At 51.7% G+C, this 136,916-nt stretch overlaps 7 protein-coding genes across 27 annotated transcripts in view; 5 read left to right on the forward strand and 2 right to left on the reverse strand.

Annotated features, from left to right (window-relative positions):
* Positions 1-12,960: 12,960 nt before the first annotated feature.
* On the forward strand, positions 12,961-66,210 carry SSBP3 (single stranded DNA binding protein 3). Of its 18 annotated transcripts, none has more exons than XM_075711720.1 (18): positions 12,961-13,018; positions 13,157-13,229; positions 13,412-13,473; positions 14,173-14,257; positions 48,831-48,920; positions 56,898-56,978; positions 57,717-57,776; positions 59,815-59,881; positions 59,989-60,065; positions 62,947-63,035; positions 63,148-63,196; positions 63,524-63,559; positions 63,777-63,831; positions 64,345-64,415; positions 64,956-65,034; positions 65,266-65,294; positions 65,478-65,579; positions 66,110-66,210. In XM_075711720.1, exons 1-18 carry the CDS (start codon positions 12,963-12,965, stop codon positions 66,137-66,139), a joined length of 1,191 nt encoding a protein of 396 aa, XP_075567835.1. In that variant the 5' UTR covers positions 12,961-12,962; the 3' UTR covers positions 66,140-66,210. The 18 variants fall into 18 exon arrangements, with proteins under 18 accessions (XP_075567835.1, XP_075567836.1, XP_075567838.1 ...); XM_075711721.1 differs by having other exon boundaries at positions 62,971-63,035; XM_075711723.1 differs by lacking the exon at positions 57,717-57,776 and having other exon boundaries at positions 62,971-63,035.
* Positions 66,211-68,673: 2,463 nt separating this feature from the next.
* On the forward strand, positions 68,674-87,687 carry CYB5RL (cytochrome b5 reductase like). 3 transcript variants are annotated; one of them, XM_075710991.1, is made up of 7 exons: positions 68,674-68,736; positions 78,117-78,338; positions 79,246-79,394; positions 80,598-80,685; positions 83,835-83,939; positions 85,636-85,839; positions 87,484-87,687. In XM_075710991.1, the coding sequence occupies exons 1-7, from the start codon at positions 68,674-68,676 to the stop codon at positions 87,685-87,687; spliced, it is 1,035 nt and encodes a 344-aa protein (XP_075567106.1). The 3 variants fall into 3 exon arrangements, with proteins under 3 accessions (XP_075567106.1, XP_075567107.1, XP_075567108.1); XM_075710992.1 differs by lacking the exon at positions 68,674-68,736 and adding an exon at positions 76,719-76,739 and having other exon boundaries at positions 78,117-78,296; XM_075710993.1 differs by lacking the exon at positions 68,674-68,736 and adding an exon at positions 76,787-76,813 and having other exon boundaries at positions 78,117-78,296.
* On the reverse strand, positions 72,562-76,592 carry MRPL37 (mitochondrial ribosomal protein L37). Its single transcript, XM_075711321.1, has 7 exons — positions 76,202-76,592; positions 75,774-75,957; positions 75,120-75,235; positions 74,419-74,604; positions 73,963-74,120; positions 73,242-73,445; positions 72,562-72,662 (listed from the first exon to the last, which is right to left on the reverse strand). The coding sequence occupies exons 1-7, from the start codon at positions 76,590-76,592 to the stop codon at positions 72,585-72,587; spliced, it is 1,317 nt and encodes a 438-aa protein (XP_075567436.1). The 3' UTR covers positions 72,562-72,584.
* Positions 87,688-92,978: 5,291 nt separating the features above from the next.
* On the forward strand, positions 92,979-99,933 carry CDCP2 (CUB domain containing protein 2). Its single transcript, XM_075711490.1, has 6 exons — positions 92,979-93,054; positions 94,847-95,194; positions 95,276-95,620; positions 96,114-96,467; positions 99,237-99,415; positions 99,619-99,933. The coding sequence occupies exons 1-6, from the start codon at positions 92,979-92,981 to the stop codon at positions 99,931-99,933; spliced, it is 1,617 nt and encodes a 538-aa protein (XP_075567605.1).
* Positions 99,934-114,001: 14,068 nt separating this feature from the next.
* TCEANC2 (transcription elongation factor A N-terminal and central domain containing 2) lies at positions 114,002-120,182 on the reverse strand. Its single transcript, XM_075711128.1, has 4 exons — positions 120,081-120,182; positions 118,426-118,567; positions 116,885-117,078; positions 114,002-115,028 (listed from the first exon to the last, which is right to left on the reverse strand). The coding sequence occupies exons 1-4, from the start codon at positions 120,180-120,182 to the stop codon at positions 114,840-114,842; spliced, it is 627 nt and encodes a 208-aa protein (XP_075567243.1). The 3' UTR covers positions 114,002-114,839.
* Positions 120,183-120,418: 236 nt separating this feature from the next.
* TMEM59 (transmembrane protein 59) lies at positions 120,419-129,295 on the forward strand. 2 transcript variants are annotated; one of them, XM_075710437.1, is made up of 8 exons: positions 120,419-120,607; positions 123,232-123,337; positions 125,488-125,582; positions 125,779-125,931; positions 126,181-126,265; positions 126,582-126,666; positions 127,444-127,552; positions 128,322-129,295. In XM_075710437.1, exons 1-8 carry the CDS (start codon positions 120,419-120,421, stop codon positions 128,475-128,477), a joined length of 978 nt encoding a protein of 325 aa, XP_075566552.1. In that variant the 3' UTR covers positions 128,478-129,295. The 2 variants fall into 2 exon arrangements, with proteins under 2 accessions (XP_075566552.1, XP_075566553.1); XM_075710438.1 differs by lacking the exons at positions 120,419-120,607; positions 123,232-123,337 and having other exon boundaries at positions 125,549-125,582; positions 126,585-126,666.
* Positions 129,296-131,346: 2,051 nt separating this feature from the next.
* The window catches only part of LDLRAD1 (low density lipoprotein receptor class A domain containing 1), a 6,220-nt gene continuing 650 nt past the window's right edge, over positions 131,347-136,916 (forward strand). The window contains exons 1-5 of the mRNA XM_075710967.1: positions 131,347-133,241; positions 133,647-133,698; positions 135,269-135,400; positions 135,822-135,959; positions 136,512-136,640. Coding sequence (XP_075567082.1) covers positions 133,221-133,241; positions 133,647-133,698; positions 135,269-135,400; positions 135,822-135,959; positions 136,512-136,640 — 472 coding nt within the window. The 5' untranslated portion in view covers positions 131,347-133,220. The remainder of the gene's footprint in view (positions 133,242-133,646; positions 133,699-135,268; positions 135,401-135,821; positions 135,960-136,511; positions 136,641-136,916) is intronic.

The following is a 136,916-nucleotide window of genomic DNA, read 5'->3' on the forward strand; positions in this document are numbered from 1 at the left end:
TCTCCCTCTGCAGGATGATGGTGTGGTACCCAAGGTTGGGCTGCAGGTCTCTTCTCCCTGGGAAATGCCCCCCAAAACCTGGGTGCAATGTGAAGGAGGGAGGGCAGCATAGCAGGCACTGCTATGCTACCGGCTCATGGAAAAGGGGAAAAAAAATTACACTAATGCACCAGCTTAATAAATCAAATCCTCGTGCTGTCTTGCTGCATCAGGAGCTGTTGCAACACCGGGGATGAGAGCCACGCCGCGGCCGCACTGCCCACCCAGGACGGGGATCCTGCGTCCCCCCCGAGCAGGGGAGAATGACCCCTCCCTGGCCGCGTGGGGACAGGCACGGGGGGTCCTCTGCCCCGAACTACCCTCCCACCCCGACGGCCGCTGCTACCCCACGGTGACTGCAGCAGCACCCGCTGCAGGACGGGGCGATGGGATGGGGTGATAGGATGGGGTGACGGCACCCCATGAGCTGGGGTCTCCCTCAGAGAGGGGCTCTCCCCCTGCTCCTGGCATGGGATCAGGGCCACATCGCTCTGCCAGGAGTCCTGTTCTTGGCTCCTCTGAGCTGTCAAAGCTCTAGATTTCCCTGGCAGCACTTGGAGTTTAAAGGCAGGGGAAAAGGGAAAAAAAAAAAAAGCAAGAGCTCAGAAGTAAGGCAGTTGAAAAGGCTGGGCCAAGGAGCTGTCACGCCACCCTTTCAGCTATTACACACAGCTATTACAGAACAGTAAGTTCTCAAACACACAGGCTGCACAAGATAGCAGGAAGGCTAATTTTTCTTTAGCTGCAGGCAAAAAAATTCAATTACAAGGTAACCTATTTTTCAACTCCTCCATTGGTATTTACTTAATTTCCTAAGGCCGGCTCGCCTGCCCCGCAACGGAGAGGAGGGAGGCCATGTGCCGTCAGGCTAAGCCGGGCTCTGGCTCGCTGCGGGGTTTATTTTGGTTTTAATTCAAATGTTAAAGCCCAGAGCAAGCTTGGTTTGTTTGAACGCTGGTCAGCAAACGGGATGGCATGTGACACGGGGCACCAGTGCAGCATCTGGCCGTGACGGGGATGGGGAGCACCAGGGGGAAAGGCCAGCGGGAAGCAGGACCTTCTAGAGAAGGTTTGGGAGGTGCCAAGGAACAGGCCTGCTGCTGGTGGCCTGTGTGGGCAAGGACTGCCCAGGGGGTGCATGAGGACAGGGACAGCCCCGGGGGTCCACGAGGGCAGGAAGAGTCCCAGGGGGGTCCTAAGGACAGGGACTCCCAGGGGGGTTCCTAAGGACAGGGACTCCCAGGGGTACATGGGGACAGGGACGGCCCGAGGGGATCTGCGGGGACAGGGATACCCAGGGGGTACGTGAGGACAGGGATGGGCCTGGGTGTCCCCGAGAACAGGGCCACCCCAGCTGTTCATGGACTCTGGGACATCCTGGGGGGGTACATGGGCACAGGACGCCCCTGGGGGGGCACACGGGCACGGGACCGCGGGGGTGCACGGGGCCAGGGACACCCCCGGGAGGGCACACGGGCACGGGACCCCGGGGGTGCACGGGGCCAGGGACACCCCGGGGGGGGCACACGGGCACGGGACCCCGGGAGTGCATGGGGTCGGGGGCACTCCCGTGGGGGGTACACGGGCACGGGACCCCGGGGGTGCACGGGGCCAGGGACACCCCCGGGGGGGCACACGGGCATGGGACCCCGGGGGTGCACGGGGCCAGGGACACCCCAGGGGGGGCACACGGGCACGGGACCCCGGGAGTGCATGGGGTCGGGGGCACTCCCGTGGGGGGTACACGGGCACGGAACAGCCGTGGGCACACGGGCACAGGACCCCGGGGGCACACGGGCACGGGACCCCGGGGGTGCACGGGGCCAGGGACACCCCGGGGGGGGCACACGGGCACGGGACACCCGTGGGCACAGGGGCACCGCACCCCGGGGGGTCCGTGCGGTACCGGCGCCGCCGCGCGCCGCCAGGGGGCGCCGTTGCTCCGAGCGGCCGCGCTGCGCCCCCCGCTCCCGCTCCCCCCCGCGCTGTGCCCGCCCCGCCCCGCCCCGCCCGGGCGCACAGGCGCGGCCTTCCGGCGGCTGCGGCCCGCCCGCCGACGGGGCCGCGGCCGGGGGCGGGGGCGGGCGCGGGGGGACGGAGCCCTCCGGCACCCCCGGCTCCCCCGGGCCCCTGCGGGGGGGAGGGGGGAGGAGAGGAGGAGGGGGCGGGGCGGGGCGAGGGCTCCGCCAATCAGCGCGCGGCGGTTTCAAGAGGCCCCTTCCGCGCCCCGCCCCGCCCCGCTGCGCTGCTCCGCGGGGGGGGCGGCCCGGGGGGGGGCACAGCCCGGCCCGCCAGCCCCCAAACAGCCCCCAAACAGCCCCCAAACAGCCCCCTGCCCCGCTGCCCGCCCTGCCTGCCCTGCCCGCCCTCCTGCCCGTGCTGCCCACGCCAGCAGGCCCCGGCGCCAGCCCAGCGCGGGGGGGGGGGGGAAGGGAAGTGCAGCATAACCCGAGGGAGTGCGCTCCCACGCGTGACCGTGCCCGGGGCCGTGGGGGCTTCGGGTGCAGGCAGCGCAGGCCTTCGCTTCTGCTTTCTCCTGCACGCCGGGCTGGGGTGGCACTCGCCCCTTGCTTATGACGGGGACATCCCCTAGCCCTTTGCAAATAATGTTATTAATTATGCTATTTAATTAATTATGCACATACAGCATCTACCAGCAGATCGCTGCTACCGTCTTCCTGAGTAAAAAGCCTTTCACTGGCTGGGTTTTTGCAAGCCCGCAGCCGAGGAGCCGGTGTTGGGGAAGGCCTTGAACTCCACGCCGGCCAAGGAGCCGGTTACGGCACCGGTGATGTTTCGGCATCGCCGCTAACGCACGCCGGCCTCCCTCCAACCGCCGGCGCAGCTGCGCGGGTAAACAGGAAACCCGAACACCACCGCTCCCGCGGGACCCAGAAACCCCAACCCAAGGCGTTCAAATGACTCCTTCCGAAAAATATCCGGGGTGAGGGGCCAGGGTGGGAGAGGAGGTGGGTGGCAGCACCCACCACCGCCGCCGCCTGCCTGCCTGCGCCGAGTTCATTTGAATGCGAGCCATGCAGAGCGCTTGCCACTGCCACTGAGGTGTGGAAATCTCGCCCAGCCGAGGAGGGGTTTCTTCTTGCTAGCTGGTCTGGGGAAAAAAAAGCCTTATTAGAAGATAGGGAAATTCTGGTAGGTCTCGGTAGCAAATGGTAGGTCCTCGGTAGCAAACCCAAATCCGGCCCCTCTCAATGGCTGCTTTGCACTCCAGGAAGGCTGTGAAATGGAGGAGTTATTTTTGGGGGGGGTACAGGGAGCGTGTAGTGCCCCGGTCTGCCGGGAGCCCATTGCCCGTCCTCCCCATCAGCATCTCTGGCATCATCAGCAGTCGTCATGCCCCAGGGTTTGGCTTTCCCATGGGAAAAGGGAATACTGGGCTGGCAGCAACCTGGAAATCTATAGTTTGGTTAAAATTAAAATTCAAAATCCAAACAGGCTCCTGCTGCCAGAGCGCTGCCGGCAGTGGTAGCAGTGCTTGGTGGGTGGACGGTCCCAGGGACGGGCTGAGGCACAGCGTGCCGTGCGGGAATGCAGCCTGCACAGGTCCGTGCCCGGCCAGGACGGCAGCGGTGCCCATCCGCAGCAACACGCTGCCCGTACGCCGGCTGCCGGTAAGGGCCACATCGCTTCAGGAGCTCACGGGGCCGTTATAGCTTAACATTAGCTATTGAATAGACCCATGCACCTTTGCAAGTGCAGGGCAAAACTAAGGATGGATTTTTTAAAAATGTATTTATTTTTACAAGTGGTGTTCCAGCCAAATAGTCCCAGTGCATTGACAAGCACAGGCATCCTCCCAGGCGCTGGGCACCCTCAACAGCCCCAGCTAGGAGCCAGCAGGCAGCGATGGACCGACAGTTTGGGGAAGGAGCTGGGAGAAGAGGACCTGGTCTAGGAGCTCAGGAAAGGCCAACTAACCACCCAAGCTTGGGAGCATTTTGGTATCGTCACAAGCCCCGGCAGCAGGGGCTGAGGGCTCCTTTCTGCTCCCGGGCAGCAGGGCCTGGGTGCGGGGATGTCACCAGCCCAGGCCAGAGGCAATAAAGCTCCTGGAGTGATGCAGCAAAACAGGCTGGAGTTGCATGTCGAAATAAATCATCCATGGAGGCAAGGCAGAGAGGAGGAGGTTTTCTGCTCTCGCGCCTCCCTGCATCTAACAAAGCCTCAGAAACCCCAGGCGGGCAGTGAGAGCCGGGGTAGGGTACGGCCACCCCATGGCCCCAGCTGCCCCAGAGCGGAGCTGGTCCTGGCCGGGCACTCTGATGCTCCGGCTCTCCGGGGAGCTGGTTTTCCATCCCTTCCCAGCTCCCTTGGCTTCACCTTGTGGCAGGCAATGCACGGAGCTGCCAGGAGTGATAAAATGGCTGTCCCCCAAATTTATGGAGTTTATCTGTGAATAACTCTTGGAGGTGAAGCGGCCGTTGAGCTGGGGAGGAGGAGGGCTTTATTTCGGGATGAACTCCCCCAGGAGTGCTGCAGGACAGGCAGGAGCCCAGCCCCAGCCCCAGGGACCGGCAGGGACGTGCCCCATGCCCCCCGGCCCCCACAACTTGTGGGGATGGAGCATCGCAGGGGCGAGCTCCCTGCTCATCCATGCCAGAGAAAGCCAAAGGCTCGTTTCCCATCCGCTGTGTGTTTATTAAGAGCTAAGTCATGAAGAGGCTTTGGCACATATCCGTCGCTCCCACGGAGTGTGTTTAGCACAACAGAGATCACTGCTTTTTCCAGCTGCACATGTGCACCCAGGATTTCCACGCCGGCCGGGTGTTGCTCCCCATGCTCCATTCCCATGGCAAGCTTATCCTACCCCCCCCCCCCCGAAAAAAAAGGTTGTATCTATGGGCTATGGAGCAGCATCCCAATTTCTGGGGAAGCACAGCTGAGGCTGAGCAGGCTAGAGCCTCCCCCTCGTCCCCCCTCCCCACTCTGCTGCAGTAACATCCATCCTAAGTTTCTGAGCCTCTTCTAATTTTGGAGGCCCTTAGCAAAGCAGGCACAGTTGCAGCCAAACGAGACTGCCAATGTTTCCTTTAAAAGCTGCTTTCACTCAGAAGGACTCTTCTAGATGGTTTGCTTTTAATAGCAGGCTGCAGGGTGCAACGCCCAGCTCGCGGCCAGGGCTCTCCCTGCCGCGCGAAAGGAACCGGGTGGCGTTGGGTGCAGGATTCGAGCCGTGCGTGGAGCCACACACATCCATCGTGGGCCACGGCCATGCACCACGTGCACCCCCTTCCCAGTTCAGACCAGCAAAGCTCCCCACCCCCTTGCAGAGCCAACCCCCCCAGCAGCACTTCCCTCCCTTCCCTCCCCTCCCCTGCTTTCGGGGAAATCTTTAAGGCAGAGGGGGCCTGGTTGAGCCCCTAATTGTGCTAATAGCTCAGGGGAGAAGAAAAGGCCAGAGGAGCCAGTGGAGAAACAGGAGCCAGTGAGGTCAGTGTGCTGGTAGGTGTGAGCTTGAAAAACCCAATTGCTGCTTCAGTATAACCAGATTCGGGAAAATGAAGCTGAAGTGTGAAAAATGAAAGTGAAAAGATAGGAACCAACCCACGGCTATTTATTCTAAAAATACTGACCTAAATACTTAAGCGCACATATAAAAGTAGTTGTCTTTGCTGATTTCCTTTATGAGAATCTCCTGGTTTGGTTATTATTTCGCTCAGAAACCAGAAGACGAGGCTTTTTGGAGACACCGAGACCGTGTCCTAGCTTGGCGCTCCCAAAGAGTTTGCTGTATGCCCAAAACTCATCCGAAAGCCCAGCTTCGAAATTCAGTCATTAAGCTAACGAGGCCCTGCAGTTAGCAGCCCACGCTTCCGCTGGTCAAAACAGGAGAGGCTTCGGCTGGGTCTTATGTGATGGCTCCCATGTTTCTCACTGGGTGGGACGATGGCGGTGGCTGGGGGCACACTGTGGGCATGGCGAAGACCCAGAGGCTGTGCCCTGAGTGCTGGCAGCGCTTGCAGCAGGATGAGAGATTTTTGGGGTGGAGGGAGGCATTGGGGTAGCGGCCCTGGCACAAAGCATCCCTTGGCTTGTGGCATGGGCAGAGCTGGGCTATAGTTCACATCTGGGCTGTTGTTCCCCCCCGGGCTGTTGTTGCCAGCAGTCACAAGCCCCTGCCTGCTCCCCACTCACCTGGTAGCAGCCAGGGCAAGGATGCAAGGAGGCTGTCGACAGCCTGAGCGCTGAGCCTGGCTTAGTGCAAAGGTCCCTGGGGCCAGTGAGCTGGCCAGCACGGCAGGGAACATCGCAGAGGAGCATCACTGTCCTGCAGGCAGCCCCCTAATTAGATATTTTGGGATTTCCCATATCCCTGGAGGTGTCTGGGCCAAGTACTGGGATGGATGGCAAGGAAAACCTAGGTGCAGGAGGTGAGCATAGGGCCCTAAGCGGAGCACAGGCCGGTGCACGAGGACCCCTGTGCGGTGACAGCCCCCGATGCGGCACCATGACCCTGCTCTGCACGTCCTTCCTAGGAAAGATTATGGAGCCGCATTACGCATGGAGGCAAAACGGATGGAGGAGCGGGCAGGAGTGCTGGGTCAGCAAGTCGCGCAGGCTAGATGCGAACGATGAGCGCTCAGAGAGAGAAGGAAGAGACTGCGCTTAAAATAGTAAAGGTGAAAGCACGCAGGGGGAAGCAGCTCCCCGCCTGAAGGTCAGAAGGGGAGAGCTGGTCACAGCGTTTCCATATGACAAAGTGAAGGTGCAAGCCAGGAAAACATGGGCTCAATGAAAAGGCTTTTTTTTTTTTAAGTTAGGAAAAAGGGTGCTCAGTGCAGCGAGGGAGCAGGGAAGGGCGCGTGGTCCATGGCCTGGGGGCAAGCCCGATGCATGCAGCATCCTGCAGCCAACGGGATGGATAAGCGCTGGCTGGGTCCTGTCTCTGCCTGCGGGGAAGCGTGGTGGTTGTGCACGGACAGGTGTGCGAGCAGAGCCAGGGCAAGGCCTCCGAGCAGCAAGGGCTGGTTTTGAAACCTTGGAGGATGCTGCAGAGGCGAGTGTCCCACAGGATGCTGGCTCCGATGACACGCTGCTGCCTGGGAAGCCTTTCCTCCAGCTCCTGAGGTCCCCCTTTCTCCCAAAAAGCTCCCCGGAGCAGCAGAGGAAACCCTTGCGGGCAGCAGAGCCAGTCGGACCACAGCTCGCCCTGCAGCAGCTTTTTGCCTAAAATCAGGCTGCTAAAATAAGTACATGCGCTGCCACCATGCTCGCACCAGATTTACAGCTCCACATCCGCACCCAGCACCCATCCACCCTGGTGTGGGAGCAGCCGTGGGGCCAGTGGCAGCAGGGGGGACATTTGCTCTGAAACCCAAGGTCACCCTCCAGCCGGCTCCGCGAAGCATCCCGGGAAAGGGGAGCCGAAGACACGCTCCTGCCTGTTGCAGGGCACCGGCGGGGGCGGCTGGCCCAGGGCACTGCCGGCGGCGCGTATCAGGCGTGGACAGATGGAAGAGGTGACAGATAAGGGACTCAGCCCGGAGAAGAAACGGGAGCGATAGGACCCAAAGGCACTGCCCCAGCAGAGCAAGGAGGCTCGAGACCAGACCCGGCAGAGCTCGATTCAGATCTTGTAACACTGGCCGGGCGCCCGCTCCCCACCTAAACCTCTCTTTGCCGAGGGCAAAGGAAGCCACTGACGTTAAACTGCAAATACTTAGTCAGTGCAATGGGGTTTCTGCCTGGCTCCCGAGGCAGTTGACAACCGCTGCTACCCCGGCAAGGCTGCAACCCTTTGCTTGAGAACAGCTGATGCTGGGCGGCAGGTAGGACAGCTTGGAGGCCATCCATGTGGGATGATGGATAGCCCATAGAGGGGGAAACCCCAAGACAGGCACCATCCCATTGTCTGTAGGGGCTGCAGGCACACACCCCTCTGCTGGGACCCCCCAGGAAGGTCTCTGCTATACCATTGCCATAGGAGACCTGCAGGCAGCACTTGTATGTAACCCCTGCAGCACCCTCGCCCCGCACCGGTGCCCTGCTTGGCCCCACGTAGCTGCCACCAGAGCCCAGCCGCAGGGAACGAGCGGGGTCAGACACAGACAGCGCAGCACGGCAATGCCACCGTCACCGGTAGGAGCCAGCCTGGGGGTTATCGCCGTGCCACCGCGTGGGGCAGGACTGCAGCTCCTGCATGCTGGTTTGTTTGGGGAAGGGATATTTAATTGCAAAACATCCCTTGCAGGGAGATGTAGGCTAGCGGCAAGGTGGGTGGAGACCAGGAGGACCTGACCTGCCTGGAGCGGTTGGCACTGGCAGGCAGTGGGTAGAGATGACACTTTGTCAGGGCTATGGGGTGACAAGGGGCTGACATTTTGGGTTTTGCCTTTGTGCAGCCCGCCCCATTCCTCAGGAGTCTAGCCGCACCCCAGAGTGCAAGTTTGGGGCTCGTAAGTTGTCTGTACTCCTCAGACAGGGAAGTCCCGCTCCCCAGCTGTTATCTTTGGTGCTTTCTCTCTTCGAGCCTTCTACCTCTGTTTGTCTCCTCTGCAATGATGGGGACCCGCAGAGTTAAAATCCCAGGAGTGCCAGCTCTGGGAATGCAGCGCTGCATCCCAGCCTTCCCTGCAGCTGGGGAAAGCCCGGGAGCTGCGTCCCACATGGGTGCTCCTGCTCAGCACTTTGCAGTGCCTGCCTGCAGCCGAGGTTAATGCAGGTATTGCGGGTAAGGAATCCGAGCCGCCACACAGGGAGCTGCTGGGGAATAGCTGCTGCGCTTTACATTCACAGCCCATCTATTTTGCAATAACTTCACCGTGATGTTCCCACGTAGACAAGCCTAAGCTAGCATAGATAATGAAATGGGTTAAAGGAGACAGGCGGAGGGAGAGGAGAGGAGCCAGCAACTGGTAGTAAATCAGGGAGAGAACAGGTTTACTTTAAATTCAAGGACTCAGTGGCAGGGCGAGTTTGGTTTATGCCAAGAGGCCTGGGGTTTAGAGGATGAGATGCAGTTTGGGAAGACAGAGGTGTCCCCTTGGTGGGCCCACTGACCTGTCTGTGTCCGCATCACCCCTGTCCTGCTCCTCCCTGTCCCCCCGTGCCTGCCCCGTGGGAGTCACTGGGATTAAGCACAGCCAAGGGCACCCATCCTGGGTGGTAAAGGGCGGTCGGGGGATCCCGAAGGAGCTGCCAGCCTGGCGGGGCAGGCAGCAGGCTCTGCTCCGTGGGGGGAAGGTCCTGCTGGCCCCCATCGGCTCGGGGCCTGGGGGGACCCTGCCGCTGAGATTCCCCCACCTTTGGCACAGGTTTCGAGGCAGTCCAAACAAGCTAATTAAATCCTGCTCTGCTTAATCAGAGCCATTGAACACCAGTCAGAAGAAATTAATCCCGTGTTTTATTAGATGCTGTTTGAAGTCGCGTTTGGCACCTCATCCTCGGTTCTCATCTCCTTCTGGGGAAGGAAGAAGGACGTCTGCGGGGAAGAGCGAGGGTGCAGCAGATGGCAGCGGGGATGATTCAGGGGCTCGAGGAAGGAGCTGCGACTCCAGCGGCGTCCCTGGGCGGGGACGAGACACCTCTCCCTGCATCCCACGGCCCACCGCCTCCCTGTGGCTGAGAGTCTGCGAGCCAGGCAGGCATCCCAAAAATACGTGTTCCTCTGCATTGCATGCTAATGGCTCCGCGCGATAGGTCCCACTGCAATTAAAGCATGCGGAGTGTTAATATGCAACGTGGAGAGGCCACTCTTCCCACAGCTACTCCTTCCCAAACCTGTCCTTCCTGCTGTGCATCCCTGCCCATGGGGAGCCTGCCCACGGGGATCCCACAGCAGCCCCGGCCGAGCCGCCGGCAGCGCCTGGTGCATTTGCGCCTTCCCCCTGCTGTGCCCGGGGGACGCCGTCTTTTCCCCCGCGGCACCCGGCACCTTCTCCTGCCTTCAGGCTCGGCAGAGTGGGGGCTGTTGGGTACCTGCTGGGTGGGTGCCGTGCAACGCGGCCCCGGCAAGGGAGGCACCCCGACGGCTGGGAGAAATCCACAGGCGGGTGGTTAAAACAACCAGCTGGGCTCTTGGTTTGGGATTTTTAATGAATTCTGGTGCCTTAATTGCTGCAACCCAGGAAAAACTCCCGACGAAGAGAAAGCCCGGCCGAGTAAGGTAGCCCACAGGTCGTCCTCCGAGCCTTGGGAGTGCTCGGTAGCCTTGGTATGTCCTCCTGTGACTTGGCTAGACAGAGCTGCTGGCTTCGGGTGTGGGGATTTCTTTTTTTTCCTAAATTTCTTGTCATAACTTGTGTTAAAACTTTGCAGAGCCATTTAATTGCGTTCTGCGGTGGTGATGATATGAAATTAGTCTCCCTTCTGATCTTTAGCTAAGTTGGTCCAAAGCACCGGCTTATAATTTGCTCTAATCATCAGGTCCCGGAAGATGCGAAGGCAGGGCTGGTGCCCGGTGAATTCACACGGGCCGGGAGTTTCCACCCTCCCTGTGCCAGCGTTTGGTGGCTGGCAGGTGGGGCTGTGCTGCCCTAGGACGGCAATATTGATACTTTCTTTTGGTGCTGCTTACAGGAAGCTTTCCATCAACTGCTCTTCTCCATCTCCCCTAGCAACAGCTGAGAACCAGAGCTGGTCCGGAGGAGAGGAGGGAGAGCCGAGGTGGCTTCCCGCCCCCCCCGGGCTGCTCTCTCCTCTGAGCATCTCCGAGATGTCCTCCCCTCCCGGCTGGAGACCTGCAATCACATTGCTGAAGACACCTAAGGAGGCAGAGATCCTGGCTCCCATCGCATTTCCCTGGGCTTGCTTCATGTCCCAAACAACCCAAGGGGTCGGGGAAAGGAGACGGCTGGGTTTTGTCTACTCACCTATCCCAGAAAATCAATGAGCAAAAAGAAAACAAACTCCCGATGAACAGGAGCGGGGCAGGGTGATACTCTGGGCACGGAGACCCTTTTGCTGCCGAGGGCACGGCACCGATCACCCCTGTGGCATTAACACTTTCCACCTCCACGCAGAAGGTACAGAATATGAGGGTATTATTTTTAATTGGGGATATCTAGCAAACGCCTCATGTGCTGCTGGAGGGTCAAATTTATCCCATGGCCTCAGTCCCAGGGGAGGCTCCCGGTTATTTTTGAGCTCTTTGGAGCAGCAGAGGGATGCAAAGGCTCATGAGACACAAAGTCTGGGATTTGCCTGGCCTGGACCCCCGGTCTCTGCCACAGAGGTGTGCGTGGAGCAGAGCCCCTGAAGCCTGTCTCATCACCTCCACCGTCACCCCGGCCCCCACCCTGCAAAGCAAAACTTGTGCAAAGCACCAGGTTTTCTCTTTCCAGGGAGAGGATCTCAGACGCCTTCAAGTTTTGATCCTTTTCGACCTACCGCATTGCAAGATTTTCCCCCCCCCGCCCCCCCCGTTTGTTTTAAACCTTGCTTTAAAGCGAGTTTGGCCCTGCTCAGGCAGGTCCCGATGGCCGTGAACATTCCCACGGGGCGCAGCAGCACTACCCGCTGCCGGAGGAGTTACTCCTACGCCCCGCAGCTCACCACCCCCAGCCTCCCTGCCCTCGCAGGAGCATTGCCGGGTGCACATGGCCCTGCTCAAACTCCTCAAGCTCTTCAGTGTTTTGCAGCGTGAGGCTCGATGCGCGCGTAACCTCCCCATTTTTCACGTAACCCCTACCCGGCACGCAGCCTCCATCTCTGCTGGTTTTTGTTCAGCGAGTCGTTTTGGAGGTAGAGGTGAGGCCAGGGCAGGGGGGGAAGAGCTCTTTGAAGCCCTTATTTTTTGTGCTGTTCCAACATCTGTTCCCGTGGAAACTGCCACCAGAAGCTGGGAGCGCCGGTTAGTTTGACTGCCAGGCTCCCGCATTCCCGGAGCTGTCGGTGGGGCGAGGGGTGCAGATCCCAGCCTCCCAAAAGCAGGGGTGCTCTAGGGTGACTGGGGTGCAGCGTGGGCCTGCCCAAGCCTCCAGCAACACCCCACCCCCCCGTGAGAGATACAAGGGCTCCCCACGGCGCACTCTGAGGGACCCCAGCATTGGTGGGGCTGAGACACCCCCCCCCCCCCCCCCTCCGGGCCAGAGCACCACCCAGCCCTCCCGGACCCCAAGAGGGTGTCCCTCCTCCCTTGTTTTTAAGAGCCGCGAAGCAAAACAGGCAGCCAGGCCCCACCGCAAGCCTCGCCCCGTGACTACAGGCGCTGAAGTTGGCAGCCGGGGGCAGGCGGCCCCAGGCTCCCCTCAGGGCTCCCCTCAGGGCTCCCCTCAGCCAGGCCGCCTGGCCCTGAGGTAAACGCCCGCAGCGCGGAGTTGGGGTGCGCGGGGCCGGGCCGGAGGCGGTGGGGAGGCGGGGGCCGACCGGCCCCCGCCTCCCCACCGCCTCCGGCCCGGCCCCGGCGGGTCCCGCCCGGCGCCGCGGCCAGAGGCAGCGCCCGCCCGGGCGCACCGACGCGCTCCCCCCTCCTCCCCTTCGCCGCCCGGCGGGCGGTTTCAAGGCCCCCCTTCCGAGGTCTCCGCGGCGCCCACCAATCAGCGGGCGCTGCGCGCCGCGGCCCGGCGCCTTAAAGGGCCACGGCGCGGCGCCGCGCTGAGGGAGCCACGCCGCCTGCCAGCTGAGGCGGCGGGACGCTAGGACCGCGCGTCGCCGCTCGCCCTCCCTCCTTCCCCGCCGCGGGAGGCCGCCCGCCGCCTCCGGAGGGAGGCGTGGCGCGGGTCGGCCCCGCCCCTGCTCGCCGGTGATTGGCGGGGACGAGCGCCCGTCGGCGGGGGGGGCGGTGCCCGGCGCGGCCACGTTCGGGTGCGCGGCCAGCGGCGCGGCGGGCGCAGCGAGCGGCGGCGGCGGGGCGATGGGGGCGCGGCGGCGGCCGGCGCTCTGACAGCCCCCGGCGCTCCCTCAGCGGCGGGCAGAGCGGCTCCCAGCGGCGGCGACGGCCGCCCCCCTTCTCGGCGCGGACCATGTTCGCCAAAGGGAAGGGCTCGGCGGTGCCCTCGGACGGACAGGCGCGGGAGAAGTAAGCGCGGCGGCGGGAGGGGGGGGGGGGGGGGGAACGGAGCGGGGCGGCGGCGGGGCGGCTTTGTGCGGGGCGGGGGGGGGGGCTCCTCCTCCTCTCCCGCCCCCCCGCCGCCGACCCGCCGCTCGGCTGTTGCAGGCTGGCGCTGTACGTCTACGAGTACCTGCTGCACGTCGGCGCCCAGAAGTCGGCGCAGACCTTCCTGTCCGAGGTGAGCCCCGCCGCCCCCCGCGCCCTTTGTGCGCCGCCGCACGCACGCCCGCCCTCCATCTTGCGCGGGGCGGCGGCGGCGCCGGGGGGTCGCCGCGCGTGGGGGCCCACGCCCACTCGTGACCACCCCCCACCCACCACCACCACCACCCCCTCCCACCCCCGCCTTCCTCTCGCCCGCAGATCCGGTGGGAGAAGAACATCACGCTGGGCGAGCCCCCCGGCTTCCTGCACTCCTGGTGGTGGTAAGTGCCGGGGGCGGGGGAGGGGGGGGAGCACCCCACGCTGCCCCGTCGCGGGTGGGAGCGCTCAGGCTGCCCGGCGGCCCCGGGGGGGTGGCCCCGGCGGAGCGCGGCCCCACGGGGTAGAGCCCCGGCGGCGGCGTGAGTCAGCAGCGGCCGCGCCGTGGGGCTCTCGCCGAGCCCCGGGCCGCCCCGGCTCCTGGCTCCCGCTGCCCGCAGGGCGTCGAGGCGCGGCGGGGCGGCGGAGCCACCCGCGGGAGCGGGCGGGCGGCGGCGGGCTCGGAGGCGGCGGGCCGGCGGGCAGGCCGCACGGCCCTGGGCGGCAGCGGGGCCGGGAAGCCGCCGGGGACGGCCGGAGAGAGCGAGTTGCGGTGGGGCCATTGGGGAAGGCAGGGCGAGGCGGCAGCGCTGCTGCGAGGGCTGGAGAGGTCCCCGCAGTGCCGTGGCCGTTACCCCTTAAAGGCTGGTTTTGCCTCTTAAAGTGCCCGACGTCTCCCGTCCTGGGGGCAGCAGCACCGGGGCAGGCGCTTCCAAAAGTCCGAGTGGCGTCGAGCTGGGATGCGCGGCCGGATCCGGCCGAGGTCCCCTCGCCGACGGCGGGCCCGGCGGGGTGGGAAGCCGCTCACCTCTGATGACCCCCCGTCTCGGTGCGCGAGCCCCGACGAGTAACTGCCTCCTCTCCCGACTTTCTCCGCCACGCAGCGTGTTTTGGGACCTTTACTGCGCAGCTCCCGAAAGGCGAGACACTTGTGAACATTCGAGTGAAGCGAAAGCTTTTCATGACTACGTGAGTAACAAGTTTCTAATCCTCGCGGTAATTACAGCGTTGGGGAGCTCCGGCTTCTCCGGCGCACGGAGAGCCAACGTAACCGACTGGCAAAAGCGTGTTTTTTTTAACCAACAATGTTCTGATTTGACTGAACAGTATTTCATAATGTTGCAATTATGTAAATTAGCTCAGATACTTATCTTAAGCACTTAAAGGCATTCAGGCTACTGGTAGAATTAAGCAGTTTTGCATAGCAATGGACAGCAAAGCATTTACTAGAGGATCGATGGCGAGATATTTCATGCTGAGGACATCTCGAAGGGTGGGCAGGGGTTGGATTGTGGTGGTGGGGGGGGAGGGGGAATTCCCCAAAATGCCGTCGAATGCCTCAGTGAATATCTCCCTGCCTTTGGCAAGGCTGGGGACTTCCTTGATTGTCCAAGTCCTCCCTCGAAACCAGCAAGGCAGAGGTGTTTGCTCGTTAAGGTGGTGTTGCAGGCCCCCCTTGGTTGACGGTGTGCATCTCGTCTATCGGTATTTTGGGTTGTTCTCCGCAGAGGTGTTTGCGTGACCCAGGGATGACGCTCCTGGGGCAGGATGCCGAGGCAGAGGTGCCTCCCAAAAAGACACCTCCTGGCGAGGGCGCGCGGCATGTCGGCTCTGGTGGGCGATGGGTGGGCTGCCCGCTCCCGTCCCGCGTGCGTCGCCCGTATCTGCAGCGTCGGGAGGAATTTGCATCAAAGGATTAGTCACCTGGCTGCGGGCTTGGACCCCAGTCAAGTGAGTTTAAACCCTGTAGCACGAGCTGGTTTTGTCTGCTCCAGGGAGCCTATGGTATGGAAACCATTTTTCCTCCCTTCCCAAGTTTGTCGTTGCCTCGACATGCCTGGGTTGGGATGCGCGAGGGTTTGCCGGCAGGCAGTGCCGGGCGAGCGTCTCAGGGACCTCCGCGGTGCTCCTGCATGCCGGCGCTGGACGCAGCGGTCGCCCTGGGGCACGGGCAGCGCCGGGCTGCTGAGCAGCTGCCTCTCCTCTCTGCCCCGGGTGGAAAGATGCCTGTCCCGCTGGGGCATGGGGGAAGCAGGTCTGGGTATTTGCTAGGTGGGGGTTTGTCTGTCTGTCCGTCCATCCCTCCCCACGGCCACTCTCTGCATTGCTTGTTTTTACTGGGTCGGATTAAGATGGTGAACTCCTGAACCGAGGGTCAGAGCTGACAACCAGCGGCACATCCGCCAGTGCTTGGCGTGGGCAGCTGCTCACTTCTTGGGCGTTTTGGGCCAAATTCTGGGGTTTTTTTGGAGCCCGGTTGGGGCAGCAGGCTCATCAGGAGCAAGGCAAAGGTAGATCTTCCGGCGGCAAAGCCGCAGGTGAAGATGGCATTAGCAACCAAGACATGGTAATGCTCCATTCACAGCAGTCTCCTCATCGTGTCTGAAGATTTAGTGTAAAGAAATTAATCTTTTTTTTTTTTTTTTGGCTTGGTAATAATTCTAACAATAGGCCTGAGTGCATTAGTTGATTCGCATAAACTTCTGTAATACATGTTGCTTTAAGCTTGCAGTAAATAGACACAATCCTGGTTGTTTTTAATTCTCAGTGTAATGCAGTTTTGTAACAGCCCCAAGTGCTTTACCTTTTGGGTTTTATTGCAAAGACTTATACAAAGATTTTCACTCCCCAATGCCTTGGCTTGGTGGCACTGGTTTGGTTTCCCCGGGCGTGTTTTCGCCTCAAAACGTGGGTTGTGCTTCTCCTCCCCGGTGTGGCTGGTGGCAGATGCTCATGGTGCGCTCCCTGTCTGAGGAGCAGTGTTCTCCTGGCATGACGTGTACTTTACAGGGCGAGGGACATACTTGGTCAAAACTTAAATATTGACCAAAGAGCCAAATGATAACCAGGGGAGTGTGAATAGCACCTTGTTTCTCACCAGTCTCCGTGCCAGGGCATGGTGCCGGTGAGCACGGCGGCAGGCCTCACCGATGGGTGCCAGAGCCAAAATGCAGGTTTCTGTCAAGCACCAAACCCCACAACCCATCAGCCAGTGCGTAGCAGCTAAAAGAGGGTACAAGCCCCGAATGGGGCTGGACCAGGGAGTCACAAATCACTTCATACAGTAGTTGTGGTTAAAAATACTCCGATGTAAGCCTTGGCCCAGATTGGTAGAGCATCATATTTACACTTGGCCAGTGCCAATGGCTGCGCGGCCAGCTTGGTGTTTGCCCAAAATAATGGTATTTATTTACCCAAAGACGGTCCCGTGCTGCTCTGAATACAAAACAGGGGGATGCTCCGGGAGCAGCGCAGTGGTGCTGGGCCAGGTGGGGTTTGGCACATCGCCTTCCCATAGCCAGTGCCGGAGGGGTGCTCGTCCAGGAGACATGTCTTCGGGAGGGGGAGTGGTGCATCTCTTAACAGGGTACTAATGGTGGAATTTGCATGCTGCATCATTTCCACTTTCATTTCCCAGTGTAACTGTATGAAAACTGTTAGGAGCAGTAGGACAAATCACCAATTTCCCACTCCAGTTTTTAATATTGAACTCTTTTTAGTGAGGAGAGAAAAAAAAGGAGAAATCCCACCCCTCGTTTTGAGGGGGGGGGGGGGGGAAGGGACTCTTGAAAGCCGCGGGCTCTTGCCATGGCTGAGGGACACTACTTTTTACCTTCCCCCTGAAGTTTTTCACCTAAGCTGGGATAAAAGGCTGCTGGGACTCGGTAGAAGGGTGCTTGTTGGGACAGGGGTGATGGGAGTGGGGATTCACCAGGCGCAGGCGGGAGGAACGGCTTGGCTGTCAGTCTGACTGTTACCGCAGCTTACGAGCTGTGCTGGTTGGAGGGTTATTAGTCAGCCTCTCCCACCCGTGTCGAAGGAGTTTCTCCAAGTTAAAAGCACCACGTGCATCCATCAACTCCTAAAACTCAACCCGTAGCCGTTGATTTGGGCTCCTCCACCAGGCAAAGCCCCGTGGTGAGTGTGCTGGCGTTACGGTGTGCTCCTGGAGCTAGTGAGCTTGCAACGGGATCGCTCGGCATGACAGGGGATTTCAGCCACCGTGTTATCTGGGAATTGGCCGATGGCTGGTCGCAGTTGAGCATTTCAACGCCATGAAAGCCAATACAATTTGAGTTAGCGGTGATGACTGCCAGTTTAAATACCGCAGTGAATTTCTGTCAAAGAGCTAATACATAGAAAGGCGAATTGCAGAAAACTTGATCACCAGAACCACTTCAGTCGATTTTGGCCTCAAGCTACAGAAAATGAACTTAAATCTAGTTGACTGTTGCTACATACTTTTTGTGGTATTGCTCTGCCTGCACGGCCAGCTCAGAGCATCAATGTGCAGGAGAGAAAAATGGCAGGGTAGCCTTTGGCTGCCGGAGATTTTGACTTCATCCTTTCCCTCCTCTGCTCCCCCCTAAGAAGGACCCACACTTGGGATCATTTGAAATTATGTTTTCTTTGCAGTGCAAGATCTATGGAGCAGTGGCTTCAACTTGCCATTAATGCAAAGCATTGTTTTTTGTTGGTTGTTGTGGGGTTTTGTTTTGTTTTTTTTAAACTTAGAAAGAACTGCAGCAGCTTTCCAAACTTCGGTCTGGAAGGATGCTCTGCTGCAGTGGGGGCGGCTGCTGGAAAGGTGTCAGCTGGTCTGGGAGAAGATGGTGTGCTTGGGGCTCATGCCTTCCTATCCTGGCTGGGGACAACCAGGCCTTCTCCTTTTTCCCCACCGTCTAAGACAGTTCCCCTTGGATTGAGATCTCTGTGAGGGGGTTTCTGAAGCCCCTGGAGATGGACGGATATAGTATCCGGGCTTGCTGGCGTTAGCGTGCAAGACTTTGCTCAGTGGGGAACATGGTGAAACCCAAGGGGCTGGAATGGTTTGGCCCATTGGCAGTACAGGCTGGGGGTGTCACCCAGGCACTGGAGTGTGAACCCCAAACCCAGCCATTTCCCCACTGTAAGTGCCCTCCCAGCCATGCTTTGGAGATGAGGTGTGGGAAATAGCGCTTTTCAGCTGGATCTGCCCGTCGCGCTCCAGCTGGCTGTGGGACAGACACCCTGTCCCAGCATCGCTGCCTGGGCGTCCCCGGGCTGCAGCGGGGCATCTCCTTGTTGTCACAGCACGTTCTGCTCCCCAGGGTCTGTGTGGCCACCTCACGGCGTGGCACCTCGGCAAACGAGATGGCCTCATGGGACCCCTCTCAGGTGGAGATGCTCTGCATGCGTGAGGGGTTTGGTCTGACTGCCGCTTCTCCTGTGCCAAGCTGTCTTCTTCCTCCAGGACCAGTAAAGGCTGTGACTCTTGCTCCAAGCACCTACGGCTGCATGGGGTGGGTGTGGGACTGGCATGCGTGGTGGTGGTGGCTGTCCATGAGTGCCTCTGCAGTGGTGATGGTCCATGAGTGCCTCTGCAGTGTGCTCTTTGCAGCCAGTGTATTAGAAATATTGCATAGGAGAGCAGGTATTTTTGGGGCACACTTGGTGCATCGCAGGGACAGGGGTTGGGAACAGCTTTGCGTGGTCCCTGGGAGTCCCGCGGGCATCACCGGAACCCTGGGCATGGGACTCGGCCGGTGGCGTGTGCCACTCCGTCCTGTCTCTGTGCGGGACTGTGCTCCATCTGGGCTCCATCCAGCTCTGCTCTGCAGGGACAGGGTTCCCCAGTAGGTAACCGGAGAGAGGAGTTTCCTTTGGGAGTGGCAGGCTGCCAGGAGCAGCTGCAAAACTCCACATCACTTTTTAAAAAAAAAAAAAAAACCAACAAAAACCCAAACCCACCAAACCTAAAACAAAACAAAAAAAAACAACCCAGAAATTCCCTCTCCCAGCAGTGCACTGGGCTCAGCCTGCCCTGCCAGTTTAGGGTACTGGTGTGCTCATCCCGCCTGCAAGCCTGAGTGTCCCTTAAGCCCTGCTTTTACTAGGGCGCCGTGCAAAGCTGGATTAGTTTAATTTTATATTTTAAACAATATCAGCTGTCGTGATGGAGCAACCTCTGCTGCTGCACTTCCCGCTGCCCAGCAGTGGGACCAGGGTGTTTCGGAGCGGCACCTTTTCACGGATGATGCCGATGGAGAAGCCGCTGGTGTGAAACCGGAGGTCAGAGCCCAGAGCTTATGTCTTAGTCTTTGACTGGGGAGCCTAAATATTTATCCTGTTCTGTCCCTAATGAAAACAAATTGTCAACAGTTGTTCAGTAACTGACTAAATTAAAATCTGTAATTAGTCAATTAGATTAAAGAGTTGGCACAACCTGATTGTATCATGCTGGTTAGGTTATTAAGAGAAAGGGTGTGATTTTTAATTACTGAATGCTAATTTTGACAGTTTCAAATGGAAACAGACGTTCCCCCCCCTCCACCCCACCCCGAGTGCCTCTGCAAAAGTAAGGCAGGGGATGGATTTATGTCAACAAATGGTGTGAAGATGCAAAGTTTCTCCTGCTCCAATCTGGGAGGGGTTTCTCCTGAAAAGCCGGGGGTGGGAGGGGAGGAGAGGGAGGATTTCTTCAGTCCTGGCTGATGGTGGGAGGGCAGGGACCCCCTGCACCCCTGGGTACTGGGGTGGGTGTCTGGGTGCTGCCTGGGGAGGTCCCGCTCTGCTGTCCCCATTGCGTGTCTCTGTGCGCGTGGGGCAGCGTGCTGTCACCTTGCACGAACCGATCTGCAGCAGTGAGGCAGATTTGAGTCTTTTTTATTTTCTGTGGGTTTTTTGTAATTTTTTTTTTTTTTTTTTTAATCCCCTCCGGTGCTCGAGAGGTGCCAGCTCCTGGTAGCAGGCGAAGCCTGCGGTGGGGGGGAGGAAGAGGAGGAGGAGGAAGGCGGCCTTGCGTGGCAAGCGCGGCAGCCCGCGCCATCCCATTGTTTGCCCCGGCGGAGCCATGGCCACGTGGGCGAGTGCGGTGAGGCCGGCGAGGGGACCCGCCGCCGGCGCAGTGGGCTGCGGGGGGAGCAGCCGCCCCCGGCAGATGCTGGGCTCTGGGCGAGCACAAAGCTCGCAGCCCTGCCCGCCCCTGCTTTCCGGGGTCCCTCCGGAGGAACAAAGAGGGCGAGGGGCCCGAGCTGCCCTGCCGTGCTGGGGAGGCTGGCCGGCGGCGAGGCGTGGGGGGCTCCCCGTGCCCCTGGGGCGGGCAGTGGGGAGGTTCATTAGGTCAGGACGCCGCGTATTGGGTATGAGTGAGGCTTTCCTGTTCTGATCATTTCCTTCCTTACCTTGGAAACTTGGATTTTCTCCTACCTTTTGTTCCCTATTTTTCTCATGTAAAGCCGTCCCTAGGTCTATTGGAAACAGCTGCCGGAGCCGGTCCTGGGCAGCGGGCGGGGGGCTCCGGGTCTTTCTCTCCTTTCACCATGCATGCCCCTGCAGCAGAGCCAGCACCACCAAAATGGCACTGGGCTGTGCAAAACCCTTGCTGGCGGGGGTGCTTTAGAGAGGAGCTGGGGGAGCTGCTGCAGCGTTTGGTCCTGTATTACCTTGAGATCCATGTAAACAGAGGGGATGGCAGAGGGAGAGGTGCAGTGCCTGGAGCACCTCATGCCTGTCCCGGTGCATCCCAGCCCAGCTGGTGTCAGGGCTCTGCCCCGCGCTGCCCGTGGGGACCACGGAGCGGGCTGTATCCCCGTGAGCATCGTGCTGGCTGCCTCACCAACATCCCACTTGCGAGTCAGGTTATGAAACTCCCACTGAGGCTTCTGCTCAGCCCTGACCACAAGCACATCCCCTCTTATTTCCCAGCAGCTTCTCCCTCCACATCCTGACGCTGGCAGAGCCCCAAGGGAAGACCCCCTGCCCAGGGCTGGGGGGCTCGGCAGGGCGGAAGCGGTGCTTTCCTCTGGGCTGGTGGGGAGCAAGAACGGCTCTTTGCAAGTAAACAAATACCTCGCCTCTACCTCGCTTTGGGTTTTTTTTTCTTTTCTTTTCTTTTTTTTTTTCTCTCTCAAAACTCCTGCTTGTGGCCACAAGTGCCAGGAGCTGAGTTCAAAGCTACAGCTGTGCAATTGGGGGGGATTTCCAAAATACAGGGTGGCTGTTTGTGGGCACTGCTTCCCACGCGTGGTGGGACCCAGCTGCCCCCCCTACCCCCTGCCACCTCCTTGTTCCCATCCCTGCATCCTGCAGTGGTGACAGCCATCCCCTGCACCCAGCTTGGGGGAGAAGGTCACCCGGGAGGCTTTGGGTAAGGTTTGGGTATGGGTGGGGCGCAGCTCCCCCTGCGGTAAGGCCAGCTTTTCTTTTGTCTCAGCTTTCTGCATTTAAATCATATGGTTTTTTGGAGAAGAGGAGAAATGCCCACTCTCCTGCCTGAGTTTAATGCTGTGTGCATGGAGGCTGTTAATGTCAGAATTAAGCAAAATATACATATACATGTCTGTGTATATATGCAATTATATCTATGCAATATGCAGAATTAAGATACACATATGGACATGGATAAATATAGGGGCATGTGCCTATGTATTTGGTGCGTGGTTGGGGCAGCGGGGCAGAGCAGTGCTTCATGCCCGGCCATCAAGCACTCTCCCACCTGCCTTACTCTTCCTCCTTCATGGTCATTGCCACCATGACCATTGGCTTTTAGCAAGGTGACTTCCACGTCTGTGTTCCCGTTCCCTGGGCTGGGTGGGAGGCTGCGGGGTCCATCTGTCCATCCATGTGCGAGGCAGCGCCGCTGCAGCCTGCTGCCTCAAGATAAAGTCCAAAGGAAGACCTCTGGCTGTGTCTTAAGCTAACATTTTCTTTTTAATTTTTTTTTTTCTTAATGTTTCTGCATCAACCCTTGAACATTTGATCCAGCGCCTCTCCTCCCGGGGTGCAGTGGCTTTCTGTAGTGAAAATGAGCTCTCGCTGCCCCTCCTGCCTGCCTCAGACAGTGTCTGGGGTGGGGGTTTTTCCCTCCCATTTTCCCTGGATTTGGGCTGGTTTCTTAAAACCTCACAGGGCTGAGCTCGCACCTATAATTGGGATCTTTTTCATTTACAAACCAAAGCAGAGGATGCACTGCAGTGGCTCTGACTCGCTGGTGAGTGTGACCTGCCTGGCATGGCTGGGGTGCCAGCATCCCGTGGTGTTCCCAGCAGGCATTCCAGCCCGGAGCCAGTCCTTCCTACCTGATGTGGCTTTTCTCCTGCGTCCCCTTCCTGCCCCAGCTCCCACCTGTGCAGCTGCCATATCACCCGGGCTGCCTGGCGAGGTGAGTGGCTGCCTGGCGTCCCCTTTCCTCCCAAAACAGGCTTGCTGTGAGGGTGTCCCAAGCCTTGGCTTTGCTTATTTATTCATTTCTGGCAGCTGTAAGGGGAAAAGCCCCTGCATCACCCCCATGGGCAGCTAGCGGTGCCTGGCTCTGCCCCCCCGGGCAGGCAGGGAGCTGTTGCCTGCCCTGAGCTGCGCCTTGCAGCTCAGCTTCTGGGCTGGGGAGGAGCTGGGAGCTTGGTTTGTTTTGGGGTTTTTTAAGTGGAAAAAAAGGCAGCGCACACTGAGGAAGGGGGCAGGGCGCTTCCTCGCAGCGCGCCCTGGTTTGGGGTGGGCAGATAAGGCTGCAGCATCGCACTTGGCTCCGCTCCCCTGCCAGAGCCTGGCAGAGCATCCTCCTTGCCCTTCTGCTCTGCCCGGCCCTCGCTGGGTGCTTGTCCCTGTTTCTTGGGGGGAGACCCGTTGGGTTAAGGGCAGCCGGTGGGGCGCAGGGGCTGCTTGAGCCCCCACATCCCCCTGCCCTGGAGCGATGCTTGCAGTGAGGAGGAAGAGGTGCTTCCCTCCCCCTCGGCTACCTTCTGCAGGAGAACCGTGCAGCTGGTGGGTTGTAAATCACACCCGGCCTCCCCTGCACCACCGCCCATCTGCCTGCGGGGAGGTGAAGGTGGGGGGTGGGTCGCGGCTCGTAGCAGCGTCGGGGTGACTCTCCATTGCAGCTTCAGCCCCTTTTGCCTCCCCTTCTGCATCCCCAGCAGCTCTGGGAGGGGGCACGGTCCTCCTTGAGGAGCAGAGCCCGGGTCTGCTTGTTGGTGATGGAGCCCCGTTGGCTGTTGGGGTCTTTGTCTGGAAGGTGTGAACTGGGAGGTGGGGCCTGGTTTTGTAAGACCCTGTTGGGGTCTGGTTTGAGGCAGGGGCAACCACGCTTCAGAATGCCTGGTCTCATCAGGGGGGCTTTCGGCAGGGTTGTGCTTGGTGGGGTATGGCTGGGGATGGAGGTGGGAGCTTACAAGGGAGCAGATGTTGGTCCGTGTTGCATATGGGCATCCTCAGCGCAGCTTGAGGGCTATTTTCCATGAAAAAAACCAAACCGGCTGGCTTGTTTTATCCTGGGCATCGCAGCACCGATAACGCCCAGGTGCTTCATACCTTTGCCAGTCTCCTCTGGAGAGAAGGTCCAGGCTGCGGCTCCCAGGGCTCATTTCATCGTTAAAAGCACATTTACTTGCTTGTCCCGGAGCCCTTCAGGATGTCGTGGCATGTCCTGACAGCTTGTCCGTCCTTACCTGCAGTCATCAAGGAGTTTTCAGCAGGACTTATATAAAGCCTTTGTACTTGGATTGCTCCACCGTGCTGCACAATGGCTTCTTTGTCATCCTGCCAGCTAATTAATTTTAACTTTTACTGTTGCTCCAGCATGGTGCACCATCCGCCTGGTCCATTTGAAGCTTCCCCCCCCACCTTAAGTGTTTTCCAAGCAGTTTGACTTGTTGCTGCTGGGAGAAGCCAGCTGGCCTCGCTGGTGCTCATCTTCTGCAGAAGGAGCTGCCCTCGTGCTGCTGTCAGGGCCGGGGCTGGTGAAGAAAAAGCCATTAGGAGGCTCAAGTTTTCTCCAGTGGCTTGTTTCTCCTAGCTGGCAGCTGAAGGTCCCCCTGGAGAACATCCTCTGATGAAAATAACAGGCTCTCGCTCCCCGGCCAGTGATTGGCACTGCATGCGTCTCACAGCCAGAGGTGGAAGCCTTGGCTGCATCTTCAGGACAAAAGCCCTTGTGCTCAGGAACATACATGCACTGGGACATGACGATGATTATTTCTGGAGAGTCGGGCTCTGTTTGATTGTGTGCTGGAAACCAGGTGTTTTTCCCTTGCATCCTGTGAGCAAACATCTGCAGTGGGTACCACCGCAGCGTCCCTGGCGTGGAGCGCAGCTTGCCGCTGGTACCCCAGGGTTGCTCGCAGGGGAGCTGAGCATCTCCCTGGTGCTGCCCAGAGAAGGAGCCAGGAGGGATGTGACACCAGCTGGGTGTCCCCAGGCTGGTGGGGTGGGGTATTGTCTTTCCCGGGTAGGAGGGATGGAGATTGCTGCATGCATAAACATCAGCTGAATTTGCAGCGATGGGGTTTGTGTGAGTGGCGCTGCAGCAGAGGGGATCTCCTCTCCGCCCGCGATGGGGACGGTGGCGGTTCAGGGAATATGGAATTGCTGCCTTTGTGTTTAATCTGGTTGTAAGGATGGCTATTAGAGATAATGAATTTTGCCTGTCCCCGCCGTTGTAATACAAGAACCCAACTGTCTTTCAACACCGCGAAGGTCACTCCTCTTTATTTCTGGTTGTAAATTTTGCTGGTTACAGATGTTTGGGGTTGACGGACATGGCTAATTAAGTTTCTCCCGCCAGCCAGTTGGCAAGGTGCAGGGGTGCCGGTGCGGGGGCGAGGTCAGAGGGCAGGACCGGAGCAGGCGGCAGCCCCTTGGCATGGTGGCCTGGCTGTGAGCCCGTGTCGCCGCAGCCCCAGAGCAAAGCGGGGCTGGGTTTGCATGGACCCTTGCACCTCTCTTTGTAATGATTTTGGAGCGGGCTGGTGTGAAGACGGTGGCTTTGGGAGCAAGTTCCCATCTTGCTGCCCTCATTTGAGGGGAATTCAGCAGGAATTGTTGCACTTGCTGTCCCCACCCTGACCCGAGGGTGGGAAGGGGGATGCAAAAAGGGGGTTCCCCTAAATTTTTGCCATCGAGCATCATTTGCACCAGTGCCAGTGGAGGCTTTTTCTTTTCCAAAGAGATTTGGATGGAGGGAACAATGATGGTGTGTTGGGTAGGAGAGCCAATACCCCACGCCAGATTAGCACCTGGTGGGGTGGGAGCCCCTTTCCCTGGGGCACGAGGCTGGTTTGCTTCCCGGTGCTCACCCTGCCGGGCAGGAGCCGGCTGCGAGTGCTGCCCGCGCGCTTGGAACGCAGCACGTGCTGCCGTGCCTCCCTGGCTCCGCTCCCCCTGCACGCCTGATTTATGCCGCTCCACATTTTCTCCTCGTTTCCATGCCTCTTTCTCCCCTCCCTCCTTTTTTTTTTTTTTTTTTTTTCCCCTTGTGCTGCCTGTGCATTGCCTTGCTCCTTTTTTTTTCTTTTTCTTATTGCTCACAGGCCTCCCTGTTATCCCAGCAAGCTGCAATATTTGGGGCTCCCTGCTTGTGTGCATTCAAAATGGGCTTTTATTCTCCTAGAGGAGTGGACCGTGGTCCCCATCATCCCGCTGGGACGTGGTTCCTCGGTGGCGAGTGGGGCATTTTTATTTTTGTTTTATTTTATAGTCACAGAGCACAAGCCATGCATCCCCCTCATGGATACTCCTGCCCCTTGGTTGCAGCAAAACGGGTGGAGTGGCCGCGGGCGCCCATCGCCTCCATCCCGACATTGCTGCCGGGCGCAGCACCGGCCATCTGTCCCCTCCTGTGCGGCGCCGGCCTGCCGGCTGCTTGCCGCGGTGGCAGGGCTTGCCCAGCGTCTGCGAGGCCGCAAGGGCTTGTATTTAAAAAAAAAAAAAAAAAAAAGGGGGGGGGAGTTCCATTTTTTGCTTTGTTTGCCCCCATTTCATATGCATAACCTGACTTTTTCTTGCTCTCCCCCCCCCCCCCCCCGCTGCCATGCCAGGCGCATCGAAAGTTTGCTGGGTCTCGCGTGCGTGCGCGGATGCCGAATAATTTTATTAGCCGCCTGGAAGGGAGCCAGCGCGGCGTGCATCGCGCGGGAGGCGGCTGCTGGGGCGCCTTTTCTTTTATTTCCCTTTCCCAGCCGCCCCCCCTTGCCTCTGCCAGTCTCCCGCAGGTTGCATCATTGATGTTATCCTTTTATTTTTTTTTTTTTATATGTTTCTTTTTTTTCTTTTCTTTTTTTTTTTTTTTTTTTTTTTTTTTGCTCCTTAAAGGGTTAAAAACGATGGGGAAGTTCAGCTAGCACTTGCAAGATATGGTTGCCTTAGCAACAGGCCTCCTAATCTGGTAGGTGACCTGAGAGACTGTGGAAGATGCAGGGGTTGGTTTGGCATTTCATTATTTCATGAGGCTGCGGCTCTCCAGCTGGTTCCCTTCCCAGCGCCGCCGCCGCGGCGGCTCCCCCCACTGCCGCCCCCGGCATTCCTCGGCAAAGCCCTGGGGAGACCAGTGGTGCGGTCCCCTCCCTGGGTGCTGGTGGGTCCTGGGGGCTGGCACCCGTGCTGGGGAGAGGGCTTCCTGCAGCCCAGGTGCTAATTATTCAACTTCGGGGTTGCAAAGATGGTTTCCTGTCTTGCCTTTCCTCCTTCCAAAGGATTTCCGTGGTAGCCTGGTGAAATAACCTGTGCAGTCCCCAGGAGCTAGAGATGCTCTCGTTGGTACTTCCAAAACCCAAATTTTGGGGTCCGTGCTGCTCTGTCAGGGTGAAACCCAGCAGTGGGGCTCTCGCATGAGGAGCTGGGGCTTCAGCAGCAAACTGATGGGGCACAAAGAGGGGAGCGCGGGTCTGCTGCAGTTGTAAAGGTGATAGAGATGAGATGCGGGGGTCCAGCAAGCATTTTTGGGGAAGGAGGATGGGTTTGGGAGGAGCATAGCAGCATTATTCCAGCTGCTTTAGGCTGCTCTGAGCTCATGAGGCCAGGCGAGCACAATCAGCACATGCCCATGTATGGACGGGCCAAGACCTGGGTGTTTCAGTGCCATAGTCACGGCCTTTATCTTCTTTTTCTTTTTTTCTCGGAAATACCCTCAAGTTGGCATTTCCCAGTCCTCTTCCTTTTCCCTTGCTGTTGTGACCACCCCATGTGAAGCATCGGTGAGTGCCCACTGCTCCTTGCCAGCGGTGAGGCCGTCTAAATTAAGAAACTGCATCAGAAAACCTCCCTGCCAAATATTTGACCTCACTGAATCTCTGGGTGCCGTCGGACGGGCACTCAAACTCTTCTGCCTGCGCAGTCCCACGTGGGATTCAGACAGGCGTCTGTCACACCCGACAGCGCCCGCTGGCACAAAACCGCTGCAGCCTGGTCCAAACCATCACTGAGCTCTTTGCCAGGATGGCCAAGCCGCTCTCTGTGCCCAAAACCGGGGTGTTTTCCGCCTCGCCATGCGATGCTGAGTGGTTATGGCGTGTGGCACTGCCCTTGGCATCCAGCCGCGGTGGCTGGGCACGGAGACCCCCAGGGAAGGGAGGTGTCCAAGGGGCCAAGCTCCCTGCGGGTGCCAATGCAGTAAAGGGGCCGGGATAGCACCCGGAGCATCCTGTTCCCGCGAATCATGGTGGTGCAGATCTCTTTTGTTTTTTTCCCCCTCCTGCTATTGCACGGCGGCGGTGGCAGCTGCCTGCGGACACCGGGGAGAGCCGCCTTTGTTTATCCGCCTCTCCAGCAGAGTGAGTGCGGGGATGCTCTTGGATCGAGGTGCCGATCTGTCATCTCCCAGGTTTTATGCATCCCCAGACAAGAAATCAGCGTCGCAAAGTGCAGACTTTTTGTTACTTATCGCTGAGCTCTGTGCAGAGCGTGGCTGCTGAAAGCAATCTGGTGTCTGTGATGCCCAGATTTATGGTTTCCCGGCCTCATTCTAGGTGTTGGCTTCCACTGGGAAGCAAAAAACATGGTTTGAGCCATGGATGTAGGACAAGAGGGACCATGGCATGCTGCAGCATTAGACCTGGGCAGGTGCAGTCCCCCCGGCTGGCAAACGCCCCCAGAGCCCATCATCGCCCTGGGTGGGACAGCATCTCCCTTGCTCCATCTTAGCCAATGGAGATGGGAGGACCAAACACGGGAGCCGAAACATGGCTCAGCTTTCCCTCTGGGTCTTCTTCGCTTGGGGCATGCTTCTCCGACCCCCTGCCTGCCCCATCTCAGGGTGACAGAGGCAGAAGCCGTCCCTTGGTGAGCAGGGGATGCACCATCAAAAGGGAGGAAATCCAGGTGAGCCAGCAGAATCCCTAGAAAGCCCTTTATTTTGATCACTTCATCCCTTTTTCCCCCTCCATCTCTGCTTTGTGGGGCTTTCCAGGATTTGTCCCTCTTGATGGGGATTTCGGATGGTCAGCCAGTTCCCCAGGCATGGATGGACAGACGGACTGCCTGTCAGCCGGCACGCACTGTCCGTCCATAGAGCACTGCGCTCTGCCTGCCAGGGGCTCATGGGTCTCGAGTGCAGGATTATACATTTTTTTTTTTAAAGGAAAATCAAAATTCCCAGGGAAAATTTTTAAAAAAAAAAAAAAAAAAAAAAGCCGTCTCCCCCCCGCCTCCGCCCTCCTGAGAAGCGGCTCTGCGATGGCGGCTGGAAAGCGAAGCCGTAAGTGTTGCGCGTGCCATCTGCTCCGCTTGGATCGCAGGAGCGGCTGGAGCCGGCACAGCCTTGCGGGGAGGGGGGGGCAGCTCTTGCTGGGGTAAGGATGGGGTCCCCCCACCCTGTATCCCCCCAGCTGGGGGCTTGGTGGTCCTCTAGGTAGGTTTGAAGCCCAGGCTGGCACGCTTGAGCCCCAGCTGGTTCTGGTCAGAGGTGTCCCATGGAGGTGGATCCCCAGGAGGGTCTGCAGCCCCTGCTCTATGCCTGGGAGGAAGAGCTCCCCAGGACAAGGGTGGTCATGGGGTGGGGTGAGTCCATGTAGAAGGGAATGGGCAGGTTTTGGGTGCTCAAAACCTGGGTTTTTTAAGTGTTTGCAGCTTCACTGGCTGCCTGAGTTGGTAGCACGTGTTGGCAACTGGGTACTCTGCAGTGTAGGGTGCATCTCATGGGGACTCCGGGCGATTGCTGTCATGGGAGGAGCTCAGCACAACACATCTGGTCCTCCCATAGGAGATACTGAAGGAAAACTCCCTCCCCAATACGGAAAAATTTTAAGCTGTCTCTGAAAAGAAATGCACGCATTTATTTGTGGGTTTGCTTTGGGAATGTCTCTGGGTTCCCATGCAGGTTCCTCCACAGCCGGGCTCCTGCTGGCTCTTTGGCTGAGGCCACCGGAGCAGCTGGGTTTCCCTCTGCTTTACCTGCTTTTTACAAAACTGGTATTTTTTTGAGACCTCCCAACAGGTCGAGCCAGCAGACGCAGAAGCGGGGTGCAGAGGGAGCCTGGGCTTTCTCCCTCCAAAGGCACCAGTAGTCGCTGCTTGTCCTTGACAGCCATGCTGGGGGCCTGCCTGGGGGGCTCACACCGGGTTGTAGTTGGTTGGGTTATTCTTTACGGGGTTGTCAAGAGATGAACATCCCCAAAATGTGTGATACCCAGTCTGGGAGATCAGTTTTGACTGCAAGCATGGCAACTGTACAGCCCTGAATTGCCTTTTGGCTTGGCTCCGCCACCAGCATTTTTGGTGTAATATGTAATTTTTTTTTTTAATATTTGGGAAGGTGCTCAGAGGTAGGGGGACTCAGAGCAGGCGCCTGGTGCTTTCCCCCTCTTCTCATGCAAAACAGTTGCTCCTCTTTGCCTGCCTTTGCTGCCGATAGAAAAGGCAGCGGTGGTGTGGGTGGGTTGAGCTGAGGGAGAAGGAAAACACTCTCCAAACAAAACCAGAGGGCTCTTAAGGAGGGATGGGAAGCTGAGGGAGGGCTGGGGGAGGTGTCTGAACAGGGGGCTACAGAAGGTTTTTGGTCTTGCTGGGCTTCAGGACAGGGTGGAAGGAACCCAGCTCAGTGTTTTCCCATGCGTGTTCCCAGCTGGTGTGCATGGTCAGACCTTTACAGGGGTTTCTGGGGTTCAGCACAGGCTGCAGCGCAACCTTGTTAGAGCCCAGCACTTTATTGGGGAAGCTCTTTGGAGCCCCAGCTCAACCCCATAGAGGTTATGCTTGTAAGACACGTCCTCACCAAAGCCTGTCATCCAGGAAGCGCCGCTGTGCCGACAGCGTGCCGGCTCTCCGGAGATGCCCGCTGCCGTTAACCATCCCACCTCGCCAGGTGCTAATTGCGAGTGGCTCGAGGCATGGCACTTTGGTGGCTACCCCCGAGCCGAGCACTCAGAAATTCGGTAATTGGGCTGGAACAATTATTTTTGGCTTTTGCAGAGGGAAAGGCTATAAATAATCACCCTGCGAGCTTGTGCGGTGACTTTGCAGCCTCCATGGAGGGGGTGTGTTGGTTTTTTTTTTGCTGCCGTCCGGCTGGCTTTTTCTTGGCAGCTGAGAGTGGGAGACTTATCTGCAGAAAATGCAATTTGAGTTGATTAAAGAAACTCCTGCCATTGGCCCGAGCTGCCAAACTTTCTGCAGAAACGGTTACGCTTTCTGAGAAACCGTCCCGGGGGCCTGCTGGGCTGCAGCCTGGCCTGGGGCGGTGGTGGTGGGGATGGGGAGGAGGAGGGCTTTCCAGGCTTGGGGAAGGAAAACAAAGTGGAAAACAAAGGATGCCAGTCTCGGCAGCATCGCACCAAGGAGGACTTGCTGGGAAGAGGTGCGGAGGAGGCAGTGGTGGTGGGCATGCTTCTGTGCTTGCACCTCTCTGACAGCAGTAGCTTGCGCAGCCTTCAGACTAAGGGCTTTTGGTCATTATGGAGCCGGGCTGAGTTGCAGCTGGGGACTGATCTGGAGGTGAAAGCCTCTGCATCCCAGCACCCGTCCCGCAAGCTCCACTATCGCCCACCCCAACACCCATCCAATGCTTAGGAGCCAAATCACAACAATCTTAGCAGAAGCAAACAGCATCTAGCACACCGTCTTTTGTAAGCCCTCTGTCGCATCTAAAATAAATTTGCATCTAAATTGACAGGCTGGTTTTAATGTCTTCTGGCTATACAGTGCTTAAAGGCCCAGGCGTCCCTCGGAGGTAGGCACGGGGCATCATCCTCACTCCTGCAGGGTGGTGGCACAGAGCAGTCCCAGGGCGGAGGTGGGAGAGGCACGGGGTGACTGCTTGCAGGGAAGCAGAAACTTAGTTTTTCCTTCATTTTTTTAACATGTTATTGAAAGGATTGAGACTTATTGACAGGCTGGTGGCTGAGGATGGCCAGCGTTGGAGGATGGCGAGCCAGGCTTCCCTCCAGGGATGCTGCTCTGTGCCGGGCTGCTCGTATCCTGGGTACTGTGCAATGCCCTGGGTTTGCAGGGAGCACATCCCGCATCTTCCTCCTTGCCCACTGGCAATTAAAACACGTCCCCGTTGTACATATAGGCTACCAAAGACAACAGCCGTAAGGCACCAAGGTCCTGGAGTGTGTCACTTTGGCCGGTGCACCTCTTGGTACCTGAGTTTGGGGAGTGTGGCTGGGGCTGGAGCTGGCACCTGCAAGAGGGACCGTAAAAACGAGCGTATCAGGAAAGGCTGCGTAGCACAGAGCATCTCCTGAGCAGTCTTGCCGTGGCAGCTTTCCTTCGTCATCCATTATTTATTTGATCCTCTGCAAAACAAATTCGCTCCTCGGCACTGATTCTGGTGACGGTGCTCGTTTTACTAAAGATGTAAAAGGAACTGGTTTTGTTCCTGGTCTAAAAGACTTTAACGAAAAGGTGCATTTCCGTGCTGCCTTCTCCCACCACCTGTTTCGGTGTCAGTGAGATAAATCTTCAGGGTTTTAACGTGGTGATGGAAATCTTGGAGTCTCAAACACTGAAACGTCGAGCAATGCTCTTCCCTGGCGTTGGCTGCTGCTGACCCCCATCTTCCTGGGACCCGTGGGGGTGTTTGCTGTGGCTGGACCTAGGGGGACTGAGATGCTCAACTTGCCTCGTAGCTCACAGCTGAAGGTTTCTCAAGGGGAGAGCGGCGTGTGCAGGGAAAAGGGGCTTTATTGGGTGTGTTTTCTCTCCATGTGTGCTGTTGGGGAGCAGCTCTGCTTTATGGGCGCACGAATTTGGGGGTTGGGGCCAGCGGGGTGGTTTTTGCAGGGTTATTGGGGACGTCCTCAGTCACACCAGTGGCCGAGCCAGCTCCGCTCCACTTGCACCAAACAAACCAGAGCCGGAGTGGTGGGCTGAACGCCAGGCCGGGAAGTTTGGAGGGAGGAGACGGCGCGTCGGAGCTGCGTTCGTCAGGATGGAAATAACTGTCAGCCCCATTCAATCTGTCGCCTTGTTCCCAGGGGACAATTGCAAAACAGGATTACTGGTACTTAAAAATTCATAGAAAACATTTCTTATCACAACGTCATAATTGTTATGACTCAGAAGAGTAGAATTGCCATTTTCCTGTGCCTTTTTTCCCCCCCTCACTTTTGTTGCATGCCGAGTCCCTCACTGCAGCTGCGGAATCGTCAAAAAAAACCCAAACCCAAACCAGGGCAATGCTTTATTTTATGCTAACTGCTGCATTTGACTTGAAAATGATGTCCCACTGGGTCTCGTGGTCAGCGTATTACGGCGTGATGGATGGCTGTCAGAGCGGCGGTGGCTGGCAGATTGCGATGGGTGGAGGAGAACAGATGCCCGGTGACTTCAGGGGCTTTAGCGGAGCCCGGGACTGAAGACTGGAAAACAAAAGCAGATGGGAGGGCTCTGCTTGGGCTAACTATTCTTCTCCGGCCGTGTGTCGAGGAGGAAAACTCGTCAGGCGGCCGTGTCCCTTCTGTGCTGTTCCTCTATGGTGAGCTGGGCTGCCTGATGGAGCCAAGGGTGAGCCCTGCTTGACCTGAGGCCTGAGCCTATGTGCAAACCATCACTGCAGATCTCTAAAGGGCAACCTTTCCCCCACCCTGAAAGAACAGCTTGCCTTTATAGAGTTCGCACTTCATTTGATGTTTCCTGTTAACCCTTGGCCCTACTGATGGATCCGAGGTGAGACCCGGGCAGGCTCCAGGGTTACCCTTCCGGAGGGCAGCTGCCAGCATGTTTTGTATTCTGCATTGTGTTTGTCTTTGGAGTTGTGCAGGACCACGTGAATTTGAGCTGTGCTGGTGGAAGGAGGAGAGCAAGCCTTTCCCGCAAGAGCTTGTTTTGAATAAAGCCCTTTTCAGGTGCTGTTCTGTGACCCCTCGTCGGCTCCCTGTCCCGTCTCTCCTGCAAACTTTCCTATGCTTTCTGCCCCTGCAAAGGGCTTAGAAAGGATCCTGCCTTGCCCCGTTTCTCCGCTCACATCTGTATTTCTTCATCTTTCATCCCTTTGCTTTCCTCCCATCCGTCCAGTCCATCCAAACTTGGGCAGGTGGCTGCCATCTTCCCCACTGGCACTTGCCGGGGATTGCAGGGTTAATGGTGAAATTAAATTTCACTGCTGTTATTAAATTAATTGAATCATCAGCATGGGTAACGGGAAACAGTGGTATCATAATGTATTTGATATGGGTCTTTAAGTCAGCGTTTGCTGCAAAATCTAGAGTGCTAGATCTTGGTGGAAGCGATGGCTAACTGATATACTGCAGTTACGTCCACAGTACAAAGGCTCCTGTACGTCAGGTCATAAAGTTGAGTTGGTTTATGATATGGCCATTTTCCCTGTGTGCTTCCCATGGTGCTCCCAGATCATACTCGGAAAAACCCTGCAGTTGGCAGGAGCCAGCGGTGCTCCCAGCTTGTCCCTCTGGGGAGGCACCAAATGTGTATGAAGATGCCCTTTTGGGTGGCAGAGCAGCTTTGGGGTTTTGCTCCCAGGACTTTCTGAGTTTTTTTTTCTGCTGGAAGAAGCAGCCACAGGGGAAAACATCCCTTTTCCTTGAAGAAAACAGCAGAAAGACTTGTATTGATTTGCAGCAACGTCTGGGTTTTCCATACTTGGTGGCCCTGAGGTAGCTTCAGGACCTGCCTTGGAGAGGAGAAGCTACCCAGGCTGAGGGCCAGCATCCCCACACAACATCCCCACCGTGCTGGGGACACAGCTCCCATGCAGGCCATCGTATGGGCTCCTCTTATCTTGTCCTTTACCTGGTCCAGCGTGGTGGGACTGCATCGCAGCATGGTGCCTCGTGGTGGATGGTGGCATGCTGATGGGTTCCTTCTTCACCAGTGCTAACAGAGGGCTGGTGTTAATTAAAAAGTGGAAAAAAGTGAACTTTCAGTGTATGCTTTGTGGAGCTGCTTGCAGGTTTCCACCCATATATGGTTCTTGCATCGTGACCCAGCAGCCTGAGACTCCCTCTCATCAGCTCCTTGCTCTGGAGATCGCAGCTGTATAGATGACCCCTGAGTGCACCTGGGCAGCATACGGCCACGTCGGCAGCACCAACTTTCGCAGCCAGAATGTCAAGGCTACTTAACCAACTGAAACATCTTAGAACCTGCCTTGATACGAATATTAATCTTCACATTTAACTCTGCCTTGCCCGGTTGATGTTGCCCAGGCTGGTGTTGTGGAACACGAGCACACTGCAGGACCGCGGCTGGCTTTGGGAGCAGGGTTTGGGGAGGACACCAAAAAACCTCAGTGCTGAAGAGCTTGTTCTGGTGTATTGGTTTAGATTTTGTGTTAAGACTTGCTTATTATTTCTGCTATTTATGTCTCTAATGAGGTGAGACGCGCCATATGTTGTCTGTAGGGAGGGAGCGCCGCAGGTGGGGCAGAGGCCGGCGTGGTGGGTAGATGCTACGTGGAAGAGCCTCAAACTGCACCTCTGACTCAGTGAGCCAAAATGCCAGCCGATCCGGCCGTGCCGTGGGCGTTGGTGCCCACATCGCGCCACAGAGCCATCTGCCCGCCGGTGGCACCTTCTTGCTCTTCATCCGCTCTTGTCTTCTCCGGCTCCCGGCAGTCTTATCCTACCATTCTCCTCCTTCCCTTCTCTTGCCCCCAACAGGTTTTTGCTCCAAAAGAGCATGATTTTAGGGCCAGGTCCAGCCATGTGGCTCCTGTGCCTCCTCGCAGGAGATTCATCTCTGGCCCTGATCTGAGCAGCCCAGACTGGCTGCTTGGAGCAGGAGTTTGAAACTAAACTGTGTCACAGTAAAGAAATATTTATTGGTGAGTCCTGAACTTAATTTGAACAGGGCTCTGCTGTTTAAACAATTGTTGGAGCCATAAACCAGAAGCCCTTAATTATGGCTAATTATTTTCTGCGGTGAATCTATATGCAAGCTCATCAGCATGAGGTCTCCTCTGAAATGCACCAGTTGCGTGTTCAGGCATCATCCAGCCTGAATGTCCCTAATAAAATAAGAGGCAGAAGTGTTGCTGCTGGCCTGGCTGCCTGACCAGGCAGGAGCCTGCCTGCCTGCCTGCAGTTTCTTAAAAATCAGGGGGTCGGGGCAGGGTGCAGGAGCCTGGAGGCTCCGTGGGCAGGCGGCTGGGGACCCAAGGGCAGGCGAGAGCAAGACGGGAGCTGTTTGGGACATGGACTTTAAACGCTCGGCATTTCGGGTTTGTTTAAAAATCAGTTAGGTAAATATTTGTGAAGCAGTTGGATCCAGCTGTGGGGTCGGGGTCGGGCGGCGCTGCTGCAGCCGTGTGGGTTGGTCCCTGGCCTCCCATGGACCTCATCCTTCCCACAGCGGGAGGCTTGTCCATCCTCAGCCCCGTTGAGAAGGTGGCAGGGGCAATGCGGGGCACTTGGCATCATTGCATGGGCCTCGTTTCCCTGGGGTTTGGAGTAAAAATGGGTGCCTAGAGGTCTGTCCCTTGGGACGTACTGGTGCGATGCTTTGGTGGTACGTATTTAGGACAGGTCTCCTGGTGAGGCTGCTGCATGCATCCCAGGGATGTCCCTTCTCTGCCACCCGGGGCACTTTTGGTGTTGGTCGGCATGGTTTGGTTTGCCGAACGTGCAGCTCCTGCCCCGTGCACCCTTGCGGGAGGGTGGCTGCCAGGGGGGTCCCGCCGGGGACCCACGGCACGTGCTGGGGAGGGTAGGACCTCGCAGCACTGTGGCTTGCTAACGCCACTGGCTCGGGAGGATGGCACGGCAAGGATGGCACGACAGGGATGGCAGGGCAAGGATGGCAGGGCGGGAGGATGGCACAGCTCGGCACAGCGCGGGGGGAGCGGTCCAGGCTGCCTGTACACAGCAGCTGTCAGCACTGCTGCCTGTGCCCGCCCGGCCCCAGCCTCTTCCTTGTGGCACAGATGGTTTTAACGCTTTCCTGGGCCTTTTTTTTCTATAATTAACTCTTGTTTGCAAGTGGGAAGACACTTCTTTCCTTTTGGCAGAGCCATCAAACTCTCCTCGGCGGTGTGCTTTTTTAAAGCCATCGTGTATCTATCCCCCAACCACAGTCTGTTGTTTTTACCAGGCTCTTTTATGGCTCTGGGCTGCCCCCCCCTTTTTTTTTCCCCTTGCTCTTGCCCGGAGGTAAAATCCGCAGGGATTGCAGGCGGAGGAGGCCCCAGCTCCGGGAGGGGAGTTCACGAATCCGGCCAAGGCAATACAAAAGCTGGTGCCCAGGGAAGAGGGAAGATGGGGGGGGCCTTTCCCTGCACCAGGAGCCTTTGAAACCGCCCCCCCCCCCCCCCGCGGCTGTGCGGCTTAGCAGGGTGCTGCCTGCACAAAGGGCCCTCGTCCCTGGTGTTGCTTCCATGCTGCAGCCGGGAAGAGTTTTCCCAGGAGGGGCCGTTGCCCGCCAAAATGCTGGTGGGTGTGGGGGGCTGCTGCGGTGGGAGCCCCGTCCCACCGGGACAGGGGGAGGGAGAAACCCCACAGACCACCGGAGCTTCGCCGGCACGGCATGGGGCTGCCGGCAGCTTGGGGGTCTGCAGGGTGCCCCGGGACGGGTGGGCAAGGGAAAGGTGTCCTCTCCAGCTTAGAAAAGCTAAGTAGAGTGCCATGGGGCATGTTCTGCCTTTTGGGGAGCACAGGGTCTGCCTGTGGCTCCCCGTGGAGTTTGGGGTGTTTTGGTCCCAGGGAGGTGAGGGGCAGTGTCTGTCAGAGCCGGGAGGTTGTGGGATGCTCAGTTTTGGGGACTGAGGAGGGCTCACCATGGGGATGGGGCCACAACCTGGCGCCCGTGGGCATGTCACCGTGGAGAGGAGGGGGCTGCCGGGGCCGACGTGTGCCTGAGCTTGCATCGGGATGTTGCAAGAGCAGCTCTGATTGCAGGGAGCAGAGTTGCTGCTCTTACCTATGGACATCAAATGGTGAACGTAAAAAAAGAAAGAGAAAAAGCCCATCAGGAAGTTTCCATCAGCAGTTCCTGGCCCTGACCGCCGTGCCTGTCCCCTCCCTCCGCTCATCGTCCCCATCCCTCGGACTCTGCCCACCCACTCTGTAACCAGGTTTTCCCCGGCGCTGCCAGTCTAAACAAGACCTTGCAGTGATGCTCAGTGCTCTCACATCGCTCCCTCCCCCCTCTGCTGTCTGAAAGCCTGGGGCTAATTTTTTTTTTTTTCCCCTTGCGCTCAAGACTTTAAGTTTTCCTGCCTCACGTACTAGTTTATTGCTGGGTCAGGGGGCAGGGGTTTGCATGCTGGTTTTATAGGGTCCCTCCAGAGCTGGCTTCAAAAAGCTCCCAGTTCATAAATGGGAGGTTTGTATTAACTGCCTTATTTTGACGGGAAGAGGTGCTCTTAGAAGTGAAATAATTAATGTTTTGTAAGCTTTAAGGGTAACATAGCTTCGAGTTTCATCTAAACAAACTGCTCTGTGAGCATGTAAAAACGTGACTAATTTAAAAACCACATTTTTATCAGAAATCCTCCCCTAGCCCGATGTGCACCTTGTCAGGTTGCTCCTTGAGTTACACAACCCCACAGCGACTTCTCCGCAGGGAAGCCCCGTGGCTCAGCTGTGCCCAGACTGCCGCTGCCAGCGGTGCCAAAGCAATGCGGAGAGCTGACGTTAAGGTAAATAAGACTTGGGGCCGCTTTGGAGCAGTGCTTCCTATCCCAGGTAGGGGTAGACGAGAGAAGGCAGGGCTGGAGGCAAGGTGGTACAGTAAATCCCCTCCCATCCCATGGATACGCACCTCTTCTCCTTCTCCAGAACATGCCATAATATTTAAAATGCTCTGGAAATTAAACTTTTCCCATTCACCCTCCTCCTCCTGAAAAATCCCAGCCTACCAGGGAAGATCTTTGCCCCTCTGAACTAGCTTAGCCCCTGGCTTTTGCCAGGTGCGGAGAAAACCACCAGTTCTTGGGAAGAGCACTGAATTACATGCTGGTTTACATCAGATTTACTCCTCCTGTCCTTTGCTCTAGCTGCTCTATTAATTTTCAAATGCCTCGAGCAATTGCCAGACCTGGGAAACAGTATTTTTGGGGGCGGCACCCACAGTAAGTGCAATAAATAAACCCTGCTGTTAAAAAGGGGGGGGAAATGGACACAGGGACTGCGCTCACCTGGGATTAAAGAGTGTTTTTAGTGTGACTTTTCATCAGAAACCATGCATGTAGAATCTGTTGGGGGGCTGCTGCAGGGGAGCGTCTCCCGGACGACTGCAGGGGGGGCTTGCACCCTTTCCCCACCCATACACCACTTTTGAGGTCCAAAGTGCTGCTCCCAGGGGGATACGGGGTGCGGAGGGGTGGCAGTGGGTGCTTCCTGGGGGCAGGTTTGGCATGTGAAGGCTCCATATGGCTGGAGGGGATTAGCCCAGAGGATTAGATGAGCAGAGAGGAGGGGAAAGTTGCTGCAGTCCCCCCCTCCCCAAAACCCCTCATCTCTGACCCCCAGCAGATGTGCAGGGATGATTGCTGGGGACATTTAGCACCGCTTTGGTTTTGGCTGTGCCCCCGGAGCCATGGCCCAGGGTGGGATCCTGCACCGGCGGGTGATGAGGAAAGCTGGGATTTTCCTCCTGCCGCTGCCTCGCACCCACGTGTTGCATCTTCCCTTGCACTCAACGTGTTTCAAACCTGAGCTGTTTGCTCAAGCTTTAAGCCCGCCCGGCGAGAGCGTCAGCGGCGCTCAGTGCTGCACCGTGCTGCTCACGCAAGCTCGCTCCCCAGGGCGAGCCTGGAATATGGCACTTGGGAGGTCATACGTGGTGTGACCTGATCATCCGGGGCAGCCATCCGGGGCTCCGGGAGGGTCAGCACCGCTGCTGCGGGATACAGGGGTGCAGGATGCTCTGCAGCTCCGTACCTAGGCAGTAAAACGCTGCATGCATGCAGGGGTGCAGGATGCTCTGCAGCTCCGTACCTGGGCAGCACTTTGGTGTAAAGCGCTGCATGGAAGGCAGAATATTTTTACCATTTTTAAAACATCACCCTGAAAATGGTAGGAATCGTGCTGAGGCGCAATGGCTTTTCTCTGTGCACACCAGCAAGGGCGTCACTCAATCGCATAACCCATCTTGCTTGGAATTGGGGTTTGCTAACAGCTTTCCTAATGACACCCCGGTGTTGCTGTCCCAGCAAAGGCTCATCGAGGGCTGGGTTGGCTCTCGGAGCACGACTGCAGCCTCACAAAGGACTTCCAAGCCCATACTTGTGTCTTGGGGCGCATCAAGGGTGCAGAAACCTGGTGGGCTCGTTATGGCAATGCTCCCAGAAGGGTGGGTGCTATAGCATGGGTGCTATTTGGGTGATGGGGAGGACAAAACCCCATAGCCATCATTGCTACCGAATACAGGAGTCGTCAAAATTGGCAGTAAGTCCGTCCATCCTGGTTAATTTAGGGCTCTGACAGGCCACCCTGGGTCTGGTCGCAGCAGTGCCGGCTGCTCCCGTGCAAAGTCCACCGCCTTCCTCCCCATCCGCCGCGCCAGGGTTTATACGAGGTGCCGGACTTTGTACCCGCGGAGCAAGTCACAGCCCTTTTTTGTGTCAGCTGCCATCTCTGCCTCAATTTAAGGCATTTCCACCTCTCCACCAGCATATTTAATAGAAGATGCTATGTGGAGAAGGTGCGACGAAGTATCTTCAAGCATCAACAAAGCCACTTCTGTTAAAAATGATTTTTTTTTTTTTTTTTTTTTTTTGTTAACCTGCCACTTTGTTAGAGGAGGGGATTTGATTCTTTTTTTATTATTAATATTGTGTTGGGTTTGTTTTTTTTTTTTTTTTAAAGGCTGGTTGTGGAAAAAACTTTATTCTTCACAGATCAGCAGGCACATCCGTCGGGGGTTGCTGCGAGCAGGGACGGGTGCTCAGCCACCTCCATAGGTACACAAAACCCGTTTGAACGCCTGCAAAAGGTTACGGCGGCGCTTGAAAAGCGCCGCCGTAACCTTTTGCAGGCGTTCAAACGGGCTTTGTGTTATTACACGAAGATGGTGGCCATCAGCATCTTGTCGGGGACGGGCAGATGGCGTTCACCTGCTCTGGACCAACTTCTTTCACCCTTTGCCTTTGGTGTCAGGGAATAATACCGGGGCAGCTGCTAGCAGTAAAATAGGCTTAAGCAAATGGGATATTTTGGCATTCAAGTGCATGACAAGAATGGGAGTATTTGCATTAATTCCCTCCTCTCTTTCCCTGCGGCGGGAGATGATGGTGAAAATGGGGATGTTTTCCCGCGGGGCAGAGCTGGGTCCCAGTCTTCCCCGGCTGGACCGGGATGGGAAGCGCCGGACGCTGTGCTGGGGTGTCGGTGCTCCATCCCGCAGCATCCCGCAGCATCCCACTGCCCAAACAATGGAAATGGATGTTTTTCAGGGGAGGTCACAGTGTTTCCCGCTGCACTGCAAACTCACCCCCTTCCCTGGATCCAGATGAAGGTTAGGTACCGGGCATCATTCTTTCCCCGTTCAAACTTGCAGCTTATTTTGTATTATTTTTGATTGCAAACAGCAACCGATGAGATCGGCTAGCTGAAACAGAAGGTGGCAAAAAAAAAAAAAAAAAAAAATCGTATTTCTAATCTGCACCCATCTTTAATGGGGAAATTGCTGCCGGGCGCTGGATGCCTTCGGGATGTTTCGCGGTGCGCCAGCTAGCCAACGGGATTGGTAATATCCTCGTTAGTTGTTGGTAAATCCTTTGGACAAGTTAAAACTATGTTTTTTCAAATGCATGTGGTGCAATGGCACAGCGTTTTTCTAAAGCCGCAGATTATATTTTTTTTTTCTCTTTTAAATTAGATTACCAATTTAAATCTAGCTTTTCCCTTCCAAAATTTGCTTGGCAATTTTAATCTGGAAGAAGGCAGAAGGCAGAGGAGCGGTGATTCGTACAGGCGCTGGGAAGCAGGTCAGGTTGCCAACGCCAGCAGCCTCCCTTGCACCTCATCGCCAAATTATTACTATTTTTTTGAGAGGAAGGCAGTATTTTCCCTTAACCTGGGCTTTTCAAAGGCTGGTAAAGGAGAGGACTTGATTTTGGCCGCAGTGCTCAAGGCAGGGGTGGAAGGCGAGCCAGTGCATGTACCGACAAGCATCCAGCCACGCAACCCCACATAATTACACCCCGACGGCAGCGGTGTGAAGCGAGGGGCATCACGGGGAGTAAACACCCATCTGCTTTAACCGTCGCAACTTTGCAGAAAACTCCGTCAAATTACCTCTCCCGGCAGCTTTGCTTGCTGAGGCTATTTCCCTTTTGGTTTTAAAAATAATAATTTTTAAAAATCTGAAATTAATCTGCAAGCTTTGCATAAAGCTCGTGTAGGTACATCAGGAGCAAATCCAGGGGGAACTGCAAAGTGTCCGGTACAGGAGAAAATAGAGGTCGTTGGTGTGAGGAGCTGCACGGCGGCGGTGGCCGGGCGGCCCTCGGTAGAGCCGAGCATCCCGCCACTGATAGATGAGCAGTAGATTAATAGTCCTAAGCAATTGCATTATCTAATGAAAATTTTATACAATTATTTTATATAACTTTTTTGGCAGGTGGACCCTGAAATGGATGGTATTGATTGCTGGAAAAGAGCCTGGCCTGTCTGTTGCTAGAATTATTAGAGGAGAATTCATAGTAATTAATACCTGTGTATTTACAGCATTTTCCAGGCTGCTAATTGCACGCGATCCATTTGAGCTGTTTGGCGGTGGGGAGGGTTCGTACACTGGTTTTAAGGTGTGGGCTGGAGTTGGGTCTTGTGCCAGGGAGGATGCCAGCAGCTCTCCTGCTGCTGGCGCCGAGCTGGGACCTCCCGGCTGCACCTTTGCTCCAAGCTGGGGATGGGGGGGGGCTCAGGGGTGTCCATGGCAAAGCATCCCTAAATACCAGGGATGGGGTGCATTCGTGCACCCAACCATGCGGCGTGAAGCACTGGAGCACTCTCCTCGGCAAAGCCCTTCCAAAGTTGGGGGAAGCGCTACCAGCAAGCCTGGCTTAACTTCCTAGAAGTTTCCCTTTGTAAACCTTTCTGTACACACGCGCGTGCAAAACCGAGCCTAGTTGCACTTAGTCTATTTTACGCCTCCCATGCTTATCCCTTCCTCTCCCCCCCCCAATTCGGTTGCTGTGAAATTTTTGCAGCCCTGCCAAGTTATTTCCTTGGGATATATTTAGAGAAAGCCAGCTCAGCAGAGAGCGCTGGGTGTTTGCGTAAGGATGTTTGTAAATGTTAGCAGGAACGCTGTCGGGCTGGTGGAGCAGATGTCCGCGAGATGCTACCAAGAGCCTTATTTACAAACTTGTAAATGACTGAAGGGGTTTCCTTCCCAGGGATAAGGGGGACGCCGACTTTAGAGATTAAAATCCTATTGTTTCGTGGCCGGAGCTGCTGTCTCAGATTATCCTTTACAAGGAGGGGAAAGAAAAGCCCCGTATTAGCTTGAAACACTATTCAACTGTTGTGCCTTTTTTTTTTTTTTTTTTTTTAAAAAGCTCAGGGGGAATACAGGGCTGAGGGTTGTTTCTTTCTTTTTAAAGGAGGGAAAAAAAGTGGCCGAGTGCGGCTGTTCCCGGCCAGGGTGTACGCTGGTGCTTTGTGTGCCGGAGCTTCCCGTGCCGGGCGGCTCGCAGGTGATGTATTTAAAATAAGCACAAAAAGCTTGTGCTATCATAGAAGTATAATTAAGCTGAACTTGTATGCACAGCTTGGTGTCCCATGGGAGCGCGGTGATGGCGTTTGGGTGGTATGCATGGTGATACTGCTACAAGCCCATTCAATCTTTTTTTTTTTTTTTTATACCTTCCTCTTGCCAATATGCAAAGCTTCATCCCAGCCTCCTTTTACCTTCTCTTACCCTAAAATAAACCAAAACCAGTTTGTTTTGTCTCCTGGAGCATCCAGCCAAGTGGCCTGCACCGGAGGAAGCAGGACAGTCTACAGTGTACCCCGGCTGGGGAGCACGGCGTGCCCCAAAAACGCCCTGAGCCCACCCGAGAAGCTCTGCAAGCACCGTGTTTTTGAAGTGGGTGCCACAGTGGGCGCCCACCACCGGCACGTGGGCTGGCGATCACACTTGCATCAGCTGCAGCGGGCTGGTGTTTTTATTTATTTTCATGCACTCTGATGCAACACAGATGCGGGCACCAACCCACGGAGGGGACTGATGCAGGAGAGCATCTGAGGGCTTGGTCCAGAGGAAGCGGTCAGCGTGCCATCCTCCCCGGCGTTAATCGGGTTACTGCGAGGTGTGGGAGGGTTCTATTATTAAATTTAAAACCTGGCTATATGAGATGAAGGCAGCTTTAACGAGATGAAAAGGCTTAACTGGAGTCCAATTAAATTCCGTATTACCTGTTTACGCAGCCTGCTTAAGTTCTTACCTGCACACTGATTTCTTCCTTAGGCTCCAAAGCCTGTGCTCTAGGCAAAAAAAAATAAAATTGAAGCAGACAGATAGATACCAGATCACCAACGTGTCCTGAGCATCCCTGCACTCTCGTACCAGAGGCAGCTGCCCTCGAGTGCCTTGTGCTGCTCCCACTGTGGCTGCGAGGTATGCGATGCAGCCAAAATCCTCCAGTCCGCTCTTCTGGAGAGAAGAGCGAGGGCAAAAACATCTTGAGCCAAAAAAGCAAATGTCTGGCCATCCTTAGTTTGGTTTTAGGTCTGTGCTATGAAGGTATTTTTGCTCTCCCCATCTCTCTGCCGGGTTGATGGAAGCTGAGGCTGGCAGAGCAGCCGCTGCTCATGGTGCTTCCCACGAAGGAAGCATCCTCTCTGCTGCCTGCCAGCGCCTTGCACCACTGTTTGGAGGTTATTTTTATACAAAAAAAGCGTTTGGTGAAAGCCAGCTGCGGGATGCTGGGGCGAGCTGCGCAGCTGCCTGTGCGACCCGAAGCTGCTCACCCGGAGCGTGCGGTGGGGACACCAGCGTGCATTTAACGGCAGAGTAAATACCGCTGATGGGAACCTGTTTTTGATAGTTAATAGAAACCATCACTTGCTTTGGTGAGGCGTGGCAGGTTTGGATGGGTGGCAAGCTGGGACTCGGCTGATGCCCTGCCGCCCCGCAGGGAATCGTCTCGCTGTGATGTTGGGAGCCTTGCAGGATGGGATGCGTCGGCGTGCGGTGCCATCTTCGAGATGCTTTTGGAGGCGGCTCAGGGTTGTCCTGCAATGGGGGTGAGGAGGAAGAATCCTGTTGCAGCAACCCAAGGGCTGTCGTGCGGACAGCGCATCTGGAAAGCTCCCCAGCTTCCCAAACCTTCCCTTGCTGGGTGCTGCCTTTTATTACCAGGGGTACCCTGGGGCTGGAGGCTGGGGGCAGTGGGCAGCGGCGTGCTGCTGCTGGTGGTGATTTCAGCCCACCAGCTCTGCGCTGGCTGCTCTGGTTTTTGAATTCAGCCCCCGAAACCTTCTTGGCCTCGGTGGTGCCTCACAGCTTCTCTCGGGTCGAGTCTGCCGCAGGGCGGGGGGCAGGAAGCGGCTCGCCGCACCCTGCTCTCAGCAAACCTTCATGCCTAGCAAAGACCTAAACTCTGTATTAAACAAAGTAAATAAATAAAAGCACCGGTCTGCAGCTCCTCCCAGGGCTGTGGGATGAGTGGAGGTGAGTTGTGTTCCCAGCTCAGCCAGCCTGGGAAAGCAAATTCGGGTGACACCAAAATGCTGGCAGGGCAGCTCGGGATGTTCGGGCTGCTCCAGGGGCCGGGGAGGTGCTCGGTGCAGCCGCGCTGGTGCCTCTTCCCTGCCGCTCTTAAACACAGTTAATACAGCGGAATAACCTGGTTTCTTCCTAAGGATTAGGTTAAGAAAACAAGACGGTTTTAATAGCCCTTTTACATCCTACATAGATTTTAGCTGAAAAACCTAACTGGTTTGGCAGCACAGCCAAACGGCGCATCTTTTCTCTTTTTTTTCCCCCCGTTTTTCCCCCATAACCTGATGCCAGTGGTCCTGTGCGAGCAGGCTCCTACCAATAATTCAAGTGCCCAGCTCCTGGCTGTGCTGTTTTGTCCGATTTCCATTGCCTCCTGACCTCCATCCTTCTTTATTTGCAAAGCTATACTCGCAGGCAGCGGTAATAAATCAATTAATGACTCTGATGAATCGTTTAATGGCTGACAAAATAACACTACAGTCAACAGCTTGGATCTCTACAGCAGTACCAGAAGACGCTGGTTGACTCAGGGTAGGGAGACGAAACAGAGACTGTTAGCTCAATTAGTGCAATTAGTGTGCGATTTAAAGGCTTAGACGGCATCTGCTGGCGTACCAAGCCGGTGTGTTAACTGAGAGCTTCGATTTGGAAGCGAAATGCAGTGATCCAGATTGTCATCGCTCCGCTTGCTTCCGCCAAGACAGGGGAAAAATCCAACGTGCGTGGGGGAAAAAAAAAAAAAAAAATGTATGTATATGTGTGTATATATCTATATATGTGTGCCCCAGGAACTGCATTTTGTTTCCAGCATGGAGCAAATTTACCATCTAATAAAAGGCAAACGAGCCAGCATGCTGGCTGTGCCGGAACTGTCCTTGCTCATCTCCGGCAGCGGTCCCCGGTGTGCTTTGGTGGAAGGAAGTTTGGGGCGTTGCGTGCCAACGGGGACCTTCGTGTGGCTGGACGTGCTTTTGGTTTAGCACCAGCTTGGACACAGTGGCACAGCAGGCTTCGTGCTTCCGCACCGCGCTGGCGCTGCCCGTCTCCTGCCTGCCCCTTCGGCATCTCTGCCTTGCCTGTACCTGCGCTGGGGGGGGCTTGGGGACACTTAGAGCCAGGTGAAAGGGGCTTGGCAGCCAAACTCCAGCCCAAATCTCTGGAGTCCCTAAAAAGAGTTTCTTAACCAAAATGGTGAAATTAAGCTGGAGACGGGGAGCTGGGAGCGCAAAAATTCTTGGTTTTCTGGAAGACGGTGCTGGAAAGCCCTTGGGGTTTGGGTGCTTACCCTTAGGGTTTAGTACATTTGTTCCCACTGTCTTTTTTTCCCCTTTTTCTTCCTTTTCTGGCACATCCCCAGGGTTTTGCAGAGCTGCTCCAGCTGCGGCTGCGCTCCCATCGCTTCGGCAGGGCTAAAGGTGCCTCTGTGTTTACCTTAGCAGCAGTGATGGGGAGGGGAATAAAAAAGAAATAAAATGTCACTTCGCAGCCTTGTAAATCATTCATCAAGGGCTGACCAATTTGGCTCCCATCCTACAATATGCTCAGGGCACTTGTGGGTTTTTAATTACTGAGTTCTGCCAAGCGCCACATGTGCAAGGAACTTTAAATCCCCGTTTATGCCGCAGAGGCATAGGTGAGGTTTTGGGGTGTTTAGCGCAGAAAAATACTTTGTGGTTTTGTGGAAAAATGGGCATTTTGCTTCAAGATTTTCTTTAGCTGCTTTGCCCTCCCCCCTCCACTCCCTGTTGCAGAGGAAAGGAGGAGGGCAGCGTACTTCAACCCTGGATTCCCAAATACATGTCCATCCTCACTCCCCACTGCTTCGGGATCCATTTCGCTTTGGGAGATTCCCCCAGCAAAGGATTATGGTGTGCTGGAAATCTCTTGAAACCATAAAATATCACCTTGGCAGCTTTATTGCAGCGCTCGCCGCCTTGGGAGAGAAGCGTTTTGCGTGATAGAGGGTTTAATAAAGGAAATTCCAAATGGGCTCACTGCAGTTTGGGGCTCGGTCTTATATATTTTTGCATTAAGAACCGTCATCTGCTTTGCAGAGAAACTGCAATATGTTCATGGCCTTGGATTAAGATTTGGTTTTACTTTTATAGCTGACCCATTTGGGGGGATGGAGGGAGGGGGAGAACTGGGTTCACTCCCTCTCCCGTCTATTTTTGCTGCCGTCTGATGTATAAAAAGAGCCTGGAATGGGCAGGCTTATTTTTCCTGCCAGGACTTTTTTTTATTAACTGTAAAAACACTCAGATCTGGCCTTTGCTGTTGATGTGGGGAAGGCTGCTCGGGATGCCTTGTTCAGGGGAACAGCAGGAGCATGGCATGGGCTGCGCCTGGGGGTGCAGTACCCCGTAGCCACAGGGGTACCCCGGTTATTTTGCCAAGGGGGTCTCTTTCTGGGGAATCGGCTTGCACTGTCATCTCTGGCGCTTGCAGCTCTGAGATGCTGGGGTGGGAAAAGCAACCACTGGACTGGTGTGGTCCTGGCCTTCATCCTGCATCCTGCAGGCTGGCTCCTGCCGGAGAGCGTGATGGAGGGGGCACAAGAGATGGCCCCCGGGAAGGCGCAAGGCAGCGGTTAGCCGCGTGCGGTCGTTGCTGCATCGGATGCAGTCAGGGGCCGGGGCTGGCTCGGCTGCTGTTGGGACACAGGGTTTGGTGGGGTCGGGGTGCTCCAAGCCTGAGCAGGCTCACATGTACCCCGTCTGCCTGTAGGGTTTCCTTGGTGGAAAATTTTTCCACTGATTTTTTTCATGGTGGACAATTCTCCTTGGCCTTGCCATATGGTTTTAGGTGGGTAAGTCCATCGTAAAAATTTGTGGAGGGAGTAGTTCAGTGATCCAAAACCAGTTAATATCACTGAGCCTCCCTTGTAACTGCCCTGGGAATGGGGGTTGGTTTGGTGATGGGTAAACAAGAGTGCACTTCAACAACACAGGTACCGCTCCTAACCCGGCAGGGACATGTTGCCAGCACTGGTCTTTAGGGAAAGATCTTTTTCTTAGCATTTTCCTTCTGGGTAGGAGCCTCCCATCACGCTGGTGCTTTCCCAGCACTGCCAGCTCCGCAGCACAGTGAGAAAGTAAATATGAATAGAGATGCTGAGCAGGAGCAAGCAGGGTGTCCGGGTACGCCGTGTCTGCCCCCGTCCCTCCTGTCGGGGCTGGAGCCGCTCAGGTGGCTCATCCTGGGGAGGTGCAAGCAAGAGCGTGACCCCACAGATTGGGTGTGGTGAATTTGGAAATTCATAATAAAACCTTAGGATGCTGGTTAGGCCAGGGAAGCATCATTTTGGGAGGACAGAACTGAACTGGCAAGTGCACAGGGGGAGGTGGGGTAAGAAAAGCATTTAAAAAGCCTCAAAACAGCTTCTGCCTGAAGCGCCACGGTGGATGAGGCTCCTTGGTGGATTAATGAGACTAAGTGCCTGGGTAAATGAATAAATAAGCCCCAGAATTATCCCCGCTTTTTGCGTGGCCATCTTCTCCGTGGGCAAATTGCAGAGGCCGGTGCCCCTCCGGCTCCGAGCATCCTCTGCTTGTTCCCCCGCAGGGGGAAGATGCTCAGAGCATGGGGGGCGGTGCTCAGGGCTCTGGAGGTAACGCACTAATTGACTCAATGTGGCATGGCAGGGGAGACGGCTTTTTTAATGTGTTTTTTTCTTAACTCCAACTCTAACCCACCGTGTTTGTCCTGGTTTTGTTCCCCACAGAGCGCAGCTGCCGCCCCAAGTCCCGTGCTTGGAAACATTCCCCCGAACGACGGGATGCCTGGGGGCCCCATCCCGCCCGGTTTCTTCCAGGTAGGCTGCTGCTTCCCCCGATGCTCGTCTCCACACCGCGCACGTGTTTGCTTACGCTCTGGGTGTCAGCGCTGTCGTGCCTGTGTTTTTTTTCCAAGGGGATGCTAGGGAAGCAGCATGCCTGCGTAGCTGACCTGTCTAGGAATAACTCATGTTCTGCTGTCCTTCCACGTTTGCTTTCTATTTTTTGTGGCCTTAAAGCAAATTTCTTTCTTGCTCGAAGAGGTTACTGTGTATTTACAACCAATGTTTTTTTCCAAAGCTGCTTGGTTTGTGTTTGGGTTGGGATTGTATTTGCTCTCCGGTCCTAACAGACGTGCATAATTGAAAACATTCTGGATCTTGATTCCTGAAACTTCCCCCCCTCTCTGGTTAACCACTTGATTTTTTCCAAATGCAATCACTGAAAGCATTAACAAATGCTGGCTGCGGCTGCAGGCAGGAGCCAGCTCCAGCCAAGTCCCCGCATGCCATGGAGGCACCTTGTAAGCAAATACCTAGGAAAGTCCCCTCGCTCCTTCCTTCTCCCGCGCCGAGCTCTGACCAGGGAGGGGGTAACGTATGTTTGAAGTGACACTGATGGAAGGGATCTCGACAAGCACACAGAAAAGGAGTTTTCAAAACTTGAGCCATGGGGGTTTTTTTTTATTTCTCTGGAATCTCTTTGCACGGCATGAGCTGCACTGGTTTGCAGTGGCATAAGCTCTCGGTGCATTAAAATCTTCCTTCCTGAGGAAGAAACACTTGTTCGTGTAACAAATGGGATAAGAGTTGAAAGGAATATTTGTTTTGGCAAGCTGGGGTTTTTTTATCTGGACTTGTGATTTGTATATGGGAGAACTTCTCGGGCAGTAGACGGGCAGACTCGATAAGGCGCTCGTGATTTATTGTGGTGATATCTGAGCCCGATATCACCGTTTGCGTGTGTATGGGAAGGGGGAAGGAGGGTCCTGTCTGGTTTGTTTTAGAGAGATCCCATTTCCTGAACATGCTTCTGACAAAGTAAGAATATCCGATATTGATCGGGAACCCTAAAACAGGCGAATCTTGTAGCAGCGCTCGGTGGCATGGGGTGAAGCCAACAGCAGAGATGCGATCTCACAGGTCATAGCTGCTGCCAGCAATTCGAATGTCAAGCTGCTGCTTCCAACGAATGTGTCTCCAAAAGTCCTGATCTCGCCCCACAGTGAAGCTGACTGTCCTTTGGGGCTCCTGCTTCACGCAGAGCTGCCAGAGCTGCAAAACTGGCGCAAAGTTAGGGCAAAGCTTCAAGAGTATGGGTTGGCTTTCTGTGAAAGGGGAAGGTGAGGAAGAGGAGTTGCATCTCCCCAGACGTGCTGTGCATGCTCCCGTCTCGACTCTTCCCGTTGACAGCCTCCAAGCTGTCCCCCCTGCTTTCCTTTCTGCTCTCCCATAGCATTTTTTGCACTGAGAGTCTGATTCAGGAGCAAACAACCCATCCTAGTTCCCTACATCTCATGCAGCTGGACCAGGAGCCGCTGGGGAAGCAGGGCTCAAAAGCAGCCCTGGTTTCTTAGGAGCTTTGGTGGAGGGTCCTGAAAACCCAGCAGAAGTAATGGCACTGGTGCAGGTGTGATGCGCGGGGATGCTGCCCATCCCCACAGCTGCCGGAGGGAAGAGAGGATGGGTGCCGATGCATATGGCTTGCATGTGACATCTCAAGAGCCTGCCTTTCCTGAAAGCCTTCCAACATCTGGTTTCTCCTCCCAGCCCTGGGGATGGAGGGGAGGAGGGGAGAAGAAAAATCCCACCTTTTAACACAGTCTGAACATCACCCCTGTGAAAGCCCGTCTGATTTATTGCGGGTGCTGGAGCTCATTCCAGCTTCAGGAGGTGCTGGAGACAAGCTCTTGCAGAGGTGAGCTGGTGGCTCAGCAGTGAGCTGGTCGCAGCTTGGGGGTAATTTCTTATCTCTGTAGGAAATTAAACTGCTGAACTTAAAGAGGGCAAAACCAAAAAGGTCACAGGAGGTGCAAACTCCCTGACCCTTGGCGTGCCAGCCATGCGAGTGGCGGAGGTTCCTGGTGGTACCACCCCAGCCAGCGCCTTCCCTGAGCCAGGAGGCTGGAGGATGGAGAGGGCTTAGGGGTTTCAGCATCTCGCTCTTCTGCACCATACTGCAGACTCTAGGGACCTGCAGGGATGTGCCCGAGTATAGCAGGCATGGGGTTTTGAGAGGTTTTAGAGGGCCTGATCCTGTCCTGGTACGGTGGAGCATTGCGCCAGGAGCTGAGAAGGGAGTCACCAGCAAAGCTCAGTCTGCAGAAACCCTGTGCTGCCACCCTGGGTGTGCATGAATCCCTCCAGCCCCGCTCGTTCAGATGTGCGCCGCTGTTTGGCAACGGGAAAAAATGATACAGACCGTTCCTGGGAGCTAGTGGCCCAAAATCCCACTGGAGCGAGCTTGGAGGAGAAGTGATGCGCCAGGAAGGGGAGAAGAGAGGAGGAGCCCAGGCTGCAGTGCCCGTCTGCAGCTGCCGTCTTACAGGGAGAGTCCCTTCCCTGCACTGGGGCTCAGCAGTGACCTTTGGGCTGGGGGCCAAGGGAAATTCAGCCTGCAGAATCTCCCAAAACCTTCCCAAAACGATGGGGAAGGAGAAGCCCTGGGTGCCCTTGGGTTGCCAGGGCATTGCATGGTGCCAGCCGGTGGCACAGCATTGGGCTGTGCTCTGGACAAAAGGTGGCCGGGTTGATTGCTGGCATGGGTAGATGCTTTTATTTAAATCTCTCTCTTTGTCCCTTTGAGATGAGCAAACAAACCCTCTGCTCATCCTCGTAAAGGTCATCAGAGGCGTTCCTGCTTTTGTTTTGAAAGCTGGATTGCTGCCGGGGTGCAGATCCCTCAAAGGAGGGACAGGGGGGTGCCAGGGAAATGTAGAAAGGAAAATTAAAAATTGAAAGCAATTAATACCACACCTTCCTACCACTAAATAAACGGAAGGGGACCCAGTCAGCACCCCCCGCCGTGGCCATGCCTCCTCTCCCCATTGCGAACTCCCTGCGCCACCCCGTACCCCGCACGCTGATGAAATGGAAAGTTGACCATAAATCAATGTCGGCGGCTGCGTTAGCTATGCATCAGCAGCTCGGCACCGAGATGCACCAAAACAAAGCGCCGGCTGCTCGGTGTTCCCACACTGCCCCCTAATGCAGAGAGACCTCGGGAGCTGGGGAGGATGGGGTGGGGGGGGGGGCTCCGGAGCTCCCCCTGACACCCCCTGCCCTCTGCGCCTCTCCTCCTTGCGTCCTGGGATGGGTCTCTTTGGGTAAGGTCACTCATGGGGGTGAGGATGGTAAAGCTGGGGGCAATAGGAAGGGGTCCGTGTTGTCCTGCTCCCTCCTTGGATGCCACCGTTATCCCCCTGCTCGGCTGTCCTGACGTCTCGGTGGGATTTGCCACCACTCCATGGGTGCCACCAGCTGTGGTCAGCTGGCTCCGGCAAGGTGGCACAAGAGCCTCAAATCCAGGCTGCCCTTCCCAAAATCCCGGGGCAGAGCTCGGTGTCAGGCTTGCACCAGGCAGGGTTTGAAGGAAGGTGGCTTACGAGCTGGAGGAAGGGAAAGGCAAGCATTGGAGAAAGTTTTTTTTCTGGAAGTTCAGTAGGATGCCCGAGGCTTTTGTACCGAGCGTCTGGAGCATATGGTGGGATTTGCAGTCAACTTTCTCTCGGGTGCTCCAGCCAGATGGAGGTGACTGTTCTTGGCTCCAGCTGACATGGGTTTGTTTCCTGAAGAGCTTGTGTTTAACATATTCCTTAAAACCAGGCTTCTGCAGTTGGGAGCCCCAGCTGCAGGCGAGGCAGAGCTCCTGCCCACGGCTGCCTTCCGCCGTCTGCAGGGGAACTTGGCCCACCTTGCCTTGCCTTGCCTTGCCTTGCTTTGCCTTGCCTTGCCTTGCTTTGCCTTGCCTTGCCTTGCCTTGCCCTGCCTTGCCTTGCCTTGCCCTGCCTTGCCTTCTCTCGGGAAGGTGCGGTTGAGTCCTCACCCGGCACCACATGCTGGAAGGCAGCCGTGGTCCTCCTCTCCGCGGGCAGCTGGAACATCTCTCCTAAAGGCTCCTTCAGGGATATCTTATTTTTTTTCTTGACAACTTGCAAAACTTCCCTCTCCTTCAGTAGGAATACAGTTCCTATCCAATAAACCCAGGCACGTCTTTAATTAAAATCCATCTGATTTATTTTAGTATTTTCTAATGTCAAAACCAGTAGGTAGGGGCAGGTATTTTAAAATACAAGATGCCTTCCTGTTGCTAACTCTAAATTGTTGGTATCTCATGGCAGCGATGCCTTGCCTTCTCGTACCATCCTGCATTGTTCTGCCACCCCCAGAGGTGCTTGAAAATGTTTTTAAATAGAAAAACTCCCCCATTAGCTGAAAGTATGTAGCCCATAAAACATGATCCATTTGTGGTGAATTACGCTGGAAACATAAATTGACACACGCAGAGCTATGATCGCTCGTGCCATTTTCCATCTTTAATATTTTACAAGAAGTTTGAGGAGTCGAGCTTGTGAAAGACGGAGTGGAAATAACCTGATCGCCTGGAAACTCCCTGTAGAAAGCAGCAGCAAACTTCGGCCATCTGACGGGCCAGGTTGGGCTTTTAAAGTCCCCGTAGTGTAGAGGAGAGAAACAAACGAAGCAGAGAGGAGGTTGGGGCACCGAGAGCTGTCGGAAACAGTTTCCTCTAACGCCATTTTAGCTGTTTGGGGTTGTTTGTTGGGGTTTTTTTTAGGCAGCTACAGGGAGGTGGAGAGTAACCCCCCATGCAAGGCATCCAGTTTGGAAAGAAAAATAGAAAAAAAAAAAAGAGAACTCAAGAGATAACAGGGTTTCTCTGGTTGGGGAGAGTGCTGGTCTTGAGATGAGAGTGAATTAACTGCAGAGCAGGTCCTGCTCACCCGGCACGGCGCGTCGGATGGAGCTCTGCTGAGGGGATGCAGCGCTTGGGCATTTGGGATCTGGAGGGAGGTGGTGTGGAGGAAGCAGGACTGTGCGTGCGTTCAGCCTCCTCTTGTAACAGCACTAGTTAATAACTGCTAAATACACATTTTTTAAGAAAAAAGGGTTGTTCTGTTGGTTGGAGCCCACATGTCATCTCTGCAAAACACTTGTCTCAACCGCCATCGTCCATCGGGATCATCTGCCGCCGCCTCTGCAGTGAGGGAAACCCATGCAAAAAAGCAACCGATCCGGCAGGCGTTCCCGCCGAGCACAGGTCCCGGCCCTGAAACATCTGCAAATATTTACGGAGATAACAATATCCAGAGGGTCTGCGTTTCTGACAGAGCAGCGCAGCCGTGCCGCGGGGGCGCGGGAGGGGGCTGTGGCAGTTGCAGCCTGGAGCGAGAATTTCGGATGCTGCCGCTCGTTGCTGTTGTGAAAAAGAAGAAAAGAATGAAGAAAAAAATAAAAAAGCCCCTTTTGGCTCCTCCTTGCCTGCCAAGACATTTGCACAAGCTGGGCGTCTGCAGTCACATTATCCAGAAGTCTCCACCGGGAGCGGTACCACGCGGGATAACGCGACGGCGAGGATGCTGCTCGCTGGCCGGCAAAGCGCAGCGCTGAGCCTGGAGCATCCCGGGGAGCAGCCTTGGGGCGGCGGGGCAGGACCACGCTCCGGAGGATGCCTTTCAGCAGCACAAACAACTGATGCTCTCCAGATCTGATTGCCATGGGGGATTTTTCTCCAGTGAAAACGCTGCTGTGTCTTTTGTAGATGCTTTTTCCACGATAACCAAATGTGCTTGCTCTGAAGACTTTAAATGCAGCCCCAAAGCCTCGCCTCTGGGCCCAGATGGGGTGTGTGTAGGCAGCCATGTCCCCTGGGCGTTCAATACCTGTTAACCCCACACCCTCACATGCCAGGGGATACGAGAGGGAGGACATCAGGGGTTCAGTAACTTTAGGATGGGGTCTGCATGCCTGTCCAGTCAGTACCTGGATAACAACGACCTCTTCCTTGCGGCGCAGCAAGGCAGGCGTTGTGGAGGACCTGTTGACTCTTGTGTTGACGGGACTTGAGGGTTGGCCTCTGTGAGTCCTGGTTTGTCCTTTCCGCTTGGTTTCATTGCTTGTTCACCTTTGCCAATCTTCCCTACCCCAAAACCTGCAGCTGTGATGTGTAGGAAGGGCTTTGGTGGTGGCCAGACCTCGTCGAGGGCTGCCATCCTCCGTGAACCGGTGGTGGGAGGTGGCTGCTGCCCCCAGCGTGGTTTGCATTCACACAGAGTTAGCCACCTCAGAAGCAAAAATAAGTCAAGTTTCGTGCACGGAGGTGACTTTGCTAAAGGTGGTTGATGCTACAGCTGGACCACAGAGGTTTGTCTTCTTGACTGTGGTGGGACGTGGATGGAGAAGGCAGTTGTGTTGGCACTGAGAGGGTTGTCCTGAGGTGCTGTGACCTCTTCCAGCCAAAGTTTGCCAGGCAGGAGGGGCAGGGCTTGGTTGCTTTTGGCTCCTGGAGAATAAATGGTGGTGTAAATGGTGGGGACTTCATTTCCATGGACACAGCGGCTGGAGCAGGGAGGCTGGCAGGAGGCTGTTGGTTTAAATCCGCTTGGCTCCATCTCGCTGCTGAACCGTTCAAATAAAAAAAAAAAAAAAAAAAAAAAAAAAAAGAGGAAAAAAAACCCACCCTCTTACTTTATTTACATTGCACTCAAGTTTCCGCCGTACAAAAGATTTGCAGGTGCAAATATGTCCTGCCTTCATTAACTTCCCCTCCCTTTTTAATTTATGTGATTTCAATTTTCCTTCCCTGTACTGTTAATTAGGGGACCCTCTAATCAGTACCATTATCACAGTGGTATTCATGTTTAGGAAAGCTGCTAAACAAATGCTTGCAAAATTGCTAAATGGCTAATTAATGTCTGTTAATTAAGAAAATTGCTCATGGTAACAAACCATGCCATTGCTGGCAGCAGCTAGAAGGCGAACACTTGTTGAAATTAGTAACGAGGCAGGTAGAGAACATCTGCTCCGGCGCCGGTCCTGGAGCCTGCCGTTGCTTCCCATCACCTACTGACAAAGCTCGTTTGCTTTCTCTACCAATTACACCTCCTTTGACTCAAAAGATACTTTTTTATTTTTCCTTAAGTTAACACACACCGGTATATTCTTGCACCAAGCTCGCGGTTTTTCCAAGTAAATTTTCATTTTGTGCTTTTAAGGGAAATTTAAAAAAAAAAAAAAAAAAGTGGGCGTTCAAGCCCAAAATGTCAGCAGCTGCTGCATTGCAGCCTTAAACCTGCACCAACTAATCTCTCCTTTTTTCCCCTAGACATCCTTTCTTTGCTCGCAAGCCATTTTACTCGCATCCTTAGGGAATCCACCTCGAGGAAGGATGTTGCATCCGTACAGTCTGGCGATGCAGCCCCGGTTGCGCCGGCCAAACGCTGCCAGGCGCGAGCTGGGACGTGCTCCTCGTCCTCTGCACTCGCTCCAGCACCTCCAGTGAACCACGGTCAAAAAAAAAAAAAACCAAAACCCCAGAGGTGTCTCCAACCTTTGGGATGAGAGAGGAAAATATGATTTTTTTTTATTTTTTTTTTTTTTTGTTTGGGGGTATTTTTTCTATTTCCCCCAACCTCTCTGGTCCTCTCCTGCATATTTTTTCTTCCTCGTTGCACGCCCTTGCAAAGTGTTTCCCTGTGTGTTTATCATTGCAGACTTGGTTGAACTACCGGACCATTTACCGTCAATGTGGCTGCTGTATTTTGACAGATGTTCTGATTTTTAATTTTTTTTTTTTTTTTTTTTTTGCATATATCATTATTCATTGTTCAGCTACAAATTAATAGAAACTCAATTAAAAAGAGGAAAAAAAGAAAACAAATTTAAAAACGGGAGAACTGACTTCCCGACAAAACAGGTCCACCCGTCAATCCTTTTTTTAGCTCTTTCTGCGCTTTCATGTGCTAATCTATAACCTCCTTCTACTGTCTGACCTCACAGGGACCGCCTGGGTCACAGCCCTCGCCACACGCACAGCCTCCACCCCACAATCCTAACAGCATGATGGGACCCCACAGTCAGGTAAAGACACTAGCGATGGGTAGGGCTGTGAACCGGGACGTGCGCTCGATTTGCTTTTTTTTTTCCCCCTCTATAAGCATGCTGGGCAGCGGGTACCCGCTCCCCCGGGGAGCATCCCCCCGGGCATCCCAGCTCCAAAGCAAAATACTGGTTTTTTCCCCTCTTTTTTTTTTTTCCTTTTTTTTTTTTTTTTTTTTTTTTTTTGATGTGCAGTTGTCAATGGACTGAGAAGTCAATCATGGGTATTAGACTGTTTTACCTTCCCAAGGTAGCCTGAGAAATTTAACTTGATGTGGGTTTTTAAGCTTCTGTTAGTAGCAGCAGTTGTAAAAAAAGTAACTTTAAGCCTTTCTTCTTTTTTTTTCAGTACTTAGCATTGGGGTTTTTTTTGTGTGTGCGTGTCTGTATGTGCTTATGTGCCACTTTTTTTAATATATCTCTATATATTTAAACTTGAACAGTATCTAACACTCAGGGTTTCCCATGCACTAACTTTAACAGCCTCACCTAGTATTGCTGATGTCAAACGCTCTCAAACAATAAATCTACAGGGAAAATGTTTAAAAAATGGACTCCGGACACCTTTTTTTTTTTTTTTTTCTTTTGAAACTTAACTTTTTTAAAAAGGATGTCTCCAGAAAAAAAACCAAAAACAGTGTGTACAGTCTAACCGGCGTGCGTGGGGAGCGTGCTGCCTCCCTGCAGCTCGGCCCTGACCTTGCTTTTGTGTCCCCGCAGCCGTTCATGTCGCCGCGCTACGCCGGAGGTCCCCGGCCCCCCATCAGGATGGGCAACCAGGTACTGTGCTCCTGGGCTCCATGCCAGTGCATTTCCTGGGGATGGCTGTTATTTGGGGAGGGGAACAAGGGCAAGGTGTCCTGCAGACGCTCCTTGGGTTTGGATGGGAGGCATCACCTCCCTCGGGCATCCTCCGTCTTCTTGGTGCTGGAGCATCAAGTGTCACATTGTCACATAACTTTTTTTTTTTTTTTTTTTTTTTTTGAGGTTCGGGCATATCCGAGGTGTAAATGGCAGTGGGGCATGTGCCGCTTTTTATTTGTGGTGTTTTCAGCTCGGCTGTGTCATGCACACAGCCTCGCTGCCCAGCTGGATTTTCCCTGCAATCGCAGAAAATTAAAGTGATGGAGATAATCCTGCTGCTGGGTTGACTGAACGCTTAGATCAGCAGCGGGGTCAAGCGGGGCAGGTCACTGCTGAATTTTTTGGGTTGGGTTTATCCTCTTATCCCAGCTTAAACAAGGGCAGTTTGTTTCTGGCCTTAGGGATGGAGGCTTCCACCCCACGCGTTGCCTGAACGCGTGGCCTTTGGTTGAGGAATTCATCTCGTTCCCAATGATGCCGTGCAGATCCATAGGGTAATGACCGAACCAGAGGTCACTTGTCATTAAAGGGACATTAAAGGAAACCTGTAATTCCTTTGATAGCAAAGGTGACTGTGCACAAATTGTCTTGGGAGCTTGGTTTTTGGCTAACAACATTATTTTTATATAGCTCTTATTAGCAGAAAGAGCAGAATAGTCAGGAAATAGGATGTAGCAGCTTGCTTCGTGTTTGTGCTTGCTGGATTTGAGACTTGAGTCGCTGGAACTTGCAAAATGATGGTGAGACAGCTGAGATGTACCTGAGAGAAACTCACGGGGGGCTGATGTAGGACTCCCAAGCCCGGCTGGGCCTGAAGAGCCTCCCACTCAGGGCACTGGTGGCTGGTTTAGCAAGGTATTAATTAATGGCACCCTCTCGTGGGACAGTTTTAACGGGCCCCCGTCCTGCTGTGGTCCCCAGGCTGGCCCCGAGCGCCTCTGGATGTGAGCACGGTGAGCTGGGGCAAGCAGGAGAGGCAGGTGACCGGTTTGGGGTGGCAGGAGAGGCAGGTGACCGGTTTGGGGTGGCTGCTTTTACAACAGGGTTGAGCATCCAGCAGTGGGTAAAATTAATTAGAAAGATTTTTTTTTTTTTCCTCCCAAACACCACATATAAAACACAGGTTTGTACCTACCCAGAGCTCGGCGAGGTTATGGTCACATCCAGAGGGACAAGAGGAATAAATAGGCAGGCAGGAAGGTCAGGCGGCAGAAGTGTAAATATCCATTGCTACAACTCCCCTGGTTTATCTTCCTCTTGCTGCCATTTTCCAAGCTGCAAAAAAAATTGGGACTGGGCAGATTCGGCCTCGGTGCAGCCATGCACACCTGGTGCCTACGCTGTGCTCCATCAGTGGGATCTGTCTGTGTCGGTATTCAAATAAAAGGCAGCGCTGTAGCAAAACTGTTTACAGTTTGCTTCCCCCAGGCAGATGGTATCTGTATTTTTCTCCCCCTTTATCTGTTCAGAGCAGCCTTTGAACTTTAAATAGTCACGTTGCCCGAGCAGAGCTGGGTTTGGGGAGGGGGAGCACCCACCTTCCCTTCCTGCCTGTGTGGGGACAGGTCTGAATACGGGTCTGCTGCAAATGGAGCACCTCCCTGTCGGCAGCCGATGAATCGCTGCAACCTGTACGCTTTGGCCCTGGCTCTGTGTCAGTACCGGGCAGCCGCACTGCTCATCTCCTTTCCCTGCTGGCTTTGATGCCTCTGCCCCGTGCAGCCCGGGCTTTCCCCCGCTCCCCTGAAATACGGCAGCCTGACAGCGCATGGGCTGCGGGGAGAGGAGGAAATGCTGGCTCTTTGTTTGGGTTTTAGAGGGTGTTTGCAAAAGGAAAGGGGAGGCAAATGCCCGGAGGCTGTAGGAAGATGCCCGGGATGCAGGATGCAGCAATCTCTGTAGGCTGTATTTTAGCAATTTGGTTTTTTTAACCTTCCTCCCCTTGTTTTCACAGCCCCCGGGCGCCGTTCCCGGTACACAGCCATTGCTGCCCAATTCGATGGATCCCACGCGACAGCAAGGTAAACCCAACAGAGGAGGGTTGAACGTTACTGTTTCTCATTAGCTGTTAATTTGGGACCCAAAGTGGCTGCTGTGCCATGTAATGCCCCTGCTTTCCTCCCAACAGGGCACCCTAACATGGGCGGCCCCATGCAAAGGATGAATCCTCCGCGAGGGATGGGCCCCATGGGTCCCGGTCCGCAGGTAAGCCCAGTGCCTAAGAGCATCTTGCAGCTCGGCAAACGCCGCGCACCATCGAAACAACCTCCTGGGGCTCAAAGGGCTGGGAGTTCCCCCCCACCCAGTCCCCCCATTAGCGTTAATGCGTTTTACATTAGTCTTGCATCTGGAAATCCCTCCTTTTAACATGAGTGAGGTCTTCAGAGCTTATTAAGGGTATTGCAACCTCCCTCCTGCCCTTCCGTCAAAGGGGACGGCACTTAGTGCTGCACCGGAGCGGCCTTTTGAGTGCATTACGCTGCCTGCCTGGGAAATAGTTACGACCCTAACAGCAGGAAAGGGAAAGGAGGCTTGCATTAAAAATAAATAAATAAAAAGAAATGGCAAAGATCCTTTTAGCAGGGGAATAAGGCTTTCCTCTGTGAGGTTCCCCTCTGCCTGCCCTTCCTGCTGCCTGCTTGAGCTTCTGTTTCAGGAAAGGGGAGTCAACTCGTGAAATTAAGCAGATCTGGGTTAATATATGCTGTCTTTCCATTGATTCACTTTACGGAGTGGCTTGTTGTTGACTCACTCCTGTTTGTTCCTTCTACAAGACTTCAAAACCAGATTACCATATTTTGGTTGGAGGTTTATCCTCTCTGCATCGTCGCCTACGTCGAGTTTGTAGCGCGAGGATCAGAGTCTGTCAAGAGACAAGCGGGTGCGCTGGAGTTTTGTTTTGTTTTTCCCCTGGAGACTGTTGAGATAAGCGAATATTGTGTAAAGAGGGAGTTGTGTCATCTCTTTTTAACACCAGCCTGAAGATGCTGCTCAGGGATGCCCAGCTGTCTCTGCGGGCACCCAGATCCATCTTAGGGCAGGGGATAAAAAGCCTGCACGAGCATCGGTTCACAGACAGGCCCTCCAATAGCAAAGCCGGGGACGCTTTGAGTGCTGCTGCTCTGCTTAAAATCCTACTTTCCTGGAGGATTGCACCCAAAAAAAACGGCATTTGTTAGCGTGGCCTGCGCCAAGGAGAGCGGTGGCGGTTTGCCTGGGGGAGGCTGCTCGCTTCCCACTTGCAAAGCTCGCCGCGAAACTTGGAAGCCGTGAGCGCGCGTTCAGTGCCGCGTGGGATGGTGGCGGCTCTGGGAGCCGGCAGGAGTTGTGAAATGTTCAGAGCTTTATTTTTGACTCTGCCGTTCCCTGTGTATGTACATTAGGGAGAGGCTTTTTAAAAGGCAGCCTTCCCCTGGGGAAGTGCTGGGCTTCCCAATCTGGCACCCATGGGGTGCTGCCTCCCCACAGCCATCCAGGAACGAGCACAGGCAACCACCAAAAATATCAAACTAAACCCAGCAGCCCCTCACACCTTGTGTGCCCAGGACTTTTTTTTCTTTAAGCTTTGCATCAGGACCTTCCCAAATACTCCTTAAATTATTCCAAAGGGCTGCAAGAGCACCCAGCCAGGACATCCCGGCGTCCTGACAACAGCTACTTATTACGCACGGACAATGAATCATCCCTTACAGCCGATCTCCGCTGCCTTTTTCCCTTTAATAGTCGCAGGTTTAGCTCTGCAGAAGCTAGGATTAGGTGTGCCGGTGCCTCTGTGAAGAGGGTTTGTAGCTCGCTGGGTTTTGGCGGTGTCTTGCCGGAGCCCGGCATCCAGGTCACTCGGCACAGCTGCGTTCCCTTCCCACCCTCCCTGACTGAGCATCGTTCAGATGGCTTCGTTTTCCAGCCTTTCAGCTCCAATTAAAAACGCTGAGCGCTTCTTTTTCTTTTTTTTAAACAAGGGATTTGATGCTGCTATTCACTGTAAATGGCAGGAATTTCGATCAATTAAGGACTTGCTGGTAATTTGTTCGGGGAAAACCCTTTTCTGCCTCTTCAAAACAAACTTTGGCAATGCCCTCAGCAGAGCACCGTGCTCCGGTGCATCCAGGGAAAAATCGATGGCACCAAAGTATTGCACTTAAAATCCAGCTTGGAGTGCTCTGAGGGGCTGCGAAATAGGAAGCAGCCAGCCAGCCCCCCTCCTGCCCTAGCAATTTTTTCTGTAAATGGCAGAAATAGAGCCCAAAAAGATGCATCGCGGGGGGAAGGTGGAAGGGGAGGAGTAGCAGCATGACCTAAATCCGGGCACATCACCCGGAGGGCATAGGGAGTAAAGCGCAGACCAAATGGAGCGCGGCATTCAGGGGATTCCTCTTCCTTCGCTGCCTTGGGCTTGGCTTTGTACTAGAGCTGGTTTTACAAGATGAGGGACACAGATCTGAGGCTCCCAGTCCAGACTGGAGGCTAAGCTGGGGTGGAATAAGCCAGGAGAGGAGCCCTGAGGGGCTGCCTACCCTCGCCCGCTCCCTGGGGCTGCAGACCCACTCCAGGGGAGGTAGCAGAGAGCTGGGAAGCAACAGGAAGACAAGCCTGGCTTGGTTTTCCCTACTCCAGCCATGATTCTGGGAGCAGAGGATGCTCCGTCTCAGGGGGAGCTCATGCAGCTTTTCCCGTCCTCACGCTGCAGCAATAACCTTCCAGCAATAACCTTCCAAGCGACGCCTTCTTTTCTCTTCCCGCCCCTGTTTTCTCCTGCGCAAAAAGACAAACCCAAAAGGCTGTTGTTGGCACCTGGGGGCTGTGGGCAGATTTGTCTCCTGGAGCTGGGAGGGGACTGTTTTCCCTCCACCAGTGTGGTATCAGAGACCAGCAGGGACTTTGGGGCTCAAGCTGGCTCCCTTCCATATTCAGCTGCCTGGTGTTTTTATAAACCCAATTGCTAATTGCCTCTACATTCATCATCATCTAATATTTTTTTTTTAAAGCTCATTTTTGCAAACTAACCCTCTCGGGTTTTTGTTTCTTTGTTGGGTTTTTTTTTCCCCACTTCTCTTGTCTTCTCCGGTTTCCCTTCCTGTTACGGTAGACTGACCCTTGGTTATCATTGCAGAACTACGGCAGCGGCATGAGACCTCCACCCAACTCCCTAGGTCCCGGCATGCCTGGAATTAACATGTAAGGCAAACCCTGCACCGGGGATGTTTGGCCGCTGACTCAGGCTTTGTGGGACCGTACAAATAAGTACACAACATTTTTTTTTCTTTTCCCTGTTTAATTTTGACCCCAGGGGGCCAGGAGCTGGCAGACCGTGGCCGAACCCCAGCAGTGCTAATTCAGTGAGTATCCCACAGTCCTTGAAGCAAGAGCGGGGCTGGTCGGGGACTGTCCTGTCCCCCAAATGAAGCCATTCCCCGTTAGCTGAATCCTGCTAATGAGAGGGGGTTCCCCAGCCTCTTGTTTAGGCGCTGCATCTAAAGCCTAAGCCCTGCTACTGCGCTGCTCTCCCTGCGGCAGGGTGCAGCTGTGGGGGCTGGTGGGCCCTGGGACCCCCGTCCTTGCTGGGCTGGGGGGGTGCGGGGGCTCTTGTCTGTCCCCAGCTGGGGTCCAGCCCATGGGAGCCCCTGTGCACCCCGCGGCTGAACCCGGCTCTCTTCTCTCTATAGATCCCATACTCTTCTTCATCGCCTGGTACATACGTGGTGAGTCCTCCTGCTCCATCTGTCCGTCCTGTTGTCGGGGTGCAGAGATGTTATGGCTCGGGGAGCTCATGCGGTCTGGGGGGATATCGGTGCCGGGGGTGGGGGGGGGGGGCTGTGTTTGGGGGTGTGAGGTCCAGCTGGGGCAGGTGTTTGAAGATGTGGGGAGCTGGGCGATGCTTGTGTTTCCACATCTGACCCCTGTTTTGTCTCTCCACAGGGTCCGCCTGGCGGCGGTGGTCCTCCGGGGACGCCCATCATGCCCAGTCCCGCAGGTATGAGCCCCCCCGAGACTCCCCCTCTCCGGGGCCAGCCCTCCTGGGCACCTGCCCCTTCCCCTGCCGGGAGACTCCCATCCCTGGGGCTGCGCCGCCGAGCACAGGCAACCCCTGCCCAACGGGCAATAACCAATTTATGTAGCTTTTGCCTTTCCGGGGAGCGAGTGGTATGGGCTGCTTGGCTTTGGGATGGCATTTGGGAATGTTCCTATATCCCCCTACAGATTTGGATGCTGCAGGGCTCAGGGAAGTGGGGAGATGAGGAGTGCCACACGGCTGGGAATTACCTCCCCATGCTTCCCAGCCAGGAGTTGAATTATTTTTCATAGTTGAATTTCTGTGATTAAAAACTTTGTGGATCTTCATTAAATACAAATTAGCCAGAAAATGGTGGTACTTAGAGGGAATTTTAGGTGATAAAATACAAAAGAATGAGTTCAAGTGGCATGAGTTTGTTTTAATTAAGAAATGAATTAATCACCCGACTTATTGGGCTTCACTGTTCCACAGATTCAACAAATTCAAGTGACAACATCTACACAATGATTAATCCAGTACCGCCCGCAGGCAGTCGATCGAATGTAAGTCTGCTTTCTAATAATTTACATATCAGATACCATAACAAATCATAATTAACTTCATCAGTTGAGAGTAAAGCAGTTTAATTGATTTCAGCCATTTGTTACAAAACAGAAATAAAACAAACCATCAAAAAGCGATTAACTCTTCAGTGACTTTGTTAATTTTTTATGCTTATTAAGAGAGCGGCGGTCCTGCTGCTCTGGCCAAGGTGGTGGCAGCTGCATGCCCAGCGAGGTGCTGTGTTTTGTGGGATACGGGCAGACTTAAATCTCATTAAATGCTGGTTGGAGGGAGCCCTCTGCGCTGCCATGGGTCTGGGTCTGCCCGCACCTGTCCGGCCAAATTTTATGGGTGAACCCACAGGACCACGAGCCCCCAGACATGCGCCGCAGCCTTGGGGCATGGATGCATCCCTCCTCTCGCCCTGCTCCAGAGGGATGGCTGGGGAGGGGATGGTCCCCAGGAGCCGCTGGGGCCATGGCAAACGTGCAGGGTGGTTTTGTGGCTGATTTTGGTTTTGTCGCCTTTTTCTTCTGCAGTTCCCAATGGGCCCTGGCTCTGACGGCCCCATGGGCGGCATGGGTGGCATGGAGCCCCATCACATGAACGGATCGTTAGGTGAGCGCCCATGTGGGGGGCTGCAGCTTGGGGAGCTCCCCGGGGATGCCAGCAGAGCATCCCAGTGCCTGCTCCCATTCCGGGACAGCCCCCAGTTCGGACTAGTGCTTGAAGCAGAGCCTTTGGCTGGCAATCAGAAGGGAGATCTGGAGGGGAGCAGGGCAGGGGGGCGTGGGGGCCATTGCTGCATGCTCAATAAGGCTGTTCTCCTTTTGTGTCCCCCCTGTGCAGGGTCAGGAGACATAGATGGACTTCCAAAAGTAAGTGAATTGCAGAGCAGGTGTGTGGGCCCCCTTTTCTCGGCACTGGGGTGCCGGTGTGACCCCAATGGATGGGGACACGTCGGGGGAACGTGACCAGGGCAGGTGGGGCTGTGTCCAGCCCCCACAGCGTTTTGGGGGGCGCAGGGACCTGCTCATCGCCTCCCCCCTCATCTCCCACAGAATTCTCCAAACAACATAAGTGGCATTAGCAATCCCCCGGGCACTCCAAGAGACGACGGGGAGCTGGGAGGCAACTTTCTCCATTCCTTCCAAAATGACAATGTGAGTGAGTGCCTCCCTGGGGACGGGGGGACGGTCCCTGGGGCATCCCAGCAGAGGGGTGGGTGGGCTTGGCGGTGGGTCCCTTTTGGACCTGAGTTGTGCTGTGTGTGAGCTGCTCCAGGACAGAAGAGGAAATACAGTGGTGGGTGCAAGCTTGGGTCCTCGGTGGGACGGGGGTGTACCAAGGGAGGGGAGAGCTGTGCTGGTCTCGCCGATTCAAGGCGCTGTGTGTGGCTGCAGACATCCCTTCCCTTCTTCCTCTATTAGCAGCTTATACACGCGTGCATGTTAATTATTTGTTTTAAATTGCATCTCACCCCATACTGTTCTGCTGATTTTCTCCCTGGAAAAGCACGTTACAGAGCAGATTATGCCCTGATAAATTTGAGTCTCCAGCATATCCTCTCCTTCTGATTTATTAGATCCAATTAGGTTGCTGTATAGTTGTCATCCGCCTCCTTTTGCATCCCCCTTCGGTGTCGGGGGTCTGGCCTGCCTGGTTTCTCACCCTGGCTCTGTCTCTCTTCCAGTATTCCCCCAGCATGACGATGAGTGTGTGATTTCCCTCCCCCTCCTCCTCTCCAGGATCAAGAGAGTCAGCTGCCGTTCGGAGGATCTCAACGAATTATGCAAGAAGAAGAAGAAGAAGAAGAAGCTAGGTGTATGGGCAGGGAGACGCGTGGCGGGGGCCAAAACCCCAGGTTTAGTTTCATGCAATAAAAAGGCTGAACTTTTTATTCCATAAAACATGAAGGACAAAACTTAAAATATTTCAAGACATGACAAGACCCTTCTTTGTGCGGAAGGGTTTATATATGTACATGACACTTCTTTTTGGAAACAAACGGAAGCCTCTAGCACCCAACTCCGATCTCTTTGCTTTGTTCTTTTAAATAAAGACAGAAACCGAACCTGTTGTATGTTTGTGCCGTGCGACACCAGGAAGCTAGTCTAGATATGAAATCTCATGTTGTCTCTGTTGTAGTCATTTTTTTAAATAAACTGGACAGTTTACAATGGTGGTTTTCGTTCAGAAGGCCTGGTTTTTTTTTGGTTTTGGGGGTTTTTTTCCCTTCTATTTTTGGGTTTTTTTGGTTCGTTTGCAGCACAACGCTTCCTCCTCCAGTTAACAAGATCTGCTTTGGGGAAGAGACTCCACCACCTCGTTATAAACTTGTTAACGCAGGTGACCCCTTCTAGGATCACATCCTCGAATGAATCGTGATCTTGCTCTCTGTGACTGTGGCATGCACTGTGTTAGTCTTTCCCCCCCCCGAAGTACAAGAAGAAATCTCTGTCCTTCCCTTCCCCAGAGTCCTTCAGCTGGTTCACTGCAAAAATTAATTTTTTTAATTTTTTTTTTTTAAAATCCACCGAAAGAAAGGGTTAATCTGACCTGGGACTTCGAAACTGTGATCTCCAGCTAACTTTGGGGTTTTGGGGGGGGGGTTTATTTGCTTTGGGGTTATTTGGGGGGGGTGTCTTTTCTTTAGAGATGTGCTCTTGTCAGGGTTTCACTTATCTATGATTTGGAACTGGATGGAGATATTTTTTAAGGAATTCTTGTTGTTAAAATGTAACCTTGCTATTCTGTAGGCTCGCTCTGTAATAAGAAAATAAAAATTAATGGCAAGCATCGAAGGCCCTTCCTTCTGGCGGGAGAGGAAGGGACGAGCCAAGGCGGCGGGTTGGGATCTCTGTACATGACACTACCCTGTAGTTTGGTCTTTGTTTTTCTCCAGCTCCCATTTCTGCTCCATGTATATCATATTCTGTAAAATATTCTCTCCCTTGGATTTGATCTTTGTGCGGATTATTGAAAGCATTGTATCTTGTTTCAGTGTTTTTTCTTACCTTGTAGTCTGGTTCGAAAATTACCGAGAGGGGGAAAAAAAAAAGTAATTATTATACATTGTAGTTTGTGTACGATATTTGTTGATAATGTTTTATTAAAGGGATGTCTTTTTTCCGCACCCCTTCATTGAAATGTTTTTGGGGAACATTTGGCTTGTTTTTATTATTCTGACTGCAAGACATGAGATGACAAAACTTTTTTTTTTAGTGTGTAATACAATTTTTTTTTTTAAATGTTTGCCTTCTTTTTCCTAGGCATTTTAATTGTGCTTTACCTGTAGAAAGTCGCTGGGGAGGGAGGGGCGGGTGGGATGGGGGGGGTCTGAGGGTGTCAGTCTCATAGTTACAGTCAGGTTAATATTTTCCAAGTAACACTGAGAAATAACCGAACGCAGATTTGTTGCATCTCAAATATACCCGGGGGCTCCCCGAGGGGTCAGCTTTTTTTCCTTTTCCACTTTCCATCTTGGTTTATTTTTCCTTTTCTTCTTTTTTTTTTTTTTTTTTTTTTTTTTGTTCTGATGTGAGGAAATGAAAGGACCAGTTTTAATGTATTTTAAAATGAATAGCTAAATTATTGTCTTCATTGGTATGGGATGGTTTTTTGAATGAAACGGTTCTCCCCCCTTCTCCCCCCTCCCCATGCTGTAATAAATATCAACATAAATATTTGATTTCGGTGCTCTGCAGTTTGTTCCGGATGTTTGCTGCCAGAACCCGGGGGGGGGTGGTGGAGCGGGATTTTTTTTTGACCCTATTTATGGAGGCCCAGCCCCTGGCTTTGGTATGCAGGAGCGGAGGTGATGCAGAGCTGAGAGGTGGCCGGTGTTGGGGTGGGGGGGTGCTCTGGCTGAGACTGGGAAGGTAGACGGGGATTTGGTTGCGGTGCAGAACCCAGGTGGGCTGGGAGAGGTTTGGTTTAATGACGCTCACTTGTTTTATGGTTTGGTGGGATTTTTTTAAGCATTTTCAAAATTCAACTTTTAGCCTAGGAGAATGGTCATTTTTGCCTGCACCAGGCTGAGGATGCACTGTGCAGGACCCTCGCCCTCCCTGCACCCAGCCTGCCTGGCTGCAGGTTGGAGGGGGGGCTTTCTGGGGCTAAAAAGGGGGAGGGATTTTTTTTTTTTTTTTTTTTTTCACCCTGTCCCCCAGGGTTTCCCCGTTGGAGGCTGGCAGAGTTGGGACGCCGGCGTGGCAATGCAGGATGGCATCCCATGCAGCAGGTCACAGATCAGGGATGCCCCGGAAAAGGAGCTGGGTCTTGCTACCTCCCTTTGCTGGAGTTCTGCACCACTGGGAGGTAAGCAAGGGAGGGAAGGGATGCAAGTGTCACCAAAAAAAAAAAAAAAAGAAACAACAAAACTACACATATATAGGCTTGCAGTGTGGTCTGCTGACACCCCCTCCTTGGGCAAGGGCTGGCTGCGGTGCACGGTGGGTGTGTGCAACCTTGCAGGATCCAACTCGGCTCCGGGCTCTGAACCGGCTGCTGGAGGTGGAGAAACACAGGCGAGGCTGACCTGGTTCCCCCGGGCAGCATCAGAGGCTGCTGCAGCACTTGGGGAAATACTGGGGCTTTTTAGGTCTTTAGATGGGTGGTTGCAAGTGCTGGTGCTTGACATGCTCCCGGGAGCTGCTGTCTGAGCCTTGTTCTCTGCCTTTGACTAGTCCAGGCAGGATACGGCTGGCTGCGAGCCTGCAGCTTCTCTCCCTCCTTGAGGGAATGCTCAAGCGGGGGCTGCGGGCTCAGGGGGCTGCAGGCTCGGGGGGCTGCGAGCCATCCTGGAGCTCTGCCAGTCCTGGGGGACGCTCCCACCCAGCACCGGCACCCGCAGCCACGGCACCGCTGCAATTCCAGGAGCGAGAGCCATGCGGTCGAGGATGTTTGTGGAGCAGAGGTGCAAGGGGGCAATGCGTTGGATGGCTGCTGGGTTTGGGAACCACCCAGAAAAAAAATCATCATGCCTGCAGAGCCATTAGCGTGTAATTAATGGCGGGTCCGAGGAGCAGTGTGTGTTCGCACCCTTTGCTACCTGTACAGGTTTGCCTCCGGGTTAACGCCACAGATGTCCTTGTGTGGGGTCCGCAGCCATGCCCCAAGGTGGTTTGTGGTCCGGGCAATCACATCCCTCTGTGCTTTGCAGAAAGTAGCGTGCGAGCATCGTCCGCCATTTGGAAATGTGACCCCCAAGGTATTTAGTTGACGCTGACGAGGACCTCCCACCCTCCTGCCTCCCTGGGGCCATTCCTGCCTGTGCTGCCCAGCCAGGCACCGCTCGGCTGCCTGGAGCAAGGCGCAGCATTGCTGCCTGTTGCGTTTATTGCGGGGCATAGAAAAGCCCTTCCTGTTGCTTCTTACTAGGTTACAGGCTAATTTTATTAAACACCACCAGGAGAAACTGCCAGGTTCCCTCCTCTACATGTCTCCTGAGCCCAGCCTTAAGGATAATTGTCTCCCACATTAGTTTTCATTAAATTAAATGTGGGAGGAGGATGTGAACAACCAGGGGCTCTGGTCTGAGCACTGCGTGTACTTGCTGGCACAACGAGTGCATCCCATGGAATCAGATTTTGCACCGGGAGCGGTTCAGGGGAAGGTAGTGTGGAGTGGTGGAGCTGGGACAGCACACCGTGCATCATCCCCACAGCAAGCTGGGGGCCAGATCCCGTGCCAGTGGCTGCAGAGCTCTCCTCCGGGCAGCCAGGCACCGCCAGGTCTTCATCTCGGACTCCAGCCACCCTGTTCTCGCATGTTCTGCTTCCCCCCAGCTGCCATTCATTAAAAGTTAATGCCTGGTTCTTGGTCCATGCTGAGGTAATGCCGTTCATCTGCTGACAAGCCTTTATAATTTATTGATGCCAACCCAGATGTGCCTCTGTGACCCATTGTCCTGCTCTCGGCCCCACCTCCCTCAGCTGGGCTAATTCCAGCAGGTCACACTGGAGGAAGGAGCAGGTGAACGACATGTAGCGTGCGCGGGAAGACCAGCGGGACACCACACACGTGTGCACGGCTGTCCATGGTAGGGGGGCTGCTCTGCAGGGGCTGCCTGGTTCACAGACCTCATACCTGCACCACAACGGACCAACCTGAGCACCCGTCCCAGGTGTCAAGCTGGGAGCCCTGCTCTGCCCCCCTTGAGTTCCCCTCGTGGACCTCAGGGGACCCTACCCAGCACAAGGATCAGCTGCTCCTTCCAGCAACACCTGAATAGTGCTTCCCCCATCCCTGCAGGCAACGTCAGCTGTGCCCTGAGCAAACCAGGGACATGGTCTTGCATGCTTGCATATGGTCCCCTCATCTCAAGTGGCTTCCTGATGCCACTTGTAACCTGCTGAAGTTCTCCTGCTGACTGACTACCCCATGTCTTATTGCTTCTGCCATTTTTCAAAATTGCCTTTGTTCTGCCTTCGTCCACCTCTCCCGGTGCTCATGCTTTGTCTCTGCTCAGCCTTGGAGACAGCAGGACTCCAGCCTCACTTAGTTTCTCCTCTTCCACTGCCTGTCCTAATAGAGATGTCTTTGTTGAGAGGTAAAAGCATCTAAAGGGACTTTGGCTCTTTCCCATGTAGACCATCTTGACAGATTTCCCACATCTACTAGAAGCATGCGAAGCGTTTCATTTCTCCACACCCCATCTCCACCGCAGCCACTCTTCTACCACGCTTCCATAGTGAAACCGCTCTGCCCAGGAATGTTAACCCAGTGGCTGGGGGCCCCACAGGGTTTCCTCCCTAAGACAGGTAGCGACCCAAAGCTAGAAGGGTGAGGGGATGTCAAGAGTCTGAGGGCTGTTGCCTAGAGCTGTTCAGCAGGGTCCGCGTGACGTAGTAGAGAGCCAACAGCCTGAAAAATAAATACCTACCAGAACAGTCTCCACAGAGCACAAGTGTATTAAAATATATTCCCAAATAACTGGGTGCAAATATAGATCTGAGCAGATTTAAATCGATGAGGTAAATTAGGCATCCCTGGAGCAGGCAGAATTAACATGATTGAGATCAATGCAACGCTTACTAGATTATTTCTTTCAAGCATTTTCTCCCAACTATTAAGGGATTTGTTTATTTAACTTACAGCCAATGCATCCCAATTTACTGGGTGCAACTGTTGATCTCAAATTCGACTAGTGAAAGTCTGTTTTCTGAAACCTGTGGAGTAGAGCTGTCTGATGGATTGAGACTGGAACACACAACTGGGGTGTTCATCCAGATGGCCAGAGAAGATCACAAAGCACAGACCAGTCTCTGACACAAGACAATGAAGCAAGACTAATTTCTTGGAAATACGCTCTTCCACACCTTAAAATAGCACAGGATGTCCTATTCCTTCCCATGTGCTGGAGGGCATCAGTGCAGAACTGCAAGACATTCTACATTTGGCTGGAGCTAATTTAGCCTTCATTTTACAAAAACCACACTAATCCCCCCCATCTTAAAAAGAATATGCTTCCTGCTCAGTTAACTCTGTGCGGCAGGGAGAAATTCTTCCTTTGTATTTTTAGCGGCAAATGCCAGCTACCAGGCACCAAAGTTTCACGCTACATTCTACACCACTTTCCCAAAATGGACAGGTCTCTTCATTGAGGACTGGGGGATAAAAGAACTGTGGTTCTATAGATCCAACACAGCAATCTCACCGATTAAGTGCTTTGGGAACTAAGCACAGGGCAGCACGACACATCCCAAAGCAGCCAGGAGTAAAACAAAGTAAAAGCCAGGCAGAACGAAAAAGGCTCATGTCTCAGGCTCCCCTCTTGAAGCTTTGTAAGTCTCTTCCACATACACTGCATTCAGAGGTACTCAAAGCAACCTCGGAAAATAGGTTTGAGTCTAGCTCTGTGCAAAAGCACACTGAGAGCAGAACCTGCGCAGAGGAATAATGACTGGCTTATGTTCTTTCTAGGCAATGGTGGAAGAGTGCAGGAGGATGCATTTGATGACTCTCTCTAACCCAAATCCAGAGGTGAGCCCCTAAAATGAAAGAGTTTCTTCATGCACAATTTAGTTTCAAAAAAATTTTACTTTCAGTAACAATATAATTTATTTTTGAAAGTAAATTAATCCACCTTTCTTTAATTATGTGATGGTTCTGGCAAAGAGAAGCAGCAGGTACAGTTGGTGAAGTATTTTCATTTGAGCTGAATTTCACACAGTTCCATGCAGGTACAGTGCCAGAAACTTCTTGAATGTGTCTGGCTGAAAGCCATATATTCCAGTGGGCTTCTGCAGAGAAAAAGACATGGATGCTCAGTTTGCAGTGAAGTGATTAATGTAGACAAACAACGGCTTTCAATACGCCTGAATAAGACTTCAGATGTGGTAGCTTCCAAATTGTGCTCTCCCTCCCCAGATGGGTTTGCGTGTGGGTACTTCCACTGGTATACATCTCAAACAGCACAAACCCTTTGCCCATCGAACTGAGACGCCCTCCCAGCGTAGCCAGGGCTGACAGCACTGTGCTCTATTTACTCTACAGCAAAGCTGACAGTTGCATGTAAGCACTTCCTTCATCAGAGCACAAGTTGATTTTAAACAAGCATATTACGAGATGGTAGATTACAGATGGGGATATCTTTATGTAGGAGTTCATATTAAGCTTGGCATGTGGCTCACACGCTATGCGGTACATCAGCACCACAAATACTCCGCCAGTAACACCTGCTTAAGTAAGAATGAGGCCAGTGCCTGTATCAGGTCCCTTCAGCTGGTTTAAAACTCACACTGCAGCTCTATGCCAGCTCCCAAACCTCTAGCAGAGGTGAAAGGGTAGGATTTCCAGGACCATTTCTCAAGTTTTCTTACCGTAACAACTCTCTTCTTGACTTCTGGAATACACTGGGCTTTTTCATACAGATTCTGATCAGAGTCAATCCAGACTAGATTTTTTATGCCATCGCTAGAGACAAGGTCTGTTGTATTTAACTGGAACACCATGAACTGGAAGAGCTGGCCATCTGTGCCAACGCTTTGCACCACTACTGGCTGCTCCAAAACCTTGGGATCATTCTAGGAAACAAGAGGCGGGAGGGAAAGAATGCTTAAAAAGCCAGTTACCACAGAAATTGAATGAGTACTTGCTGATTCTGCATCTTCTACTTGGTTTAAAGCCAAGATTTTAATAAATGTATTGTTACCTTGCCCAGAAAATTACTGTAGTCAAACAAGTTTTGAATGTAGATTTTGTATTTTAATTAAAATTCCTCCTTCAGCCAGCAATGAAGTATCAATTTACATACTGAGCTGTGGGATGGGTTAGTTTTACAGTTGAACCTACTGCCTGGTTCCTACCCATTACCACTCTAATGCATGTTACATCACAAACACGCTCACTGCCGAGCGATCTTTTTCTGGATTAGCAGAACCATACTTGGAAGGTTAGAGTTAGACCTCTGGAATGGGAAGCTCAGATTTGAAAACTACTGTAACACGCCACAGCAAGGGAATGTCACGACTCTTTCCACTAGCTGCAGCTTTACAGAAAGAACAAAGGCCCAGCGAGTCAGCAGCAGTCTCCAATACATACCCCGTACAGCACCTTCGCCTTTGCCAGCGCATTGCCAAAAGCAAACATCAGCATTTTAGCACGAAGTTGTTCTGGTCTGAACCTGTTAGGACGAATGTTGGCTGATTCCAGGAAGAACACAGTGTGAGGATGGGAGTATGGATAACCATCTCTAAAACCTAAATGGCAGATAATCATGTCAGAAATCGCTCAGGAAGAGACTACACAGCCAACATTTTCTCCCCTATCTTCAGGAACTGTTAATTCGCTGGGCTTTAAGTTCTCTGCAGTCCTGCTTCAGATACAATATACTCGCTGCAGGTCTGGAGCGCTTGCACTGCACACCCTGTGCCCAGCTACTGTGTCCCCTCATTCCCATCCAGCCCCTACCCACAGCTGTCTCGCAGAAGGGCAAGGACTCCAGGTTAACCCGAACACTTAGTCTGACAGAAAATTATTATCAATGGCTAGATTTACCTGTATCGTTGAGCTCTCTGTACACATTCGCTTCCTGAAGATCAATTGTAGGAGAGATGGGATAGAAGGTCTCCAGAACATGTTCTTCAGTGGCCAGTATCTCCTCCTTGGAGGCTACTGGTGGTATTGGGGCCATAGAGTTCATAAGTATTCCATTCAGGCCACGGACCTGAAGGAGAATGGATTCTGGGGAGGAAAATTAGGCTACATTCAAACATTGCCAAAATAACATTAAGGAAGGACGTACGTTTCCTTTTGGGACGCAGCATTCTAGCAAGTCATTGTTCTGCAAGGCTCATTCTCTCCCCCTCAGCTCTAAACTAAACTTACATAGTAGCTTAGCTGTAGGTTCTTCTAAAACACCAACGTTAATTACCGGTGTTAATTTCTTAACTAAACATATGTAGAAAAATAACAGTACAGATTTTGGACACAAAAAAATAAACAATCAGTTCTAAGACACTGGTTCTCTTCTCCTACCATCCTGTTGAGATTGCCTAACACCCTAATAATCTCAGGGCAAGTACCCTGCCATCTTCCAAAGCTGCCCATCCTTACAGCACTATTTAAAACTGAAAGAATTACTTGGTTCCAGAAATTTTCATTTTCTCCAAGTCCTCAGCCTTAAAGCTAGCGGCTTTGTTACCCCCCCCTTAAGTTACTGAAAAGAGCTAAATGCTTCCACCACAGCAGCAACTAACCTCTTTCCCACGTAGCTGATATCTTGTAGTTTCTAGACAACATTCTTTTAGTCAGAGAAGGATACTTCATAGACATTAACCGACATAGATGTATCAAGTCTTCAAACAGTACAGGGCTTTAGAATGAGGAAAAAAGTTACATAAAAAATGTGATCATAATGGCGGGCAGATGCTTCTGGGACATGTATGCTGTAACACTACTGTATATAAAACATATAATAGTATACCATTTCCAAACAGCTAAAACAGATTTCAGATTAATATCCCACACACCAGTCTGGTTCCAAGTTGGCAGAGGTAATGCTTATCATTAGTTATTTAAAAAATTTACATTGTGCATCAGCTAGATCTCAAGTTGAAACACAGGCCTTAGCCTGAAAGAAGCTTTAGTGTAGAGTATGTGTTTACATTGGTACTACTATCAATATCCAGAATTGGGGGGGGTTTTGCTTGTTGCTGTTTGTTTTACAAGTTGACAACCTGATACAAAGGGTCTAACAGTTTTGCACCGCGAGTAAATCTCTCAACAGTAGATCTATATATGAATTTTCTTTGCAGTGTTAAAAACTCTGGTTCTTAAGTTACCTGCTTGATGACTGGCTTATGCTAAAGCCATAACCGTGCAGCAGATTTTCCCTATGACAGAGAACTTACCAATAATGTTCTCTCCTGGGAGCAACTTCTGTCGTGTCCCAGAGCCGTGCGTGTGAGATCGCACGCTTTACCCTCTCCTCATGGTCCTCGAGCTGGTGAGCCGGGTTGTCGATGATGCCGAGCACCGACGGGGGTAAGCCTTCCACCAGCTTCGTCTTGGTGAGCCACTGCGCTTGCCGAACCCCTTGAAACAAAACCCAAGAAAATACGCATTACCGAGGCCGCCGAGCAGGCTGGCAGCGCAGTTAGTTCATGAGGCAGGGCGGGCTCTTCACCGCCTGTGTTTTTATACACTACGTGAGGAGAAACCTTGGCTGGCGGTGAAGGGTAAGTGCTTGAACACGCTGCGCGGCCCGGGGCAGCGCTGGGGGGACGGAGGGGGCGGCCCGGGCCGAGGAGGCCCGAAGGAAGGGGCGCCGGGCCGGTACCTTCCAGCATGCGGACGCCCTGGTGGCAGATGTAGCAGCCGCGCTCCTTGTAGAGCGGCATCTCCTCGTAGCGCGGCCCCGGCGAGTGCCAGGGGTCGTGCCAACCGCGGTCCCAGGGCGGGAAGCGCGGCCGGGCCAGGCCGGGCACGAAGTGCTGCCGCCCGGCGTACGTGATGGTGTCCAGCTCCACCTGCTCCCGCACCGGCCGCCGCTCCACCACCCGGGCCAGCTCCTCCGGCGGCGGCCCGCGGGTGGTCCAGGGCGTGCGCGGCAGCGGCCCGCGGTGACGAGGCGGCGCCCCGCGGGTGAGGATGCCGCGGGTGAGGATGCCGCGGCCCCGCGCCGCCGCCCCCGCCCGCCTCAGCGCCGCCGGCCCCGCCGCCGCCGCCATCCTCCCGCCGCCGCCTCAACGCCCGCCCGCCGCCATCTTGGCGCGCGCGCGGCACGGCGGGAGCGCGGCGGGCGGGCTTACGGCCCCCCCCCTTCCTCCCCGGGTGACTGACGGCGGCGGCGGCCAATGGCGGACAGGCGCCCCGCGGTAAGGGAGGGTCGGCAAAGTGCCTGGCGGCGGCTGCGGGCCGGGCTGGGGGATGACGGGCAGGTGCCGTGTTGGTAAGTCAGGAGGCGGGCGGGGGAAGGCGCCTCCTTTCTTGTGTGCGTGGGGGCAGTTGGGAGGCCGGCCCTTGGCGGGCTGGGGGCACGGGTGGGGGCCGCCGGGGCTGCGGACCGGCTCTGCGGGGCCGGGCCCGCTCTGCCTGCGGGGCAGCGTGCCCAAGCCCCTGGGCAGGCTCCGTAAGCGGTCGAAACTCTGTGAACGTGGGCGACCCCGCGGCCTGGTCGGGGTCGCCCTCCTCACAGCCCTCGGAGGAGCTGCGGGTGCTCAGGGCCCCTGGCCCCGCTCAGGGGGCGTTGAACCGTCGGCCGCTGTGGAGCGCGGGACCGCTTGCCTCTTGGTTCCCTCTTCTCCCCCCCGTAACATTAGAATAAGTGTATTTGTGTTGCAGGGGTGAAGGTTAGCTAATTAATTCACCTTGAAAGTGAAGCTGCTCTAAGTGCTAAGTGTTCTCTTCCTCAGCCTCGTCACCCGTGGCTTTATAATTTCCTCTGAACCTCCTTTTGTTTAAATGATATAGGTACAAATGCATTGGGAACAGTGTTAAGCCAACCGCTGTATAAAAATAGCAGAGTCCCTGAGAGGTCTGTATCATGATTTTGTTTTCAGGAGCGTTTGGTTTGAGTACCACTCTGTGTGAAGCAAGGGTAGTGCTAAGGGATAAAAATCACGCTGCCTGTGCTTCTTGCCCTTTCCTACATGCCTGCATTTAAAGCCAGAGTCAAATCTGCTCATAACCAGTGTTTGTTTGCCTGTGACTTTACCACGTTTGCCTCTAGACTCTTGGCTCAACCCCATTTTCAGCTCTCTGCCCTCGCCCTGTTTTAAAGCAGCGCTCCGGCAGGCCATGTCTTGGCAGCTGGGGCTCGTTATCTGTTCTCATGGACTGAGCTGCAGATTTTTAAGGTGTTTCTGCTCCAGGTGACCAGGCTGCTCTTTTGTTGGAAATCACTGTGTCAGAACAAGCAGCAAAGTGTGCCTGCTGCTGGAGGTAGCTTTGGCTAGGCAGCCAGGCTGGGAAGCAGAGCCTGAGGCTGGGCTGGGGTCTGCCGTGCAGCTCTGGGCTGGTGGCTGCTATGTCTGGCATTCCTGCACCGGTCAAGGGAGAGGCAGCAAGCACTTGAATGAAAATGGAGCATTGCAAGTGCCAGATCAGCTCGCAGGTTTTCGGTTTTCTCAGTCCCCTGAGATACACATGCAAGATGCTTGAGATTTCTCAGTCCTTCTCCAAATAATGCTTGGCTGCTGAGCACTTGCCACTCTTTGTCGTGCTGTTTTAGATGCGGGGCTTGTGTTTTGCAGACAATGAGTGGAAATGAGGACGACTGGTTGGCGCTCAAACCCCAGGAACCTTCTCCATCCCAGTGCTGTGGCAGCGGCTGCAAACCCTGCATCTATGATGTGTACGAGAAGGAGCTTGCACAATGGGAGAGGGCCAAAGCAAAGCAAGACAAAAGCCTCCTCAAGGAAAAGAAGCAGCAGGTCAATTTATCTTCGTCACATCCTAGAGCCAGTGCTTTGATCGTACTTGTTAGTGTGTGGGGTTGTGGTGATGGGCGAGGGATGCAGCAATAGATGAAAGTGATGTCTTAAGAGAAGGCTGTAAACGCAAATCCCCAAACTCTGCCTTCACAGCCCAGCCACCCTCCCCCTTGCCCGCTCTCTCCATGCTGTAATGTGATTTTCCAAGTGTCGAGTTCGCCCTGGTGTCGCATTACAGCCCTGGGTCTGCAGCCTCTCCTTGCTGGGGTACCCCAGCCAGCCGGAGCCAGCCTCTCTGGAAAGTGAGAATGGGTGAAAGGTACAAAGATTCACAATTTTATCTGACAGTTTCCTCGGAGAAGCTCTGTTTTCCTGACCTTTTTCATCTTTTCCTGATTTTTAGACTCATACTTTGAGGATGAAGAAAACTGCATTGTGTGTGGTGGAGTAGTTGTCTTCAGAGCATAATCTTAAGCTCGTCAGTGCCCTTTTACATCAGATTAACTATGCTGGGTCAAGCAAAAATGATCAGCGTTGAAACAGCTAACAATATTTCCTATTTGCAGTGGTCATCAGTAGGTTTCAAAGTTGCCCCCAAAGCAGGGCTCAGCTCTTTTAGCAGTATTATTTCTGTTTGTTTCCAGACATGAGAAAATGATTGCATTGTGAGTCATAATAGGATGACCTTGCTGTAAGGTGTAAAAATGTAATTTAGGAAGGGGGGGGGGGGGCGGGGGGGATATGTGAGATCCCAAAGTACATGCTGCAGAACATGATAATGAATCAGCAGAGTGCTGAAATTTGGGGTGGGCCCCAGCATTTAATACGTGTTCTTCTGGAGTCCTGAGTATCTCCAGCACTAAGTTATCACACACATTTGCTTCCAAAGAGAAATAAAATAATAAAAGACGCCACCTAACCAAGTAATTATTTATTGTTATTCTTGCAGAGCAATAATTCAGAACTGAATCCAGATACATTTACTGCATTCAACATAAGCTCGGTGGAGCAGCTAACAGAGGACACCTACCAGTACAAATTTGAATTACCAGGAAATAGCAGTCTGCGATTGAGTTTAGGACAACATATCGTGTTAAGGTATTGTTCTCTGTGCTAGTTAAACAGTCTGCATTATGTAACGTAATATGTAGGGTTTTGTCAATAGACAAAGGCTTCATACCAGGCAAATCATAATTTCTATACCTCCACAGTGACACAGATGAAAGAACTTGTGAGCTCATTAGCTCTACTAATTTTATGGTAAAAGCCATTCCAAAGCTGTATTTTTCTTCAGCATTATCCTTGCGTCGGTGGGTCAGAAAGAACTAGGTGTGATTAAGAAAATCCATTTGCAGAAAAAAAGAGTTAAAGAATAGATGTTACAACAGATGATTTACTCCAGCATGTTGGGATGAAGACAATGAGCTGTGCTTACCCCACAGCTTGGTATTTTAGGCTGTGTATCTTGGGGTAACTCAGCACCCGGGGTGTTACCCCCAGTGTCCAGGCATTTTCTGACTGATTTCTAACAAAACAACCCTCCTGCGTAGTTTATTGCTTGCCAGAAAGGAGCCACTTGGGAAAAGTTTATGTGTCTCAGCCATCTGTGGTGATCATTGCCAGATAGAAAAAGTCATGTTATGATGCCATTGATCTGTATCTGTTGACGTTATTTGTACGTTAACAGCTGATGTGTACAGCTGGCTGGCTGCTGAAAGTACATGCTTCTCCCTTCAGCCATCTCTCATAATGCAGCAGAGGAAAAGGTTTGGTCACTTCAATCAATTACAATAGTCAGTAGTGACGAGCAGGGTGGATGTATTCTATGGAAAGAGAAGACTTAAAGGAAAATACAGTGTCTATTGACAAGACCTCAGGTCAAGGTTGTGCCCTGGCTTTCATTATTTAATTGCCAGATGCTGTCTGAACGCAGAAAGGAAAGTAGACCCCAGCCCAAGAGGGATAGCAAAGTTACCACGAAAGCATTTTTCTCTCTCCTTTGCCAGTCTTGCATGTTCAGCTGTTTCTCACAAAACAGCTCAAACGTCCTTCCGGGGATGTGTCCATGAGCTGAATGTGCGGTACAGCTGGGGCCACCACCAGGAAAACAAAAGGTGCATTTAGCCATTATGTTCCCCCTGGATTTTTACCTCTGGAAGGGAAATGTTTTGTATCTGTGCACAGGCTGGGCCATTGGGAAGAGGACCTGCTGCCTCTCTCATCTCCCCAGAGAACTGCAGAAGTTTGGTAATACCAGTCAATGACCCAAGTCACAGTAGGGTCCTGTATTTCTCTTCTCAGAGGAATGGTGAATGGTTTGGAGGTCCAGCGAGCCTATACTCCGATTAGCCCAGGGAATGCAGAAGGTTACTTTGAAGTTTTAATGAAAGTAAGTAAGCAAGCCTGTACAATATGGATTGGAGTCTAAGGTGCCAGGGACTATGTTTTCTTTAGAAACCAAGCATGCTGTCAGCACTTCAAGTGAGACTTTCTCAAATCCCTCATGGACTGTTTCTGTGTTGTCTTGAAGCAGTTGTGCTTTACTGATAAAAATTGCAGTTTTTCCCACAAAACTGAAAGCAGAGGAAGGTGACACACAAACAAGTGCTTTGCAGCATAAGCCCTGTTAAGCACTTGGGAGAGCCTCTCGAGAGCCCTGCAGTCACCAGTGTGGAAAGAGGTACCCATTCCGCTTCCCTGATTTTATTTTGCCTTTTCAGTCTGTCTTTGAAATTGCACCCGGTTGTCAGCCCAGTTGAACCACTGATTTTGGGAAGTCTTTGCCCAGCCCTTATTTTCCCCCCTGTATTTTACTTCAAGAGCTCTCCTCCAAAAAATTTTTCAGTTTGGTTAGAAATTTAGATAGACAGTAGGCAGCTGTTTCTGATTGGCAGGCAGGGCTCTGGAGGTGCCTGCAGTCTGAGAGGGTCCCCGTGGCCCACGGGGCAGAGCGGTGGCCCACGGGCACAGGCCACACCTATCAGGGCGGATGGGGTGGCAGAGCCCCATTTTGGACAAGTGTCCTGGCCCTTCTGGAGGCCACCACAAAAGGATTTTATAGGAGAACTTGGCTGGAAATTTGTCTGAATAAAGTCTGCAGGGCCCTCGTAAATGATTACTTTGTGTGGAGAATATGGAATTGAAGAAAATTTCTCCAATACTGCATTTGTATGTCACTAGTGATTCCTCAGGGCAGACACAGACTTCAGATTCAGTGCTGGGTATCCCAGGTGGCTTGCAGAGAATGACCACTTGTCCTGTGCCTGTCTTCCAGGATTTCACATTTTTGGGGTTTATTATGCATTATATGTTCGAACACAAACCCTGTTCTTTAGAAGAGTGTACAGCTTCTGTAGGACACCTGTGGGAGGGTCATTTCACCATTCTTGTGGCAATTGGTGTGTGGTAGGGGAGAGAAATGTTGCATTTGGGTTGCATTAATAGGATAGGTTCACAGGGTGACTGTGAAATTTCATGTATACTTGCTTATTACTCCCAGGTTTTGCATTTCAATAATAATAGTAATGATTGTAATGATACCTTTCCTTTATATAGAACCTTTCATCCCAAAGGGAGCTATAGTTATTCTCTGGCAGTGACAAAAGAGGTTGGTAACACCCAGTGTAAAGCAGCCATTTTTATAACTCACTCTGTAGATTGTGGTATATTTCACACTATTCAGGCAATTTTGGAAAGTACTATATTATTATTATTACTATGCAATCCAAGCACTGTTCAAACCCTTCTGTCTCCTGTTATTATAGCATTGCATTTGTGATACTACAGTTAAGAGTGAGGGAGTTGCCATTTACAGAGCATAACCCTCTTTTTGAGTGATTTTATAATGTTAGGGTTTGTCTCCATGTAAAACTGGGTGTAGAAGTTTTCCCTCAGGAGATAATTATTTTTTTCTTTTTACGTGGAAAAATTCATTTTAAACCCACTCAATCACTTCTCACTTCAATTTTTGGAAATAATTTTGGTGAAAGAAGGATTGTTTTAGTTTCCATTACCCTGGCCTATTGGGAATAGGCAGTAAGTGGGGCTGACTTTTCTGCTCTTGCCTTGGGTTTCCGTATATGTTTGAAGAAGGCAGCTATAAAATACTGCTCCTTTGATGCAACGCACACTCTTTGCATGAGACTTAGTACCTGCCCAGAGCTCTCTGAACATAAAATGTTCCTGACAGTAACTCAGAGCCTGGATGTGTGTAAGTTACGCATTTACCTTTTGAATGTAACAGCTGGTGCTAATAGTTCTTAATACTTCAGGTATCTTGTTTAAGTGAGGTTGTTAGGAGGGGAGGAGCATCTGTGTTCTTTATTAGCTAACACTGCTTGCAAGCACAAGCACATGCTCACTCGGTTTTGCTTTTTCTTAGCTTCTTTGTGGTTCACCAATTTCGTTTGCCTGCAGTGCAGCTTGGTGGCCGGCCAAGGCACTGGGGTGTGGAGCTGGGCTTCTGTCCAATGCGTGTGCAGAAAGTACCTCAAAATACGCTTCTTTCATATGGGCTGGAGTCTTCGAAGGCCTATGTCACATCTCATCTTTTGACCTCTGGTTGTGTTGCTCTTCCTCAGGCTTACCAGTGGCATCGCCTCTGGGTGAGACCAGTTGTCTGCCGCAGCTGTTGGGCTTATCTGCTCTTGCTGTTTGGACCAGCCCTTGTTCTCCGGCCAGATCCCATAGACTGTGGCCGTTCTTCTGTGCACGTTTGTTCTCATTAACCATAAAGTGGTCATACATATAGGACACACATATGGCACATAGCAACAAGACTGCTTGGATGAGCCCTTCATTTTCGAGCCTCTCCTTGCTTCTCTGTTTCTAGCAAGCACTGACCCTTCCTCATCAGTCATGAGTGAGGTTAGCATTCCTGCAGGCAAAAGCCTAAATAATATTGTTTTGTGCCAGGTAGAAAGTAAGGCAGATTTTGCTAATGTTTTTCTTCCATGAGGCCCAAATGAACGTATTTTTTTGAAAATTTGAAGGCATCCCTTAGCATCCAGATGATCTGTTCTGAAAACAAGAGTTTTATAAATGAGAAACGTGACTTTGGGTCACTAATTGTATCAACACAGCATCTGAGAGACTGAAATAAAGCAAGAGCTATGCAGTGTTTATATAACTATTGGTACCTGGAGGGCATTTCCAGACCCCATACCCTGAGATTTGGAGAACACTTGAAGGCTTGGACTGTGCTTTGCATTCAAGATGCTCTTCTCTGTGTGCTTTGTAAGCCAGAACTCTGATAAGCTTTTTCCAGTTTTGGAAATTCAGACTGCATGAGAGTGGGTTGTGTTTACATTATAGTCAAGCTGGAATGGATCCAGCATGATTTAATTTAAATGCCTTTGTTTTGGGTATAACTTTGAGTTATTTTTCAAATAGAATGATCTTTCTTTCTTTTTAAATGCATGAAATGTTTTTTTGCCCCATTCTTGTTTAAATGTAGATAACTTTATAATTGACTTTAAGCTGGGAAACTTTCCAACAGAGTATAATTATTCTTTTCTTTTGTGCAATGTTTTTTATTAGTGCTATGAAGCTGGCCTAATGTCACAATACATAAAAACGTGGAAAAAAGGAGACACGGTCTTTTGGCGTGGGCCGTTCGGAGGGTTCCCATATCGACCTAATAAGGTTAGTTCCCTAAGAAACATAGGATGTTTCAGCTTGTGGCAGCTAGCTTTGTTTAATACTCTAAAGGGAAGACATCAATTTGATTACTTTTTTCATTATTATTTTAGGGACTTCCTGGGTTACTGTACAGTGCTACAGCGTTAGCAGTCAATTGGAGAAAGTACACCTTATTGAACTGCAGAATATTTAAGAAGGAAGAGGAGAGGGAGGTGGACAGGAGACTGGAAAATACTAGCAAGGCTCTCTGTTCATCACTTGCATTAGAAGTTCCCAATGTGTTTAACAAACGGAACTTACTTTGTGCCAGCAATGACTGTGGATAGGTTTTTGCCTTGTTTGAACCACATTGCTGTTTTGTGACTGAGCACGAGTGAAGGGGAGGTGTTGATCTTTTCTCTCTTGGGTAATCCCTGAACTGTAGCAGCTCCAGTGAGGTGTCATGTCACTCAGCCGCTCTGCAAATGTTGATCCCACCTGCTGATACCAGGCTCACTGCAAAGAAAGGCAGATCCAGTTTCAGGGGAAGGTTTCTCACACATACTAATTCAGTTACTTAATTCTGACCTTTCAAATGAGGAGCAAAACTGAAACACTGGTCATTGAGATCCCAAAGCCTTGTTTTTCCTTCTTCTCCCTCCCACCCCAAAATAAGGCTGTAAAATGCCAGTGGCTGAGCTCCATGCAGAGCAATTGTGTTCTGCTTCCTGAAATACTCTCCCTGCTGTTTTAGGCTACTGTTCCCTTCTCTTCTTATAAGCTTCCAGATAATCATTTGGGACAGAACATGGCAGTCATGCCTACAAGTGGCTGTGTTCAGGGGCTGTCTGGGTGATCTGTGTACATGCGGTTTGCAGAACACCTGAGCAATCTTTAAAACAACTTGCTGTAGAAGAACTGTTTATTATTTAGGAATTATAACATAGTTATAATATTAGTTTCATAGTAAAATTTTCTTTTATCTCTATTTGCTGCCAGTAGAACAGGACTCAGATTCAGGCAGATCAGATCCATTCACAATAAACTGCCCAGTCAAAACAGAGCACAAGCAGCCTCTGAGGGCTTAACAGGGGCTTAAGTCCCAGTTCTGGCATTGGTGCACTGGCTGGCAGCTGGGGAAAGTGCTGGGAACCTTCGGTCCTCCTAAGCACAGCCCCTTACTGCCTGAACATCCCTATCGTGAGTAGAGTGAGTGTCCCCCCTTGCAGGTGGGAAGCACCATGTGCTGGTGGTAGCTCTTTGAGAAAAATGAGATAATGCACCAAGAAGATAACGTGGATCAGGATAGAGAAGAAACGATTTCCTACAGACAGCATTCAGGATTGTGCTTTGCAGCATTCAAGATAAAGACAGGGATAATTTCCAGTGGGAAAAGAACACGCGGTGGGTCAGCAAAGTGTACTGCAGAACTGAAACTGAAATATAAATTAACTAAAATCAAGGCTAAAGTTAAGAAAATGATTGTATTTCGGTAAAATACAGTTTTGTTAGATTTGATATATAAACCCTGAAAGTGCTATCTGTAATCCTTTGCAGAAAAATACATTCCGAGATTTGAATTTGCCAGTTCATGACCTTCTGATATGTTCTCTCTCGAGGGGCCCTTTTCCAGTGTAGCAGCAGGGAGGAATAGATAATGAGTACCTCCATTCCCAGTCACCACACACAGCTCACTCAAAATTCTCTGTTTTGTTGTTAGCATGGAGAACTCCTCATGCTGGCATCTGGTACCGGCCTCACACCAATGCTTCCCATCCTCCAGTCCATAACAGATGATGAAGAGGATGAAACCTTTGTAACCCTTGTTGGCTGCTTCCGTACATTTGACAAAATTTATTTGAAACCTCTTCTCCGGGATCTGGCTCGATACTGGAACATCAGAATATTTTACATCCTAAGCCAGGTAAATAAATGGATATGGAGCATGTTTGTGTGCGGGTTCTGGGTGCTGGATGAGCCTTGCCTCCTCTGCTTTTCCGTCAGTGTGGTCTTGATTCTTTCCCAGTCGCCGAGGGTATTTTGTGATCCAGTAGCTGCTGTTCTGAAATCTGCTACATATTCTCACACTGCTACCACTCTGGAGAATTTCAGGGAAGCAACCATCCCTGCTTGTTCCTCTTTACCTCCTTGGTGGCTGTTCTGTTGGGATGGACCCACTGATTCATAGTCACTGTTGATTATTCCCCCCCACTTCAGATGGTTGTTGTTGTACCTAAACATTTGTGCAGAGAAAACTTGACTCTGGGAGACTCACAGCAAATAAACTATTTATTCTGTCCTAATACCAGTGCCTTAATCTGTCCTTATCTTCCATTCACTGCTAGAGCTCTCTTCTAGTATGTTAGCACCAACTTCCCAGCAATTCTTTTTCCCAGCTGACCCATTTTTAAACTTCTTAAAGTTGTTTCCCCCTCTGTAAAATTACTTTTTCTGCCAAATCCATGGGATGAGGGCATACCTCTCAGTGGTCTTACATTTTGAGCAGTCTTTTTCATTTCCATTTGGTCCCAAAGTTGCCCATGTTCTGCACAGATTTGGTAGATGAAAATTATTTCCCTTGGAAATGAGGATTCATTGCAGGAAGGATATAGAAGGAATTATTTATGCTAAGGGAATGAATCCCATTGCATTTTTAGTTTCTCAGATGAATGATTTTTTGTATCTCTCGTGGTAGATCTGCCTCATACATTATGTTCCACATATGGCCTCAGCAAGTTGAGATTGGGTATAGAGAAAAGTACTTGTGATTTAGGCACCCCCTCGCTACTTTATAGGAACATAACCAGTAGTTGTCTCTGGTGATATAGCTTAAATACCCTTTTCAGGACAGTGCTGTCTCGAGAGCGTGAGGAGGCCTGGAAATTCAATCAGTGACAGGCAAGAAACCCAGCTGACCCCTGTCAACACTGTCTGCTTCACGTGTACATTTCTCCCTTCTCTTCTCTTCTCTTAGCAGGTTTGTTGTAGTCTAGCACTGACTTGTGCATCCTCCCTTTTAGGATTATATATCTGTCTGTCTCAGTATTTCGCTCTGCTGCCTGTCACCACCACATCTGAGCACCTTCTGCATCTAGTTAATAGCAGTAGGGGAGTCCCCACTGGACCTAATGCCATGGGATCTCACATTTCTCATGGGATCAGAGCTGTGTTTGGAGCAGGGCTGGCTTCTCTGTTTTGGTCAAGGGAGATGGGACTGAAAGAGGCTTGGGAATGGAAGAGGCAATAGAGAGGAACAGACTTGAGGTTTAGGACTTGGGAATAGAAGAGGCATGGTGGGAGGTGATTCTCAAAGGAGAAGGTTCTGCAGTGTTTCTTGGCAATAGTTACACTCCGGTTTTGTGATGTGACTAGGTCTCGTGACGGGGAAAGATTTGATCTAGGCTTTGGAAGTGGAACATAGCTCTCAGGATGGGTCAGTTCTACCCAGACAGAGTCAAAAGGGTGACAGACATCCTGTGCAGTACTCTGAGGGGAAGAGGGAGATACGGCTGTAAGCAATCAGTTGTCCTTTTTAACATGGCACACTGCAAACCTTTTGTCTTTACAGGAAACGTCACTGGAAAAACTTCCTTGGAGCTATCAGGAAAACACATACACTGGTCGTCTCAATGAAGACTTGATGAAGACGATAATAAATTCCTGTCGAAGAAAGCCATTTGTATTAATCTGTGGCTCTTCTGCATTCAATGAAGATATGAGCAGATATTTGAAAGCTGCAGGAATTGAAGAAAATTCCTGTTTTGTCTTTTAGTAGGATATTCTTAGGCCGAGCCTTGGATGTCCTTGTTTCTCTGCAGACATTGCTCAAATTCAGTCATCTCCATAGACTGAGTTCCTTGTGCATATACTTTCATAGGCCTTTGGATCAAATATTTGTCTCCAGTATGATTCTCATTCTTGAGAGTGTTTTAAGGATCAGGTACCACTCCAGAGAGGCTGCTATGATCACCCACACCTCAGGGAACAGCATGGTAATGTTAATGGAAGTCTCCACATGCAATTCTAAGAGAGAGATCTCCTAAGGGTACTAAAAAGTATCCAAGCACACAGCTCTGCTGTAATACGAAGACCAGTGACTTGCTTTGCAATCCCTGTTAGTCAGCAGTGGTATTGTGCCCTGGTACATGTCCAGAGCAGAGATTTAATCCTTGAGGAAAAGACAGCGTGGCCAAGGGAACAGCAGAGCACTGGCCCAGCACTCTGGAGTCCATGGGGTTCATTTTGGTTGTATCATTATCTTGCTGGGTGATGCCAGGCAAGTCGCTTCAACCTCTCGGTGCCTCAGTTGCCCCATTCTATGCTAATACAGAGAAGAAGGTAGCGATCTCCTCTGAAAAGAGCCTTTCCAACCACGTACAGAAAAGGCTATACAGGGGGATGGAATTACGTGTGATGCCCACTGAGGACTTAGGCAGGCTGTCCTCCTGCTCTAGCACAGCCTGCATTGCCTACCCTGATCCTTAACCCTTGTAATGCTGGCTGGGGAGAGAAAGAGCATGTCCTAAAACTCCGTGTGAGAAAGCATCCAGGTTGTAGCTGGTATCTGTCAGGGAGGATGGTTGTTTGCTTTCCATGTCCCGTAAGTGTTGTATAATGGCCCTGGTTCATTAAATTGAACCTTTTTTCAAATGAACAGCTGTTTCTTTTTGTCACAGGACTCTCACAGGTGCCCGAGGGGGTGCCTTAAGTGTACAAGACCACCTGAGGAGTGAAAGCTTCATGGGGCTTTGCTGGGGCGCTCCCCCACAGGCAGAGCCAAGGTCCTGCCCTGGGGGATGGCAGCCCCGTGGCTGCTCTGGCACAGCCCCCAACCTGGGCACCCTGGCCCCTTCCTCCTCTTTCAGTCCAAGATGCTGCTGCCTTTCCTCTGAGATATTCGCTGTCCACCCTTGTGCTGCCTTAGACCACTGTGTTTACTAACTATGCTGGGAAATACAGCCTTTCTGCACACCTTTGTGTTTTTCTGTTTGTTTCCTGTTTAGCCTGTGTTGGGGTTTCCCAGGCTGTGACAGATGATGCTGTATTTTCATTCCTGTCTCATTTTTCACCTGTATCAAATAGTATACCTTACACAAAGGAGATGTAGTTTGAGTTACTCAAAATAAGCAGTGTGCACTGAAATGATGATTCTGATTTACATGTAGGGAGGAAGCGTAGGTTCCCCTCACATCAGTGACATTTGTCTCCAATTACCAAATGCCTGGAATTAATCTGGTGTAGCTGCAGCTTTTATGTTATCTTCATCAGAGCAAGGGCTGACAGGAAAGCCGTCTTCGTAACCCAAAATAGGGTTCTGGCTTTTAATGTGGAGAGATCCAGGGAAGTTGTCCATGGTAGGTCCAAAGCAAGGTCTCAACTCCCATCCAAACCATGCTTCAGCCACCATAAGCCACTGATGTAGCGAACATGCTTCTGCACAGCGTAGGGCTGATAAAATAAGGAGCTGCGTTCTCTGGTCGCTCTCCCTACTTTGGCATTAGCTAGGAACACAGAGAAAATATTATCCTCAGATATTACATGCTCTGAAAACCTTGCATACCTCTTGCTTTAAATATTCTGCCTTTTTGAGGTTTTGCTAAATACCCACCCAGCCTTTTTGCAAAGGCCTGAGGTAAAACTTCGTGCTTGCTTCAGGAAAGCGACAACTTTCTGCGTGAAAGCTGGGACTGTTCCTTTAAATGCAACCCCAATATGTCTGGGTATTTCAGCACATATGGGCCACGATGGTTAAACCTTACCCAGCTGGTCTGGCCGTTCTGCTGCGAAGCCTCCCGTCTTTGTTCGTGGCTAAAAGGGAGGGTGGTGAGAGACAGAGCAAGCTGTGAGTGCTGCGGGTTGCAATCCTGCAAAGGCAGGCTGCAGGCAGAGCGGGAGGAGGTGATGCATGCGGAGCCGGCAGCCCGGCTTGCCGCACCGGAGGGGACGAGGTCTTTGCGAGACATTTTCCGTGGGGGAGATGATGTCCTTGGAAGTATGAACTCGAAGGAGCCTTTGACCCACCCGTGGGTGCACTGTTCTCTATTTTCTGCCCTTCTCTCCCTTCCCCCTGCTGCCTTTTGTCATTTCTCAGGGTGGCTCTCACACGAGTCCCCTCTTCCCCAAGGGGACAGCCCCTTTCAGAGGCTTTGCTCCTGCAAAGGCAGCGATGTGGAATGGAAAGGCTGTCGGGCAGGATTTTCCCTGCCGAGGGAAGATGAGAGGTTTCCTTCCCTTTGAAGGCCCGGGAACTACCCTGCCGTGGCAGTTTTGTAGGGAAATGGTGGCAATGCTGTCGATTATCGGGGGATCTGTGGAGCTGGAGGTGTGCGAGCTCCCTGCAGTGGTGGGTGGCCGCAGCCAGGCCTGGGCAGGGGCTCGCACCCTGCCTCTCCCGTTGGGCAGGGGGGTGCTGGCCGGATGCTCCGGTGCTCTGGCTGTTCCTCTGGGAAGCCCCCACCGCCCGTGCAGCACTGTGCCAGGGAGAGGGGCTTCACTTTGCTTCCTTTCTTCTTCCTGATGTGCAGCTTAAATACCTTCTTAATTTTGTCTCATTATTTCTTGCCTAAATAATTCCCATTTCTCCTGGGGACCGTATTTAAACCTTTGATCTTCTCTGAAGTCTCACAGTCCTGATCACATCCTTTCTATTTAATTGAATCAAATGCCTTTTTGACTCATGATTTATAAATTTGCCCACAGAGGGATAGAGGCAGCCCCAATATGGCACACCTGGAAATCATCCACTGTGTCTCTGGCCAGAGCCAGAGCACCCTGGGCTGATCCAGAGCACCTCTGGCCAGATCTCTGTGCAGAAGGACCTGCCTGGCTCCTCTGCCCGCTCCCTGCTGCATCTCGTCCTCCCCCTGCCTCCCTCCGCCCTCCCGCCTGGCTCTGCCGGCAAGCCGCCTTGCCTGGGCTCAGGCCCAGCCAGGAATGGCCGTCCCCAGGTCAGGAGAGGGTGAATGTGCCAGCGGTTGATGGATGCCGTCTCCTGGGAGGGGGGCACAGCTGCTGTGCTGCACAGCCCCAGCCCCCCGTCTCCTGGGGGTATCGCTGATGCGTGGCACGAAGCGGGACAGCAGAGCGCAGCCGGAGGGATGGAGAAGAGCAGCCGCGCAGGTACCGGTGTCTCGGACACTGACTCCATGCTGGGAGGTGCCTCAGTGCTGAGGCCGGCGGTGGAAGGGGTGGAGGACAGTGGGTGCTGCCAGAGATGGATGCAGTGAGGATGAACGTGTTGCTCCGTCGTGCAGTGATGGAGAAGTTGGGGAGCACGTTGTCCCCGAGCCCGGGGGATCGTGGCAGGGAGGGCTGAGCGCTCCTGGCTGAGCTGGGGCTGTGCTATGGAAATACCCAGGAGCAGCCCCTGCACCACGGGCTGTGATGCCAGACCTCTCCTGCCTCTTTGCTGTGGGTGCTGGCCTTGCATGTGTTGGCGAGGGACAGACAAGGCCCAGGGACAGACCTCCTCTCCAAGCCCATTTAGGGAAGCAGCTAATTAAGCTCTGCATTGTCCCTGAGAGGTCGGTAGGAGATGTGCCAGCGTCGCAGCCATCTCCCAGAGCGGGAGCTTGGGAGCTTTGCGCTGCACCCCAGGACAGGGAGGGCTGCCTTGCATCTCCTCGTGTGAATGAACACTTACTCCTGGTGCTCGTGGGGTGACACAGTGCCTGACGCCCCAGGACAGACACCCTGATATCCCCCGCCTCAGCTGGACTCAGGAAGGAGGGGTCCTGGCTGGAATGCCCCAATGCTCCCACTAGCCTTCGGCACAGCTCCAGAGAGGCCGGGCAGTGGGGAGAGAGCCTGGACAAATATTATTGTTATTATTACCCATAAATATATGCAGGCACTTAACAACCTTGGCGTGGAGCATTTCCTGGGGATTAATGACCAGTTGGCGTTAATGGTCCTTAGCTGCACCTCGGGCCATCAGCTCCTCCCAGCCCATCATTAATCCACAGGAAAAGTCTCAGGCATCGATCCTCATTGCTTAATTAATAAATGCAACTTGTCTCCCTGCCTGAGATTTACAGATATGCGCTGCTTCTTTCCCTGCTGCTTTGAAGGTGACTTTTTTAGCACAGGTCCCTCGTGCTGGGAGGCCCTCCTGGGTTTTTGTTTCCTGGCATTCATCTGGGTGTGGGTCATGGCAGCAGGAAAGTCTTTTCTCTCCTGGGCAGGAGGGAAGGAACTGAAATGCTGCTGGGTTTGAGGTTTCTCCAGCTAACGTGGCACAGCACGAAGAGCACACCTTTCCCGCTGAACACAAAGGCTTGATTACTTTCAGCCGAGTGCATCCAAGAGCCTGGGCAAGAAGGAGCATGAGCCAGCATGGAAGAACATTGGTAATTCTCCAAGACCTTAGCAGGTTCTATAATAATCTATGGGTTTTGCCCGTGAGTCACAATTCATCTCTAATCTTCCTCGGGGGAGGTGGGATTTACTATCTTTAGTGCTCGTGAACTGCCACTTTCCTGGGCTGAGCATCCTGCTGAGCCTGGGCACTCGCTGCAGGGATGCTGACCTGGCAGCCGGTGTGGAGACGTGGCTGTGTTTAAGTCCCATTCCCTGTTTCTCCAGCCTTTGCCACTGGTTGGCTTTGTGCAGTGGGTGCCGCAGTATAAATCACGTTAATTCCTGAGGTGCTTTTCCGCGGTAAGTCTGAAATTCCCATTTTGGTTCGCTGGCTTGCCTGGCGAACTAAATTATTTTCATAGCCCCTTAAGGGCATATTGTCAGCCCAGACTTACTGCCGTTATACACCATATCTGAAACATTAATATCTCTTCTAAATACAGTGTATTGACAAGGTATCTGGTATAGTGTAAATCCTTGGGACATTTGATCCAGATCATTAAAACTGAGTGAAGGAAGGGAGGAATAGATCAAGTTACCTTGCCGCTCCTAATTCAAACAAGCGATGAATTATTCATTCTGCTATTAATTCTACAGTCCTCCCGCTTTTTATTTATTTTGCTTTATTTTTTTTTTTTCCCTCCCAGATAGACAGCTCCAAAAGGATGCTCGGGCACCGGTGAGGGAAGATTTGCCTGCCAGAGGATGGGGTACATGGGGGCAGGCTGCTTGGCAGTGCTGGCTGTGCTGTGCGGGGCTCTCGCGGATGCTCCCAGCAGAGGTAAGAGCCTGGTCCCAGCTCCCAGTGGGGACCGTGGGGCCGATGGGCATCCATGGTCCCCGGGGAGGAGAGGAGTGTTTGCAGGTGCTGCAGTGGCTCTGGGGTGCAAGCACGTCCCAGCTCTCAGCCTTGGCTCAGGCCAGGGCCCCCCCAGCTAGGCCTGGGGAAAGAAGCTGGGATCTGCAGTCGCTGTGCATGGCAGCAAGTGCAGGACACTGCCACACGCTTGAGTTTCTGCTCCATGCTTATTTTACTGGAGACTGCAGGTAAGGGTTGTCCTGTTGTGGTGTCCAGGTGCTTTGCTGAAACCTTTGTTAACTTCTGGAGTTACACATGCCTATATAAATATACATATACACACGCACACATATATATATGTGTGAATGTACGTATGCATGTGTATGTTGCTGTGCATGTAATAAACCCCTCACCTTACCTGGATAAAAGGCCTCCCAGGACGCAGGGCAGGGGTTAGCAGACAACACAGTAATTTGAGGGGCAGGGTGGGCCAGGTCAGCCCAGTAACTTGGCTAACTAGCGATACCCCTCCTCGAAAACAGCAGGGCCTTTCTCACAAAAGGACTGCATCAGAAATCAAAACCCATACTGGCCCCAGTGCAGGTGCTCCTGAGGGGCAAGCGGTTGCCCTGCTGCCTGGTGCTGCCTGCTCACCCCCCTGCCTGCACCCACCTGGGCTTCCCAGAGCACCTCAAGGCACCCAACCCTTAATCCGTCAATCTGCCTGCCCCATGGCTCCTTGCCCCTCCTGCAGGCTCCCCTCTTGATTATTTCCTTCAATAACATTATTCCTTTAGTATCAGCCCCATATTACTTTATTGCCTATCTCCAGTCATTAGTAAGGTGATTGTAGATCTGGCCAGCTTTGCGGCTTGTGCCAACACACACGCACGTACACACACCTCCCTTACCCATTTGCCGTGGTGCTGCATCACACACATCCGCAGGACCCCCCCCACCCTTCGCCGGGAGGTCACCACACCAGCGAGCGTGATGAAAAGCAGTGCGCACTGGCTGACTATTGATTTGCAATATACTTGGCCCAGATTGATGGCAGCGAGTGCCCAGCCTTGCTTGGGAACCCGCACATGTCTCCCGGGGGCTACACAGGGTCTGCATCCCTCCCAGACATGATGTATGTGCCCGCTATATCAGCCTCCTCACCCCAAGCCTAATCAGACCCAGGGGCAGGTGGCAGCTGCCCCCCCCTCTGCCTTATTTTATAATAACCGTGTCTCGGTATAAAGATTTCATTAGAAAATCGATCCCTACATGCATAACTCATTGTTAAGTGCATCGAGCCCTTCACCCCTGTTTCTCCCAGCTTGAATTCACCAATACTACCATTATATGGAGGGAGCATCAGCAGCAGGAGGCACAAAGCTGAAGGGCTGGGCAGCCAGGGCACCGGCGAGGCTGGAACCACTGAATGATTAAAACTCACTGCCTACTTTCTTTTTCCCAGCAAGAAATGGATGGGGATGCCGTGCCGCGTCACTGGCAGGACAAGCTCGCGGGCATGGCCGAGCCCTGCTGCAGCCACACCACGGGGCAGCACAGGGACAGCAGAGAAGGGGGCTACATGGAGGGGTCAAAGGTGATGGGGGGCACACATGTCCTGCGGGGAGGAGTGGCCGAGCCCAGTGGGGGTCTGCAGGGTGCTGGTGTTTCAGTAGTGTCAGTGGTGGGATGGAGCCAGTGCTGTGCACCCCGTCTCCATCCTTTTAGGCTTCCCCTGGGAGGGGAACATCACATCCACCTCTGTGTCCCCCAGGCATCAAATGTGGGGGGGTGCTCTCAGCATCCTCTGGCAATTTCTCCAGCCCCAACTTCCCAGGGCCATACCCCTATGAGACAGAGTGCACGTGGCTGATCGTGGTGGCCGAGGGCTCCTCCGTCCTGCTCTCCTTCAGCCACTTTGAGCTGGAGTACCACGCCACCTGCGCCTACGACTACCTCCAGGTCTACAACGGGGCTGCCCGGGACCGGGGCAACCTCCTGGGCACCTTCTGCGGCCGCAGCCCCCCGCCACCCTTTGCCTCTGCCTGGCACGTCATGGCTGTTGTCTTCCGCTCCGACCGCCACGTGGCCAAGCGCGGCTTTGCCGCTGCCTACCACAAAGGTAGTGGGGAGGGATGGTGGTGCCAGGGCATCCATCTGTCTGTCCTCCCCCACCATCCTCATCATCTGTGCCTCCCTGCAGATGCCTGCGGCGGGCAGCTGACGGGGCTGTCCGGGGAGATCACCAGCCCCCGCTACCCCGAGAGCTACCCCAACGACGCCGAGTGCCGCTGGAGCATTGGGGGAGCTGCCACTGGCGGCCCCCTCACCCTGGTGTTCGCCGACTTCCAGGTGGAGGGGGGCCAGGGCTGTGGCTTTGACTACGTGGCCCTTTTCGATGGCCCCACCACTGCTGCCCCCTGCCTGGGACGCTACTGCGGCAGCGCCCGCCCGCCCCGCACCACCTCCTCTGCCCCGCACCTCCTTGTCCTCTTCAAGTCAGACTTCAACATCGGTGGCAGGGGCTTCAAGGCCCATTTCTACTCGGGTGCGGGGTGTCTTGGGGTGGTGGGGCGGTGGGAAGGACGTGGGGATGGGTCCCTGGGGGGGTGGTGGTGATGCTCTCCCTCCTGCGGCAGCAAGAGGAGATGACAGTGGAGGGGAACCCTTTGGGGAGAGCTCATGAGATGATGGTGTGAAGTGTAAACCACCACACAATGCAAATGGCATTGTTGTGACTATCCCAGGCCTTGGGTTGTCTGTCTTTTGAGCAAGAGCCACCCTTCTCCCTTGCTCATGCCATTCCCTGGGGATATGGGTTTTCCCCATCTGCTCTTGTAGGACTTTGGCCACCTTGGGCATTGCCATCCCCCAAAACTGATAGGCGTCCATCAGCCAAATGCAAGGCTGGGGAGCAATGAGGTGGAGGGCAGAGCATGCTTCAGCAATAAAACAAGTGATCACTCAGCCACCAGATCATCCACACCCAGGGGGCTTCAGGTTTGCTTTTATTTTTTCCTTTCTCCTTTTTCCCTGAGCAGGCGAGTGCCAGGAGGTGTTCACCACCATCAAAGGGAATTTCTCCAGCCCTCGGTACCCCAACTTCTACCCCAACAACCTCAAGTGCCAGTGGAGCATCCAGCTGCCCCCAGGCTACCGGGTCAAGGTCTTCTTCTTGGACATGGAGCTGGAGGGCCGGAGCAGCCTGACGGGTGGCTGCGACTACGACCACCTGGCCGCCTTCGACGGTGGTGCCGAGAATGGGTCCCTGCTGGGGCAGTGGTGCGGGCGGGAGTCACCGGCACCCGTCACCTCCCGCCACAACCAGCTGCTGCTGGTCCTCCACACCGACCGCAACACGGCCAAGAGGGGCTTCTCCATCACCTATGTGGGAGGTAAGGTCTCACTTGGATGCTCCACAGTGCTTTATTTCCATTGGGACATGCCCGAGACCATGCAATTTCCGGAACGACTGTGCAGGGAAGATACCCGTCTGCAAGAACAGAGCACATGGTTCTTTAGGGATGGGATGGAGAAGACACGGTGGGTGAGCTCCAGCTCTCGCAGAGTGAGAGACGCACATGCTCCACATCGTGTTTAGTATTCAGGAGATGCTTTCCAGCTTCTCCTCCCTGTGTCTCTGCATGCTCCTGCTCCTCTCTCAGGGCATGAAGGAGAGAAAACCCAGGGGGTTTTAGGGGATGAAAGCCCCAGGGGAGATGACCAGCTCAAGCATCACAACCCTGTTCCCGGCTCCCCAGGATGCTCCAGCACTGCCAGCACACAGCTCAGCAGGCAGACTAAACTGTGTGCTCTCCTCCACTGGCAGCAGCACCGGAGGGGCAGGACTCCCGGGTCATGGCGTTCCCAAATCCACCCAGCCAGCCCTGCCTGGCACCTCCCTGCCACTGGCGTGCACCGTGTCCTAGCCGGAGCGTCCACAGTCGGTGGGAGGACCGGTGTATAACCTTCCTCATGTATTTGCCAACCTTTGCACCTCAAAAGCCAGCAAATTTATGGCATTTGTTGTATTTCAAGATAATTACATCTGAGCTGACCTGTGTGTCAGGGATGATTCAGACAGGGGCAGCCTCACTGGCAAGCTGGAGCCAGAGCAGGGCTGCTGGACCAGTGGCGCAGGAGCTGGGGGTGGCTGGCCCTGAGTTTACAAGCTTTTATCCCTCAGCAGCAAAATTGTTCTTCATTTCCAGTGTAGCAGAAGGGATCTGGGGGTATGTGGCTCTAGGAGTAAGAGATGGGATGGAGCTTTGTCCTGAGCTTCTGCAGCCTCTAGAGGGAGAGAGGTTGTACTGGACATCTGGTAGTGTGCACAGCAGGTCTGTCCCTGTCCTTGTCCTGCTTATTTCTTACTGTTTTACAGCAGTGTGCAGGAAGATAAATCTTGGCCTCACTGTGTCTGGTCATGGAGAAACCCCATTCCCAATGGAGGAGCTTGCAGACAGATAGATGGGATGCTAGCTGAAGAGTGGGGGGAAGCCCCATCACGGAGGGGGACGTGACTTCTCCCAGCTGCCCGAGGCTCCTGCATCCCCCAGTACACGCTGCCGGATGCTGTTGGGGGAGGACAAAAGCTTGGACATGAAACCGAGCCTCTCTCCGTAAAGCTAAGGCTGCCTGCTATGTTTGCCTGGCGATTCGGGCATCTGCTTGCAATTAGCAGCCTGCGTGGCACATGCAACCGCCAGCGCTCTGCCAGGAGAGCGGCTGCTCTTACTGGGAAGCACCGGCCTCTCCCTGCCTCTGGCTTCCTCAGGAGCCCTCAGTGGCAAAGGGGCATCTCAGCCTCCACATCCACAGCTCTTGAGCCATGCAGATATATTCCTTTCAAGCCCACAAAAGGGCATGACTTGGGCTGGGCGTGTATGATTTACGGCCATTTGAACGAAAGCCTTCACGCCAGGAGAGAGGATCCATTTTCTCCTCCTCCTCCTCTTGATCTAATGCACTTTAGTTATTTGGTAAATCTTCTAATGGTTTTATAATGCACTAAGTGAAGCAAAGTGACACTATTTTTTCGTATTGATTTTATTGTGTCTTACCAGTTTCATAAGGCCAAGATTCAGAGGGAGCTGGAATAATTCAATAATTCATACTGCCCAAGTGGTTGGTTCAAGCTGAGCGAGGATTGACTTTAAAGAGGGGGGCATTTTTCTCCCTGCTCCTTTCCCTTGTGTGGATGCTTTCTGTGCCAGAGAGAGAGTGATGGAGAGGGGCTGGGTTCCCCATTGCCCTGCTCCTCTTCTTGGCATCATGGGCAGCTCAATAGCAGCTCCTTCAGTGCACTGTTCACCAGCCTCCCATCAAAAATAACATTCTGGGGGAGGTGGGGGGCTGATGATGCTTGGACAGGACCTGGGCTGGGCCATCCCCCAGGAGGATGCCCTGGGGCTGGGTACCCAGCTCACTCTCCCCCCAGGGACCATATGGCAGCCATGCAGCTGCATCACTCTGGGGCAGGCAGGTGTGGGGGTCTCCCTGAGATACATCTCCTCTGTTTCGTCGCTGTAGGAGTGTCTCTTGCAGGGGTGTCATAGTGTGCAGGGGAGCTCTGTGCCCATGGCAAGCCACCAGCAAAGCTCTCATGGTCTAATCCCAGGCAGCAACTCAAATGTTTTGCTGGCTTTGCAATGATGGAGAGCTGCTGCTCTCACAGGGTACATCCTTCCTTGCTTATGGCAGTGACAGCATGACGGTGTTGCCTGTAATGGCACTCGGGTGTCACTCGGAGAGCTGGGAAGGAGGATGAGGCTCGAGAAGGTTGTTGGTGGTGTCTTTCCCCAGGGCAGAAAGCAGGGCAGTGCCTGGGAGCCAACCGTGTCTGACCTTGGCACGGGGCAGGGCTAAAATATTGATCTATAAAATAATGCTTTCTGCATTTTGGGTGTAGCTCTTTTTTGCCTGAAAACTCATCTCATCACGTGAGTCTTGCAGCAGCAAGCCCAGGTACTGTGAGATGCATGGCAAACTCACAAGGCTGATGTCCCTGCTACTCCTGCTGCCATCAGTCACCTGCTTTGTGTGTGATGGGGACAGCAAGCTTTGAAAATGGCTGTGGCTCTGCACTGAGCTACTGCAGTCACTGCTGCCTGGGGAAACCCCCTTCTGACGAACCTTCACGTGTACCTTGTTTTCTGCCCTGACAGTTGTGCCCATGAACGTCAGCTGCACCCGGACGGACTTCCACATCCAGATCCCTGTGCAGTCCCTGGCCCAGCTGGAGAGGAACAGGATTTATTTGGGGACTCCCTCCTGCGCAGCCCAGGTGGTTGGCGGGAACTTTAGAATACACACCCAGTTTGACACATGCGGCACCGAATCCCAGGTAAGCAGTCAGCAAACCTGCGTTTAAAGCAAGCTGAGTAGATGGTTAGCCCCATGCTGGTCGTACCGGCTGCAGAGAGGAGTTCCCAGTCCTTCTCCCATCTTCCCAGTAGATGCTGGTCTGATTCGTGGCCAACTGCCCTCCAAACCCCTGTCAAAACAAGCTGCACAAAGCCCTGACAAGCCGTGACCCTTGTCTTGCAGAAACGCAACAACACTTCTGTCATCGTCAGCACCCTCTACATCAATTTTTCAGCGGGCGACCAGGAGGACATCCACCAGTATGAGGTGCAGTGTGAGCCGAAGAGGAAGGAAGCCTCGGTGACCCTCATTGCTGGCCCTGACCCATCCAGGCTCAGCCAGGCAGAAAACCTGGTAGATGCCCAACAGTGGGATGAGGGAGCGATGGACATCCACGAAATCAAGAGCCAGGACACCAGCGACATGGTCTTCATCAGCATCTGTGTCCTGGCTGGGCTCCTCATGGTCATCGCAGTGGTGGGGCTAGTGCTTCTGTAGGATGCTGCTCCCCAAACCTGTGATGCCAGCCCTGCTCAGGGTGGAAACGCCCTAAAAACTGACCCTCACCCCAGGTTGAGCACTAACACAGCTGCTCAAATGGAGACACAGCTCCCAGGCCCTGAAACAGAGCCTGAACCCAACCTCCACCTCCTCCCAGAGCCTGAAAAATCTGGGCAATAGGCAGCCATTTCCCTTTGCAATTTGTTTTCCTCTGTCTCAATCTGTCCATTTGGCTCGGGAATGCAATTCTTGTGCTTCCTAACTCTTCCCGCACCTGCTTCAATTTGTTTTCCCTCTGGTGCTGCTGCTTGCAGGAAAGTAACGTTGTTTGCCGATGGCTGCATATCATCCTGTCAATTATTTCTAACTGAATTCTTGAAGGTACAAACCATCCCCAAATATAGCGATATTCCCAACAAATATTTCCCATGCTCCTGCCCATGCTCGGAGGGGTACCACAGAGCTGTGTTATAGGCATCTCCACTTGGCAAGTATAGATATAGCTCACATAGATGCTTCCAGGCAGTGTTTCTGGATGTCTGCAGGCGATGTGATGAGACGAGACGCATTTGCCAGCTGCCATGGAGCATCTTGTTTGATCTTCGCATGTCGTCTAACCCACCTGTTGCTCGCAGGACTCACCTGAATGCTTCAGCCACCAGCAGCTGGAGAGAAGGAGAATGATCTCTCTTCTCTGTGTTTTCCTCCTTTCCAGCATGCCCAGGTGTCCACCGCTGTGAGCTCCATACCGGTGTCGCTCTTGGAGTCTGAAACCATGGGCACGGAGGCTTCAGTAACCTTTTAAAGATGGCCTCAGCAGGAGGGGCTGGCTCCTCACGGACTGACAAGTTTTTTGCTGCCAACCTCAGTGACACCAGACCTCCACCCTTGGTCCTTGCAGAAGGTGAGCTCAGCAGCCGAGATCATGAAAATAAGAGTTCTGTGGTCACCTGCACATCCAGAAAATGGGTTCTCTCCCCAAGAGCCCTGATGCTACTGACTGCTGGATGGCCAAATAACCCCTGCCTGCCTCTTGTGCCATACCAACGCAAAGAAAATTCCCTTTCAGCATCACACAGGGGGTGGCTATCACAGAGCAGCCTGTGTTTGTCCCAGCATGGGTCCGAGCCAGTGTATGGAGAAGCCAGTGTGAAGTCTCGCTGCAGAAGCAGGGTGTACGCAGCCCTGGGAGCCTGGTTGTAGGCGCCACCCGCCCCAGCCTGTGCAAAACACACCGTGGTGCAGGGAGAGATCTTAAAATGTCCAAATATGGTCATTCAAAGGCAAAAAATTGAAGTTGAGGACAGTGGGTAATCCAGGAGCCCTTTTTTCGGTAGTGCTGCCTCCCAAGGGGAATCCATCCTGAGGGGGTACCAGCTATTCCTGTGACAGCATCGCACCACAGAGCAAACCCCTCTTGCTGCTGAATCCACCCGTGGGATTTTTAGCAGGGGCCCAACAGGACAGTCCCATAAGTGAAAGGCATTCCTGACCGATGTCCTGCTTCCCACGCCTGCTGGGACAGGTCTGTACCTGCTGCTGAGCATCAGAGGAAGCAGCAGTAAAGGAAAAGGATGGTGATCAAGCAGCTTTTCCTCCTGGTTTGCACCAGCCTGTGGATGCCTAAGAGGGTGGCTGGGGAGGGAAGAAGGTACAAATCTGCACATGCCTCCTAACGAGGAGCCTTCGTTATCGGAGCCCTGATTGATTCAGTGTTTGTTGGTGCAACACGTCAGCAAATGCAAGATTTCTGAGTGAAATATTTGCCAGCACTGTTAAGCTCCATTAAGGCAACACTTTGAGAGCATGTTGTGTACATAGATGGGAAACAAGGCCAGACCCCCCTGCTGCCTGCAAAGCCTTGCTACCAGTTAATTGCTAGGTATATAACCGTCAGCTTGAGACGATAGTTACAAGATTTGACAACTGAAGAAACTTAAAGATATAATTAACCTTTCTGGCAGCCCAGATTTTGCTGAAACAGGTGAACGCTACAGCCCGCTCATGCCTGGCGGGGAGCCCATAGCACCCAGCAGCATCCAGCCCCTCGCCCACAGGACGGGCATCTCCTCACCCTGCCAGAGCCTCTGGCACTCTGCAGTTTGCAGGAAAAAAGGCTTTTCTGGGTAGCTGGTGGTGGTGCACTCAAATAAGGAGTTGGACCTGGTCCAAGAGTCCAGCAGCAATACAGGTCACTGCTGCACTCGCCCCAGGGAGCGCTTCCAGCTCCTGCTCAGGTGTGAAGCTGCCCGAGCGTCCCCAGATGCAGCGTTCACCTGCACATATCCCTCGAGATGCAGGACTGGTGCTGTGGGAGCAGCTCCATTCCCCCAAGCCAAGGGGCTCCCCAGCACTCCCGGCCCCTCAGGGCGTTATCCAGGGGCTTATGGCCAGGGTGATTAACAGGACTTGAAGATGCCATAAGAGCATGGGGCAGAGCGAGGCCATGTAGCCACTCGAGCTGGTCGTCCCCCTCAGAGTGACGAAAGCCTCCCATGCTTGCTGAGCACCAGCCCTCCTTGGCTTCCAGTCATGTTCTGGCATGTCTCAGCCTTTTGTTTTCTCCATTAGGTTTTGGCACCCAGTCTCTCACTGCCCCGCAGGATTTTGTTCACTGATGCGCCCTGTTAAATTGCCTCTTCCCTGATATACAGGGCCTTCCCTTTCTGTTTCAAATCTGACACCCTGGGAAGCTGCTTCTGCAAAAAACCTGGAGGTGTCACAACCAGCGCTGGCCAGAAGTCCTCCGTGCTCTCAAATACCCAACACCACCAAGCGTGAGGACCCCAATTAAAGCCATACTGGCAGTGTGGGGCAAAGGGGACATCATGGGGACAGAGGTAACAGCTGAGTTTGGGGCCCCAACCATCCTCCTGGCTTGGTGCCCAGGATGTGGGAGCACCACCTTTCCTCAGTTATTGCAGGACTGGTTTCCATCCAAAACGGCAACAGCCAAATGGTTCACGACGTGCCTGTGGCTTTGCAAAGCCCCCCTCAGCCCCCTGCGCTGCCCATGATAACCCCCTGTCGTGGTTTAACCCCAGTCGCCAACCAACCACCACACAGCCACTCGCTCACCCTCCTGCCCCGGTGGGATGGGGGAGAGAATTGGACAAAAAAAAGTAAAACCTGTGGGTTGAGATAAAGGCAGTTTAGTAGGACAGCAGAATGAGAGAAAATAATAATAATAATGATAAAAGAATATACAAAACAAGTGATGCACAATGCAATTGCTCACCACCCGCTGACTGGTGCCCAGCCAGTCCCTGAGCCATGATCACTGCCCCCTGGCCAACCCCCCCCAGTTTATGTACTGAGCATGGTGTCATGGTATGGAATAGCCCCTTGGCCAGTTTGGGTCAGCTGTCCTGGCTGTGCCCCCTCCCAGCTTCTTGTGCAGCTGGCAGAGCATGGGAAGCTGAAAAGTCCTTGACTAGCATAAGCAGTACTTAGCAACAACTAAAACATCAGCGTGTTATCAACATTCTTCTCCTACTAAATCCAAAACACAGCACTATGCCAGCTACTAGGAAAAAAATTAACTCTATCCCAGCCGAAACCAGAACACCCCCTCTGGATTTCCAGCCCAAACCTGCTCCTGGCCGGTTTATCCCGCTTGCTTCTGCACCCCCTACTCCCCAAATCGCCCAATAGCTTCCCCAGCTCCTTCCCCCCACCGTGTCTGGGTGCCCCCTTCCCCAGCACCCTTTTCCCAGGGGCTGGTGGCAGCTCAGGAACATGATGCTGCTGGCCGAGATATGGTCCCAGGGCAGGACAGCCCCAGCATCCCACACCAGTGCACAGAGAGACCTGGCAGAGCCGATGGCACATCCCCATCCCTGTCCCCATCACCCCGGGGACAAAAACCCCTTGTAGCTGTCACCCTCCTGGCTTCAGATGACCTTCCCCATCAATGGGGCTCTGTGCACAGGGCGCTTCGTGCTCGCCCAGCTCCCAGGTGTGACGGGGAGTGGCTGTGCTCTCCCCTCCAGGGCTGGGGCTCACCAGGCTCTCCCGGAGCCATCCCTTGCCTTTCCCATGCCTGGCCGGCCCCTGCCCGCAGCCAGCCGTGACAGGGACACTCAGCATGGAGGGGGCTTGGGGAAGCTCCGGCTCGTTTGTCACCATGATAAGCGATGCAATGCAAAACAAGCAGGAGCTGCAGAGAGAGCTAATGGAAAAGGGGCAGGAGGAGAAAGGAAAGGTGTAACCAGGGGATGGAGCCTTGCAAATTAATTTTAATAAGAAATATGTGTTCATCTGATCTCCTCCACGCAACCAAAGCTCCCCAGAAGTGGACTGAGTGACACCTCTGTGGCCCGGAGGGTTTTCCTGCCAGCACCCATGCTGCTGCTGAGCATGGCCATGCCATGGACCGGAGCTGGGGTGGCATCCCCAGCAGTTCTCCTTCAACAAACATGTCCGTCCTCCTCCCTGCAAGTGAAGACCCCAGCAGCACTGGAGGTCACATCTGGACAGCTGGGAGGGGAGAAGATCCCCAGTGAGCCGGTGCAAAGTCCCCTGGCTGGGCACTGCCCCAGCTGGGGAGGGAGCCCAGCCAGGGAGGGGGATGGTGCAAGCCCACAGCCTGGAGAGAGGGACTGCCCAGGTCACTTTGTGAAACAAACCCTTTTTCTCATGTAAAAGACACTCAGATGAGCTGCAAACAGTTATCAGGAATCCATCATGAGGGCTCCTTCCCCTCCACCATGCCCGCAGTCCTCACACCCTGGGCCTCAGTTTCCCTTGTTGATGTTTGCCCGGCACTTCCCGAGCAGGCAGGGGGAGCGGCAGGCATAGGTAGCGCTCCCGTTACTCATCTGATTATTTATTTAGAGCTAGATGATTTGATTGCACTGGGCTGAATGCAGCCACTCCATCTCCTGGCTTTGCTTATGGACGTGGAATCATGTCCCTCTGGAGCAGACAAAGGCTTTGCTGTTCTGCGGGAGGGAGAGCCTCTGTTATCTCTCTGCAAGTGCCTGCATGCAAATCTGATGAGGAACGATCATTGAAAATCATAGATCATAGCAAACAGGACTGGAAGAGCCCCCAGGAGATTGGTTGGTTTATTCCTCTCCCTCCCTGGGGGAATGGCTTCTACTGGAGAGGAGCTGGGCTAAAATATCCTAAAAATCCCAGCCATGCTCTCCATGTTTTCTCTATTTACTGGGAAGGTTTTCCTAATGTGTCCCACTGGTGGGATGTGCTGATGGGCGCTGTGCTTTTGTGCTGCTGCACTGGGCAAGTGCAACAGTGGTGGAAGTGCCCCAAAATGGGCACCGCTGCCTGTGCAGGACCCTGCTCCCCCTGCCCGGAGGCCCAGGGCCAGCCCTGGGGCGCTGGGCAGGATGGGGCATCCCACTGGGGCTCCCAACAAGCGCATGGTGTCATGATCCACAACGCAAGGGACTGGCAGCCTCGGAAAATCCCACCTGCACCCAGAGCAAGCCCATTCAGGTGCAGGTGGTCATGCCTTGATGGTCATGAGCAGCCTGGAGGAGCCCCAGGGTGGGAGCGCTCTGCTGAGGATGCAAACCGGACACAGTTCTGCCCAGGCTTGCACAGAGTCTCTCTGATGCCCCCAAAGTTGTGGGCAGGCAGGTAGGGCATCATGGGGCTGGGAGGGAGCGTGGTGCAGGCAGGGTGCCAGCTTGCCTGTACTGGCAGCATTGCTCTCCAGTCCCCCGGAGCCGCCCGGCACAAGGGAGGCGAGAGGCCGAGCAGCACCACAGCTGGGTGAGCTCTGGGGATCGCCTGGAGCTGGGTGACCCCTCGGTGGCCATGCTGGAGCCCCCCAGGGACACTGGGTCTGTCCCTGCAGCTCAGGATAGAGCTTGGGGCTCTCCGGTTGCTTGTGCACGGCTGCCTGTCTGCGCACACCGTCAGGCTGCTGGCGTGGGGAGAGGGATGGGACCCCTCTGGCTACAGCGCTGTAATTAAGGAGTGGGAGCTTGACTTTTCACATGAGCTCAGCACACCAGGTCTGGCCCTGCTCCCGCAGGCAGATGGATGCTGCGGGTCAGGGGCTGCAAACCCAGCCGTGGAGGTCACTGTGCAGGAGCTGGTTGCTTGAGGAGCTTCTCCTTTCCAAAGCTTCAGCTGTGACAGGTAGCTCGGGTCCCTTTCCTTCCAGGAATGCTTTATAGACACCAGGTTTCCACACTTGGAAAAAACAAAGGATGTCCCAATGCTTTCTTAAGCAGAAGCATCGTATGCACCGCTCATTTGAGATTTATGTGGCCTGAGGGGCACAGTGAGGTTCTGCTGACTCACATCTTTCTCTTAAAAAGAAAATAAAATGGCCAGTGTGTTACCTTGGTGGCTGCAGAAAGAAAGAGAAAAGCTTCCTGAGCACCAGCTGGGTGCTCACCCCTTACCAGGCAACTACCCTTTGGTGGTTTATTCTATGTAATACTCAGTAAAGTTTTCTGTGGTGATGCCAGCAGTGCCTGGGGTGGGAAGGGGGGCCAGGGCTGGGGCTGGCCCCGCTGCTGTGGGGTGCGTGCTCTCGCTGCAGGCACCGGCAGTCCCTGAGCTCACGCTGGCCAGGGCACTCCACTCACTCCAGAAGCTGTTCCCCTCCACTTTCGCAGCGAACCGTCAGGATGTAGGTGATGTCTGGCCTCACTTTGCAGATATAGTAGCTGGTCTGCTCCCCCACGTCAGGTTCATGCTGAGAAAGAGGAGTGGAAATGTATTTAAATGACTCTCAAAGCTCTCCTCCAGTGATTTCTTCCCTCTGCACCCATTCCTCTACTCAGAGGGTTCTTTGTGTATTTTCAGTTTTTATACTCAAGTCCCACAGTCTGGGATGGGGGGTGCAGAGAATTGGCATGCTTGTGACACCCAGGGAGCCAGTGCTGGAGCTGAATCCCATGTCTCTGAGCGGTGCTGGTGGCATGCAGCATTGTACTCCCTCCGTGGGCACGAACCCTGCTGCTTTGTTGAATAGTTTGGATTTTTTTCCTTCTTCCTAAACATACCCTGTGGCTGGGAGCGTGCCCTGGGTGGAGGCATCCTCCCCAAAATCCCCCAGCTCCAAAAGCGGTGGTGTGAAGACCTGGGGAGCAGCTGATCGTGGCACCAGCCAGCAGAGAGCTGCTTGCAAGCTCTTTGCTCTCCGTGCAGGACGTGCGCAGGGCAGCTCCGGACCCCGAGGCTGGTACCACTGGCAGCCCCCGTGTGAGTGCTGCCTGGCCAGCCCGAGTCCCATGCTGGGGTGTGGCTGGGGACCACCTAGCCTGGAAGTCCCACTCCAATCCTGCTTTGGCTCTTTACCTTATTTTTCCCTTTCCCCAGGAATGCCAGGAGTGAGGCTGGCTGGGCTCCCCTAATCTATTCCCCAGGTTCAAACCTGCATCCTCTCCTCAAATGGGCCTTTACGGTTAGTTTAATAGTGACTGGCCCTGGGGCACCAGCAAGGACACAGTTTGTGGGCTTGCACTCCCTCGTCTCCCCATGGCCCTTGCTGTCCTGTGCCAGTCAGGGCAAGGAGCCCCCCTGCAGACTGGGACGCAGCAAGGCACTTACTGGTCCCAGTTGCCCAGGATGCCTGGCCATCCTCTGCACCCAGTGGGAGAAGGGAGGCGTAACCAGTTTGGAGCTGGCAGATTTTGCTGGCTGGGGTATGGGTGTGAGCAGCGGCGTTGCCCACCAGGATCACGTCCCTCTCTTTCCCCTGTCCCTGGGATGGGGACAATAACATCTGCAAAAGGGGCAGATGGGGACAGAAACTGCATTGGCCCTCCCAGCAAAACCTGCTGGGTGGGTGCAAGCGCCTCCAGCCCGGGGATCACTGGGCTGCAAAACCAGGACTTGTTTTGGCTTTCCTGAAGGGGGTTATTTGTTTCTAGATCTGGAGGAAGCATCGGTTTGTTCCTACATGGGAGTGTGTAAAAGCAAAAGCACAAGTAGGATTCCAGGTACTTTTCTGCTCTGGCTGAGCCCACGGGTTGAGTAGGTCGGTTTTGCTTGTGTCCAAGTATGTAAAATGGCAAAGGAGCTTTGGAGAGCCGGGATGGGGGAGTGGTAGAAAGCCCTGGAGTTATTTTCTTGAGCTGTGTGGCTTTCAGACCTCGCTCATGGTCTGAAAGAAAGGAGTCTTTCCTTCCCCATCAGTGAGTCACACCCAGCCTTCGGCCATCCAGTCTCCCTACAGCGTCCCTGCACAGACCGACATCCCGTGATGCAGACCAGCGATAAGGGAAATGGGACCCTCCAACCCCTTTGGCCTCAGCCACAAGCAAAGCCCCCCTCCCTAGCAAACCAAAGCCCCCCTCTGCAGGGAAGCAGCTAACCCTGCCTGCTCGGGTGGGCAATGCCAGCCTGCTGCGGGGCATCTCCACCTTGGCGATCCAGGTACCCACTGGAGACCCCAGCCGTGGCAGCACAGATGAGGAGGCAGTAGTCAAGCAGCCCTGACACCTGGGGAAACATAATAGATCAAGCATATGGACAATTAAAAACACAATGATGGCATTTACTGGGAGCCGATTTCCCAGCTTATTTTAAACCCCCTTTCCCGGCCGTCATGGCCCCGGAGACAGTGAGGTCTTCCTCCCCTGCTTGCAGTGGTTTTGGCATGCGGAAGCCGAACCCACTCTGGGATGCATGGGAGAGTTTACAGCTGGATTTTGAGCTTACAGCTATGCCCCTGCAGCAGGTTCAGGGGGTGCAGATTTGACCCTGCCTCCCCTCTCTGGCTGGCTCTGCCCATTGCAGCCCTCCTCTTCCTCCTCCTTCTCCATCCATCCAGGACAGGAATGCAGTGTTTGCAATGATAAATTTTAGCTTAGGCAAAATATTGGCCACAGCAGATATGGTTTTGGCTATATTTTTTTGCCATTGGGGCTGGCTGTGCTGGAGGAACAGTGTTTGTCCATAATAGGAGCACCCTTTATAGGGAGGTAACTGCTTGCTGTATAGTAATATATAATTAGCAAGGATTATCCCATAATCTAGTCTAATTGACAGAGACCATGGATGTTGTTCGGTGGACTGCCAGTAGAAGAATTAGAGCATCATTAATTGCAGTGTAACCCTGGCATGGGCTTTCCTTTTCTGCATCCTGTGGCATGTCAGAATCCCTTCGTGCCTCAGTTTCCCCTCCTGTGAAATGCCAATACATCCACCTGAACGGGGGGAGGAGGGGTGTTTATCCTGCAATATCTGCACCTGTGCAGATGGGTGTTTAGACAAATGCAGGAGGGCTCTCCAGACCTTGTGGTATCCTCCACAACATGATCTCTGCTATGGGAGAACTCACTCATTAGCATTAGAAACATTATAAAAGTGCTGCAGCCATTTAAAGCAGCAAGGGAGATTCAGTGCTTCTGGTGCTGTGCGCTGCATGGAGGAGCAAGGGTTTGCTGGCAGCCAGCCGTGCTGGGGAACTCCCTGATGTGTTTCCCTCGCTCTACCTCTTCTTTTCTGCTTTCCTCCATCCTTCCTCTGCTCCAGCCCCCAATTTCTGCTCCATCTTATGCTCTGCCTCGTGGTGTGCTAACATACCCGGGGAGGAGAGTTCCTGGAGCCTACTTCAAATGATCAGGGCCCCAAAAGTCATCTGTGGCTGCTCCTTGCCTTAACATCTCTTAATCCAGGGCCAGCCTAACAAACCCTTCATATTACAGGTCTGCCAGAGAAGAAAATGAGATCTAAAAGTTTGGGTTCTTTGTGGAGAAACCTTTGAAGAGCCTCTTAAAAGATGAAAAATGGTGACCCGCTGCGCACTCTCTTTTCTGAAGGACAGGGAGGGTCTTGTCTACTCCTGTCTTCTTTCGCCCAAGTAATTTGCAGCAGGACAAAGCTCTCCTTAACCGTGCCTGCTGATGGGGAACGGAGCAAGCTGTCGCCTGGTGCCTTCCCAAACTTGCTCTTCAGAAGCCAGGGTCAGAATTCAGCTCTGGCAGGGGTGAACTCCCGCTCCATCCCTCCTGGTGCTGCCCTGAGCCCACCCTGTATTCCCCAGGCACCAGCAGCACAGGCAGGGGAGGAGAGCAGGAGATGTCACTCACCTCCAGAAGGTGCTTCCCTCCTCTCTTTGCTGGGTGCAGCAGGTCTCTATAGGTCTGTCGGCTTTACGCACTCTTTCACTGAAAGAAATCCGTGGGCTGGGCTTAATCTGGTTAAAAAAGGGAAAAAAGAACCTTTTCTCCAGATTGGGTGTCTTCTTGATTTAATGTTTCCCCTGTAAAAAGGGAACCAGCTATTTCAAAGGCGCCATGCCAGAGAAACCTAGCACAAGGGAGCCACCGCTCAGACCTTTCATCCTCCCTTTTAATCTAAAAGGGTTTCCCCAGCGTGAAGACAGGAGCTTGTGGAGAGTCCCTGCCTTTGTAATGTGTCTTCCTAGTACCCTGTGGCTGGTCTGCACTGCACAGCGGCTGCCAAGTAAAACCAGAGGAGAAAGAGCAGAATTTAGGAGAAATGCATGCCTGGACCAGTGAGGCCAAACTCTAGGATGCATGAGGGGCCTCTTTTTCCCCCAGACCGATGTGTAACCCATGTGATGGGGAACCCAAGCTGGTGAGGGTCCTGCAGGACCCCCTGTGAGTGGGTTTGCCACAGGCGAACTATAGCAGATCAGAAGTTTCAGAGCCAGGCCATCCTTAGGAGTGATGCACTCCATAGGGTTCAGGTGCCTGTGCCCTTCCAGACCTTCTGTTTCAAGGGATTTCCAGAGGTCACACGGACTACAGCTAGTGCAGAACGGCTCACAGTGCCAGGAACCGGCCATCCCTGGCCTCCTGCTTTATCCACGAGCCGCACAGCTCCGGCCTCCCCGCTGGCTGCACTGGCCAAGGGAGGGAAGGAAGAATGGGCTGCATTTGGCTTTAGCTGGAGGAGTAGCAAACTGCTTCCTAGGCATGTGACTAGGCATAAATAAATGCAGTTGTGTAGGTGAGATTGCTCCAAGGGGGGAATCTGGTCTTTATAGCATAATTAAAAACTTTGATTACTTTCAGGTATCGAGTACCCTGTTGTCACATTCAGCATCGTTCTTTGGGAAAATGAAGCCCTATTTTGGCCTATTGCTTTTTTGTCTCTATTTTTATCTTCCTTCCCCACCTTCCTTTCTGCTTTTGTCCTTAAACCATTCCCTTGTTCTTGGCATTTCATCCTGTGCTGCAGGTCTCAAGTTCAACCCTCGGGGATCTTTTCAAGTTCCTCCAGACAGTTTTATGCAAAGCTGAGCCTGTGAATCTTCAGCCCAAATGATACTGCCACCTTGAACATCAAGTTGCAAGAGCTGGACCCAGAGCTATACGCTTAGGTCCCTTCAAAAACAGGTTGGGCAAAAATATTAGCCATAAAATAGAGGAAATTCATAGTAGAGTTTTCTTCTGGTGTGCAGTAACTCTGCGTCCCTGAAATTAATTCCCAAAAGAAAAATATTTGGCATGTATTGAGAATGAAGTTAAAAAAAAAAATCTCTGCAATGTGTACCTTAAAAAGCTGAAGGTATCCAAAGTAGGTCAAACAAACAAAAACCTCTCTTCCCTGAAGGCTGCTCTGAAAAGGAAGGCGTCAGGGACTAGGAGCGGGCATGGGAAAAGTCACCTGGAAGAGATGGGCCTGGCAGAGCTTTGCTTATATCCTAAAACAGAGCCTGACGGCACAGGACAGACTGAGCTTGTTGCTTGTGTGGAGCAGAAGAGCTCACAGGCACCTCTAAGTTCTTCCATGCTGTCTGTGAACTTGGGGAGGCACTGGCTGTCCCACACTAACCCCAGGTGATGTTTGGACAGCCTGTAAGATTACAGCAAATGGATCTCGGACAGGCCTGCTGACAGCGGCTGATATCTCTTTTGGCTTGCACCACTTCAAAAGGGATGCACAAAGGATGAGATGCAGTCAGGTTTTATTTTTGCTTTTTTTCTAAATACACCTTGAGGACAAGGCTGGCATTCCCCACCATCTTCTCATTCCTCCACACACTGCAGACAACACAGGGGTACTCTGGGCCTGGCAGGTCCTTCTTTAAATCTATGTTGCTCTTGCTTTTAAATTTTACAGTGCTGCGTCATGAATGGCATCCCTTCCACAGGCCTGTTTACTAATAAGAGGGGAAAGAATCATCCACATCATTTTCCCCTCTCTCAGTTGGTTTCCAGGGGTAAACTGTAAAAACAAAAGTGGATCTCACCGAGTTGCTGTTTTCAGAGTAGAACTGCCATCGCTACAGAGCAGTTCGCTTTCAGACAGCAATTGTCCTCAGCTGTTACCCGCTGTGCATCGCAACTTGGGTGATTCCTAGACCTGTCTTGCAAACCAATGCACAGCACAGCGTAAACTGTCCGTGTGTTCAGATAAGCCGAAGTTCTCCAACGGTACCTGACCTGAGTGGGAAACTTCTCTGGCCTGGCTTTCATTAGAACCAGAAGTTCCCCATTTTCAGGATTTTTGCTTCTCACACATTACCTAAACAGAAAAAAACCACAACCCAGCACCAGGAACAGAAGGCTGAAATTAAATACTGCAGGTCTTGGCATTACAGCTCTGGAAGCAAAAGCTAGGTTGTTGTCTTGGTTTTGGCTGGGATAGAGTTAATTTTCTTCCTAGTAGCTGGCATAGTGCTGTGTTTTGGATTTAGTAGGAGAAGAATGTTGATAACATGCTGATGTTTTTAGTTGTTGCTGAGTACTGCTTATGCTAGTCAAGGACTTTTCAGCTTCCCACGCTCTGCCAGGTGCACAAGAAGCTGGGAGGGGGCACAGCCAGAATAGTTGATCCAAACTGGCCAAAGAGCTATTCCATACGTCATGCTCAGTATATAAACTGGGGGGGGTTGGCCGGGGAGCAGCGATCGCTGCTCGGGAACTCTCTGGATATCAGTCGGCGGGTGGTGAGCAATTGCATTGTGCATCACTTGCTTTGTATATCATTATTATACTGTTACTATTATCATTACTATTTTACTTTATTTCAATTATTAAACTGTTCTTATCTCAACCCAGGAGTGTTTCTCACTCTTACTCCCCCGATTCTCTCCCCCATCCCATCGGGGTAGGGGGAGTGAGAGAGCAGCTGTGTGGTGCTTAGTTGCTGGCTGGGGCTAAACCACGACAGTTGTTCATTGATCCTGAACCCCTTCCATGACAGTCCAGGATACGTGAATTCAATTATACCTGTGCAGTTTGAAGTTATTTAAGTGGGAAATGGAGCTGATTACTTGTAAGAAATAAATTGAGGGTTTTCACATCTCTTGCTACAGCCTGGTCAACAAGTGTGAAGTCTTTACTGACGTATTATCCACATAGTCACCACTCACATATCCACCAGTCTGTCCCATACTGTCTCCAAAACACCCAACCATAACTTTCTGCAAATAAAATATCTGTACGCCAGAGCATCACTGTTTTTAGAAAAGCCAGCTGTTTGAAGGTACCATCACAGTGTGTACAGAAAAAAAATGGTCTTGCACTGGCCCAAGCAAACAAAACAGGATTTAGATTTTCTTAAGAGAACCTGCAATTATCTAACAAAATTTAGGGAGTTCAACACCTCAGAGGTAAGTTTCGAGTGTTTCTTCAGCTTTTAGTGTCCAGAGAAGAAAAAAAGTATTTAACAGGTCCACATAATGACACTCAGTCCTGTTTTAGGATGAAGACTAATTCAGTTTTCCCACTGCATTATTTGTCCTTAAGTGACTCTACTGAAATAAGAGTGCTGACCACAACTGATCAAAAGACACTTCCTTATGGTATATTAGACTTCAATTCCCATGACTATGAATAGGCAGGTTTCACTCATCCCCGTATTTGGTTGTCTCTACCTCGATAACTCAGCAAATGGTTTGTGAGCAGTCCCTTGTGTACGTACACACACACACAGAGAACAGAGAGCACTTCATCACCTACCAGTAGAGAAACACTGTGCCTGTCAAAGCTGTAATAATAGCTTCAGGAGAACAAGATGACTTATGGCACTAAAGAAATCAGAGCAAATATGAGATGCAAGATTTCCAGTTTTTAATAACTAGAAGGAATTAAAAGAATAGTTTGTTGCTTAAATTTGTTCACACATTCATCCTGAACCATGTTCCTTTTGGAGGAAAAAAGCCTTTAAAAGGAGTACTTTGCTTACAACCTAATTTTATTTAGAAAATTCATTTCAAGTTTTTTTTCATGTTACAGTTAAGAACAAGCACCACATTTAAATCATGAGTGAGGTATGGAAGTCTGAGCGAGCTGCTCATTAAACAGTGGAGGTATTAGATAGCACCTATACTCCAGGGCACTTCGATTTTCACCCCAGGGCTTTAGAAAATGCCCACAACCGTAGGATGACTGAGCCTATAGAATGGTGGAGAGCAAGTTATTGAAACCCATTTTGCATCCAACTCTGGAATGCAGCAAAGGAGAATCACCTGGCTTGGCAAAACAGCTAGCTCTTGCCACAGGCAAGGCCCAGCTGCAGCAGACATGGCTGACTTAGGGTTAACTAGAGTTTGCAGTTATCCACTAGGAATCTCCTCCCATGGACCAATTACCCTCAATTCCCAGTATTTCCTACCAGCACAGCACAGAGCTGCTCCTTTATGTTATTCAACTGCTTACACCTGAAGATCCACATCAGGGATGGAGCTAAACTGAGGTATGACAAAAGGGCAGAAGTGAGAAATAGGCGAGTCAGCAAGGATGGTTTTGTAGCAGGAAAATAAACAGCAGAGTAGAAGCAACTTTTCTTGCAATAAGCCCACATGGATTTCTACCAAGTCAGATTTACAGCACCACTTTCATCATTAGTAGTTCTTGTCTTCAGCAGCCCTGTTCATAGAGTGGTGCCAAGTGAGTCACACCGTCAGCACTTCTGCACTCCCCTCACGACAGAAAGGGCTCCCAGTTCCACAGAGATGTAGGCACATGAAATTCTCACTCAGGATCAAGCACGACACCTCACTTTTTATGGCTCTGTACAAACGCAGGGACAGTGAGCGTGCCAGTCTTGACTTCTGCTCGGATTTCAGGTTTGTGCTTTAATGAGAAGACAAGAGCTCGCACCATTCTGCGATACGGTGCGCTAATGAGACGGGAAGAGAGATGAAAAGCTTCTCGCTCAATATTTTCAGCCAGTGGGTGATCAATCTGAAAACAGCAAAGTATAAAATTAGATCTTTACGTTTAATAAGGAGACCAACGGATTGAAATTGGAGTTTGGTGCTTTTCAGTGTTTCTTCATTAATCAGCTTAGATTCAAGGAAATCTACTTCCCATCACAAGCGTAACAGGAAGAGCAATTTAATTCCACCCTAGCAATTAAGGAACAAGGCAATGTGGTCAGTAGCAGGGAACATATCCACATCTCCAGCTGGGTGGCAGTACTTCGCCATCACAACAGGAAACTAATCCGCAACTAGCTTTGGGTATCAAGTTCAACTGCAATTATAAGCTACGCTGTACTGTCTCCATAAAGCTCACTTTTGATCTTGCTGATATAAGGTACCTTGGATACTATTTTAAACTTCATTCCAACAGCAACTCTAAGACATGCCAAACACTTGGCAACTCTGCCTGGTGCTATAAAGGGAAATGTGGGCTCTCTGAGTGTAGAAGGAGGTGTAATTAAGAATGCAGAAAGGGATTTGCTAAATGTTAATTATGTAGTTATTGCTTCAACATGTGCCAAAACCTGTAATTTAGCACAGCTTAGAAAAAAATCCCCCACCCATCAAGAAATGGTTTTAATTTCACTTCTGCTTTTTGTGATGGGGAATCTCCCATGCTTTGCATGCAGGTGATTCCAGCGTGCCAAGTAGTATTCCTCCAAGATCTTTGCCCACTCTGTTTTGGTTACCCATCAATAAATTGCTGCTCTGCTGGGCAGCACTAGAAGTCCCTTAGGTCCATTCAGCTCCACCCTCCCTTCTCCTCTTTGTCAGCCTCTCAGGTGTCCCTGCTCCCCATCTGCTGGACCTGTATGGCTCCCCTGCCTATATGTGCTGCTGTAAGCTCCACTTACACATAATGGTGGTAGCTGCAAGCCAGAAGGGTAGTTATCTTTGCCATGCTTTCAGATGAGTCCTGTTCAGAAGTGATTCTGCTTTACCCAATACTACTTGTTTTAGGGTGCTACCATAGCCTTTTTGTCCCATAGGTTCACACTTTCCTACCACTCTTATCACCATGCATAGATGTGCTTTCCAAGAACTAAGCTTGGCCCAGGAACCTGGCAAAGGTGAGCTCCCACCTTTCTGATGCATTCCCACAGCAAACCATCCTTTTGTGCTGCCTCAGTCCAGATGGACTGGAAGTTGGAGACATCGTTCTCACAGCTAGCATACACATAGCTTTGAAACTCTTGAGTGCTTATCACTTGACTTGCCATTTAAAGGATAATTAATGAATAAATTAAAAAGCATAATTATTATGGCATTTCATAGACGAAGCAAACTAGTCATTAAGCCTTACAGCAAAGCCTTGTTCATTTACTCAAAGATACCTGAGGGATCTGGTATTTATCACCACTTTATATACTGTCAACCTTGCCTCTCTGTTTTTGCAATAGATTTAAATTTACAAATGTTTAATTACTTAAATATGAAACACCCAAAAGGTCCCAGTGTTGCTTTCACAGCTGTTAAGTAGTAGGAAAAACTTTACGTTCTATTAACTTCCTCCTTCTCTTGTAGAGTCCAACAGCAGTAGATACACAACCATTCTGTTGACTCGTTATGTAAATGACAGCAAATACACCTTACTTACAATTAGCATGTTTACTCGATTAACAACCGAAAAAAAAAAGTTATCTACCTTGAAAACAAAGTTTCTTATAAGTAGGGACGTGCAGCGAATCACTGAAAATAGGAACAGATCATCTGGCCCTGTCCCCACTCTGCAGGCAGGACCAGCTTTACAGTAGCTATGTCTGAAAAAAGGTTTGTTTAACTTGTTCCTACAAGAAGTAACTCTCTGAGCCAAAGACAAATGGATCTGAACACTACCTCTAGACCCAGAGCTTCACAAAGCAGCTTCCGCGCATTCTTTCTGAAAGCCTCAGTCTTGGGATCGCTCCTGACCTCTATTGAGGGCTTGTTTGAATGGTCTTTGACGAAAGTTCGCCACTCCGTGTAAATATCTTTGGCGAGGCTGGCCACATCGTGATCTGAATGTTTGCGCATCTTATTCACCGTGTGACCTGGAAAACAGCAACAGCTCCTTCAGCTTTGGTAGGTGGACAAAATATAATGGACACCAGTCAAACCATATTGGTGCTAAAGCAGCCACACACATTTTTCATTCAGGCAGTGTCAGCAAACCAACTAGAGCATTGACACAAATATAAATACAAAATTATTAGGAATGAAGCCTGAAGTTCTCACTCCTTGACTTCTGCAGTGATTTTTGCCTGAGCAAGTAGCAAGGAATCGACCTAAACATGTGAAAATTACCTTCCCAAGTCACCAAGGTTTGGAGAGACATTTATGTAATACAGGCCTATATTAATTTTCTACGCAGATACTAGGTCTGGTGAAAGTTTGTAAGACTGGCCTACAACAAATGCTGTTTTTAAACTGAAAACCCCTTTAAGGAAGCAGATGTTGCTGGTGATGGCTATAGCATTTTAACACGCAAACATCATGGTGACTCCAAACAGAATCTTTGCAATCGACAGGGCCTGCAAAGAGGGTTTCCTCTGAGAGGAGTCAAAAGAGACCTTCTTCCAGTGGGGTATTTCTCTCTGACCACTAGCACTGTTGGCCAGGAGATGTCACTGTTAGGCTTCGGTGGCTCTTCCAGCCAAGCCGTGTTCAGTGGGAAAGAAAATCTCGGGAAAAGCCTGAATAAGCTGAACATGGCAAATGAAATGACAATTCAGAAGTAAGGGGAAAGAGGCAGATCACACCTCCTTTTCTAAGGCAAGGGGGGCTCTTTGAATAGATATCCAGCCGCTCTAAAGGCAAACAAAGGCCAGCACGACCATCTCTCCCGCCAGGATGCTCTCCTTAGACAGGAAAGGCAGGGACCATGTGGTCTCACAATATCCCTCCCCCAAGTCCTACAGAAAAGAGCCAGACATAGGGCTGTAGTTGCATGGAGCTGCCTGTCTGCTGGGGATTTCTCAGTGTGAGGATGCAGTAGGCAGTTCTGGGCCAATCTGAGAAGAATTTCTCGCATGTTCAGAGGATTCAGCCAGGTCAAATAGATGAGCCACGTCTTGGATGGCAAGAGAACACTCCTCCATGCCCCTGACGGATCGCAGGAGGAGGATTAACACACACAGGTGCCCAAAAAGAGCTCTTCAAAAATTTGACCACAGAAGGGGTGATGCAGTATTTGGTAATAAGCAGGCAAGCTGGGAGGAATTAGAGGATAGCTGACTTTTTCAGTACAAGCTCTGAAAACTGCAGGCTGGGTAACAACAATTTTTTACTGGCAGCTACGCTTGTTTCTTCAAAAGTCTGCAAATTGTCTCTTTTGTACTGACAAGCCAAGCAGACACAAGACAGTCTAATATTCACAGTCTAGATCAGACAAGATGTACCTATTTTTGTTGAAAGTAACACTTCCTTGGAAGGTATTTTTTTCTTCAGCTCCTCTAAAGCTTCGATCAGATTCTCTTTCGCTTGCCCAGGAAGCTCAAGCATAGACTTCCATCGTTTTATGTCTTCCACAACCACAACTCTCTGGAAAAGAGAAAAAGCCATTAGGAAAGCAGAATATTCTTATTATAAATAAGGACACTGGCTTCATCTCAGCTAATGGGGCTGTTATCAACACATGAATTATTGATTATGACATGAACCAGAGCACAGAATACATGATAGCTCGGAATGATGGGTACTTGCTTGAGATTAGCACCCTACTACAAATCAAGATGGAATTAACTAGAAAGCAAAGTGAGATGCTTAACCTTGGTCTGCCAAACTTAGGGCACGTAACAGCAAATGTCTGCTAGAAGAGAAGTGTTTTGAACTTAAGGAGTCCATTGTATAAATGTCTCTTAATAGAAAATAAGAGGGAGGCAGTTAATTATCTTTAGCAGCCTGGCAGAATCTGAATCCTGCTCAGATTGGCTTTAAATTTATAATAATGACAGCAGAGAGAGAGAAACAAAGCATTAGGGAGCATGAACACAAACTCAAGTACACTGGCCATTCGCACAATGTTTTTCATCCAAACTGGTTTTGCCACAAGATGTTGACAACCCGCTGCAAACAGTGCAAGTCTCATATTTCAGATGTCAGACATCTTGCAAAGAACCAGCAATGGTCAGACAGCCGGGGCACTTTATGCGCCATTCTTCTGCTTTCTGCCTTACATTAATAAGCTATTCCATACAGCAAATGTTTTCCTGTTCTGTTTCTACAAAAAGGTGGCAAAGAGGGGCTCAGCTCTTATGCAGGTTTCATGCAGGACCACCGTGCAACCAACAGAAGGGCTCTCCTTGCTGGGGAGAGAAGTGAGCCAGCTGGCAGTATCAAAGCTGGTGGTGCCAGCTGGCTGAACTCGAACTGAGTGCCCAACTTGACCCTACACCGCACCAAACGGGCAGGAAGGACCCATGCTATAACCCATCTCAGTTTAGGAAACCCCTTTCAATGCAGCAGAGCCCTCTGCACCTTTCTAACTTCATTTCCTAACGCACCCACCCCACTCAGTGAGGATGCCACCTCAATGCTGCAAAGATTTCAGTGAAGAAGTGGAACCACAGGTGAATCCCTGCGTGGACGCAGAGTGACTGCTGGGAAGGTGCACTGTGATTAACACCTTCCCCGTCTTCCCTGATCATAAAGGACATCAGTTTGGATTTAATTTACAAAACGTTCCTCCCGCTGTCACCCCGCACCGCTCAGCTCCATGCAGAGGCAGGCTGGCGGCCTGGTGCAGGCCTGACGCCCCTTCTTCTGTCCGAGGCACCCCAGGGCCAGCCGGCTGCTCCTGGGGTGCTCCCGCCACCCTTGCACACAGCCTCTGGGGAACAGCACGGCCCTGCCCCAGCGCAAGGCCGAGGAAGGCCTCACCTCGTGCCCTCGAAGGCAGCAGGCCCCGCAGCAGCACCCGGTGCCGCGGAGTGAAGACCTCCCCTCAGGCCCGGGAAGCCGGGCCGGGGCGGGGCGGGGCGAGCCGTGCCGTACCCCACCCCACCCCGCCCCGCCCCGCCCCGCCCCCCAGTGCCGGCGCCCGGCGGTGACCTGCCTTGAGGGACTCGAGGGTGGCCTGCCGGTAGGCGCGGGGGGCCGGCCCAGCCCGGCGGGGGCTCTCCGGGCAGCGGGCCCTGCGCACCACGAACCGATCCATCCTCCCGCCCCACCGCCCGAGGGCGGTGCCGCTGGCCCGCCCTCCCGGAAGCCGCTGCCCCGCCCTTTCCGCCGTGTAGTTCCCGCCGGAGGCGAGGCCCTATGAGATGGCTGGGGCTGCCCCGCGGCACGGACTACATCCCCCAGCAGGCACTGCGCGGAGGCGACGGCGGGGGGGAATCTCGCGAGAGTCCGCTGGCAGCCGCTCTGTCAGTGGGGGCCTGCGGGAGGAGGAAGATGGCGGCGCGGCGGGGCGGCCTCCTCTGCCTGCCTTTCGCCCTGGCGCTCCTGGCGGGCGGCGGCAGCGCTCGGGCGGCCGGGCCGTTGCCCGCCGCCTCGTCTGAGGCCTTTGACTCCGTGCTGGGCAACACGGCGTCGTGTCACCGCGCCTGCCAGCTGACCTACTCCCTGCACACCTACCCCAAGGTACGGGCGGGCCCTGCCTCACGGCTCCCCGCGGCGGCGCTCGGCCCCGCTCCCCTTCTCCCTCCCCGGGGAGCTGGGCTGCAGGGCTGCGGGCAGCACGGCCCCGGCCTCGGCCTCCCCGGTGCCGCCGTCCCCTGGCCTGTCGCTTGCCCCTCTCCCCCCGCAGGCCCTTTTGCTCCAGAGTGACAGGAAATAGGCGGGATTTTCTCGGGCAGGAGCCCTTTTCGAGGCATGTCCTCGCGCATGTTTTCTCAAGCAGTGTTGGACGCGTCTTTAAGTAAACATAAACATGAAGGAAGCTCATGCTCGCAGTGCTCAGGTGCAGTCAGGCCAGAACAGCAGCTGCTGTTCTTCCGTGGCGTTTCTCATCTGGCTTAGATTTTCTTCCCCTCAAAGTAGGGAATGCAGTGGCTTCTCTAAAGATAGATACCTCATTTTGAAAATAGATGGTTAGGCTGCAGCTTGCCAAAGAAATGCTGCTTTCAAAGTATAGCTTTGTTGGTGCTGGGTACTTCTGGGGGATTTGCTGCTTTTTTCCCTCCTGTTCCTAAAGAGGCAGCTGTAATTTGTCTTAGGCTGTTCCATACTTTTGGGCACTAAAACAGTGCTGTGTCCATGACAGGTCAAAGATCCCAATTCAGGGTGCTAATGTGGCACTTGGATATTGAAAGATGAAGCATAAATGATGAGAAACGAGCAGCTTGTTAGAACCTTCAACCTGTGTTTTGATTTACTTGCATGGAATTTTTTCATCTCATGATAAGATACTGAAATAGTGTCTAATGGGAATCCAATTTCATACTCCAGAGTTTGCTGTTGGTTCAAAGCTTTGTAAACCTTTAACTACTGGTTTGAATTTGAACAGTCTAGTACCAAAAATCTCATCTTTCCTGGTTCTTTCTTGGCAATATAGCTGCAGCTATGTAGCAGGTTGAACTCTGAATGATGGGAGCTCTTAGCCCATCTTTGAGATTTCACAAGGGCAGCAGACAAATGGAAGTGGTGACAATGTTGGGTAGTAGGGCTTTGCTTTCATGTGAAACTTAGGTCAGATTTTGTGACTCCAGCTGATATTGGTATCCCCACAGAGGGAAGTAACGGAGTTCTGTGGAATACAGATAAACTTACATCTGTACTTACGGCATTTTTGGTGCCTTCGTGATAGTGAGGAGAAATAACTAAACCTGAGAAATTAGGACTAAATGTTATGCTAATATATTTCCATACCGTTTTGGTGCAATGCTCTTGTTTCTATTAAAGGAGTCTTTCAAGTTCAGGGAAAGCTGATAATTCTGTGATTTTTACTGTACTTTTGAATTCTTTGTTGTGTGGTGTTGGAGCTGTTGAATAATACACCCATCTCTTCCTTTACATTTAGTCTTTGTTCCATTTGTCACAAAACTACCAGTTGAATTGAAGGAAATTGTTTTAGTTGTCATTGGAAAGTAAGACAAGCTTCATTGAGACTTCCATGGAAGACTGCCATAGAAATCTGTCTGATAAAGCTAATTCTGTCTGGATATCAAATTACAAAATATGTTTTCTGCAACAGCATAACTATCTTAGCCACCTTGTCAGTGTTGTTAGATTTAAGTTTCAATTTACATTCACAGTTTTCTACTTTTGTGCCTTTAAACCGTGTGAACTTGTACTCTCAGAGACAAACAATGCCCAGTTAATTTACAATAGGTTATACAGAAGGTGTGGTATGTTTGGTTTTTGTTAAATTAATTCAGAGTCCATTTTCCACCTGTACAGCAACTGGCTGCAGTCATTTGGGTGGTTATGTGGTTAGTGGTTTTGATGGGTCTGATTCATGATAGGGTGTGATCATAAGTAGGAGCGCTCACATAATAGAGGCTGTCTTTAGTTCTGCAACGTGGAGAGCACTATGTGTGGAAAGTGCACGTCCATCCCTTTGGTGTTGTGGACAGAAGAAATACTAGGTGTAGGTTTTCTGTATTTGGATAATTTTAATAGTTGCCGTGAGGAAGGACTTTTCCCCTTCAGTTCGATATAATAAATAAAAATGTGTGTTTGCAGAACTGGTTTAGCAAGTTACCAGTACCCTGGTTAACTGCTTTAGTACATCAGAAGATAATATCTTATTTTGACAATTCTGTTGTAATTCTGATTAGAGTCTGGTACATACATTGTAATATGCTGTCAAAATTAGTTTTTCCTGTTGGGTTGTACTGTTTAAGTTCTGAGATTGAAGACTATCTACTCTTTGTAGGGTTAAATGTCAGTAAATCTTTTACAGCAGTATCTCTTATTTTTAAAAGCAACACTTTAAAAAAATGTGGTGCAACTTTGCTTGTGAGTTGCAGCACAGGAACTACAAAATAGAATTTGCTGTTCCAGGTCTGCCCCATCACAGCATGAAGAGCTCTGTTTGAAATATATCAATAGTTTTATGACAGTGTTAAAGAGCTGTAGCTTGGTTTTATTTCAGATGATCCAGAGTGTCACATTTAGCTGGCTTCTAGGTCTAGTGGAGGGAAGGAGGGTGGTGCTCTGGTGGGTGGCTTTTTATAGCACTTCAAAAAAAAAAAAAAGAAGTTTGTTTTCTGACAATTTCTTCTTGAATGGAGAGATGCAAGCCTTTTCTTGTGCCTTCCCAGGAAGAGGAACTGTATGCGTGCCAGCGAGGCTGCAGACTGTTTTCCATTTGTCAGTTTGTGGATGACGGCATTGATTTGAATCGAACCAAACTGGAATGCGACTCTGGTAAGATATCAGTACTCCTTCAACATCCCGTAACGTGGAGACACAACAGAGGGAAGAGCAGGAACGTTTGAAAGGCTGTTATTAAATTGGTGGGATTACTTCAGTTGCTTTCTGGTTTTAACAACTTCTTAAAGTTTATGTACAGGATAATAATAATAATAATAATAAAAAAATCTTAGGGAAAGGTTGTCTGTTCTCTGTGAGTTTCTTCTTACCTGATCCTTAGTGTTGCTATTTTCCTAAGTTTCTTAAGTATCATCAGTGTCTGTAGACAAATTAGAAAGATTTCATTTTGCTATAAACTGTCATAGAAAACACAAAATGGCTGGGAAAAAAATCCAGTCCAATTAACACTTTAATAATTCCATGTGACAATCAGTCCTATTTACAATTCCTGACAAACTTGTATATAAAGTGAATTGTTCAGACAGAGTAAGAACACAGATCTTAATACGCTGTCTGCCTTGTAACTTGTGGTCTAGGCTACAGCCTGAGGTTTACCTACAGCTAAACTCTTGGGAATGAGGTATGTGTTTTGTTTGAAATAGGCCATTAAATGCTTGTGAGTAATTGTCGGGTTATCTGTGTTAGAGCAAAAATTTCACAGTGAAGATGAAATATGTGTACTATTGGCAAATTAATACTGGTTTTGGAATTGCATAGAACTTTCATCCAATAATATTGAGGCAGCTGATTCACAGTTTTATTCAGAGATTAAGTGGGACGTAACCACCCAAAGCAGGAAAGGTAGGAGCTCTCCGTCTATATTTCCAATACAGTTAAGCACCGAGCCAGCACTCCAAGGAGGCTTTTATCCTCTCAGTAGCTCGTAAAAACAAGAGGGCTAGTGGCTAGCTCAGAGAGCTGATGGAAGGCATGCAAGTAGAAAGCCTGACATGCAAAGATGCTAATGTGATACAAAACTGCATTAAATACTCTAGAAATGGGCTAATGCTCTAGTCTGTCATACACTGTGTGTAGCTGTGATACAGCACATCAATCTAGTTGTCAAACCACACAAGAAAGAGTGCCATAAAAAGGAGTAATGTAGCAATAGACCACATGTAGAGGTAATTGAACAGTTGCTTACTTTCTGGTTTAACTCTCCTTCCTGAGGCTGTTGTCTTTTGCTGGCTTATGTTCTGTAATCTGTTACACTGGTTGGTGCCCTGACTAAGTATTCTGTGCTTGGCAAGATACATCTTGGCTGATCTGCTCAATTCTGTCTTCTGATGCCTCTTTCTGCCTACAAACACTAGTTTGGTGGCAGTTTTACCACGGAATTACTGTTCAGGTGCTATAAGCTGCATACTCAAATGTTTTGCTGCTGATGTCATGCTGTTCTTAGCCTTTATGATGGTCCATTTGTTCCTGTGGAAAACTGGGAGAGCTACTGTCCTCTGTGTTGCTACTTGGTTTTGAGTCTTTGGTTCAGGTAGTACTGCAACATTGTCCACCTAAGCTTTAGTGTTTTGGGGAAGAGCTATGCCCATGTATTGTCTGCCCAACATCTCCATGGGCAGAATAATGTAAATTATTCTCTCTGAATAATTCAGATTTCTTGGTCTTTATGGTCTCTAGTGAACAATTAATAGAAGCTTTCTGTAGAACAAAGAGTTGGCTTCATTTTTCATTAAAAAATTATTCCATAATACTTTCAGTGCAGTTTCTGTATTCCTCACGCTAGCAGGAAAATGCTCCTTTGGTTTTCCTGTGATACCATGACTTCTGCTGTTACCTCTAAGGGATTTAATGGATGGATGGTCCCTCTATTCTTTGTAGGATTCCAACTCTGTTCTCTGAGGTAAAAACTCATGTTTTATGTGATATGTAGAGGAAAAACTATAGTGGTAGTGGGAGGATCAATGAAAAAACTTGCATCCCTGAGTTTGTCCAGGGTAACATTTCTGATCAGTTGCTCTGGTTGCATTCAGGTTTCAACTACCTCTTCTGTCTAAGCTCTGATTCCTTAATCTTCATTAGACTTCAGAGCAAATGCTACCCTTGGAGTGATTGCCATCTCTTTCCCTGCAAATGGGATTGTCAGTCTTTCAACTGCTGCTTTGTTTCTGATCCAACTTACACTGAAAATGTTTTCTTAACTAAAATGCAGAATTTATCTTCTCATTTGGGAAACTTCTTCCTTGCAGCCTGTACTGAAGCATACTCCCAATCTGATGAACAATATGCTTGCCATCTTGGATGCCAGAACCAATTGCCATTTGCTGAGTTAAGGCAAGAGCAAGTAAGTAGATGACATGTTTTTCAAATACCACCTACCTGTTTTCTGTTCAGTGTGTCTTCTCTTTTTTAAATTCAAATGGAAGATAAACCTTCCTAAGGACTGAAATCTAGACATGGGGCGACGGGTGATCAAGAGGATGACTTCTGTTCTTTTCATATAAAAACAAATGGAAAACCAGTTAATGTTATGTTTGCAGTTAATGTCACTGATGCCAAGAATTCATCTCCTCTTTCCTCTGACACTGGTGAGATCATTCTGGAGTGACATGATGGATTCAGCTCAGAGCTTCATAACATCTTCATGGACTTTCTACCTTCAAGCAGATGATGGCAAAATTGTCATATTCCAGGTGCTTGCCTTTTTTATTGAGATTAAGGTGTCTTGGCTGCTAAATGTTTAACTCTTCTCCTTCCAGTCACAGAAAAAGACTGTGGAGCAGTATTTCACTGCCTTTAGGGCCAGTGCAGGGGAAAAAATTCACACTTACGTGTATGGTGCATGTCTTAAAGTTAACTTCTGTATTAGTTCTGAAAATGTAAATTATTACAATCAGTGGAAGCCTGCTAGCAGGATCTCCTAACTCCTTATTTTGTTTTAGTCAAAGCCAGAAGTACAGTATGTTCCACAGCTTGACCAGGAAACTGGAGACACAAGAGGATCCTTGTCACTGAGTAAAACAGCCTGTAAGTTGTTCTTGTACTTCGGAAGAGCAAATGCAAATGTTCCCTGTCATGCAAAAACAAACAAAAAAATTGCAGGTGGCACATGAAACCAAATTTTTAGAAAGCTGAAATATAATTGTTTGCTGTGTAGACTGCACTATGTACGCTTAGCAAAGTCTGTGGTAGAAACTAAGCTCTGCTGGAAATAGAAACATGCAAGCTAGGGCCATTTTAAAAGCTTCCTTTTATGCTCTCTATATAGACAAATTGTGTGGCATTTGGGTTGTCTCTTCCTTTTATTGCTTTCCTGACAGCTGTTTCTGCTGTTGTATTTCAGCAGACCTACATCCAGGAAGTTCGCAGACATATCGAGGACTTTTTGAAGAGCGAGAAAATGACAGCTTTTTCAAGTGTCTTTCCATGTATGTATATTCTAGAATGTCCATACCTAGTAAGGAGGATAATATCCTTCTCTGTCTATGGGGGCACTGTTGTAAGATCTCGAAGCGCTACAAGTCTGCTAGGTTCAGGATGCCTAGCAGTTAAAATTGTCTATCTAACTGTTTGTTGTTGCTACTTTTCCATGCTGGCCCCATGTTATTTGCAGGCTATTCTGCCAACTTTTGATTCTCCTTTCCATTTCAAGTGAACATCATATTGATAATTTCCTATGCTGTTTTTTGAGTGTGTTCTGTGTGCTATTTAATCAATACTGTGTTCTTTAGCTCTGGATATGTTTCAGGGTAAAGCACTTGCTTTGTATTTTGTTTTGGGATTGTCTGATATGAAAGACACTGTTGTGTCTCATTTCCAGGCTGAAAATACCCGGTATATCTTTACTAAAGATCAGCATGTTGGTTCTTCTTTCCCTTACTCTGATTACTTTCTCCTTAAAAGTTTACACATGAAGGATCAGTGAATTGCACCCTAAATGTGTAACAGAAAAATCTGGTTTTAAAACTGTAAATGGGAGGATGCTTAGGGCCAAATAAATGGAATCCAGCAAGTCTTTTGTGTCTTTCAAGTCAGATACTAAATAGGCATTAGAGTACCCAGGAGTCTGAAGTGGGCCTTGTAGCTGGAAGAGCCTACAGACTAGTGAATCAGCAGGAAATGCAGCCAAATTGAGCCAAACTTTTTAGAGGGTCCAATGTCTTGTGTTCAGTTTATGAAATCTAGTAATGTTCTTTTCATTTCAGAAATTCCAGTTGGATTTTAACCACTACGCTCGTCCTGTCAGTGTTGGTGCTACTCTGGATTTGTTGTGCAACTGTAGCTACAGCTGTAGAGCAATATGTTCCATCTGAGGTAACTCTATTTTATAACTTACAATATTTTGAATTTATTCATTATATTACTTTTGTGTTACAGCTGTCTAGAGACTAAGAAACATTTGGGGGGTGGTTCAATTAGAGTGTTTTGTTGGGTTTTTTTAAATTTTATTTTGCGGATGTGGCTAGCAAACCAATTTTGTTATTTAAATGTTGATTTTATAGCTGAACAATTCTTGCTCATTCCTGCGGCTGATAGGTGCTCTGAGCCTTACTCAGGCAGCCCAGATATGATGTCTTTTGGTTTGTAGAGCTCTCCTCTCGACAACCTTCAGATTACTCTTAACAAATGGAGGCTGCTTCTAATTTCTCTGGGAATAAAGCTATACTGAGGGTTGGATGGTGTAGGTGGAACCCAGTATGGGTTTAATCCAGGAGGATCAATAATGAGAAGTGACAGCATATTATCGCTGAGCACAGAGAGTCTAATCAGAGAGGAACTGGCTGAACTAGCATCTCTAGTGCCCAGGGAGATCCTGCACTTCTGAAATAAGCAAGGCTCATGGTATTTGCAAACTAAAGGAGCTGTTACGCAAGCACTGTATCTACTGTTGTTCTGGCAGATTTAATACATTTGTTTTGGACTCAAATCTAGTTCCATCCATGAATTTCAGATGTTACAGAAAGCCTGGGTTAACTTGTGTTGAAGGGCTGCAGCCATCAGAACCAGCAATGTAGTTGCATAATGAAATGCATTTTATTCATGGAGAATCTTTGTCTTAAAGTAAATTGTTTAAATATTTCAGAAGCTGAGCATCTATGGCGATTTGGAATACATGAATGAACAAAAACTGAACAGATATCCATCTTCTGCGCTTGTTGTGGTTAGATGCAAGACTGAGGAACATGAAGAAGCAGGACCTCTTCCTACAAAAGTCAATCTGGCTCAATCAGCAATATAAATAGTGCTCCATTGGATCCAATAGACTAATTCTAACAGAGCTAGCAGCTCCTGATTGTTTGTGGTGGTTCTTCAGATAAGAAGCTTAGCAGCCAGTCTTTAAATGCAAATAACGTTACAGAATCAAGAAATGTCATGGGATTTTGTTTTCAACTAGTAGTGAAGATTCAGACATCTTGAATTTATGTTTGTTTCCAGACATAATCACTTTTCACTGGTGTTTGCTATGTGTCTTTTTGCTTACAAAGGCTGTAAGCATGCTTTCCATATTTCTGCCATGACATTTTCAAACTTATTTGTGTGTTCTAGGATGTAATGTGTACATTCAGAGTTAGCTTTGTAAAGGTATAAGAAATTTTAAGTAGGCAGGAGATGCCTTTTTAGTGTTGCACTTTCTGTTGTAGTTAAGAGGAAAATATTATAAAATTATCTGCTGAATTTTGGTACTTGTTAATGTCCATGCACAAACAACCCTGTCTCCAAAAATAGAAATATATTTTTTCTACAGTGTGGCAATATCCAAGATGGAAAGCATTTGTGAGGTACTGTAGGCTAGAACGCAGTTTGTGAAAGATGGAAACTTTGTTAAAACTTATGGACATATCCTTTCACACACTGAACATAACATGGTCAATTATTTTGTCAAAGTTTGGCTTTTAAGTCTTATATTGCTTGTAAAGTTAGCACCTATGTTTTCTGAAGAAATTCTACTTTCTGTTCTTGATTAACTATCTAGTCTTGTAACTTCATTTACAGAAACAAGTTGATTCCTGAGAAATGAGAACAGACAAATAAAACCAACTGTATAGAAAATGTTGACTATATAGCTTTTTGCTATGGTTAATTATTGACCGGAACATATTCAGTATGAAAGCCTGTCTGCAGCATTCCTCTCATGGGCAATGTGACCTGATTTTGCTATATGATTCACTAACACAACAACAACTAACAATGTCCCTCATATTTCTGATTTATTTTTTGTGGTTCTTTTCTTTGAGGAGATTACTATATGCTGGTTCCCATAGCATTGGGGTTGGGGGTGTATGCAATTTATTTTAAGGTCTCTCTAAGTGTTTGAAAGCTGGCTAGAATGCATGATCTCAGACTCATGGTCATATTTTGTTGATTATACAGAACTCCATTGAAGGTTTAAAAAAAAAAACAAACACCAAACAAAACCTCTTCAGGTTTTGAATTCTGGTGAGAACTAGAGATTCTGGAGGATACAGTGTTAAAGCTGGTTCAGTAGTCATTTCTAATCGGCTCTAAGGCTGATGGTTGCGTAGCTACAGGTGGTGGAGCCTTGCAGGGGCCATGAAGCAGGAATGTGCATTAAGTGGCCTGTACGGTGCTGCTGAAAACCCTAGCCCAGAAGCACTCAAGCAGTTTTTCTGTCAATGAGGTTTAAGAGCTTTAAGCGATGTTTGTTTTAAGCAGGCTTGTATCAATGTGCAGAAATTGCAATTTGAAGTCTTAAATTAGTGGTACCTCTTCATGCTAAAGTCTTCAGTGGGACAACTCGCTAGCCCAGAAATTTGGGTGCCAGCAGCCATTGACAGGTACCTTTGTGTGTAGGTGGCATTACTGCAAAGGCCTCAAGCGTGACTGTTGATGTGAAAATCGATGGTGTGATGTTTTTGGAACACTGTTCACTTGCACGATAGCAGGGATGGGAAATCCCTCTGCCTGCAGTAATGATTCAGTTGAGATGTGCATTTCTGCTCACCTAGTGCAAACCTCAGTATACGGCCCTGTTTTGGTGCAGGATGCCAGTGTTCCACTTCGAGTGGTATCAAATGTGATGTATGCAATGGATGTTCAAAAATTACTTTGTAAATATGGGCTCTACTTCAGTAATTATTGCCTGTCATCTTAGCACTATGTTGTTCAGGATTGCCTTTCCAGAAGAGACTTCAGCAGTCCCAGTTTTTCTAATTACTAACATGGAAATGTTTTCAAGTCTGTTAAAACGTTCTCCTTTACTATTACATGTAGTTACATAGGGAGTGTTGCAGCTTCACGAAAACGTGGCTATTTGCCTGTTTCAAATGTGTACAGTAAAGCCTCTGTCATGTTGATGACTTGATTTCACAAAACTTTCTCTTCTGAAACGTTTTGACTTTATTGCTTACGTTCCTGGGTTTGAGTTCATTTGGCTTTGTATCTGCCTATGACAAAGGGAGAAAACTCAGGAGATGTTTTACAGGTTTTGTCTTTTGTTTGCTGTTTAATGACATTTCAGCTAAGTGATCTGTGTAGTGAAGCCAGTGATTTAGTAACCTAACTGCTGTTAGGTCACAGGAAACTGTGCCTGTGGCAATCTGTCACTTGGCACTACTGTTTCCAGAGTGAGCCAGAGTCTGAAGAATTTGTTAAGTGTTGTACTTGTAAGCTCTTGTCAAAGTATCTTCCCTCAGTAAAATCAGATACTAGCTAGGCTGCAGTAATCGGACTGTTTTTCAAGATTTCTAATCTAAATGGACTATTTAAGCTATCTTGGCATTTGACTTTGCAAAATGGCTTGGCCCACTCATTTTTTGTTAAATGTTTGACTTCCTGATATCTTCATTTTCAGAGGCTGCAATTTTGGTTTGATCTCTGCCCAGGACCTCTGTTTAAATGAAGGGCCTTAAATTATTGAAATTGCAGGAGGAAAGCATTTTATATTCTCTTTAGGCATGTGTTCAATTGAACTTGTGTTGGATTTTAAAAGGAAATATCTTGACACAAATGAGGCAACCCTCTCAAGTGTGTGCAATTCACTGCTGGCAGAAATAGCCACAGTACATTTGGCGGGGCTTGGACAGGGTTGGGGGTTTTTTTAGGTGCTAGAATTAACAATAGTCTCCTGTCATACCATATATGTTAATCTGTGTTCCCTCTTCAGCTTCTCTGATCTTTGGCAAAGATTTTTTTTTTTTTTTTTTTTCCTTCAGAAGGGCTTGTTTGTGTTTGTTACCTCATTCTCATGAACTCATTTTTCTGAACTAGCGGTCTTTGTGGAGTAACTGTTCTAAACCCCAACTGCCTGGTTGGCTACAGCTGAGCTTGATAATCTTGGTGCAGGAAGCAGATGGTGGTAGATGTCTGGTCATATGGACACTTGCCTGTAAGAGTGGATTTACTCCTCATTTTAAATGTTTTCATCATGGATTATTTCGTGGGGTGTGGATGGCTAGCCTGCTTGACCTGGCTCTTACATGGGACTCTTAGCAAACTCACAGTTACCTAATAAGCTTTTTGAAGGCTCAAAATAGTCCTTGTGTATTAAGTCTGATTAGAAACTAAAACTTCCTCTTTAAAGATAAACAGATCCAGAACTTAAGATACGCAGGTTTTCACCCTTAATCTGTCATTCTTCCGTATTGTAGCAGGTGCCCAGACTTGCAGACTGTTTGCTACTTGGCATTTGGTGTTTTCACCCAAAATTCCCCTCGGAACAGGAGAGCTTTCTAGCACCAAGTTTAACAGTGACGTATTCTTGTGAGCAGCTTCTGCTTTGGACAAATTGGTGTTGCCATGCCGAAGGAGGAGCTCCTACGAGACTGTATTTAATTCTGGCTGGTCTGTGAACAGGCGAGTGCAGGGTTGGCAGGTGCCCTTGTCAGGAAGCCTGGATTAACTCAGTGTTAATGTGATCGAGAATGAGTTGTATGTGTGGGGACGGAGAGGGAAGTAGCTGTAATTGTTCCTCCATGTTGGGCATTATTTGGTGCTTTGAATCAATTCAAGGCAGCTGTCTTGGGGCCAACTTACAGGCAATATAGCTGCCAGCTTCTCCTCTGAAGCCCTGGTAAGCTAGTTTTGCTAGCGCTTGGGGAGGAATTGTGATCTGTGAGGTGGCAACAATTTGGAGGCACTTGAGTCCTATGGACCCTCCTGCAAGCCATAACACAAGCTCCTCGAACACTTTATGCCAGTGCTTTTTCTCCCCCCTACCCCTCTGGCAAAGCTGCCTGCTCATGACATTTTATCCTTGAAGCTGCAAAACTCCACTCTGTGTGTGCTGTGCTGAGACCTGCAGCCAGTTTAGAAGGCTGCAATCTATTTGTAAGTTCACGTTAGCTACAGGCTGAGCTGCTAAGACTTACTGCAGGCCTGGAAATTCAAGTATGCAAGGAAAAGAGAGGACCCTGGAAGATTTGCTGTGCCTGTGCTTGTTGCCCAAGCAGGAAACCTATTCCAGATGGTTGTATCCTGCACAGCTCTGCTGAGATCTGGTCATCTTGCAGGAGTCTGGGCTGATGCTGCTCTGAGGTCAGTGTGTCAGCTCTGTCTTGGGAAGGAGATGGGGAGAAAGGAGACTTGCATGAAGATGATCAGACTCTCTTCCCTCAAGTTTTTGTCATGAAGGGGGGTTCTCCCTGACTGGCACCAGGGTAAATGCAGTCGGCATCAGCTAGGGATGAGTGTTCATCTTCTGAACTGGTGTCAGGAGTGGCAGTGGGGTTCTCTGCATCCAAAATCTCCGTGTCCTCTATGATTTGCCTAATGACCTGTTGTGAGGCCAAGATGGAGCCAGGAGGAATGAGAAGCAAACCAGAAACCCCACTTCCAACCGGAGCTGGAGCACGGGCTCGGCGCTGCTTTCCCCATCCTCTCCTGCTTGCATGCCTGGGCAGCAGCACGCTCCTTGCTTTCCTACCTCTGTTGGATTTGGTATCCTGGTAACATCGCTCCTGTTAGGTGCAGAAAACTCCCTGCGGTCCTCTGCGCTGCTGTGAGGGCTGTAGCTCTGGGAAGCATGAACAAAACTCATCCCCAGGTACAGTCCTTCTCTTCAGAAAAATCTTATGTGCAGCTGTTCCCTAAAGTACATGTGTTCTTGATAACATTGTTCGTCTGATCTCTTTATCACTGGTTTCTGTGTGATTTTGAGTTGTTTCTACTTAACCTAATACGATACAAAAGGAAAGTATTGATATAAAGCGCTGGACTTGCATTAGTGTTTGTTTTACAAATGGGTAACTAAGATTTAAAAGGTGATCTGATTGATTGCTTTGTGAATTAAATCTAGGCCACGCTTCCACCGAGGCAATTTTTGCTTGTATGTAAAAATAAACGAATACATTATATATTCCTGGGTAAGAGGGCATGGGAACTAGAAAGGCATATGTTGTGTGGTTACTGCGTGCTGCTTCTGTAAACAGTCTTATTCCTTTCCTTCTAGAGAAATGGTGATGTAGCTACTTTTGATTCAGCAAAGTCCTCTGAAGAAAGAGGTAACGAATAAAATGCAGAGCTTAACATTTTTATTATTAAAGTATAATTCAGTTGAAACTATGTATGTAATGTAAAATACAACCAGTATTTATGGTCTGTTGAGACTGATTCCCCTCTGCCCCCCTTCTGTGTAGTGAAACGTCCAGACTATGAAATTAATAAACTTAAAGTATTCTTTGTTGGCCTGCAGTTGGCAGTCTTGTGGTATAGTAGCATGATAGGTAATCCTTGTCTGTCACAGAAGGGCTCATAATGAACTTGCTATAGGCTTTCTATATGTTTTAATACCCAAACTTCAGCAAATTTTGTCCATATTAAGGAGGAGAAGGTGAGATCAAACAATATCAAACCTGTAGAGTGGGTTGCAACAGCACTTCATCACTGCCATTATTTTCTACTTGTGTCTGTTTGCAACTGTTGTGCATACTGGTCAAAGGTGTTGTCTTGTAGACACAGACATGCTGTAATTCACCACTTTTCTTTTATGCTGACATGTTATGCGTTTGATTCCTGCTCAAGCATGACAGAGGGGGTGGTTACTGCAGCTGGGATCCCTTTGCCGTTGAGTAAAGGCCGTGCCTTCACTTGCGTTTGTACAACACAACTACTAAGTAAATATGAAGCACAGCTAAGACCAATTCTAACTTTTCAATCAAAGCTCTTTAAGTTCAGAAATACCAGAATTCAATTATACATGCAGGGTTGTCTTAAGTGACCAGTTATGCGTTTCTCAGATGACCGCATTAATTTTTTTTCTGTTGGTCTGGAAATACGAAGGAATGCAAGCAAATACAATGTTGGTTTAGAGACAAAGCACTAGTGCTGCAGGGAGCTGAGATGAGGGCAGCTGATCGGCATTGCTGTTGTGTGCGCTGCTGTCGTGTTGCAATGACTGTGGGTTGGGCCTTTAGCTTTTGGATTTGGTTTGATTTACGTACGTGAGTTTCTGAAGGTTGGAGTCCCTGGAAGGTCGCTGCCCTTTGTACCTCGGAGATGTCTTTGGGGAGGGAAAGGGCTGTTCTTCAGCCAGTTCTCACCATTTTGAGCTGATAATTCAGCCTCATTCTGTGGGAGCGTTAAAGTCCTGGTTGGGGCAGCAAGCCCAAAATGCTGTAAAATGAAATTTTACCTCTTGAGGAGTTTTGTCATGGGCTCTGGTAGGGCACCTTTCCCAGCCTTACACCAACCTGCCCTGTGTTTCAGCTGCTCCCGCTGCGAAAAGGGCATTGGTGTCCCACGGGGTCAGGCAGGGGCTTGGCCTTCTCCACCCTTCTGCATCTGAGTGCGTTGGGTGGGTTTGTGCCATTCGGTCCCGGTGCTCCACGACGGTGGCACGGGCTCTTCCACACTGCAAGCAGCAAAGTTCCCTATGAGGAGGTGTTTAACATTGGAGTTTGGCTATTAAAACTCAACTATCAACCCCAGCAGGCCCTTGCCCGTCCTGCATGCAGAGCCCCCGAAACATCACCCTTGTGGCTCTGTGCTGTTCCCCTCCAAAACACCCCGACCCCGCTCAGCCCTGCCTGACCCTTCCCCTGCCCCTCATCTCTCCCTCTTGCCTCCCAACAGACTGCTGCCAGCCACGCCGTGCCCGCACGGGCTGCACGCGGAGACGTGCCTGCATCTCTGCCGCGGCACTGCTCGTCCTCGCTGCCGCCGTGGGCTTGGCGGTGGCGCTGGGACTCCTGGCACATGCGCCAGGTTGGTATCCCAAGAGTCGTTATTTTTTTTGGTAAGGGATGCAGAAAATGATGTTGCATGAGAAGAGCCTTCGTGTTCATGACCATGCGTGAAGTGGTGCTTCCCGGCACAGACCGGGAGGAAGAAAAGGGACCGGCGGCAGGGTGGTACAGGGCTGTGTCAGCCTTGCACAGCCCAAGTCCCCACCAGCTGTTCCTTGGCTCTGGTGTCCTCTATAGGGCTGTGTTAACTCTGGGTGGCACAGTCATGCTTCAGACTACTGGTATAGTTTTCAGACTCTGCCATGAACCTACCAGAAACTTGGCCCCTGGTTATTTCCAGAACGACAAATGAACTTTGGAAATCCCCCTTTCTTCCCCTTGATCTGCTTCTCATTCCATGAAAATGTTGGAAAATAAAGTATTTCTTGCTTTCCCGTCAGTGAACCGCTTCTGTGCAGCCTCCAATAACCGGACAGGCTTCTTGTGTGATGACCGAGCGACTTGCATCCTGGCCAGCCAGGTCTGTGACAGAGTCAGAAACTGCAGGAACGGAGAGGATGAGCAGGAGAAACTCTGTGGTGAGCAGTTTTGTTGTGACTGTTCTCCCTGCACTGGGCTTCCTGTTGTGAGACAGAGCGGCCGGCATTCCTCTAATCCTGCTCCGTGCTTCTGGCCACCTAAGAGAGCAGATAAACCTGGTAGATCCGTTGTAGGGCAGATGCTGAGAGATGGCACTGCCCAAAACCCAGCGGGAGTGCCAGGAATCAAAGACTCCAAGCTCCTCTGATCTTCTTAAGGTTTTGGGTTTTTTTTTTAAACCATGATGCAGTTTTCCTCCATTGCTTAAGCTGTATGCCTACATGGTTAATTTATTGTCCAGTTACCCTGGAAAAAAACTCATTAAAGTAGAAGCCTGGGGCACCCAGACTCTGCTTCCAGCTCAGCCACGAGCATCCCTTTCCCTCTCCAACCGCATCTGCAGCATTCTGCATGCCCTGACACCGTACAGGGAAGGACCGACTGACCCCCCCCCCCATGACAGCAGACTTTGTTGGCTGCCATCCCCATTTTAGCCAGTGCATCTGTGCCTGGTGGAGTTGAGCATGTGTCCTCTGTGTGTCCCCTTGCAGGTGACTTGCCCCACAGCCTTCCAGGATACCTGGTTTTCCGCTGCAGTAACCCCATGTACTGGGTCTACGCCGATCAGAGATGTAATGGGAAGAACAACTGCGGAGACTGCTCTGATGAGATGGGGAGCTGTAAGTCTCTTTTCTGGTTACTGTTGGGCGAAAGGTCTTTTCTGCTGATGGATTGAAATAGATTGTACAGGTGTGGTGCTCACTGATGCTGCTGGAAACACCTGGAGGCTGGCATCCACTGCTAAAACACAAAATATCTGGGAGTATGAACCATGTGGGCTCCATCCCATCAGCTGCCAAGGGCTCTGTGTCAAAACGTAGTGGCAACTGAAAGGGGAAAGGCTCCATGCTTTGCTCCCAGCCCCAAAAGTTACTCCTCTGTGGCTTGCTGAGCAT

This window comes from Pelecanus crispus, chromosome 5 (genome assembly GCF_030463565.1).
Source record: "Pelecanus crispus isolate bPelCri1 chromosome 5, bPelCri1.pri, whole genome shotgun sequence".
NCBI lineage: Eukaryota > Metazoa > Chordata > Aves > Pelecaniformes > Pelecanidae > Pelecanus > Pelecanus crispus.

Excerpts from the sequence above, each read along its gene's own strand:
- TCEANC2 (XM_075711128.1), bottom strand. The coding sequence starts at position 120,182 with ATGGATCGGTTCGTGGTGCGCAGGGCCCGCTGCCCGGAGAGCCCCCGC. Across the intron at positions 118,568-120,080 it reads CCACCCTCGAGTCCCTCAAG|AGAGTTGTGGTTGTGGAAGA; the intron begins GCAGGTCACCGC and ends TCTCTTTTCCAG. Across the intron at positions 117,079-118,425 it reads GTTACTTTCAACAAAAATAG|GTCACACGGTGAATAAGATG; the intron begins GTACATCTTGTC and ends GCTGTTTTCCAG.
- TMEM59 (XM_075710437.1), top strand. The coding sequence starts at position 120,419 with ATGGCGGCGCGGCGGGGCGGCCTCCTCTGCCTGCCTTTCGCCCTGGCG. Across the intron at positions 123,338-125,487 it reads CAAACTGGAATGCGACTCTG|CCTGTACTGAAGCATACTCC; the intron begins GTAAGATATCAG and ends TCTTCCTTGCAG. Across the intron at positions 126,266-126,581 it reads GTCACTGAGTAAAACAGCCT|CAGACCTACATCCAGGAAGT; the intron begins GTAAGTTGTTCT and ends GTTGTATTTCAG.
- CYB5RL (XM_075710991.1), top strand. The coding sequence starts at position 68,674 with ATGCCCCGGAAAAGGAGCTGGGTCTTGCTACCTCCCTTTGCTGGAGTT. Across the intron at positions 68,737-78,116 it reads GAGTTCTGCACCACTGGGAG|ACAATGAGTGGAAATGAGGA; the intron begins GTAAGCAAGGGA and ends TGTGTTTTGCAG. Across the intron at positions 79,395-80,597 it reads GGACAACATATCGTGTTAAG|AGGAATGGTGAATGGTTTGG; the intron begins GTATTGTTCTCT and ends TTCTCTTCTCAG.
- CDCP2 (XM_075711490.1), top strand. The coding sequence starts at position 92,979 with ATGGGGTACATGGGGGCAGGCTGCTTGGCAGTGCTGGCTGTGCTGTGC. Across the intron at positions 95,195-95,275 it reads TGCCGCTGCCTACCACAAAG|ATGCCTGCGGCGGGCAGCTG; the intron begins GTAGTGGGGAGG and ends GCCTCCCTGCAG. Across the intron at positions 96,468-99,236 it reads CTCCATCACCTATGTGGGAG|TTGTGCCCATGAACGTCAGC; the intron begins GTAAGGTCTCAC and ends CTGCCCTGACAG.
- SSBP3 (XM_075711720.1), top strand. The coding sequence starts at position 12,963 with ATGTTCGCCAAAGGGAAGGGCTCGGCGGTGCCCTCGGACGGACAGGCG. Across the intron at positions 59,882-59,988 it reads GGATCCCACGCGACAGCAAG|GGCACCCTAACATGGGCGGC; the intron begins GTAAACCCAACA and ends TCCTCCCAACAG. Across the intron at positions 63,197-63,523 it reads ACCCCAGCAGTGCTAATTCA|ATCCCATACTCTTCTTCATC; the intron begins GTGAGTATCCCA and ends TTCTCTCTATAG.
- MRPL37 (XM_075711321.1), bottom strand. The coding sequence starts at position 76,592 with ATGGCGGCGGCGGCGGGGCCGGCGGCGCTGAGGCGGGCGGGGGCGGCG. Across the intron at positions 75,236-75,773 it reads CCCAGGAGAGAACATTATTG|CCCTGTACTGTTTGAAGACT; the intron begins GTAAGTTCTCTG and ends CTCATTCTAAAG. Across the intron at positions 72,663-73,241 it reads TCAAGAAGAGAGTTGTTACG|AAGCCCACTGGAATATATGG; the intron begins GTAAGAAAACTT and ends TTTTCTCTGCAG.